The sequence below is a fragment of the Phocoena phocoena genome, chromosome 7, assembly GCF_963924675.1.
Source record: "Phocoena phocoena chromosome 7, mPhoPho1.1, whole genome shotgun sequence".
Classification (NCBI taxonomy): Eukaryota; Metazoa; Chordata; class Mammalia; order Artiodactyla; family Phocoenidae; genus Phocoena; species Phocoena phocoena.
This window is the reverse complement of record NC_089225.1, coordinates 48,257,021-48,401,199: the sequence shown is the minus strand read 5'-3', so window position 1 is coordinate 48,401,199 and position 144,179 is coordinate 48,257,021. Positions and strand designations below refer to the sequence as shown.

Sequence of the window (144,179 nt, the reverse complement as noted above, 5' to 3'; positions counted from 1 at the left end):
AACGATCGAAATAAGCCTGTCACTTCAAGGCTGACACTATTTTGCCAGTGATAAAATTTGAGCTTTCAAGCAAAAATAAAAATTTGGAAAACTTGTATCAGCTGCAGCGAATCTGACAGCTTCCCAATACTTAAAAACTCTTCCGATGAGTTCAGTGATGATATTAACAAATGTATTTTTTTGTACTATATAATGAAATGTGTTGACATTGGGAAGATCAGCGTAACTCAGTGAAGCATTATTTTCCAATTGACCGATCTACGATGGTAAAAAAAAAAAAAAACACATAGGAGTTGATATCCATTCAAAGTGCAAGATAGAGCAACAGATTTTGAATGTCACAGAGTATCCAATGTTATTGACTTGATTTTAGATTGCACAATGCAACTAATTTTTAAGAAATATCTACTTGTTGAGTTTTAGTGTAGTATCAAACAACAAAATCCACAGCATATCTGAATATATTTGAAAAGCTATTAACATTCTTCTTTCTTTTCCAATTACATATCTATGTGAGGCCACATTCTGTACATACACTTCATCCAGAACAATGTTTTTCCATAGATTGAATGCAGAAGCAGGTATAGGAATCTAGCTATCTTCTATTAAATCAGGCATTAAAGAGATTTGCATAAGTTTAAAAGTGTCAGTCTTCTCATTAAATGTCTTTTGTTTTGAAAAATAGAGTTGTTTTTCACACACACAAATGTTATGTTACCAGTAATAATTTTATTGTAATTTTAAAATAAACTAATATTTTTAATTGCTTAATTTTAATTTCTAATACAGTAAATAGCAATACATATAACTCACATTAAAAAAAGCTCATTGGAGTTCTCAATAATTTTTAATATAAAGGAGTCCTGAGATCAAAAATTTGTCACTGCTCTAAAATAAAACATTACTTCACATACCACACACACAAGCATTGATCTGATTACACATTTATTATGAGGTAAGAGATCATATGGTTTATGCAGCAAAGAAGTAGGCCCAGAATCAGAAACGGGTCTATCAAAAATCATCCACAGATGGCATCATAAGAGCAATTACAAGTGTATTCAATGTAGAATGGTCTGATGGTCATATATTATAGACACATCTGTAATAGTGCTTTTCATTATTGCATTTGACAATGCTATTTAAGGATGACAAGCTCTTTATACTAATTATACACAAGGACTTCACAATTTATATTTATACACAGAAACACAGTATTATGTCATAGAGCTGTTATCAGATGTTAACATAGAAATTTTATCTTTTGTTGGGTTTTATTATCACTAAGCAAGAAAGCTGGATAATAAACCCCTGAATCCCACTTATAGCAACAACATTCTGGGGTTGACAGCATGTCTTCTAAAAGAAGTGTCACTGTTAGTATCCTGGATGGAAAGTTGTTTTACTATTCCCTGGGTTCAGGCACTTAACACTCTGTAACATCCTTAGGACATTTTTACAGTCTTATTATTGTATGAGTGGCAGGATTAAGTCTACCAGTATGAAAAAAAGACTAAGTCATTAGGGAAAGAGATTAGAAAATGTGCAATTCTGTGTTATGCTTGGATTCTTCTTTAGGAAAATTTCAAACACAAATTTTTCATTTGAAGCTTTTCTGGAACAAGGCCCTTGGTGAGAATGGTGTTGCTAACTCTGCAATTTATTTTAAGTCTGAATTACAGATAAACCCTTTGTTCTGTTTACAGCCCACACACTCATGAAACATGAAACATTCCCTCTTTTCCTCACACAAGAATCAGTTGCTGCAGTGCTCTGGAAACAGAGTCATGTTGTCACTACCACAGCATGACTCATTTCAATAAGGAACCCAAAGCATTTCATCAAGATAGCGTTGCCATGGCAAACAGATACAGTCTCTAGTTCTGTGTGAATCAGGGGGAATAGAATTAACACTTCAAGTGTATACTCAGCTACATTAGTATAAATGCATACATGCATGCTAATTCAAATGTTACTGGAGTGATGTCCTCCTTCTCTGAGAGGCTTACAGGAAATGCTGTCAAATCTTTTTTTTTTTTTTTTCTGGTCGCATGAAGAGTGTCAACTGGTTTCCAAAAAAGACAAAATAACAGTATTTTAAATATATGTTTTCCTAACTCCTTTTGGCAAATAAAGGATATTTCTCACTAATGGCAGTTTCACTGATATGGAGAATGACATACCTTTAAATAATTTATGCTTCTTAAAAATTCCTATGACTACATCATCAATTCTGTTTCAAATGTGTACTTACTTAAAGAACCTAAGGCTTTAGGCTAAGAGCTATACTAATTTAAAAAGTGTTTTCCATTTTTTTCATAAATAGGAGAATGCAGTTGAAGTACTGACTAGATTTGTGTGCAAAAAAACTGTATATTAATTACAGAAATGTTATTATATATAACCTTAATGTTTCTCTGAGCTCACTGTAAGTATGAGCCCCTCCTCCCCTCACATCTACTCCTTACCATCTATACACAGACACTGGAAATTAAATTTGGTTCCCCAGGAATGTTAAATAACTCTAACAGTGACATGGCTCAGATTATATAAGGAAGTAACACCTGAAATAATAAAACCCGAAAGAGTAACTTTCCTCATTAAACATATTAATTTTAATGTAAATTAAATTGGCAAAATTTTAAATTAAACTTTATCAAAAATTAGAGAAGTAACATAGCTCTTGATTCACTGGGATAACGGCTGTGAGAGAGGTGGAGTAAGAAGGTATATATAAGACTGGATTGGAGCTAAAATAAAGATAGATTTAATGCAAATATATATGGCTAAAATGACATACAACATTTCAGAATGCTTTTACAGCTCAATAAACATCACACCAAACAGTAAAAATAACATGGTAGTTTAAGAACAGTCAATATCACATAAACTACTTCAAAAAATGGCCAAAAGTTTACTATCTACCAAATATATTCTGTCACCATTTTTCACTTTTAGGCTGTTGGTTTTTTTGGTTTTTTGTTTTCCACTTTAGTCCCAGGTAAATTATCTTTCTCTAATCCTTTCTCCAGAGCCTAATCCCTCCACCTTGACTTGGCAGTGTTTGTATCCACAGTAACACAAGCTCTCCTTTGCTTTCACCATGCAGTCAGTCCGAAGCCGTCTCAGAAAGAATATTGGCAAAGAGCAGGAGCTTCTGAGGTACTAATACAGCATCCATTGACCACTCTGTAGTTTCAAGTAATAGATACATTTTAATTAGCTGATGATTTTGGTTCTTAATTTTTAAAAATGTGTCTCTAGATTAATGGAGTTGAGCCCAAAATAGTCCATTCCAGTTCACTCAGCATTTATCGAGGGCCCATTATACGTCATATCACTGGCTTCAGTGAATTCATAGGTGAATAAGTGATCCACACAAGAAAATCAATGATTTTAGGTAGTATATTTCAAGTTTCAAAATTAAGTGGTTTTTGTTTGTTTTTACTTTTGTTTTCTTTCAGTTTTTTTTGTTTGTTTTGTTTTGTTTTTTGGGTTTTTTTGGTTTGTTTTTTGGTTGTCAAAAAAGAGAGACAGAGTTTAAGCAAAAAAAGGGAAATTGATTGGAAACATGATGAAGTAGCTTATAAAATTCAAACGTGCCGAACAAGCAAGTTTCAGAAAGTAGAGAAACTGGGCCATCCTAGTAACTTCCTCAGGAGAAATTTGTAGATCTCCCTTTGAGTTGGCTGTCTCTTCCTCTCATAGTTCAAAATACCCCACTTCTGAATGGACAGAGACAGGTTGTACAAGCACAGCTGTTGAAGGCTCATCTGGAAGACCTGGTTGTATCTGGGTCCCACACCTGGATGTAAGTAGCATATTTAAGATAATAAGAACAAAAATCAACACACAGAGAGGAGACAAAAACAATTTATCCTGGGAGCAGGGCCTAGTGGGAGAGGAAGTAGTTAGAAAAATTACTGAGTTTAAAAATACTACTGGTTGAGGGCTTCCCTGGTGGCGCAGTGGTTGGGAGTCCGCCTGCCGATGCAGGGGACACGGGTTCGTGTCCCGGTCCGGGAAGATCCCACGTGCCACGGAGCGGCTGGGCCCGTGAGCCATGGCCACTGAGCCTGCGTGTCCAGAGCCTGTGTTCTGCAACGGGAGAGGCCACAACAGTGAGAGGCCCACATACTGCAAAAAAAAAAAAAAAAAAAAGTACTACTGGTTGAGTAGTAGTTAGCTTGGTGGTTCATGGTACAGGAAAAGAGCATTGAAAACTGGAAAATATAGCATATCTGGGAAAACTTGGTTCATTCTCTCTATATGGGAGACTACTTGTTAAATACAATGGGAGATAATTAAAGGCAAGGATTTGGAATGCTATGAAGGGAGTCAATTTTATCTGCATATCCTAGTGCACTTGCCTGGGATATACTTGAAAGAGTCCTCTGACCACATCTTCTTGGCAAACCCCATCTGACCTTTAAAGACCCAGCTCAAAATCCTCCCACAGTGCAAGGTCTTCAAAGACAAGCAGTCTGCTACCTCTGTGTATCATCATACCTTTGATTGCACTTATCACATTATGTTGTTATAATTTTGTCACATGTGTATCATAGTAACTATGGATGTGTGAATGGCCCAGCGCCTGACAATTTCTGGTATACAGAGGTATTCACCTAAAGTTCTTTAAAATGAACCAAAAGCAAAGGGGAAATCAAAGCATTTTGAGCTGCATTTGACATAACAAGATTTCTGGGATGGTTCTGTGGTCACAGATTGGAGCAGGACAGGACTGGAGACAAGGGAAGAGGTTAGTGGAAAGTCCAGTATAAAAATGCTGTGAACTGCAATGAATGCGATGGAAGGGTGGGGAGTGGGAGGGTGTTGAAAGAGAGAGAAGGATTAATTGTGAATAAATAGTATTAGAAATTGGGAGATAAAGAAATGGAGGCTTGAACAAGAGTTTCAGATTTCAGAGTTGGTGGCTGGATAAAGATGGCAGTACTGATGTTTAAGATAGCAAATACAGGTAAGGGGGCATGTTGGTGGGAGAAAGCAGTAAGATCCATTTAGGAAATGTTGTATATGGGATATTATTGGGATATCCTGGTAGATTCACTTTCAGACCAACTAGCTCTAGAGGGTGTGCTCATAACCCCTAAACTGTGCCACACCTCCCAGGGCTGTTGTGAATAGTAAATATGTTAATGGTTATAATGGACTTAGTGTAGAGTTAGGAAGGACTTTTTCAAAGTTTGCTGTAATTGTTCTTAAAAGTGAGAGGCTATAAAACTTTACATCAAGATTGTATTTTTATTGCTCAAAGCCAGCTTTTGATGACTTTGATCAACAAAAGGTTGATCTTCTTTAAAATCTGGCCCTAGCATACAGCTCAGTAATACTTTCTCTTTACCTTAAAGTAAGTCCACATTCAAGGACAATGAAAAGCTTATCAGGTCAGATGGTGTGATCAGAATAAAGACTCTAGAAATGATGAAGTTTAATTTTATAAAGTTTTTCCTTATGTGATAGTTCTATTATTTTCCAGAAACAGGAGGATTAGGTAAATATAAACATTCAAATGCAAGATCTAGGAATGTGGCTCAAGTGAAATTTTCAGACTTTTATAGTCATTAGTTTTTACTGAGCTCATATTTCACATTTATAAAATTCAATAACTAAAAATAAAATTAATGACTTAGTCGATCTTTCCTTGGAAGCAAGGCTTATATTTTATGCTTACTAGTAATCTTAGCTTAGCACATGGTTGTCACATAGTAGGTGCTCAATAAATTGTTTTTGAATTGAAATACTAGTATAAATTAGAAAAGTTTTTGAAATATCCCTCTAAAATACTTTTAGCTAGTCAATTTATTATGCCCTGCTTCTTAATGAAATTCTCTTTGAAGAGAAGAATGAAAGTTCAAATAATTTACACAAATAATAAATAACAGTGCAACTTTGTCTAGCTACCTGCTAAAAAAGATTTTTCCAGTAAACAGGGACTCAGGCAAATTCACACCTTCCAGCCATTGCTAATAAATAGAAGTAAGCAAAGAAGTATTAAAAGCTAATAAATAATAAAAACAATAGGCAATGTCTAGTCCGGTCTAACATAGATCACAAAAAGAAACAAACTTCTTTGATTTTGTTCTCTTCTTTCCCCATAGATATTTATAAAAGAAAAATGATGATCAATCAAATTGGGTTGGCTTAATATAAAGCAGGAAGCTGGAAGCGGTAGGCTTCCACAGAGTAATGTAAGTGAAATGAGTCCAAAGCCTACATTGTAAATTAATAGCTCTAGCAATTATTCATGAAATCTGCTTTTAAAACCACCTGGACCAAAGCAAGCACCAAAAAGAAATAATCCATAGAATATGATGAACAGGATTAATTCATTTAATCTAGCATAATAATTCTCTGAAATGTTTTATTGACTTGCTAAGCAATAGGGGAAAAGTTATACAAATCATTTTTTTATAAACACTGTCATACAGTCCCAGAGATAGTTTTTGTGTACTACTATGACAACCTACATTCTCATATCTGCAAATCTTGGCTACAAGCTTCTGGGTTTTTTCAAAATACAATTAAAATTTAAACAAACATGTGGGAATATGCTCTTTTGCTTTCCACTTTCTGCGAAAGACTGTGATATGAACAGTCTAATATTCAATGTGCATTCATTTCACAATCTAAAATGGCTAGATGCAATTAACTCTAGCTTGCTTGATGAAGTGTTCTCCCATGAGCAACAAATCTCATCCTACAGATCAAGGGATGTAAAATGAGCCACCAACCCTACAGAGAAATTTGCTGATTTGATTTTTTTAAAAGTTTAATGGCATTTTATTGCAATCCTAATCCTTGTTTCTCTTTTTACCTTTAAATATTTAACTGTCTCCCATCATGATCTCTCTGAGTTCTTTGAGCTTGGCCTCAGCACAGCTGGGCCACTCTAACCTTTAGCTCCCAGTTGTATAACTAATGAATAAAGATCACGGGAACAATGATCTGGGGAGTATGTTGGGTTACTGAATAACCGAAGTGCAGTCAGGAGCTACTCTCAGCCTCTCTAACGTGTCTATTTCATGCAGATAGTACTTTCTGGGCTATTATATAAGGAAGAAAGTTGAGTTTAGAACATGGAGTTCAGAGCAACCCAGGTTAAGGCCATTGTCAAAAATCCTGCACTTTGTATCTATCTGTCTTGTGTGTATCTATCACTATGTCATCATCTACCTATCCATGTAACTACTCTACCACCAGAGTTTCCATATTTAACACATTCTGGTACAATGCTATTATATGGCAGGTATTGGGAAGATATTGGGTTGGCCAAAAGTTTGTTCAGGTTTTTCCGTAGCATCTTATAGAAAAACTCAAACGAAATTTTTGGTCAACCCAATGCTAAGGTAAATAAGTCTCTGCCATACATGGCCAATACAATAACTAACATAGAAACTCATGTTAAAAAAAAAAATCACAATTCAACGGAGGAAGTAATACAGAAGATAGAAATATAGCCTTTATTGTGTCCCTCTTGCTTCTCATTTTAAAAACAAGCAAAGGGGCTTCCCTGGTGGCGCAGTGGTTGAGAGTCCGCCTGCCGATGCAGGCGACACGGGTTCGTGCCCGGGTCCGGGAAGATCCCACATGCTGAGGAGCGGCTGGGCCCGTGAGCCATGGCCTCTGAGTCTGCGCGTCCGGAGCCCGTGCTCCGCAACGGGAGAAGCCACAACAATGAGAGGCTCGCGTACCGCAAAAAAAAAAAACGAAGCAGAAACCCATCATCTATGAAGTCTTTCTTAAAAGAGAAAAAAGAAAGTTAAAGTTCTCCCTGATGTAATGTCACATCCACCTCTCATCAAATTTTTAATCACTGAATTAAACACATTTATACTCATGGTTTCATTAGCTCAGCTCTTGGTGGTTTGGTTCTGTGTGTACTTTTATTACAGTTTATTTTTGGCTTATTTGATAATTGCTCACTATGTACATGGGAAGTACAGTATGATACTAAAGAACTGAGTCTCTGAAACCATACTATCTGGTTTGAATCCAGCTTGATCATTTACTAGTTATGTTCCCTTGGGAAAGTTACTTAACCTCTCCATGCCTCCATGCCCATCTGAAATTTTGCATAATAATTTTTACCTTAGGAGGTTGTGATTTAATCATGGGGGTTTTTTTCCTGTTATTTTATGATGCTTCGACATCTTGGGACCTTGCTGACCCAGAGAGGAACCAAGTCTCCCAGGGTTAGGTAATTCCTAAAGATAGCAAGCAACTTGCCCGTGAGCACAACTTTGATATGCAAACCCACCCACCCAGAGTCCATACCTCCACCCAGCTTCTTATCAGGCTCCCAGAGTCAGAGACACTGTCTGCCGGAAATCACCGAAGGATCAGGCACTGAACAACTAGGAACCACCCCTATAGCCCAGAGCTTGCTGAAATTATTCAAACTATCTGATCCTAATCCTACTCAGTTTGTTTACCCGCCTTCTCCATTCCTTCCGGTGAAAACCACAATAAAGGCTGTTGTCCATGTGCTCCCATCACCTGTTTTGCCCCTCGACTGACCCTGGTGCTGTCCCACATGGCCCTGAGTGGTGTGGTGAGCCCCCTCCTCTTGGGAACGGTGGGTAACAAGCTATCTTTTCTCCTGATCTGTTGGCCTCACCATACCTGAAAAATTCTAAAACCTACATTTTAAATAAGTTTTATAAATATTCATTTGTTTATATGTATAAACATCCTAGGACAGTTCCTTATATTATAAATATTCAAATATTAGCTATTCTGTTTGGTATTATTTCCATAGAACTATATGCATATGAGTACTATATAACTAACACCTTCATTCATTCACTCAACTTACATTAATTCAGCATTCCCTATTTGCCAAAAACTATGTTAGGCATCGAGGCAATAATGATGAACACATAATAGGGTCCTTATCCACATGCTTATGATCTTGTTAATAATTGTAATGATTTCAAGTTATTTACTCTTGTTCGTTAGTAATAATTAAAACAGTTGGATTGATATTATGTGCATAATAACTTTTTTAAATCAAAAGGATTATATCTTTCCTCAGTATTCTTCTCTCTGAGTTATTCTAATAAGTCCAGTTTTCACAGTATTAATTTCTATTATTTGCCTCTACTAGTCTTTCTCTCTTCTACCATTTGTAGGTAAAGGAGAGAAGCCTAGAATAGATGCATTATGGTAAATGACCAGTATGGAAGGTCGGTACATAAAATCCTCCTATTAACATATTTCAAATGACAGCATTATCCTATCGATTTACAGCTAGTCATTAAGTAGAATCCAAATAATTTTGAGCCTATATTTTTGCCTGGACAGTCATTCTCCATCTGTTTAGTTTGCTTTTTGTTCTTAAATGTCCTCTGTATATCTATATATAAATTTCTCACCTCCTCTTTTCTGGTTACTAACATGTTAACTATACTTTGAGGTATCTGCCATGTCATGCCCAGTATCACAAAATCTGCCAATGCCCACAGCTCCTGCTGAGTGAGCATCACACACCCAATAACCTTGCCACTCCATCGTCAGGTAAGAAAACCTGATGCAAGTATAACTAAATCAATCAGAACCTTTCTCTTCTCTCTCCCTCTTTCTCTGTCTAACAGATACAAAGACTACAGCTAGTTGGCGCTGGGCAATAATGTTATGTAGCCCGTAGACGAATAACCATGTTCAATTATTCAAAAACATTTACTGAGCACATAAAGCAGTGAAAAAACATAAGCACAGTCTAAAACGTTTTCTGGTGAAGGAGACTGACAATAAGCAAACAAGTGCACAAATAATTATTTTCAAAGTCTAGGCTAGGCTTTCCTTTTATATGACCTCGTCGCTAAGCAGAGGACAGGAGGAACGTAAAAGGACTGTAGGTGTGTATGTTTGTGCACACGTGCCTGTGTGTTTTGAGGGAAAGAACTATAGGAGAGGCATCTTTCAAGGAAATAACTCGAAGCTGCAACATAAAAAATAGTTGGCCGAGCAAAGGGAGAGAGTGAACAGTTTAGGCAGGAGACACTAGATGTGTAAAAGCTCTGAGATCAGGAGTTTGTAACATGAGTAGAGTGGAAGGATGCATGGCATGCTGGAGTTCTGTGAGGAATTGGAAGAGCAGGGTGGGTCAAGCCATGAAAGGCAGGCAGGGGCCAGATCATGACAAACCTCGTAAGCTGCCTTAAGGAATCGGGATGATGTATAAGTAAAGTGAATCAGTAGAAAGAGAACAAGAAAGAATGAAGCTTATATGAGAGACCACGGGGCCCCTCCCCTGAGTAATGCCTTGCTCCTTAAATCTCCCCACTTCACGTCCCTGCAGCCTGCAGTCTGTCTCTCCTTTGTGATCTACGCTCCATGCTGCCACAAGTACTATCTTTGTAAATACAGATCTTATTACATCACTTCCCTATTTAAAAAATTCTGATGACTGTCCATGTCTTAAGGATATATTTCTAGTATACAATACACTTCTCTAGAATCATCTTCTGTCACCTCATCCTATACCCCCTGTACTTTAGTCATTGTGGGCTATTCACTGTTCCTTAAAAGTGGCACATAGCATTACATCTCCTTGTTTTTGCTTATGCCCTTTCACTGCAGTGTCTTGTCTGCCTTGGAAGTTCTCAGAAGCTTCAAATGTCATCTCATCCATGAGGTCTTCCTGGACTATATTTTCGGTACTCCAGTAGCATTTTATCTACATTATTTATATAAACTATACCATTTTTAAGTTTTATTTGTGCATTCCCACCCTCAAAATATTCCCACCCTCAAAATATGCATTCCCACCCTCAAATTATGGACATTTTGTGTTCAACTTTCCACTGTACCCAGTACCTAATACAAAATGTTTAGTGAATAAATAAACATATTATCTTTTGGCTAAAAGCAAGATATTTTATAGCACTCCCCAAACTGAATTTTACATATAATTATAATTAATGTTTATCTTCTCCCCCACTGAGTCATCCAGTTACTAGATGTTAAGTGCAATAGAATAAAGAGAGGTCTAAATTATATGTTACAAACAGACAATTTTTACTAGTTATGGATTTTCCTTACCTAAAATATGACTCTATTGAAACCATTTATATGTTTAAAAAGATGAGGTAATAGGGCTTCCCTGGTGGTGCAGTGGTTGAGAGTCCGCCTGCTGATGCAGGGGACGTGGGTTCATGCCCCGGTCCGGGAAGAACCCACATGCCGCGGAGCAGCTGGGCCAAAGATGAGGTAATAGATGAAAGATATTACTAGGTTATCTTTGCTAAAAGAAAAGTGGTTCAAGGAAAGGAGTGAAGTGGAAGATGGGTAAGAGATTTTAAAAATTGCTTCCCTTTTATATCGAGGTGCTAGAAATAATGAAATATCCTAGGGCTCTTTAAAGACAATAAAAAGCTACCTGTCGAAAACAATTTTAGGAAACTTCTATCCATGGGAAGTAAAATAAAATGAATAATATTTAAGGGGTCCTAGCAGGCCTCTGATGCTCAGATCCTGATCCCTTACTGAAATGAAATACCCCATTTGAACCAGGAGACCTTATTCTGGACACAGTTCTGATACACATAAACTCTTGGACCTTGGAGTTCACCTGTCTTCCTTGGACCATTATGTATTTGTTAAATGATGAGGTTGGATTTAGCAAAATTACTTCTAGTCCTTACATTCTATTATTGCACATCAAAAAAATATTTCTTCATAAGAAGATCCAGATATAAACTACTCTCCAGTAAAAGGCTGGTAAAATTGATTTTAGAATATTTACTTTGTCTTTTCCATATGTATTTTAAGAGATTTCCACTTTTTTTAATTGATCTTCTTTGGCATCATCCTTCCATGTCCTGCTAATGCCCACTGGTGACCACTAAACAAACATGCTGGCACTTATAGTCTGCTCAGGCAAGCTGCTTCCGTAATAATGGTCCCTGTGAGCATTTGCACCAGGATTCTACCTCTTTTTGCAGAATTTGAACAGCAAAATTCTCCTTTAGGCTTAGTATCCGGCTGACCCGGTTTTTCACGCAATACTGCCTGCAGCTCCAGACAGTCTGCTGAGATAATGATTGCACCTCTCTCACCTTTCCCCTACTGGGCAAGGAGCTCCCTTTCTGTGAGGATTGCTGTTAATGAGAGGCAAGAATGCCCATATGTCCTCCCACTTTAGTCATCTTTTACAGAGAGCTGTACCAGACCTCACAGTTCTTAGCACAGCCTTACATACAGCCACTAATAATCAATTAGGGTTGGCATCTGAGCTGGAACTTGCCACCCCAGCCCAGATGGTCTCAACATCTACCTCCTAGCTTTTTTCTAAAATAACCAGAGAACAGATTTTGTATTGGTTTTCACTGAACAAGTTCCGAAATATTTAGAAAAGGCTGTGTCTAAGTTTGAGCTACTTCTCCTAGTTTAATTCGGTGGGTATAATTAGAGGCTATAGGATGTTAAGAAATTTTTTTAAAGGCTATTCCTATCTTATTTTCATTTTCTAACTGGGACTCCGTAGTAGAGGAAGCTAAAATCTAATTGGCTTCATTTCACTGTTTAATTATAATATTATTGACTATATAATCTATATAGGGTCCATAAGTCTAAGGCAGAATGTCTAAAATTTAGCAGTGACTGAGAAAAGCTTGACAAGTTTCTGATACCCATTAGGATCACAAAACAAATATCTCTTATGGAGATATTTAGAAGACGTTCTAAATGCAGTAACGAAGACGTTGGGCCTTCGTTACTGCATGTGGGCTTCTCTAGCTGTGGCGAGCAGGGGCTACTCTTCGTTGCAGTGTGTGAGCTTCTCATTGCGGTGGCTCCTCTTTGCAAAGCACGGGCTCTAGGCACGCGGGCCTCAGTAGTTGTGCCTCGATGGCTCTAGAGTGCAGGCTCAGTAGTTGTGGCTCACAGGCTTAGTTGCTCCACGGCATGTGGGATCTTCCGGTACCAGGGCTTGAACCCATGTCCCCTGCATTGGCAGGTGGATTCTCAACCACTGCACCACCAGGGAAGCCCAAGCTGCTGGTTTTATTACCTTCCTACATAGCAGAGGAGTCTTCCTATATAGCAGAGGAGTCATCATGATTTTTATCCTGTTACAAAGAAGTTACTTTTTAAGACCTCAATGCTTTTGAAATATTTTACAACTCTATTTTAACTTTTTTAAATTACCAAGATATGCCTACCTATACATTTCTTTGTACTGATTTTTGCCTGGAACATAGAGAACTTATTCAACCAGCATTATCAACTGAGGACATTTTTCATCAATTATCTTTGGTGCTTCTGATCCTATTATTCTAGTCTCCTTCTCAGAACATGTATAATTTTGAGATTGATTTTACATTTTTGGCTCTTCATAACTATGATTGTTCTCCTTGTCTTTTTCATTACTTTGCCTCTTTCCTCTATATTCTGAGAGAGCTACTCATTGTTGTTCATGTTACTGATTCAATTTTCTGCAGTGTCCAATCTGTCTTTTGCAGTCTCCAACACGAATTTTAATCCAGATATTGAACTATCATCTCAGCTTCTATTATATAAACTATATATATGTGTGTGTGTGTATATATAGATATATATATGGCATTGTATCAAGGATGCCAATCATTTTTCTAAAATCTAATTCTTAGGACAACATTTGTAACCCCTTGGGTCTTTCTTTCCCAGGTTAATTTTTCATTATCTCCAAGGTGGATATTTTTCTTTTCAATTACTCAACACTAAGTCATGCCTGTCTAGACTCTCAACATTTATTGATAGAAAGCGTTTAGTGACAGCAAATGAGTGAATTAAACTTTGTCCACCTTGTCCTGATACAATCTCTCTCTATCATCTACAATGTTACGGCAAGAAAATAAACACATTCTTAGCCCCACTCTCAAAATACTAGCAGCTTTTAATCCAGTGAGGTTCCTCTGCCCTGAAGTGGGACCTTCTACTACTCTCACTCACTAGCTCTCAGATCCTCTTTGCAGTGAACCCAGGAGCACAACAGGCCACAGAAAGGGCCGATACCATGGCTCTGGGCATCCTCTCTGCAGTACTTGACTTGCACGGGGCATGGCTGCCAGAATATCACATGCTACTGCCGGTTTGGTACACCGCCAGCCTCCTTCTGCCTAATATCCCTTCGACTGCCTTTACCATGTGTAGATGTGTGTTTGTGGCTGGAGGGGAGAGCAAAATAATAGTTCAGTTGTGCCCTAGGTTTTTGTTGGTTCACACCTTCTGAAGTGTGCGTGTGGAGGTTAAAGGTGACAAGGTAACCTGAAGGAGAAAAAAATATCATTTTTCTACTCCTTTCGACTAGATAAAATCATAATAAAACAGCATAAGATTAAAAGTATATTATCTGCACTTTAAAATCTCTTTGATGATTCTTGCAGTTATTGAAAACTCTCAGATTTTGCCAAATAGGTTAAGTTTCAGCTTCATATTGTGATTGCATAGTTAGAATTCCTCTTTGTAGGTAGTGAGAGAATCCCTCTTTATCTGCATCTCCATAGGTTTTGAGAAGTCATGAGAGGCTGAGGTGAGAACTAGTGGGAGAAATTTTAAGCAAGAATCCACTAGAGTGTCCCTAGTTCAGCCAAGACATTATGCTTTATATTTTTCAAGAGCTCCTGGTATTAAATATAAATTACTTTTCATTTAACTTTCTTCATGATTTTCGATTAGTCTTTGAAGTTCAATGGAATAACAACTCATACTGCTTTTGATCTTTACTGTTGCTGCATAGTGACTCTTTAAACATGCTGGGCTAGATAATTTACATATCAACCTAATAACATCAAAGATTCATGAAGCGCTCTGAGCGTAGAGTTTAACAGACACAGCAGGCTGCTTTTGGTTTTGACACTCCTGCTGAGTCACCTCCTATGCAATTGGGTTATCTGAAAATCATAATGGTGATATTTGACTCTACTGCTGCTTTTTAATGGGACAGTCAAATCAGAATAACTACCTGCTACATTAAAATATATTTTTCCAACACTATTAAGTTTGACCCAATAGTATTATAGCAGTATGGACAAAGCCCTCATAAGCAGACTTCAGGAGTCTATTTTGCATTGGCCGGAGATGATCTAACAGGACATTTTCATCTCTGCCATGACAAGTGAAACACTTGCCTTAGCAACATTATGCATGCAGATTCCAAAACAAATTCAAGTTAAAGGTTCATCGTAATCAGAGGCACAGTGCTATTAACTACTGCCATTTCCTTTACATTCCCTACAATTCAGTCTATAGGCTACTTCTAAAATAACTGTACTTTTTTCTAATTCACCTGCATTGCCACTCTAATGATCTTCTGATGAAATGTCCTCTCCTTGGGAATCATGGGCAGACGTCTAACTTTGAGTATCAAGGTGTGTTATATAAAGATCCCTACTTCCTAATACCATTCCTAGGTGATATTCCGCTGGCAAGGGTGGAGGCATTCTCTCCAACTTTTTCATTTCACTAACATGAAGTTTCCATTAATTGAGTTCCCAGTACCTCAACCACAAATACGACATAAATCATGATAATAAGTCTATGATAAAGGCTTTAATTCTCTTTCCTTGTAATTAAATGGATTGGTATATAAGTAAAATTTTTAAATAAAGAAAAAGAGCAGAGAAAGACTCATAGGTTAATTGTGGTCAGTAGAGCTATAATCTTTCTAATAAATAAATGTAATAAAAATTCAAACGGTTTTTGCAATATGCTTACTGATGCATATCTATTGCCAGTAAAAATATTATAAACGTCAGAAATTTTCTCGCTGCACTTTAGAAAACTGACAAATTTCATATCCATACCACCACACTAAACAGCCTTAGAGACTGAATAAATGAATTTTAAGCAACATATTCAATGCAAATATCTGAGTTTAGTTCAAAGACCTATTTGTTTGGAACATTTCTCTGACTATATCTCTGTTTGATATGTAAGATGGGTGTACTATTTAGAAAATCTGAAAAATAATGGCAAAATGAAAAATAAAACCACTGCGGGGAGGTAATTATGGTACATACTTAAACTAGAAATAACAGATAAAATTATATAAAAAGTTCCCATTAAAATAATACATTTGTATAATTCACATATTTTACTTCACATATTTTTTTTCCAACTGAAAGTACCTATAGGTCACTGGCTTCTCCTAACACCCCAACACTGGATCCCCAGTTCCACGTCTACCAGTAGCAGGGTAGTACACCATGTAGCCCTTGGTCCTAACAGAGACCACGGAGCGCCAAGCTAGCCTCCCTCAGCAGGAGCAGCCATGTCAGTGGGGCTGGGCAAAGGGGGCGGGAGTGGGATCCTGCTGCAGGTGGGAGGAGAGCAGCCTGTGCCACCAGGTAACTTCAGGGTCAGAGCCTGGCCCACCGCTATCCCTAAGGTCCCACCTCTCCCTCGTCTAGGTCCTGCTATGGTGACCGAGGAGGGTGCTGCCCTTCTGCTTGAGAAGAAAACTCCAGCGAGCACCCATGAGCTCTGGGCAGGAAGACAGAACAATCCGTTTTTCTCTAAAGAACTCTTTATAAAAATTCCTGTTTATTAAAGTAGAATAAAAGAAAATAAATTTTTAAATTAAAAAAATAAACAAGAACACCGAATGTGACATCTTGAAAGGTTTTAAGGGGTTAAATATTTCCCATCTTTTTTTTATTAATTTTTTTATTGGAGTATAGTTGATTTACAATGTTGTGTTAGTTTCAGGTGTACAGCAAAGTGAATCAGTTATACATATACATATATCCACTGTTTTTTAGATTCTTTTCCCATATGGGTCATTATAGAGTATTGAGTAGAGCTCCCTGTGCTATACAGTAGGTCCTCATTAGTTATCTATTTTATATATAGTGGTGTGTATATGTCAATCCCAATCTCCCAATTTGCCCCTCCCCCCAAGACACTTCCCATCTTAATTCACTGCCATCAACGACTCTATCATCATTTGTACTTCCTGTCAAAACGAGCGATCACTACTCTAGAAAAATCATGTCCCCACTCTATGCAGATCTCTCCACTAGAGTTCCTCAAGTAGTGTGCAGCAAGTGGGCTACCATCTTAGGAGATGGATCTATCTCTTCACCCCTCACAGCTGATAGATGGGGGCCTAGAATAGCCAGGACTCCTGGGCTGTAACCCTGGCTAGAAACATCCTCCTCAGGCTATCTATTTGCTGTATAAATATTAATGTTTTCTATGCAGCATCTTGAAAAGATTGGAGGCACTACTTTAAACTAATAGTTATTAAGGTGTTTGGACTGTGGGGTCCACATCCATATATCCCCAGGCAGGTTTAAAATGAAGGCTCCAGTGTATTTTCCATTTTCATTTTAAATATTGATCCACAATAATGTTCACTTACCTATATAAATGCCTAACCAGATGTTTTATATTCAACTTAAAATCTCTCAGGATTTCTTTTCACATACAAGATAAACTGAACACCTTATCATGGCCCCAAAGGCTCTCTGTGATACTCTTCCTGCTTCTCTTTGCTGATGTCTCCCAGCAAGTCCCACCATTTACTCATGGCTTGATCCATATTGAATGGCTAACACTTCATAAACATACCATGTTCTTTTTGTCTTTGTTGTTTCATTTGCCTAAATGTCTGCTTCCTTTGTTCACCTGGCATATTCTTACACATTATTCAAGATTCAATGCAAACATAAGTATCACTGCAAAGGCTTTCTTGGTAACGACCATCTCCATAGCTCACCAAGCATAGTTCCTCTTACTTCATAGCTCCATATCACTAGGCAAGCTGGTTCACCTTCTCAAAGATCCTAGAGAGCCCTGTGAAAGCTTTTATTGCTGCATGAGTGACACTGTCTTAAAGGTATCAGCTTATAAACCTGCTGTCCCATGAGATGGTGAGCCTTTCATAAACCAAAGTACATCTAAGCAATCTTTTTCCTGAAGTACATGGCAAGTGATGGGGTCATGATTACTTTTAGTTTTCTTTGCTTAGTACTCCTCTCCTTGCTATCAACAACACCATCATTCTTCCCCTACCCCACCCCTCCTTTTTGGAAATTAGGAGTTATTATTTTCTTGCATTTGGATTTGCCACAGGATTTGGTTTTTGAGTAAGTATGTGACTCAAGATTACCTTCTTCAGTCCTTTTCTAGTATAAAAACATTGATAAATTTCTTTTTAAGCTAGGAACATATGGTCCAGGAAGCTACCAGAAATCACGGAAACAGACACAGGGATAACGTGAAAGAGGATGAAACATGATGAGAGAAGCAGAATTGAAAGAGGGAGAAAAAGCATTCTGGTGGCATTGCAGACCCTGGTGTCGGGTTGTTCAGCTCCACCATGCACAAACCCTTTTCTGCTTAAGCTGGTTCAGGAAATTAAAAAGTCAAATGGCACATGAAATCCTTTCAACCTCACTAAACTCACTTAAGGATTCAAGTTTTCCAACTTCTAATCAGAATTATTAGTGTCGGATGGCAATCAGGTGACAAACAGAAACTGCGGGTAGTCATCAGTTACATCCATTAAACTATATCACCTGCCACCTGAAGGTCACTCCAGTTGACTGAGTCCCAGACCAAATAAACAAAGCCTGTTCCTTCAGCAAGTCCTCCAATAGATGGTCCCCGGTAGAAGGCCCTGTTGATATCTGTCGATGCTGTAACAAGGGGCGCTGTGGCCTTCCATGCTGTTCCAGGAGGCTGTCCCACCTGGAGGGACAGTCTGTTCCCCACAGTCGCAGGCATGTGACAGAAGAAGCAGATGTCACAGTGGAGCCTCTGATCTTCCCGGGGAAGACTAGAGACCATGGTGTGGAAGGACCCACCTCCCTTCCACTTGCTTAATAAGCAATAAACTGTAACCTGCCTTCACTGATCCAGCTCACTTTAATTGTTTATACAAAAATTTGCATATCCTCTAAGTGTCACATAGCCTAAACAATAAGTAAGAAGACCCCTTTACTGCCCCTATAGAGAGTATCTCTGACACAAGAGTCTTAAGATGTTTGCTCAAGTTGTTTTTCAGGAACCTGGAGTCAGCTGTAGTCTAGTTTGAGCTCAAACCTGTTAAGACTGGTTGGGACCACCGACCCTCCAGCTGGGCATGCACAAGTGTCTAATCGGTGACTTTTTGACGTCAGAGGGCCAAAAACTCCACCCTCAGAACATACTAACACAGCTATTTTCTGAACATGCTTCCCATGAAGAAGCATGTACCTTAGTTGCACCTGCACAGAACGACAATTACCTCACTTTTTTCATATCTGCAATCATTTTTCCTCATGCCTTAGGCCACCCTGCTTCTTTTTCCCATAAATATCCCAAGGCCCTTGCCTTTCAGGAGGCTGATTTGAGACTTGTTATCCCATCTCCTTGCTTGGCTGTCTTGGGAATAAACCCTCCCTCTGCTGCAAACCTTGACGTCTCAGGTTGACTTGCTGCACGCTGGGCAAAAATACATGGTTCAATAACGAAATTTTCAGGATGGAATTTTTTTAATAAAGGTTTGTAATGAACACAAGAATCTACTAGGCAATTCACACAATAACTATTAGAAAAGAATTTTAAAACTCCTTGCTTTTAAGTTAAAAGTTCTCTATTTACAACTCAGAAGTCTTCCAGAATTAAAAAAATATAAATATGTGGCTATGTTAATTTGGCCACTAGCTTCCAAAAGTTTGTAACATTATTTTGAGATGAGAATAAAAGCAAATTGCAAATTTTGCTCTAAAATGACCAACAATTTGAAATATTGAAAGGTTAATACAAAAGGCTCTTTGAGTCTGATGGATATTTTGCAGTTCTGAAAAAGATTTCTATATTGATTGAATATATTCTAAATTGATTTTTGAAATTTTAGAGTCTAGTAAGCCATGTGTAGGTTTTTCAGATATATACAAATAGCACTGACCTGTTTACACTTCCCCTTAAAACAACCAAGTCTTTAAATACTGGCCCTCGCATTGACAACCCATTATATTTTATCATAATGTAATACGCGCTAAAAGCAATATGCTAGGCGCTGGCTAGAAGCCGCAGATTCAAAGTAATTTTTCAAATGGAAATTAATTCAGCAGTCTAGGGAAATACTATCACAAAACAATGCCCTGCTGAATCTCATTAAATCAATTTGGAAAGGCATATGGGTGGAAAGGTAAAAATAAATCAATAAGATTAAAAAGGAAGTATATTGCTTCACAACAAAAAGAGAGGAGTTATAGTATCTGGTTGCTAAGTAACAGGATTTTAAGTAAGAATTATTTGTCTTCCTTATAGGATAAGGCAATTTTGAGGATTAGAGCAAAATACTGTTTGCATATGGTCCAATTTATACAAATTGCATTTCCCTCAACAAGACCTCACTCCACCTTTGAAGAGGGAGATGAGCTTTCACCGGCAGAGCCATTGCCTAGCAACGAGATGCTAAGAAGGCAAGCTGAGTCCTCTCCAGAAAGAGCTCTCTCTTTCTCTCCCCATCGCATTGCAGTGACCTCTAGCACAAACTGATGCCCTTGAGAGAACCACCTTAACAACCAGAAAGCTACAGGGGAAGAGTTTTGCTAAGATCGCTACAAGGTCTAAGCTTCTTTTGTTTTTAAACAGATGACACGGTGCTCACTCCTCGGTGCTTAGCACTGCACAAAGCATTTTCACAAACACGCTTTTATTTCTTTTTAGCCCCTGACTCTCATCAGTATTGAGTCGTATGACTAGTTATGGGCCTTGGGTCTATCTGATCTTACCTGACTTCCAAATGTTTGCTGAAAAGAACTGCTCTCCATCAGCTTTGCTTTGGCTTCAAATGTTACGTTCCCCACCCCCGCCCTACAACATGCAGGGTAGCAAATCCTCTTTTAATCTCTCCTTCACAGTGTGAAGAGTCCTCTGCTCCTCTTACCCTTTATTTCCACCTCCTTGATAAAGATTCTAAGTATTCTTTTCTTAAATTGGGTCCCTACTAAGTACTCAGTGCTAGGTGCTGGAGATAAAATTAGGAAAAAGACATAGTTCCCATTGGAGCTTACAGGGCTCCATGGGAGGAAATAGGAGAGGCATGCAATCGCCAAGAACAGTGAGAAGCAGTGGGGCAGGCTGCCTGGAGAGAGTACCTCTACTGTGACCTGACGAGTCTGGAGGATTTAGTCAGGCAAAAGAATGGAATGGCTGGAAAGTGAGGTGGGATGGAGGTGGGGAAAAGGCATCTGGCTGAGAGAACAAAGACATTCTCAAGAGATAGGGATCCTGTGGCAGGGAGACTACGTTAACCTCTATCTTTATAGTTCAATATTCACTAGTTTTCAGTTATGAGTCAAACTGATCCAATAACTTTCTGTTACAACCTAGGATACAGCCAGAGACAGTTCACAAATCTAATACAAAAGCTGTTGCTCTTCACCAATCTTTTATACAAACTGTGTTTCATCGAAATGTGCTTCCATGTGTCTCCAAACAGGAGACAGGGCTTGAACTGTGCTCAAAATAATTATTCTTAAGGATATAGGATGGTATCATTGAGTATTTATTAAGTAAATCTTTTGTCAAATTGTAACTACCCAAGAAAAATTAGGAAATGTATTCTGAACAAACACTGCTTGCAAATGCCTGTGTTCACAGGTACTTAGCTATTCCTGGACACAGGTCCAATTTTTCTTTTAAAGGAGAAAAGCAGGCAAATCGACCGACTACGATTGTTTAAAAAGATAAAACATGCAATTTAATTTTTGAAGGGGTGTTTCTGAAAACGCTACGCCCAAAATTAGAGCTTCAGGTTTCTCTGATTTGCTCTTCAGGGTGAGCATCTACTCTGCCCCTCTGCTGCCCTCATGCGAGTTGATGGAGCATAGCAGCACAGAAAATCTGGCCTCCGAGAAACCTGCCAGGTCCTCGGGCAGGGATGACATGACAAGCAAAAGCCTTTCTCACAGATTCCAGGAATCTGGATTTGTTGTGACTCAATCACTGTGCAGATGGGTTTCTGTCGAATAATATTTTCAGGGCTTGTTTCAAAGAGAGGAGAGTTTTTCCAACATCTCAAAATATATATTTAGATAATAGTAAGGATGAGGAAAGCAAGATTTAATTGGCTAATTAAGGTTTCAACTTGTACAATTACAGAACAATTATTGCTCAGCCAAGAACTAAACCTTACTGGGGTTTTTTTCCACCTTAGAAGTGTTACACCATTCTTTGTTAGTGGAATGGTATATATACATCAGGGACTTTAACCTCATTTTACTTGAGCTATTTCCTTTAAAAAAAAAAAAAAAGAAGAAAGAAAGCTATCTTTGTTAACTTGTATTGCATAGAAAATGTGAAAAAAATTCTTCCTGAGCTAACTTTCCTGGAATTTCCTTCAAATATGCCAGTTCTTTCTTCTTTATTTCTATTCTGCGCCTTACAGATTGTAAGTATTGTCATAGCTCCATAGATCACACTTCTGCAGATGATTCTCAAATGGTCCTCCAACTTCTCTGTATACTAGACACTAATCTTCGAATGTCTCAACACAATCTTGATATAGAAGGATGATTCTTCTTGTCTTAAAACCTGCTTCCATCCTGATTGTCCTATATTCTTGGGGAGTATTCTTGTCATTTTTCCAGGCTTAACACTCAAAAGCTTTTTTTGAATCCCCTTTCCTCTTTCCTCTGTATTCATTTTCCAACCAGTCAATGCTACGAACCCTGCCATGGGCTTGCTTACAATAGATTGAAGATTCCTGGTGAAAATAGATGCTTAGGAAAGATTTATTGAATGGATGATTCAGCAGATGGATGGGTGGATGGATGGGGAGGAAAAGATAGATATTAGATAATCATAATTTTGAAAACATTCTAAGAGGATAAGTACGCTGTAACAGGGAGATGGAATCGAATTCGAGTCAGGAGTACAAAAGGAATAGGCTTCCATGATGAAGTGATTTTTAAGCTAATGTTTATAAGACAAGAGATTGTTGATCTGGTAAAAAGAAGGAGGAAAGCATTCCAGGCAGAGAGAATGGTCAGTTCTTAAACTCTGAGGTAGGAAGGAGCTTGACATATTCATGAAACTGCAGCATGGGCAGAGGAGAGAGGAGGGCAGGTTTTTCCTCTCCTTTGGCATATTTACCGTTTACTCTGTTTTATTTTTAATCAACTCTGAATACCTTTAGATAGGAAATACAGCTTCAGAAGCCCCAGGCCCCCACCATTCCCTATAGTCTTTATAGGCAGGTGGATCACACACTCACGCCTACTGCCTGTTCCCCATAAGTATTATAGTTGAGATGAAAATCGAGCCTTAGAACCCATGTGATTAGAGATTTATCCTCAGAGGGGGGGAAAAATCTGTGGAAAATGTTTAACAAGGGAAGTGACACATTCTGATTTGAGTTTATAAAATACACTAACGCCTTTCCATAACAGAGTAAGTGTGGTCCAGAATTTTCCACTGCTATTATATATGTAGAGTTTTGTTATGGTTAGGTTAATGAAGTGACCTGGATCGGCCACAAGGACAGTAGGCTGTCAGTCACTGGAGTGCAGAAGAGCTGCCCAAATTCCTCCAAATTGGGTGGGGTCTGCATCCTAGCCTCTGTTTGGCACCATCTAGTGGCAGCTGCCCATTCTAGGTTAAATACTGGTAGGGATGATTCTGAGTGCTTTGGAAGGGATTTCTAAGACAGTAGCAGCAATGTCAGAAATCTTTTGTTTTGCTGATACCATCTAGGGAAATAGGACTGGAGAAAACTGGGGGAGTGGAAGTCCCTTATCCACTTCCCAAAATAGGAGTTCCTGAAATTCAGTGGGCCTTGAAGTTCAGTGGGCCTTGCCGTCTTGTTTGGGCCTCTCCAATGAAAGATAAAAACTTTACCCCACCTCTGTTTGAGAATGGCGGAAGGATGGGAAATAGTAACCAATCACATCCTCTCCAAATTCGCTTAATTACTGGTGGGTGTCAGGGGCTTTTACAGTAATACTGCAGCTGTTATGTGGAGAGTGGATTGTAGGTGGAAGAGAGCTTGTTTAGTGAGCAGATCATTAGGAGGCAATTGCAATGGCTCAAATGAGAGGTGAAGGTTTACGAAACTAAAGTGGCAGCATGAGAAATGGAGTAAGGGGGCAGAGTTAAGAGATTTAGAAATCAGAATCAGCTTGACTCAGTGACTGGATGCCAGCAAGTAGAGGAGGAAAAGTGTCAAGAACTCTCTGTGATTACCCAGGTTTCTAACATGAAAAAGTTGGTTATGGTGGCCAGTTTACTGAAATACTTGGGAAAAGAGATATGCAGGTAAATATCATGAGTTCAGTTTTGAACAGGTGTTTGAGATCCTCTGAGACATTGAAGTGGATTTGTTGCTTAAGCAAATGGATATGCATGTCTTAGAGCTCAAACAAAGGATCGTGGCCGGAGGTGTAAATTAGGGACCTGTCACTGAACAGACGGTAATAGAAGTGGTTAGCAAGAATGTGATTGCTTGAGGAAACGGGGTTGATTAACAAGAAAAGAAGGACTGAGACTCAAGAATGAGGAAAATGAGGAGAATGAGGTATTACAGAAACCAAAAGAAGAAAATGCTTCCAGATAGGATGAGCCATAAACCATGCTGAAGCCTGTTCAGAGGTGAGGCAAGTCAGGACAGAAAACTGTGGCTGCGACTTCTGGAGGGCACTGGTGACCTTAGCAAGGAGAGTTGTATGCAAGAAGTGGGAGTAAAACCCAGACTGGAGTTATTTGTTAATTTATTAAAAAGTTAGGAAATGCAAAGTAACCTGTTTGATTTTTGTTCTTGTTATTAATTGAAGTATAGTTCATTTACAATGTTGTGTCAGTTTCAAGTGTACAGCAAAGTGTAACCTGTTTGATTTTATATAACTGAGCAGACTTAAGCAGTGATCCTCAATACTTCTTCGAAACTTTGAAAAACCTGAGCGGTAAAGAAAAAAAGGCAGAGCTATAGATGAGAGGAATTTTTGCTTTTCAGATAAGAGAGATTTGAGAATGTTGAAAGAAAGGGACCAATAATGAGGGGGAAAGGAAGGATAGAGGATAGAGAAGAGAGATGACAAGAAAGGTTCTTGAGGAACTGGGAAAGAATGGCGTCGAGAACACAGGAGATCGGCCTTTGATTAGAGGAGGAAGAGTCCCGCTATTGCTTTAGGAGAGGAGGGGTGCAGACCACAGGAGTCTCATAGATTCTGTGGATGAAGTTCCCACTGTCTTCAATAATTTGGGGCTAGACACTTTCGTTAACCTCCGAACTGGTCACCCTGCATCTGGACACTCTCTACTCCACAACACTCAGCACAGTTTGGCAAATTACGTATCATAAAGAACTGCTTCAATAATGTCACTTCTCCACTTAAACATCTTCAGTGACTACAGAGAAGGCTACTGAAGAAGAGATGCTGGATACTCTATTATATAGAGAATGGATAAACTACAAGGTCCTACTGCATAGCACAGGGAGCTCTATTTAGTATCCTGTGATAAACCATAATGGAAAAGAATATGAAAAAAGAATATGTGTGTATATAGATATAGTTATAGATATATGTATATGAACTGAATCACTTTGCTATACAGCAGAAATTAACACAACATTGTAAATCAACTATAATTCAATAAAATCAATTTAAAATAAAAGAGAGATACTGGATACTCAAAGTTAGAATCAGGTCAAAATGGGGGACTTGGCCTTAACTCAGCTGTATACTCACCTAAATCTCTTCACTCCTCTGTCCCTGTCTAGCCAAACTCTTTTCTTTATGCATTCCAGCCTCCCCGAGCTGTTGCCACTTATGTCATGACATATCATTGATCGTCAAGGTTTACTTCTTATTTTCTCCATAACTTTCACTGGTGACTCTCTTAGGGAAGCCCAGCAACTCTCATTTGGTTCTTCTGTGTACTAACCTACCTTTCAGTTGAACTTCTCAGGACTTTACCCAAAGCCTCCAAAGGCAGGTACCATATTTCTATTGGTCATTATAACTAAGAGACTAGCAGAGTACAATCTTTTGCAATGGTCACAGAGAAAGAAAAACAAGAACAAGACAAGGGGTCTTCAAAAAGTCACTTCTTTTGCAGCATTGTGCTAACACTCACAGCCATATTTTTATAGGAATGTTCAACACATATTTCTTAATGGAAATATGCTCAAAAGAATTCTCTTCAGAAAGTCAGAAGAATTAAATTGAGTCTAGTCCTAGTGTAGCTCTAATTAATTGTTTAACCTTGGGCAAGTCAGTTCCTCTCTGGGTCTCAGAGTCCTCATTTGTACCAAAAAAAAAAAACAGAACAAGTAATCTCTTATTTTTCTTCTAGTCATAAAATTCTATGAACCTCTTTTTGAGAACGAGGCTGATTGTGGGTGAATAGGCATTTTATGATTTAAAGACGGCTACTACAGTGTGATAATTCTTAAAAGGCATAGTCCTTTCTCTGCATTTGGAAGGAAAAAAGTGCTGAATGATGCTTTCATTTTATTCCCTAAGCCATGTCATCCTTCCTGGGGAAAGCCTACTGCCACCTTTAGAATATTGGACATGGAGCAGTGAAATGATAATAGTCCTGAATTGCTTGCTGAGAAGCGATGTTTGACGATGGTTTCATGGACAGTCTCATGGTACTACCTAATAGGGAAATCTGCTTTTAGATGAGACTCTAAGCATTAAACTCTTCCCATGAAAAAAGAAAAAATCAATACCCCATCATTAAACAGCAAATAACTCTAGTAACAATAACAATTATTTCGCCTCTGCAACTTGTAGCAATTTGTATCTGTGTAAAATAATCAGCTAACATTTTACAGAATTTCTTGGAAAGAAGCACACTTTCAACAAAATAAATAGACTCAGTTTATTGATTAAATGAAGGCATGAACTCATGAATAAATAAAAAGAGCTAAACCCTATTCATTAATAAATATTTAAGCAAAGACTAGGATTTGTAATTCTGTGGTTAGAAATTAAATCTCTGGACCAAGATAGCTACATCCCAGCTCAAAGATCAGTAGCACCTAACAGAAGAAGGGCATTAGTGTGTAGGTATAGCAACAGCCTCCCAAAGATGCCTACACCCTAATTCCTAGAATTTGTGACTATGTTACCTTACATGATAAAAGAGACTTTGCAGATGTGATTAAACTAAATATTTTGAGGTGGAGAGATTATCCTGGATTATCCTGGTGGATCCAATATAACTACAGGGGCCCTTATAAAAGTGAGGCAAGAGGATCAGACTCAAAGAAAGCGATGCAATGAAGGAACCAGAGGTCAGAGTGTTGTGGGCTCATGAGACAAGTACATTATTCACCACAAGCTGTTTTATTCTCCTTCTTCTGTGTGAGTTCTATACACAGCTTTAAAAAAGTGAGAAAGCAAATGCAGAATTATGTGAATATATTTGTCTTACTCTTTAAATGGCTCTGCTAAGTCTTTTCATGGTTTATTTTTAGGTAAATGTACTTGTTTCCTATTGCTGCTATAACAAATTACCACCACCTTAGTGAACTACAAACACTGTTAAAGATTTTCATGCAAGGAGTCATAGTTTTTTTCAGTGTGTATGTGCGTGAGTGGGTGTGTATGTACCTAAGTTAACTTGTATAGAAAACACCCAAAGTTCCTATAAGTGTGTGTTCAATCCACATCAACAAATTCTTTCACTATCCTTATTCTAATTAAAGACCTCCTCTAGATGTTATTAAATATAGGAACATGAGCTGTTCATATCAATTTATCACCAATAGATATAAATGTGATTTTTTTCTGAATAGCAATAGCTTACAGCTATCAACATTTGATGGGAATCCTATGTTGTAGGAATTCAGAGGCAAAGAAGATGGGACCCATACTCTCAAAGAACTCAGGTCATCCTAGAGGAGAGGATGATTTCAATTGTTTCATAATCTTTTATGAGGATAGTATATCAGAGTAATATCTTAAGTTATTTTAAATCTTATTTCTAGACACATTGTGCCTTTGAAAACAATATAGCCCCTAATAAAGATATACAATCTGTAGAAAGCATTAATTTTGAAAATGCTTCCTGACGGTGCATGGCTTACTTGTATGACTAGACATGGAATGCATATTAAAGCTTCGTTTAGTCTCCAAATACAGTGGAGAATATTTATTTTACCTTTTTCACTGAAACCACAAAACTAAGCACTGTTAAATGTTAACTGCTGAGAGATTCCATGTAACAAATCACCTGAAGATAGGACGGCTCTCTCATTTACACGGAGCCAACAGTCCTATTCCGGAATCCACAACTCAGTAGCAGAAGGGCTTCAATGAATTTGATAACCCCTTGAAACTACAAGCAACTCTGTGTGTGTGTGTGTGTGTGTGTGTGTGTGCGCACGCACGCGCGCATGCTTTTGGCTATAGGGTCAATGAACACAATCAGTGCTTAAAGGGGTCTGTGAAGAGAACTATACCCTTCCATAGGCTAATTTCAGTAAGCAAAAGGTTATGTACTTGAAGCGAGTTTCATTCTTAACCTAATTACACCTTTCCGGTTATACCTAGATCAAATAATTTTATCTTTTAATGTATCAATATCACATTTTTACTTCCTAAAATAGGGCTAATGATGATTCCCTGATGCCCCATATTATCCAAGGCTCCATTTGGAGACAGATAGAGGGAATAAATACCCTGACCTCACTCTCTTTTTTGCCTGATCTCATGCTAGAACTCGCCGTCAGCTGAACCTAACTGTAAGCCAAAGTGCAAAATTGCCTCTTGATGTGGTCCATACAGCCTGTCCTCCCCATGACAAAAAGAACGGTATAGAAGGGTGGAGAGTGGATCCTGGGGTGGTGAGTAAAAGAAAGCTATCTGGCACATGCCCTCAGGTATGAAGTTCTTAAAGTTAAATGTACTAAGACATGGTCTTTATATTTGCTCTTCCAGCTCCTTCAAGTCCTTGCTGAAATGTTATCTCTTTGGTGAGACTTTCTCTCATCACCCTATTGAAGTAACAACACATGCCCCTGACTCTCCATCTCCCTTTCCTGCTTGGAGTTTGATGGTAGAACGATCACTTTAGATGAGCTTCACACTTCACTTGCTTATTTTTTTATTGTCAGTCTCTCCCCACGAGACCATAAGCTCCAAGAAAACAGAGAATATTTTGTCTCCTGGAACATCGCTTATCTTCAATGCCTATATCAGCAACATCTGGTACCCAGTAGGTCTCTAAGCTATGGCCTGGGGTTGCTGCAAGAACTAAATAAGATGATACATTTAAACCATTAGGAATAAATGCTCCAGTGTACCTATTATTAGCCTAGTGTGTGCTCAGTATTTGTTAAACAAATGAATGGCTATAGTAAGACATGGAAAAATGAAATCCACACAAGATGTAATTTGTCCATGTCGTTGCTTAGTGATATATGAGGGGTCTTTAATGTGAACCAGAAAATAAATCTATGTTAGAGTGAGGGCTTTCGAGTCAAACTGCTCACAGTCAAATCCATCCCTTACTACCTGTATGACTCTGACCAAGTATTTAACTTTTCTACCCGTGAGTTTTCTCACCAATCTAACCCAGAGAGAACAGAGCCTTGGCATACTAAATGATCAATATCACTTGTTACTATAGACACTGAAAGCCAAACTGAAAATAAAAAAACTTTTCTTTTAATCTGACAGGCTGTCAGACATTCACAAATTTTAAGAATTTCGTTTGCATGCTGATAAATAAAAAGCTATAATTAATCTATTCAGAATTTCTCATTGCCAAGGTCCTTTCCTTTCAAGATAGGACTAAACCATAGACATTTAGGGAAAAATACTTCAAAACAAGCAATGTTCCAAGAGGTAAAATATAACTTCAAAAATTCTTTTATGTGTTTGTTAAAAGTAATCCTCAAAGCAGCTGTTATTAAAACTTTCTATTTTCTGTCATCCAACAGTGTTATTTCACAATCATTAATAATTAATCATAGGTCTCTGATTCATTCTTGCACACTCTAAAAATAGGAACCCATGAATAGGCTTAGATCCTCAGTAACAGAATATTGAGTACTCTATCAGCCTAACCTGGGTACCTATTCGCATTTTGCAAACAGATTTGTCTTGGGATTGCTAAATTGGAAGGTATCTCATGGCAAAGTCAGACAACATATTCTTCTCATGTGCAGTTATTTCAAATTCATCTCACTAAAAGCCTCTACATTTCTTCCGTTCTCTCTGCCTGGGGGTTGAGAGCAACAGAGTTTGTGCTACCATCTTGAGACCTTGAACATGGAGGCCAAGCATCAGATTTGAAGCCTGCAAAACCAGCACCAACCTGGCCAGCTACCTGATGGGATTTTCCGATGTCCACCATGTGGCAGATAGTTGAACGAGCTCTGATGAGTGAGAAAATGTCATTAATACTGGTAGCATCTAACTTTTTATTTAAATTTTAATTTAATTTGTTAAAATAAACAGTGCAAGGCACTACTCTATACACTTTACAAATATGAGTTTATTTAGTCTTCATAACAACCCCCTGGTGAAACCTATGGAAAAGTTTAAGTATGCCTCCAAGAGTCACACCATAATAGAGTCCAGGATTGACACCCAGGCAGCCTGGGTCCTGAATCCAAGAGCCTAAGCCTCAAGCAATCCAACAAACCAGTAAATCATGGATTTGGTTGACAAATTTCCATATAGCTCTTGGCTTAACAGCAGGACAAATGTGGGGATGGGTTGGATGTGTATAAGTGTTTCTTAGCTTAGTATTCAAAATATTCAACTTACCAAGTGATAGCCTATGTATGGACTTCACTAACATGAAATAATAATCAGGGAACAATAGAGTTGAGCATAAAGACTTATAACATAGCCTGATATAAAATAGTGGTACAATAGCTTAAGATACTTGACACTTTGCAATAGGTAGTTCTGGGCTCACCTGAGAGCGGAAAACAGCATGTGCTTTTTTTCCCCATGAAAAGTAGTCATTCTCTTTCTATCTCAGATAGATGACAGACAGAGAGGTGGATAGATAGTATCAATGAAAAAAATATTGCCTGCCAAATCAGTAAACAAAGGATGTTGCAGAGATTACACCCCTCAACCACGCACCCCTGACGGTGCACCCTGAGGACATTCAGCATACTTGCCCCAGATAACTGAGGTGCGCATCAAAGGAATGATTTCAGGGAGCCCAGACTCTTGCATCTTCTCATACATAGAAAAGCGATAAATTCCTTAACTTGAGATATCAGTTTTTCTTTAACTAACAGTAATCCTGGACTTCCCTGGTGGCACGGTGGTTAAGAATCCGCCTACCAATGCAGGGTACACGGGTTCGAGCCCTGGTCCGGGAAGATCCCACGTGCCGTGGGATCAGCTAAGCCCATGCACCACAACTACCGAGCCTGCGCTCTAGAGCCCGTGAGCCACAACTACTGAAGCCCACACGCCTAGAGCCCGTGATCCGCAATGAGAAGCCTGCGCATCACAACGACGAGTAGCCCCTGCTCGCCACAACTAGAGAAAACCCACAAGCAGCAACGAAGACCAAACACAGCCAAAAATAAGCAAATTAAATAAATAAATAAATAAATAAAAACAACAGTAATCCTTTGGTGTTCTGACTACCTGGTCTTTATTGCAAAAACCCCTATATAGCCTGGCTCTCCCCTGCCTTTTCAGAGAAGTCCCTCAGAACGATCTGAAAGGCAGCAGTATCCCAGGCTTAAGTCCTCAGTTCTGTCCGCCGAATAAAACACAATTCTCAACTTGCAAGTTGTGCATTTTTTTCTGTTGACACTATATAGATAGAGATAACCCCCACTTCCTCATGTGACCCAAATTCCTCTTTTTTCTTTTTCTCTCCCCCAAATTAGATATACTTTCAAGTCTGAGCTCACAAATGTCTCTCTGGATACCTGCAGTGTCCAGTACAGTGGCCATGAACACAAGTGGCTACATAAATTCATTAAAATAGGCAAGTTAAAATTTTAGTTCCTTGGTCCATTTGACACATGTGGCTAGTAGCTATCACTGGATAGCACAGATATGGAGCAGGTTCATCACCACAGAAAGTTCTGCTCTAGAGAAAGATGGGAGCCACTGCCCTTTCTGTCCCCTGAAAGTGGTACTAATTCATTCATCTTGTCTGGGTTACCCTATTTTTGTCATCACAGAGCTACACAATTAAGTTTAAGAAAACCATCTACTATAAATATTGAAATTATTTGGCAACATTTACTTTATCAGACACTTCCTTCAGTCTGCCAACATTTCTTGATCAAGATCATTGGCAAGATTCCATAGATTTTTCAAGTATTTTTTTTTCTTACATGACATCCTTCCAAGTAGCTAGAATAGAGAACTTAGTATATGTGAATTTTTAAAATCAAAGCAAATACAATTACAGAGCTTATTCTTTTCTTAACCTAAAAGTTTCATTTAAATGTATGCATTATTAGGGAAAAATCATCTTTACCACATTGCTTTCTATCCTGACGTGGCCTCAACTCACTTTGTCTCTCAGAATTGTGTCCAAATAAATGAAACAATTGCTGTGGGCTTTCCACATTTTATCACTGGTAAACTGGCAACAATTAAGCCACTGAGTCAGCAACTAATAAAATTTAGACAAGAAAAACATGATTATTTTATTCTAAAGATTAGACTAGTTCCTCCATAATCTCTTTTGCTAAAGTGAATTATAAAATCTACTAATGCATTTATCCATCAGATGCTTAATTATCACTTACCATATGCCTGAAACTGTATTAGATGTGCCCTAAAATTTCTTACCATACTGTTGGGCTAAAATTACTGAAATAAAAAAGTGTTAGCCATTGCCCTTTGAGTTCCCATAGGGTGATGGTGACCACCTAAATTCAAATCTCTACTCACATTCTCCAAAGACCACACAGATTCAAAAAGGGAGCAAATAAAACCACTGGACCGTTGGTAACCCATGCCTACAGCACAATCAGGAGACAGAGAATGTGACAAACTTCCATTTACAATGTAAACAAGGAATAAACCTCCAAAGCTGTAGAACCACGCCGGGGCTCAGGCCAGGGCAAAAGCGAGGAGAGGGCAGTGGGGCCCACTAGCAACAGAACCCTAAAAGATATAAATCACTCCCAGAAGGAGAAAGTTCCGCCTGGACTGGAGAAATAGTTAGAACAGGGATGAGACCTGGGGGACCAGAGCATTGGCTCCTGAAGAATTGACAGGAAGGGACAGAAAAGTACACAGGAGCAGAGACAGCAGTTTGGGAAAGTATGGGCTCTGGGGTGGAGGCAGGGAACCTGGTGGTGGGGTGGCGGAGGCATCCCTTGGAGGCTTGGTGGTAAAGGAGGAGCAAGGGTTAGAAATTAAGGAAAACTAAGAAACCAAAGAGGATCAGAACCAGAATGTATACCAACTGACCTTGCCAAAAAGTGCTACAACAGGATAAGGCATTCTCGAACTAAGAAAGCCAGCAAACCACTCAAATCTCTCACCTCTGCACACAGAGAATCAAGGTGATAGAAAATAATTTTAAACATGGAACAACCCAGAGAACACAGTACTCGTGAGTCCATCCTTAGGATCTACTAGCGGGGAAGTTTCAGCCCACCAGATATGAATTGGGAAACTAGAAAAAGGACTTGTGGTGAGCACTGAATATATATAATGTATATATTTAATGGTAGATCAAAGACTACAATAAAGGTGGAAAAAAGGTGAAAGAATAGTATGTAACTGTTACATATTTTGGTAAAATTTTAAAATATAACTAAAGAAATGGGAGGAAAAAGGAGAAAAAAAAAAGAAACACATTCACTAAATATCATATAGTAATAAAAGGGTATCATTTTCAGGTGACAAACAAAATAGTAGAAGTGTAACCACTAGAAAAAATACAAACTTTCCTAAACACCAAATTGAATACTCTGCCCACTCCAGCTCCCTCAAAAAAGCAAAGAAACAGACCACATGGAGAAACATGGAAATTATAACAATAAGTATATACAGTAAATATAAAAAGCAATGGGTTGAAACCAAACGTCTTAGTCATACCAATATATGAAAATGAGATTAATTTAACTATTAAAGAGATTTTCAAACTGACTCACAAAGTAGAACCCAATTCTGTGCTACATGCGGTAGATACACGTGAAACAGAGATTCAGGAATGCTAAAAATAAAGGGATGGACAAAAATTTTTTCAGGCTAAAAGAAAAGCAAGGTTGACAATCAAGGAAGGGCATGCTAAAATGATAAAGGTCAAATTTATATGATGATAATATATATGGTTTTTTTTTTAGCTGTACGCGGGCCTCTCACCGCTGTGGCCTCTTCCGTTGTGGAGCACAGGCTCCGGACGCACAGACCCAGCGGCCATGACTCACGCACAGGCCCAGCTGCTTCGCACCATGTGGGATCCTCCCAGACTGGGGCACGAACCCACGTCCCCTGCATCGGCAGGCGGACTCTCAACCACTGCGCCACCAGGGAAACCCATGATGATAATATTTTTAAATACTCATGAACACCACGACAACCTTCATAAAACAGAAATTCCAGGAAATGTCAAAAGAAATGGTCAAAATCTCAGTAATAATAATGAGAGTTTACTGTATCATTCCCAGGCCAAGAAAACCAAGTGGACAAAGAACAAGGAATGATACCATTATTCATATTATGTATGAATAAGGTAGATCCTGTGAATCTAGATTTAATTTTACTACCAATAATAATTTACATATTTTCTTCTCAAGTGCATATAGAACATTCACAGAAATTGACCATATTTCACATAGAAACCCTCAGTAATTTCCATAAAAGTATAAATAATTCAAACAATATTCTTTAATCAGAGTACAATATAAATAGAAATTAATGACAAAAATTTTTAATGTCTTTTCCAGCTGAAAATGTAAAAACTCTCTACTAAACATCTCTTTGGTAAAAAGGGAAATACTAGGTTAAACTGAAGAATTTCTTTTTTAAAAGGTGATAATAAAAATATAATAAATGAGGGCTTCCCTGGTGGCGCAGTGGTTGAGAGTCCGCCTGCCAATGCAGGGGACACAGGGTCGTGCCCCGGTCCGGGAAGATCCCACATGCCGCGGAGCGGCTGGGCCCATGAGCCATGGCTACTGAGCCTGCTCGTCCGGAGCCTGTGCTCCGTAACAGGAGAGGCCACAACACTCAGAGGCCCGTTTACCGCAAAAAAAAAAAAAAATATATATATATATATATATATATATAAAATAAATGAAATATAATTTAAGCTATGATCAGAGGGAAATTCATAGCCTTTAACAGTTATATCAATAAAAATAAAATAATAAAAATTAATGAATTTAAATCCCAACCTGAAATTCTAGGAAAAACATGCAAACAAACATTGTAAACCATAAGAAATCACAAGAAAGTAATAAAAGCAGAAATTATTAGAATTAATAAAGGATAATGCTGGGCTTTGTGGGGGAAACCACTTGCTAACTTATTTAGGAATAGGATAGGAGGCATAAATGTATAAAATAAGATATAACCACTGATAGGGAATTAAAATATTTAAGAGCCTATTTTGTACAACTCAGTGCCAATAATACAGAGATGAAATACAAATTTCCTAGTAAGTTTAATTGATCAAAATTGATCCCATCAAATATAGGTACTCAAGTAGACTAATTTCCATTGAAAAAAATAGAAAAATTATCAAAAAACTACCCTATTGAACAGGCAATAGACCCAGATGGCTTCACAAGAGAATTCTACCAAACGTTCAAAAACTAGATAATTCTAATTATGCTTAAATTATTCCAGAATATAGAAAAAGAAAGAATACCTCCAAACTTTTTTTAATAAAGCAGGTAGAACATTGCTAATTAAATCTAATGAAGATGATACCAGAAAACCAGTTAGTTACTCCTCACCTCACAAATGTAAGAAATTGTACTCCCCCAACCACAAGGCTTAGGGAGGAATAAGTATGGAAAGTCCTGAGATCAGCTTTGCACAAGCACTAGGCATCTACACTGCCCTACTTGCCCTGCTGGGGATACCTAAGCCCAGGATTGAGTCTGCAGGTACAGAGCCAGGGTATTGCATCATCCCAAAGAAATGGAAGGAGAAGCTTTTAATTGAGCCTCTTGCAGACAGGCTAGGCTGCCTCCTTCCCCTGGGCAAAGCTATCATCCTACATGAGTTCAAAACATCTCCCTTTTCCCCATCCCTCAAGTCAGGGGTCTCCCACAGTTCCCTCTGTTTTTCTCTCCCTGTTCTTCTGGGGTGGATTTGGGAGGTGGGGGTCAAAGAGTCAGTATTCCTGCTAGATCCACCCCTTAGGTGAAACTGGAACCTCAGCAGAGAAAGAAAATTTGACTGGTTTGACTAAAACTCAACATTCTTGAAAGGGAGTGGTGGAGGATAAAGTTAAAAAGTTGTGTCAGAATTATGAAGGTTGGCAAATGACTTAATTTTGGCTTTAAACTAGATTTGGTAGACCTATGAATGCTTTCCAGTGAAGGAAGATTTCAAAAGTGCTATAGAAAGATCAATCTAGTGATCATCACATAGGAGGCTATTGTAGTATCCTGGAGAGCCCTGCTACTCAAAGTATGACCCACAGGCCAACAGCATAGGCATCACCTGGGAACTTGTTAAAATGCAAACTCCCAGGCCCCACCCCAGACCTATGGAGTCAGATCTGGATTTTAATAAAATCCTCAGAGAATGTATCTGTACATTAAAATGTGAGAAGCAATGCCCTAGACATCATAAAATAGCCCCTGAATAAAAGAAGGGATAGATGCAAAAGAAACTGCTTCAAAGAAATAATAAAGATCAGAGAAGTCAATAAGGTTTCAAGATTAGGTTGCAGGAGTATGTGAAAACTGGTCCAAGAAGAAAATTCATAATGGGTTTGACTGTAGTTAATGGCTTACAGCTGCATTGCTGCTAACTTTCAAAATAATTTAAATTGTTAACTCATAGTAATATTTCAATTTGGAAAAAAAATCAATGGAAACCCTGCTATTACTACCTTAACTCTCAAAGATTTTACATGGCTTATGTTTTAAATGAAGCTATCCATCAGATTTTCCATCTTACAATGTGGTAGATTTAGTCTTCCTCCAAATTCCCTTTGTCACTAACCTGGGCATTTCTCCAAGCCCAAAGATAGTAATGAAAATTATAGGCTCTTCCTACATACTTTTCTTTTTTAAGCAACTAGATCTGGGTTCCATATTAGCAAGCCTCAATCTTTCCCGATTTGCAGAGGCTTTTTTTTTTTTTTTTTTTAAACACAAGCAACTCCACAGTCCTGTCCAGAATAAAAAGCCTTCAAAAGAAGCTAAGCTCATTAGTGTGCAATTAAGGATGCTGATTTATATGGTTTATATAATTTCTTACCAGACTGACTTGAAGTATTATAAATATCATGATAGAATTATAGAAATGTGGAAGTATCTTAAACAGTCAAGTGTTGAAAAAGCCAATCAATATAGTGTTGTCAATTTGGTTAATATGATATAAACAATATAGAAATAATAATACAGAAATAGAAACGTGAGCCCCTCTGTGTAACACAAATGTATCAACACTACTCTAAAAATGTTTTACCTTCAAGCTAAAGTCAAAATTAAGAAAATTTAGCTGATCTCAGTAACATACTGGTTCCCTCTCAAAAACAACAGAAAACTTATCTACAGACATGTTGAGCAATTAAATCTATGCTTACAGTTAAAACTGAATAGTAATAGAAAAAAAACAATTTTTAGAACTATCTCTGCATTTTTAAAAAATGCCCCTCAGAAGACAGAAAAAGATGTCTTACAACCTAATAATTTTTAAATTAATTTTCCATAATTACATATTCTCTTCCTTTGATCTCTTAATCTTTTAAAATTTCTACTCTTTTTCTCTGAGACTCACCTTTAGCTTCCACACTCATCTTATGCCTCCCTTGTCTGCATCTGTTTTTTCTCATTCTATGGTCATGATCTACAACAAACACACTTTCATATAATCTCTCTAATTAAAACTTTATTACCAGGACTTCCCTAGTGGTGCAGTGGTTAAGAATCTGCCTGCCAATGCAGGGGACACGGGTTTGAACCCTGGTCCGGGAAGATCCCACATGCCGCGGAGCAACTAAGTCCGTGTGCCGCAACTACTGAGCCCACGTGCCGCAACTACTGAGCCCACGTGCCGCAACTACTGAAGCCCACATGCCTAGAGCCCGTGCTCTGCAACAAGAGAAGCCACCACCCTCGCACCATAATGAAAAGTAGCCCTCAGTCACCACAACTAGAGAAAATCCCTCGCACAGCAATGAAGACCCAACGCAGCCAAAAAATAATTAATTAATTAAAATTTAAAAGTTCACACTAAAAAGATAAATTTTATGGCCTATATTTCAGTATCAAAAACTCAAAAATTGGTGCATGGGGAGTGTTCAGGGATTCTGCTGGTCTCTGTAATTCTTCTATGTAATTAGTTTTATTACATATCTAAACAATATAGGATACACGATCTTTTCTCCCTGAGCACTTGACATGCACAGACTCGTTATTCATCCCTTGCTCACAAATTTTTCTCAAAAGTGTTATGTGCACATTCCTTTAGGATATACTGCTTCAGAGAAATTATGAAGACTGTGTATGGAATGTCTTACTTTCCTTTATGCTGATTGTTCAGAAGTTAAATTGCTTGTTGGACTGTGTTAATATCTTTGCTTCACAAAATTTTTGGCTTCCTGATATTAAAGACATGGACACTATCAATTCAAACATTTGTTATTAGAACAGCATTATTCTTACAGAATGGCAGAGACTATTCAGGGAATAGCTTTGAAAAAACAATTGTTACCAGAATACACCTTGACCCTAGATTATGCAAAATAATTATTCATCATATAAAAATCTCAGTGGAATCCAGAAGTTTTAATTGGTCAAGGCAAAGGAAAAAAATAAATGAGGCAACATTTCCTAGATAAGAGTCCTGGGACTTGCTTGCAGGATAATTAACTTTTAATTAAACAAGAGGCAAAAGGAGTGCTATTGAAATCAAACTGAGTGAATAGGGAAAGGGATCTAAAATATACATTTATGCTGACATATATAAGGTCTTGGAAAATGGGCGAATTATGAGTGGGTCATTTTGTATAGTCAGTGATGTAGATATTTCATAAATAAATAACTTTTTATCAGTCTCAGTGGAATGGACCTAGCTAGAAGTCATTTTCACTCTCTCATCGTATCCCAAATGAAGCATTAATGTCTACAACTCTGTGCTTATAATAAAATACGCATGGGTTTAGCCCCATATTTGAGCAATCTAAAACTTTCCCTGTAGGTTTAATTTCCTTAACTCCCCATTTTAAAGACTTTTTTCAGTAAAGAGAATTATGGTGGTATGAATTGTCTTCATTTGGCTTGTTATTATTCATTTTTCCCACAAAATTGCTTTGTGAGAATTCTCTGGTGCTTAGAGCTTTCTTAGAATAAATAAGCATGCTCCTTTTTATTCTGCCCTATATGCTTTTTAAGACAGAAGTAAAATTTGAAAAAATTTTATTCTAGCAAATGTAATATCCCTCCACATTCTTTTTAGCATGCTAAAACAATTTGATTTAAATAAGTCACATATTAAAATCTTAAAGATCAGATAATCTGCCTTCTATTTAAACTATTCCATACAACAGAAAAAATAAATTCCCTCAATTAATTTTATGAAGATATGATGAGCAAAATTTTTAAATCCTGATAACATAGTTTTTATTTTATTTTATTGGAGTAAAATTGCTTTACAATGTTGTGTTAGTTTCTGCTGTACAATGAAGCGAATCAGCTATATGTATACCTATAGCCCCTCCCTCTTGGACCTCCCTCCCACTCCACTATCCCACCCTCTAGGTTGTCACAGAGCACCAAGCTGAGCTCCCTGTACTAATACAGCAGGTTCCCACTAAATATCTATTTTACACATGGTAGTGTATCTATATCAAACCTAACCTCCCAATTCGTCCCACCCTCCCCATCCCTGCCATGTCCACATGTCTGTTCTCTACATCTATGTCTCTATTCCTGCCCTAAAAATAGGTTCATCTGTACCATTTTTCTACATTCCACACATAAGTATTAATATACGATATTTGTTTTTCCCTTTCTGGCTCACTTCACTCTGTATGACAGACTCCAGGTACATCGACATCCCTACAAATGATGCAATTTCGTTCCTTTTTATGGCTGAGTAATATTCCATTGTATTTACGTACCACATCTTCTTTACCCATTCATCTACCATTGGACATTTAGGTAGTTTCCATGTCCTGGCTATTGTAAATAGTGCTGCAATGAACACTGGGGTACATGTGTCTTTTTGAATTATGGTTTTCTCAGGGTATGCCAAGTAGTGGGATTGCTGGGTCATATGGTAGTTCTATTTTTAGTTTTTTAAGAAATTTCCATACTGTTCTCCATAGTGGCTGTATCAATTGACATTCCCACCAACAGTGCAAAAGGGTTCCCTTTTCTCCACACGCTCTCCAGCACTTATTGTTTCTAGATTTTTTGATGATGGTCATTCTGACTGGTGTGAGGTGATGCCTCATTGTAGTTTTGATTTGCATTTCTTTAATAATTAGTGATGTTGAGCATCCTTTCATGTGCCTCTTGGCCATCTGTATGTCTTTGGTGAAATGTCTATTTAGGTCTTCCCCCCGCCTTTTTTTTTTTGCGGTATGCGGGCCTCTCACTGTTGTGGCCTCTCCTGTTGCAGAGCACAGGCTCCAGACGTGCAGGCCCAGCGGCCATGGCTCACAGGCCCAGCTGCTCCACGGCATGTGGGATCTTCCCGAACTGGGGCATGAACCCATGTCCCCTGCATCGGCAGGTGGACTCTCAACCACTGCGCCACCAGGGAAGCCCCCCCCCATTTTTTAATTGGGTTGTTTGCTTTTTGATATTGAGCTTCATGAGCTACTTGTATATTTTGGAGATTGGAGATTGTCAGTTGCTTTTGGAGATTGTCATTTGCAATTATTTTCTCCAATTCTGAGAGTTGTCTTTTCATCTTAAGTTTTTCTTTGCTGTGCAAAAGCTTTTAAGTTTAATGGGTCCCATTTGTTTATTTTTGTTTTTATTTTTATTACTCTAGGAGGTGGGTCAAAAAATATCTTGCTGTGGTTTATGTCAAAGAGTGTTTTTGCTATGTTTTTCTCTGAGAGTTTTATAGTGTCTGCTCTTACATTTAGGTCTTTAATCCATTTGGAGTTTATTTTTGTATATGGTGTTAGGTAGTGTTCTAATTTCATTCTTTTACATGTACCTGTCCAGTTTTCCCAGCACCACTTATTGAAGAGGCTGTCTTTTCTCCATTGTCTGTTCTTGCCTCGTTTGTCATAAATTAGGTGACCATATGTGCATGGGTTTGTCTCTGGGCTTTCTATCCTGTACCATGGATCTATATTTCTGTTTTTGTGCCAGTACCATACTGTCTTGATTACTGTAGCTTTGTGGTATAGTTTGAAGTCAGGCAGCCTGATTCCTCCAACTCCGTTTTTCTTTCTCAAGATTGCTTTGGTTATTCGGGGTCTTTTGTGTTTCCATACGAATTGTAAGATTTTTTGTTCTAATTCTGTGAAGAATGTCATTGGTAGTTTGATAGGGATTGTATTGAATCTGTAGATTGCTTTGGGTAGTATAGTCATTTTCACAATATTGATTCTTCCAATCCAAGACTGTGGTCTATTTCTCCACCTGTTTATGTCATCTTTGATTTCTTTCATCAGTGTTTCATAGTTTTCTGAGTACAAATATTTTGCCTCCTTAGGTAGGTTTATTTCTAGGTATTTTATTCTTTTTGTTGTGATGGTAAATAGGATTGTTTCCTTAATTTCTCTTTCTGATTTTTCGTTGTTAGTGTATAGGAATGCAAGGGATTTCTGTGCATTAATTTTGTATCCTGCAACCTTACCAAATTCATTGATTAATTCTAATAGTTTTCTAGTGGCATCTTTAGGATTCTCTATGTATAGTATCATCATCTGCAAACAGTGACAGTTTTACTTCTTCTTTTCTAATTTGGATTCCTTTTCTTTCTTTCTTTCTTTCTTTTTTTTTTTAATTTTTGGCTGCACTGGGTCTTCGCTGCTGAGCATGGGCTTTCTCTCGTTGCAGTGACCAGGGCCTACTCTTGCTTGTGGTGTGAGGGCTTCTCATTGCAGTGGCTCATCTTGTTGCAGAGCACAGGCTCTAGGCTTGCGGGCTTCAGTAGTTGTGGCCCATGGGCTCTAAAGCGCAGGCTCAGTAGTTGTGGGGCATGGACTTAGTTACTCTGCAGCATGTGTGATCTTCCCGGACTAGGGCTTGAACCCGTGTCCCCTGCACTTGCAGGAGGATTCTTAACCACTGCACCACCAGGGAAGCCCGGATTCCTTTTATTTCTTTTTCTTCTCTGATTGCCGTGGCTAGGACTTCCAAAACTATGTTGAACAAGAGTGGCAAGAGTGGACATCCTTGTCTCATTCCTGATCTTAGTGGAAATTATTTCAGTTTTTCATCATTGAGAATGATGTTTGCTGTGGGTTTGCTGTTATTATGTTTCCCATTTTCTGGAGAGTTTATAACATAACTGGGTGTTGAATCTTGTCAAAAGCTTTTTCTGCATCTATTGAGATGATCATATGGTTTTTATTCCTTAATTTGTTAATATGGTGTATCACATTGATTGATTTGTGCATATTGAAGAATCCTTGCATTCCTGGGATAAATCCCACTTGATCATGGTGTATGATCTTTTTAATGTGTTGCTGAATTCTACTAGTATTTTGTTCAGGATTTTTGCATCTCTGTTCATCAGTGATATTGGTTTGTAATTTTCTTTTTTTGTGATATCTTTTTCTGGTTTTGATATCAGGGTGATGGTTACCTCATAGAACGAATTTGGGAGTGTTCCTCCCTCTGCAATTTTTTGGAAGAGTTTGAGAAGGATCAGTGTTAGCTCTTTTCTAAATGTTTGATAGAATTCGCCTGTGAAGCCATCTGGTCCTAGACTTTTGTTTGTTGGAAGATTTTTAATTACAGTTTCAATATCATTATGTGTGATAGGTCTGTTTATATTTTCTAATTCTTCCTGGTTCAGTCTTGAAAATCATACCTTTCCAAGAATTTGTCCATTTCTTTTTGGTTGTCCATTTTATTGGCATATAGTTGTTTGTAGTAGTCTCTTATAAACCTTTTCATTTCTGCAGTGTCAGTTGTGATTTCTCCTTTTTCATTTCTGATTTTATTGATTTGTGTCTTCTCCCTTTTTTTTCTTGATGAGTCTGGCTAAAGGTTTATCAATTTTGTTTATCTTCTCAAAGAACCAACTTTTAGTTTTATTGATCTTTACTACTGTTTTCTTCATTTCTATTTCATTTATTTCTGCTCTGACCTTTATGATTTCCTTCCTTCTACTGATTTTGGGTTTTCTTTGTTCTTATTTTTCTAGTTGCTTTAAGTGTAAGGTTAGATTGCTTATTTGAGATTTTTCTTGTTTCTTGAGGTGAGATAGAATTGCTATAAACTTCCCTCTTAGAACTGCTTTTGCTGTGTCCCATAGATTTTGGGTCATTGTGTTTTCATTGTTATTTGTTTCTATGTATTTTTTTTTCTTCTCTGATTTCTTCAGTGATCTCTTGGTTATTTAGTAGCACACTGTTTAGCCTTCATGTATTTGTGGTTTTTACAGTTTTTTTCCTGTAATTGATTTCCAAACTCATAGTGTTGTGGTCAGAAAAGATGCTTAATAAGATTTCAATTTTCTTAAATTTTCTGAGGCTTGATTTGTGACCCAAGATGTGATCTATCCTGGAGCATGGTCCATGTGCACTTGAGAAGATAGTGTATTCTGCCACTGCAGGTGGAATGTCCTATAAATATCAATTAAATCTATCTGGTCTATTGTGTCAGTTAAAGCTTGTGTTTCCTTATTTAATTTCTGTTTGGATGATCTGTCCATTGGTGTAAGTGGGGTGTTAAAGTCCCCTACTATTATTGTGTTACTGTCAGTTTCCCCTTTTATGGTTGTTAGCATTTGCCTTATGTATTGAGGTGCTCCTATGCTGGATGCATAAATATTTATAATTGTTATATCTTCTTCTTGGATTGACCCCTTGATAATTATGTAGTGTTCTTCCTTATCTCTTGTAATAGTTTTTATTTTAAAGTCTATTTTATCTTATATGAGTATTGCTAGTACTCCAGCTTTCTTTTGATTTCCATTTGCATGGAATATCTTTTTCCATCCCTTCACTTTCAGTCTGTATGTGTCCCTAGGTCTGAAGTAGGTTTCTTGTAGACAGCATATATATGGGTCTTGTTTTTGTATCCATTCAGCCAGTCTGTGTCTTTTGTGGGAGCATTTAATCCATTTACATTCAAGGTTATTATCTATATGTATGTTACTATTACTATTTTCTTAATTTTGGGGGGTTTGTTTTTGTGGGTCTTTTTCTTCTCTTGTGTTTCCTGCCTAGAGAAGTTCCTTTAGCATTGGTTGTAAAGCTGGTTTGGTGGTGCTGAATTCTCTTAGCTTTTGCTTGTCTGTAAAGCTTTTGACTTCTTTGTCAAATCTGAATGAGCTCTTTATTGGGTAGAGTAATCTTGGTTGTAGGTTTTTCTCTTTCATCACTTTAAGTATATCCTGCCACTCCCTTCTGGCCTGCAGAGTTTCTGCTGAAAAATCAGCTGATAACCTTATCAGGATTCCTTTGTATGTTATTTTTTGCTTTTCCCTTACTTTTAGTATTTTTTCTTGAATTTTTGTTAGTTTGATTAATATGTATCTTAATCAAAGGTGTGTCTCCTAGGGTTTCTTCTGAATGGGATACTCTGCGCTTCATGGACTTGAGTGACTATTTCCTTTCTCATATTAGGGAAATTTTCCACTATAATCTCTTTGAATATTTTCTCAGATCCTTTCTTTAACTTCTTCTGGGACTCCTATAATTCGAATGTTGGTGCATTTAGTGTTGTCCCAGAGGTCTCTGAGATTGTCTTCATTTCTTTTCATTCTTTTTTCTTTATTCTGCTCCTCAGCAGTTATTTCCACCATTCTGCCTTCCAGCTCACTTATTCATTCTTCTGCCTCAGTTATTCTGTTATTGATTCCTTCTAGTGTATTTTTCATTTCAGTTATAGTGTTGTTCATCTCTGTTTGTTTGTTCTTTAGTTCTTCTAGATCTTTGTTAAACATTTCTTGTATTTTCTCAATCTGTGCCTCCATTCTATTTCTGAGATTCTCGATCATCTTTACTATCATTACTCTGAATTCTTTCTGCCTTTATTTGGTCATGTAGGTTTTTACCTTACTCCTTCATCTGCCTTTATTTGGTCTTGTAGGTTTTTACCTTACTCCTTCATCTGTGACATATTCTTTTTGTCATCTCATTTTTTTTTTTTTGATGGGTGGGATTGTGTTCCTGTCTTACTGGTGGTTTGACCTGAGGTTTCTAGGACTGGAGTTTGTAGGCTGTTGGGTAGAGCTGGTTCTTGCTGCCGAGATGAGGACCTCTGGGAGACCTTATTCCAATGAATATTCCCTGGGGTCTGAGGTTCTCTGTTAGTCCAATGGTTCAGACTCAGAGCTCCTACTGCAGGAGCTCAGGCCTGACCCCTGGCTCAGGAACCAAGATCCCACAAGCTGCATGGGCCAGCAAAAAACAAAAAAAAAGGAGCAGAACAATAACAAAGAGTAAAATATAAAATAAGATTAGAAAACTAACAGATATGTTAGAAAGAATAAAAAAATAAAAATACAGATGAAACAACAACCAGAAGGTAAAACAGAACCACAATAGTAAAAAAAAGGAGGAAAAAGAGAAAAAAGCCAGAAAAGGCCTTGGCTGTGGAGGGCAGGGCTTAGGCAGGGACTGGGTTTAGGTGGTGGTTGGGGCCTATGCTTAGGACCCACAGGGTTGGAAAAGGCCCTGGAGGGTTGGGGAGTGGGACTTAGGCTCAACGCAGCAGGAGGGGCCCAGGAGTACCTCTGGCCTTGGAGGGCTGAGGACCAGGTCCAGGACCACAGCAGGCTCACTGGGCCCAAGTGGGCAGGGGAAAAGCTAAGCGTATTCTCCCTTGATTCTCCACCCTGGAGGGCCCCACCCCGCTGGCCTCTCTTCTTCCCCCCCCCCGCACCCATGCCCTCCTATGTCCCTAGGACCCACGCGGCCAGAGGGGGCCCTGGAAGGCAGGGGACCAGACCTGGAAGCCCAAAAGGCTTCCAGGGGCTGAGTGGGTGGGGGTTTCCCCTGATCCCTTGGTCCTGGAGGTCCCCCCCCCATCGTCAGCCTCTCCTCCTCTTCCCCCCCTCCTCCCTCCCTCCTATGCCCCTAGGACCCCTGCAGCCAGGTGGTGGTGGGGGGGCCTCAGAGGGCCGAGGACCAAGCCCAGAAGCTCAGCAGGCTTCCCAGGGCCCAAGTGGATGGGGGAAACACCCGCCGCACCTCCCCTGATCCTCCAGTCCTGGAGGGTCCCCCCCCACCGTTTGCCTCTCCTCCTCTCCCCCCTTCCTCTCACCCTCCCATGCCCCTAAGGCTCACGAGGCTGGAGAGGGCCCCGGAGAACAGAGGACCAGGCCCAGAAGCCCAGCAGGCTTCCCAGGGCCCAACTGGGCAGGGGAAATGCTAGGAACGCTCCCCCCCGATCCCCAAGTCCCCGAGGGTCTCTCCAGGCATGGGAACCCCTCCCCACTCCCAGCCACCCCTCAGGGGTGGGTGCCAGTCCTGTCCAGCCTCTACTTCTCCTCCCCCCTCACACCCCACCACGTCCTACCCGGTCGCTCAGGGGTTCCTCCCATCTCCTTGGGTGCCGAGGTCCCCCCCCAGCATCTGGCAAGAACCCTAGTTGTGAGGAGACACAAACTCCGTGTCCTTCTCCCGCCGCCATCTAAATCCTGATAACATATGGGTTGATCGATGTCTCTTACAAATTTGGATGCAAGATTATAAATGAAGTAATAACAAGTCAATTCAACAGTATGTTAAAAGCCTGATATGATGATAAAGTAGAATTTCTATTAGCAATAAAACTATTGTTCATAATTGGAATACGTAACATCACATATACAAATACAAGCAAAAGGTATATGACCTATAAAAAGTCAACTGGAAATTCCTACAGTTATTCCTGTGTAAAGAACTCTAAGTAAAATATGATTAAGAAGAAATTAAATATGCTAAAGACTAAAAGAAACAGAGCGAAAAAAGTAAAATCCTGAAACCATTTTTATTAAAGTCCAGAATAATGTTGGAATACTTACTAGGACTATGATTATTTAAAATTTGTTTGGAATTTCTAACAATTGCAATAGTATAAAAAAGTAAAATATTTGCTATGAATGTTGGAAGAAACAAAATCATCTATACGTGCAGATGAGATTATTATGTAGCTAGAAAACCCAAGAAAGTCTATTGAAAAGCATTAGAATTAATAAGAAAATTTGATAAGGGGCATACAAAATAAATATGTTACAATCAATAGTTTTACTATTTTATCATTAATACAGATAGAAATGAAAATTAAATCAAAACATTCTCATAACAACAGAAGTGTGAAGTTCCTAGGAAGGTACAAGGGCTATATAAAGAAAACAATAATATATTACATATTATATCCATATTATAACCATTCCAAATTAATAAATACATGTAGCATAATTCCACAAACATTAAAATTTACTATGAAGCTACTGAACAGAAACTCTCCATTTCTCCTCAGTAGAATTCATTTTTGTCATTCCATGTCAGTAAAATTTTAAAAAATTCAAACTAAACAAAAACAGCATCATTTTTCAGTCTTCACATTCTCAATTTTAAAAAAAAGAAGAAAAAGGTAACCCCAGTGCTGGCAAGGATGCAGGGAAACCAACACTCTTTTACATCAATGCTGGGAGTCTAAGTTATCACAAACATTTTAGAAAGAAATCAAGAATTATCTATTAAAATTAAAACTTCACGGGACTTCCCTGGTGGTCCAGTGGTTAAGAATCCACCTTCCAATGCAGGGGACACGGGTTTGATCCCTGGTTGGGGAACTAATATCCCACACACGGCGGGGTAACTAAGCACGCGCACCTCAACTAGAGAGAAGCCTGCGTGCTGCAACAAAAGATCTTGCATGCAGCAACGAAGATCCCTCAAGGAGCAACTAAGACCCGACTCAGCCAAAAATAAAATTAAATAAATTTTTTTAAGTTTAAAAAAAATTTTTAAACTTCACATACTTTTGACCCCCAAATTCTATTTTTTAAAATGTATCTGACAGAAAGAAAAAAAAAAGGCATTATTATGTAGTGGTATTTCTATAATGATTTTACTGAAGTATTATTTATGGTGATAAAAATTAAAACTGAAGATATTTATATGTCTATAAGCTAGGAAATACATCTTAGTGATGTGTTTTTCTACTTTTTTTTTCAGGCAAAGAAACATATTTATATATGTTTATATATGTTTATGTGTGCCAAGAACAATGCTGGAAGGATATACAGCATATATTAATTTGATTACCTCAGGAGGTGGGGAGGTAAGACTGGAGACACTGGAGTAGGGGGATGCTACTGTTTTTCCTTTATTTATCCTGGAAATCTTCCACTTGTTAAAAGAACATGATAGGACTTCCCTGGTGGCGCAGTGGTTAAGAATCCACCTGCCAGTGCAGGGGACACGGGTTCAATCCCTGGTCCGGGAAGATTCCACATGCCCTGGAGCAACTAAGCCTGTGTGCCACAACTACTGAGCCTGCACTCTAGAGCCCACGAGCCACAACTACTGAGCCCGTGTACCACAACTACTGAAGCCCACGCGCCCTAGAGCCCGTGCTCCACAAGAGAAGCCACCACTCACCGCAACTAGAGAAAGCCCGTGTGCAGCACAAAGACGCAACGCAGCCAAAAATAAAATTAAACTTAAAAAAAATGTTTTAAGGTGATATTAAAAAAAAAAAGAACGTGATAATAAATCATGAAAAATTTTGGCCAGAATAGAGTTTAAAGTTATCTTGTCCATTCACCTTATTTTACAAATGGGTAAGTAAAGCTCAATGTTCAGGTTCCCCAGGTTATGCAGCCATGGCTCAAAAGGAGAGTTTTGACTCTCAGATCAGCACTCTAACTCAAAATATAAAATCAAATTCTGAAAATAAGTTTCAGCTAACTCTATAGCAAACTCTTTTATGAGCCCACTGCATGATACTGCTAATTGCTTGTCTTCTGATCTGCCTATGTGATTTACACACGACACACACACATTCTTTCCCTAGCGTATAATGTGTTGACATTCCAATAAGTTAATTTAAAAATCAATACTCCCTTAGATAAATGAAGTTATCTCTGTTGTCACAAGATAAAAGACAAAGGTGATATTCAAAATATTTATCAGTAGGTATAACACAGCCTTGAACAATCAGCCCTCAGACACCAGCCCAGTCAAAACAGGTACCAAAGGTCCAGGTGTAAACATCTGTTAGAAACAGCAATATCAGAGACCTACTTAATGCTTAAATATGCTGACACATTATATCTTTAAAAGGATTAGGATATTTTACTTGAAAATCTCATACCATACTGAATCAATTTTCCTACTAAAGCACCCTTTTTTTTAAAGAACCATTTCTTTTAATTAATTAATTTTATTTATTTATTTATTTTGGCTGCATTGCGTCTTCATTGCGGTACGCAGGCTTCTCAATGTGGTGGCTTCTCTTATTGCAGAGCAGGGCTCCAGGCGCGCGGACTTCAGTAGTTGTGGCGCACGGGCTTAGCTGCTCCGCGGCATGTGGGATCTTCCCGGACCAGGGCTCGAACCCATGTCCCGGGCATTGGCAGGTGGATTCTTAAGCACTGCGCCACCAGGGAAGTCCCTAAAGAACCATTCTGACAAACATTTTGGTTGTCACTAAGAGCCAAGCTGCTAATGGATATGGCTTCGTAATACTATTTGACATAAATAATACTAATAGTAGAATTTAACTGATTTACCTAACAAGGTTTTCATGTATAGAACAAGAAATACAAATATTCACTCCACAAATATTTACTGAATGTATCCCATTTCCCAGGTCCTCCCCTAGGTACCGGGCATGCTGCAGAACAGATTTGATTCTTGCCTTCATGGGGTTCACGAACTATGAACAAGACAGTCATTGATCAAGTAAACAAAGAGGTGAGTATATAATTCCAAATATGAACAGGGTGCCATGAAATAGAGTAATGAGGAAGGGGGTTCATTATGTAGATTAGGTGGTCGGGAATGGCCTGTCTGGGAAAATGACATTTCATCCATTAGAGTTAAGAAGTCAACCTTATGAAAGTAGGGAACAAGTTCTCCAGCCAAGGCAAGTGGTCTGCTTTTTACTTATGAGACTGGCTTATTTTTTTTAAATGAATCACAATGCCTAATTGGTACTTCACTGGTGCTCAATATACATTTACTTATTGAATCTAACCATTGGATCCTATGCACTATTCCATCCTCTTAGCAAAGGGCTGTTTATGTGTTGAACTATGGTACGATGGGGCACTTTAAGAAGAAATAAAATATTTTGAAAGTACTATAAGTTTCACATGTTTATTTGCCACTTACACACTGACAGTAAAAGACCTAAAGCATATATACAAATAATAACATAATCAAACATATATACAATTAACCCTTTATATAGTTCTGTCTTTGTGGTTCTCATCCTTTTTCCCCCATGCCCATAATATTCACAGTTCAATACCTCCCCTTCGGTATCATCTAATTACATGGAATGATTCCCATCTGGGAAAAGGAGTTGAGAGGGGTCACAGAGGTCTGCATCACAATGAGTGAGGATCCTGTGCAGTTTGAAAAGAATTCCTTGGATACTGTGTTATGCTGTCTTCTAGGGAGTGTATCCTTCTGCTCCTTCCCATTTAAGAATAACTGTGGTGTATTATGACTATCTCAGTTCAGAGCATTGATTGCTTACCTATCACATGCTTAGCACTGTGCTTGGCTCTGTGGAGAACCCCAAAGCATGTTCATGCCTCAGCTCACTACAGGCCATGTTCAACCCCTATGGCTCTTTTGAACAGGGCCTTCTAGCTGCATAATGCAAGTCTTACCTATCTTCTCAGACCTACTATTAACTGAGCTCTTTTGACCACACCCTCCTCTTGAATCTATATTCTCCCTTGGCATCCATGACAACAGTCAGGGACCCTTTGCTTTCCTGGCTCATCTTCCTTTCCTTGCCCCATGGAATGCTGGTTTTCCCTGAAGTTTCACAATTAGTCCAGTAATGTCGGCAATCTCTTACCCACTTGGAGCTTCTACCATCACACACACACTGGTGGGTCCCAACTCTGCATCTGTGGCCCAGATCTCTCTCCATATTCTACATTCTGACCTCCTGAGCCCTCCTGACATCTCCACTTAGATGTCTCACAGATAGTTCATGATAAACGCAGACTCTTTTACTTTGCCCTGGATCTATGCTTCCTCCTCTAACCCCTATACTTATAATGGCTCCTTAGACCATTCAAGAATCTGGAAGTTATCCTAGTCTCTTCCCTCCTTCTCGCCTTCCATATTCAATTGATCACTTGATCCTGAGAGTTTTGCCCTCTTAAAATTCCTCTATGCTTTTCTTCTTTTCCTTGGTTAGGCTCTTAAATTGAATTTCATTGGAGAAATTCAACAGTAATTTTAAACTAGTCTCTGCCTTCCTAATTACCTTCTCCAACTATAAGTCATCCAATGTATCTTCCATAAGACCACCAAAGGGACTGTATTAGAATATGAAAGTACAGTATCAAGTTAAACTTAGTGTTTAGTAGCAAAATTAAGGGTTAGAAAAGTCAGAAAGAGAAAACTACATCCATTTTCCTCATCATGGACTCCCTCCAAAAGGATTAGGTTTCTAAGAAACAATGTCACCTGAAATATCTCGCTTGTGAACTCTTCAGGAACTCTGACCAAGATATTTCCATCATTAACATTGGCTATGGAGACTTCCCTAGTGGCACGGCGGTTAAGAATCCACCAGCCAATGCAGGGGACACGGGTTTGATCCCTGGTCCAGGAAGATCCCACATGCTGTGGAGCAACTAAGCCCGCACGCCTAGAGCCCATGTTCCACAACAAGAGAAGCCACCGCAGTGAGAAGCCTGCACCCCACAATGAAGAGTAGCCCCTGCTCGCCACAACTAGAGAAAGCCCGCGGGCAGCAACGAAGACCCAACGCAGCCAAAAATAAATAAATTAATTTTAAAAAAGAAAAAAAGATTGGCTATGTGTAAGGACAAAGGAAATGGAGTATAGTACTTTGTCTTTAGTAATTTACAAGAAATCATGCAGTTATGTTTCAGGGACTAGTCTCCACATTAATGCTCTGATTTGTGTCCTGATGAAATGAGACAAAAAACAGGAAAATTGGAAAGTGATATAGAGAGGCAAGAACAGGCTTTAGAAATGAAATTGAAGGTCTACTATATAATTATAGGGTCCCAAAGATGCCCTTCAGGTAATTCCCCATCTAACTCTTTGCTTGTCTTGCTGGTATCACCCTTCTTTTCACTTCATTCAGGAGATTTTCATTAAGCATGTCTTCTGTGCCTTATCCTGAACACTGTAGGGTATCAAAGAGAAAATATAAAATATAGTTCCCATCCTCAAGGAGCTTACAATCTAATTGAGGAGATAACACATACAAGACAAACACACATGAAAATATACTAGGGCTTCCCTGGTGGCGCAGTGGTTGAGAGTCCGCCTGCCAATGCAGGGGACGCAGGTTCGTGCCCCGGTCCGGGAAGATCCCACATGCCGCGGAATGGCTGGGCGCGTGAGCCATGGCCGCTGGGCCTGTGCGTCCGGAGCCTGTGCTCCGCAACGGGAGAGGCCACGACAATGAGAGGCCTGCGTACCATAAAAAAAATATATATATATATAAATACTAAATGAAGATTTATAAAAATAAGTGGTAACAGAAAGTAGACAAGTGTAGTAAGGATGACAGAAGAAGAAGCTCATATGTGGGGTCCACCAGCAAGGCATGGTGAAAGGAAAATGGAACCTGCACTGGTGTCACTGCCAAGAGATTTTGTGATATGCACACATTTTTGTATGTAGCATATTTGAAGGGGGGGCATTTAGAAGGTCCCCCAACCCAGAGGGTGATGATATAGACCAGAAAAAGTACATCAAAAATGTACTTTAAAAGCAAATCATCTTGATGGGGCTCTGTAATTATGAATTTCAATTTTAAATGTCATGATAACTTCTCAACCACGAAGACTAACAACTTGGTCTAATTATTTGGTTTTCTGCCTAAGTATTGGTAAAAGTCACATAGAATTATTTCTTCTGCTCTTTGAATATCAATCAGGGAGTGGTGGGTTTCATCTGAAGATTTTCCACACCACAAAGCCCTCCAGATACAGCTCTGCATTTTGTAGCGCAAATCTTAAAAGAAGTAAAATGCTACCCTCTAGTGGTCAATGTACAAAACTGATGAAAACTTTCATTGTCCCTTACTCATTATTCAATAGCGGCTGAGGCCTAGGCACAGAGCAGTATTCAGGTTTTAAAAGGGTTTGCAATTTAAAGGACTAGAGCACTTTGATGTGATACAAGTAAACCCTTCAAGAAATGAAATTCTGAATCAGACCGGATTAAAGTGTTTCAAAATGGGGCCCAACACTCTAATTACCATGACAGTGTATAAACAGATTTTTCCTGCAAGGAGTTCAAAATTTGACTTAAAATCCAATTATCTTAATCTATGATCCAATCCTTACCATACAGAGAACTATTTAGACTAACTGTTCAATAGAAAATGTATCAGAACCTATCTCTTGTTGTTCCCAGCCAGATGTGTTCTTTCCCTGATCCAAATTCCAGTCAGACTTGATTCAACATTTGTACAGGTCTTGTGTCCTGTTGGCAAGGAATATTTTTAGTCTTTTTGTGCCCTCTAGGATGGGCATGGCACTTGGGGAGTACTTAATAAATGTTTGAATGAATGAGGAATGGACAGATGGATATGTGATCGAGGGTAGAACAATCACCCTTATTTAAGGAGAGAAAAAAATACTATTCATTATACAAATACTGGCTCAGAGGCCACAGTGCACAGCTATTTTTTAAAAATCAGAAAGGCAAGAACAACTCCAAATCAAGCCTAGGATCACTACTGTACTACGTTGACAGCAGAAATGGACACTGGCTCTGCCTGCTACTTCTGTAGGCCCTACAAGGATTATGCAGGTGCTTGAGCACAAAAGCAGAGGAGTAGAAAACTTGAGAAGGTTGCAACAGGTTCCTCACCCTACTACCGTTAGCTCAGGCACTGTTTCTGGTTCAGGTGCTCTATGAATGATCGGTGATGTTGGTGGTTGTGATGCAATAACATGTAACAATATTAAAAGCCTGCCTGCTTCAGACTGTTTACATGACCCCTGCTTGCCCTTGAAGGAGCCAGCTGGGAAAGTGTGGAGTCTACAGCAGGCATTTAGACTTGGCTCCAGGCTTCTCCACACAAGACCCCACTTGTTCCCTCCACTGCGGGTTGTTTGAAGCTTCCTGCTCTTCGGCCCCATTCCTCTAAGCTCAACTCCCATTTTCTGGAAAGCTATAGGTAACTTGACTTGGTCATAGTACAACAGACTCCAGGGTAGTTTTTTGTATCTACCTCTGCCTTTCAGCACCACGGTGTGAATAAAAAACTCAGTGTTGTGCTCTGCTTGGGCAGTGTGACAACTAGACAACAGGCTTGTCCTTCAGCCAGGATTCCAGTTCCCTAGAGATCAGGAGGTATTGGAAGAGATAGGGCATAAGAGGCAAAAATGAACAAACTAAGGGAAAGTGCTCCCGCTCACACAGAACATATACAGCACAATCAACACACACACACACACACACACACACACACACGTGCAATTCTAACTGCCAAACTCTCTTCTAAAGGATGTTTGAGACCAGCACCATTTTCTTACCGTCTACTAATTCCTTGACTTCCTTTTACCACAATACACAGACCTCTCTCTTAAGGAACTCTGGTGATCTTGGTGAATACCGTGATCTTTTCTCAGTTCTTATTCTCTTTGTTGTCTCTTCAGCATTGGACACTTCTGATATCTTTGATCACTCATTCCCAGAACAGTCTCATGATTTTCCTCCCAGGATAATCATTGGTTAGCAGGAGTCCAAACCACTTCCATTTTTTAATAGTCCAAACAATTTGGTATGTTTTAAATGTGTGCTATTATTAAATTCAAAGTTTTAATACAAACTCACAAAACACCATGGTGTGATCTCACTTGGAGATCACATCATAAATCTAAACCTGAAGTCATGATGACTGTGAAGGCCCACCATGAAAGGACAGTGACGAGCGTGTCCTGCTTTTCTATCTGGCGTCTGCCTCTCCTTCAGTAACTCTTCTTCCTCTTTTTTGCCGCAAGATTCAGTCCTCAGTCCCAATATCAATTCACTTACATTCTGTTGGCCTACTGCTCCTGCCTTCTAATGCCAATGATCATTTCCTACTAATGACTACACAATTGATTTCCCAAACCTAACCTCTCACCTAAGCCTGGATTCCAATACCTCTACAGTTGCCTGCAGGACATCTAAATCTTTCTATCTGCAAACTGAACACATCACCCTCCTTCTGAGTAGCAAACTAGCTTTCCTATTTCTCCTGTCTCAAATCTCAACTCAGCAAAAGCCAAGGGTTCCGTATATGGCTACTTACCTGTCCTATTTGATGAGAAAATAGGATGCTGAGATAGAGAAATACAACCGAAGGAGCTTGAAGCAGAGAAACCTATCTGAAGGAAATTGGTAGATAAAGCTATTTATAATGTGATGGAAGGAAGTTGTTATACCATTCCAGAACAAGAAAGCCCACAAAATAAAAGACAGAACTCTCAACTTTTATAAGGACACTGGGGCATAGGTTATGGGTAGAGAGGGAACTGTTAAGGTTGTCCAAACAGTTTAGGTATCTCTTAACAAAGTAGGAAGCTATCTCCTTCATGCCATAGATCCAAGTCCTATTCCTTAATTACACACATGACATGGTAATAAGCTGAAAAATACAATTTTAAAATTACGCTTAACTTTTGTTTATTCCTCCATAAATTATTCATTCTCTGGATTTTTGTAGGCAATTTTTCATCCCAGTATTAAAATAATCTCTCAGGAAATCTCATTATAGTGTAAGGTCATCCAGCAGCACCATGTACAATCTGTCCTCCTCAAAGATGCACCTGAGTCAATCTTAAGCAAGTTATTGCAGCCACGATTGTCTTCACTGAAGACACGCTATGCATATTACCACAAGGAAGAAGATCATGTGATGTTGGCAACTTCCCTGTGAAAAACCCTTCTAAGATGAGAGATTATGATTTCTTGCTTTTTTTTTTTTTTTAGATGTAAACACTTTTAACAATGTATGGGAACATGCCTCACAAAATGTGTTAGTAAATGAGGGATTTTTTAATTTTTATTAACTCTCAAAGGCCACTTACTGACACAATAAACAAGATTATCAGAGCAACTTTAGTACCATTCCTGAGGAGAAAAATGTCTGGTATCAGCGCTATTTTAACATAGTAGGGAAAGTCCTAGCCTATATCGTTAGATATGAAAAACAAACTCAGAAGTATATATCTGAAGAGAAAACAACTTTTCAAATTTACACAATATATCTGTACGTTGAAATCGCAAAGGAATCCACTATTAGACTTTAGCATGGTGTCCATATAAATAAAAAGCAATCAGGGGAAACAAAGGCCTAAAAACAGAATTGACTGAATGGACCACCACTTCAAGGATGAGCAGGCTTTTCAATATTGGAGAATCCCTACAAAGGGTCTAGGAAACTGGACAGTTGATGGGAAAGCATCCTATGGGGTAGATAGACCCTCAACCCCAGTCTTGCCCTTCCAGCCTCTAAACCCCGCCCTGGGCCTGGTCCCGCAGCCCCGCCCCTGGGTGTGGGCAGGGTCTTCCGCGGTAGCCCCTTATACAACACTGTTTCTAGCCTCTACCTCGTCCCTTTGGCCCGAACCTGTCCCCAGTTGCCACGCTTAGCCGAGCCAAAGCCCCATCCGCATCCACTCCTGAGGGAACTACGTACAACTTGTGTGAAGTGGTCTAACCTGGCTGATGCCCGAAGCCCCGCCCCTACTCTCTGAGGCAGGGAACGGAAGTGACGCAAGTGGTTCAGTCTGTCTTTCTGGCACCGAGTCTGTGTCTCCCAGAGTGATTCCACTTTCGTGGGGGTCAGTCCCATCCCGGCTTGGTGAGGCCCGCGTGAACGAGAGGGTCCTGAGCTGGATGAGGGCGTCCAAGAACAAGTTTGTCCTAGGAGGCTTCAGGGGCCTCCTCGGGGCGGCCTGGCCCGCTCTGCTCGCGGTGTGCTGGGACCGCGGGTCCTCCAGGTCCAGCTGTGACCTAGAGATGGCTCCTGTGATCGGCTGAACCGAGTTGGGAGACGCTCTCTCATCCAGAGAGCGTCCGCCAGGTCTTTCCGCCCGTTCTCTACCTCTGTTCAGAAGTCTTCAGAGTCAGGTTTGTTCATTTTTTTACGAACACGGCAGGATCAGTACCTTCATGATAACCAGAAGGCGCGGGGGCCTGAGCAACCTGGCTGGAACAGAGGATATTCATGTCCTCATGGGTAAAGGCACAGGCTTCCGAACAGAGAAGCACGTGCCTGACAGAACCCATAGACGCCTCTTGCCGCACCTACGACCTCGCTGAAGGCGGGGGCTCAGGTCTGGGCAAACGTGAGAGGAGGGGCCAGGCCTGACCAAGGAGACCCCTCTGAAAGCCTGAGCCAAACCTGTCCTTTAATGCGCTCCGTACATCCCAGAGCACTCCCTTAACGCAGGCCTCACCAAGGACACGCTGCAACGCAGGATGACCAAAGCGACTCCCTACTTCTTGCTTTCTGAAGTTTTCATCAAACAGAAAAATGAGCTTCTTAGAGTCACAATGAGTATTACCTTGACCTACCCTAAATGAGGTAAGATAATCGTGATTGGATATCATCATTGGACCACAATTTCTGTCCTGAGAAAAGTAATAAGGATTGAAACTTCCCCTTTAGAAGAGCCACTCATTCTTATTTCAGAAACCTGGCTGTAGGAAGTGGACCCTCTCTGCTTAAAAATATGGAGTGGCCTAGGCTACTCAACCAATTTTAGGGATCTAGATTATTCAGATAACTGGAGATTCCTAACTTCACAGAAAACGCAGGAGCAGTGCATGAAATACCTGAGTATGGCAGGGCATTGCATTTTGTAGGAAAGAAGGGGAAACTGAAACCCTTTGTACAGTCTCTTCCTCAGTGCACTGTACTTTCTCTTTTGTTGTAATAAGAAGGTCTGGCCCAGAGAAAAAAAAGCATCCCAAATTTTGGCATTTCCTAAGACACCTGGCCTGAAATTCCATGGCCATCCAGGGCTACATCATCAAAAAACACAAAAACTTTTAAGTATGAGCAAGATATAATTATGAAGGAGAATTTCCTTTTATATATAACAAATCAGTATGTATATGTTTCAAAACTAAAGGTAAGTTATTTTTAAATTATCCATTTTTAACTGCTCTGTACAAATATTCCTGTAGGACAGGATTTCTAAATATAAACTGTTAATTCTATTTACAAATGAAATATAATAGTGTATTGAACAAATATGTTTAATATGCAGGAATGTGAACTGAAGTTCAACTCTTACTTTGGGACAACAGCTATTTTTCCAAGAGATTTATCAAGATTATAGAGAAGGCTATGTGGCTGGATTCCTCCAGCAAATGGTGGTCTACCTCTATAAATTTCTATCACAGAGTTTTTTTGTCCTTATTCTAACCTGAACAAATTAATAACTCAATTTCCATCACAAATCAGAAAGAAGCTTTGGTGAATTTACCTTGTAAGAGGAAAACTTGAAAAAAGAAAATAGCACAATATTACATAATGTGTAACAACATTCACCAAGAAAATTCTACAATTAATATAAACCAAATATATTTAGTAAAATAAGAGTTTATTATTTGTCATTCAGCTATCAGTTCTAATATATTTTCTTTACTCTTCTAATTTTTTTCTATTTTTAATATACCTATTCCTACAAACATGCCCAAGTCTCCATGAGCCAATGTGAGATGGTTGCTTGATGCTATCTTAAATTATAGTTTCATCTTCATCAGTCTCATCACATGCAAATATTTGCAAAGATACTGATACTCTAAACATCTTTCCTCAATTTCCATAGTTCCCTTACTCCCTGGTTTCCATTCCTACAACTCTTTTGAAACTTGCTCATGAAGACTGTTACTAATAATCTAACTCTCGAGTCCAATAACATTTTCTCCATCTTCATCTCAGTCAATTTTAATCAATATTTGACCCCACTAATGTCTTCCTTTTCCTTGAAACTTATTTTTCAGCAGTTTTAATCTGGCTGATCCCCTGCATTTCTTTATGGTAGTTCCCTTTCATCCCCTACCTCTCCCACTCACTGAGAGCTTTTCTCTGGTTCTCACTTCTCCTCTCATATACAACCCCTAGTTCATACAGCCCCATTTTGTATCTCCGCTCTCTCATTTTCCTAGGCTTAAACACTTGCAGAAATTTTCTCTTACTGCTCCCCTAAAATATGAGTTTACCTAATGGAGATTTAATAGAGCAAATGCTTTCTCCACAAAGATATCTTTGGACCTCTAAAAATTCAACACTGTTCTCAAATAAATTCTCTCCCTTTGTATTATTAATGGAAGCTAAACACACAACTCTCCAAAATGACAGTTCCCCTCCCAGAACTGCTTAAGAAAATCAGCCCATATAGTCAGCTGAGATCTAAAGGATGTTTAATAACAGAAATATCAATGCATCTCTGTGCTCCTTTTGGATATTGACAGCAACTTTCATTTGGGGTCAGAGTAGATGCTTAAACATTTTAGCAAGATGATCTTTTTTTCATTGGCCAAGACTGATGCAGACTCTGCCCACTTCTTCCCTAAATTCACCCACATAATACTGAACTAACACTGTGATAAAGCAGGAATATACAAAAGCGTACACCTAATATTTAAGATCCCAGCAAAGCTTTGGTGGTATAACTTGAAGGGAAACCCAGTCATTTAACAAGATTAGAGAGAAAAAAGCAAATCATAGTCAACCACAGATCTATTCTTAGTTTCAGTTCTATGCCATCAACAGTCCTGAAACCCAGAAGCAAAGGTTACATGCCTGGCCCTACCTGAAAACTTCAGTGTAGTCCAGTCTTAATGCAATCTTGAATTCATCCAAAATTAGCAACAATGGTCCCCCCTCTTAAATAAGCTTTTATTGTCTTTGTCATTTCCCCCTAAAGTCATTGCATTCACCCATTGTGTGTTTCATTTGGGAAGTCCTTGACTGGGCTATGAATCTCTTTCCTCACTCCCAGTAGTTTTTTGTTTTTTTTTTCTTCAAACCTTCAAGTGTTCACTTGGGACTTGAGTAACTTCATGCTCAGGATATGTACAATGTGAAGGTGACTGCTGGACAAAGGACAGGTTCCAGGAATCCCGAAAGTTTGTGGGAGACCTTACCAAAGTTTAGTCCTAAAAGTCATGATGACCAAACATTTTATAGCTAAACAATTGGTGTTCCTACACCATAAGATCATCTTCTTGGTAGGTGACACTTTGACCAATATAAGTTATTATTTAATTCCATGAGCTCCTACAACTCATGCTTTCAGACTAGAACTTCTGGTTCCAGTTCATTTGTAGAGATTCATGATTTATGCTCTTGTGATGGTTAATTTATCTTTAGCATATTTCCATCAGAAAAAAAATGCTCTAAATCCACATTTTAAAATGACTCTATCATTGCAGCATTATTCACAATGGATAAAAGGTGGAAGCAACCCAAATGTTCATCAATGGATGAATGAATTAAAAAATGTGGTCTATACATACAATAGAATATTACTCAGCCTTAACAAGTAAGAGAATTCTGACACATACTGCAACATGGATGAAACTTTAGGACATTGTGTACAGTGAAATAAGACAATCACGAAAAGAAGTTACTGTATGATTTTACAATACTTATATGACTTACCTGGAGTTGTCAAATTTATAGAGACATTAAGAGTGGTGGTTGCCAGGGGCTGGGGGAGAGGAGAATGGGGAGTTATTGTTTAAAGGGTAAGAGTTTCAGTTTTGTAAAATGAAAAATGTTCCGAAGATGAATGGTGGTGATGTTTGCAGAACAATAGGAATGTGCTCAATACCACTGAACTGTACACTTTAAAATGGTAAAGATGGTAAATTTTATGTTATGTGTATTTTAACACAATGAAAAAATTGGGGGGGGAAATGACTCTGGTGCCATATCACTATCCTAGGACAAGTGTGTACTTTTTCTTCCCAATGCAATGTTTTCTCATAATATAAAGTACTCATCCTCTCAGACACCCCTATTCACACTGCATACATCCAGGTTCTGATTTCAAATATAATCATTCCAGTCATGGATTATATATAGTTAATTCTGAGTGGTACAGGTTGAAGAATGACTTACCAAACCTTCAGATAACAAAAGACAAGCAACAGAGTTTTAAATAACCTAGGTGGTGATCACTTGCCCACCTGGTGTTTATATTTACTCACCTCACTGAGTAGCCATCTCTCTTTTGTCTAGTGAACTTCAGTCTCGTTAACCCACTTAGCAGCAAATACGAGCACAGCTGGCTCTGATCAAAAGGTGTTCCAACTTTAAGGAGGGACTTTGGATTTGTACAGAGAAGTCTGAGTCCAGAGCCATGCTTTTAAGCCACTCCACTATATTGCCTAGATGAAACATAAAAACACTTTAAAAATTATAATTTATATTATCAGCAATATAGTCATATTAATTATAATCATTACAAAGATTTGAGTCATTAAATCTATTTAAAGAGAAAAATCTGAGATCATTAAGAGTAGTTTCATAAGGGCAAAACTGTGCATGTCAAATTTAGAAAGCCCATAGAAACAAAAAACAGTAAATTAACTCCTTTAAAATAGGGAGAAAGGGATAATTTATAAAATCAACTTTGGAAAATTTTCCAGAACTAAAAGGAAAAGAAAATGTATGAATAGTCGAAGATAATAAAGAAATTGAGACTTGCTAAACAAATTGTGGAACATCCACACCCAGGAATACTACTCAGCAATGAAAAGGAATGAACTATTGATACATACAACAACTTAGATGGATCCCAAGGGCTTTATGATGAGTGAAGCCAATCTCAAAAAGTCATATACTATTTGATTTCACTTATTCTCAAATTACAAAATTATAGCTATTGAGATCAGGCTAACAGTTTCCAGGGACTGGGGATAGTAAGGGGTAAGGAGTGTGACTATTAAGGGAAGGAGATCTTTGTGTAGGTGGAATAGTTCTATATCTTGACTATGATTGTGCTTACACAAATCTATGTATGTGATAAAATGGCATTTAACATGGTATTACACTCCTGGTTTGATATTGTAATATAGTTATGTAAGGTGTAACCATTGAAGGAATATGGATGAAGCATACAGAAGATTTCGCTCTACTATTTTTGCAATATACTGTGAATCTGTAATTACCTCAAAATACAAAGTTTTAAAAAATGATAGATGTGCTCACTAAATTGAAGAGATCCGACACACATACATGAAGGAAGAAGTTGAAGAAAGTAACAATCAAGAAGAAATAGAGGAAAATTATGCTAAGCCAAAGAAATACCTGTTTCTATTTTAAAAGGGCCAATCAGGCAAAATCAATGTAATGTAACCCACAGCTACAAATATATTTGATATTTACAGATTTCAAGGATAATGAAAATTCCTATAGGCAGAAACTACAAACAATACACAAAGGGAAAAATAATTCAAATTGACATTACACTTTCTTTTTATAACACTAAGTTTCAGTAGTGACTAGAGCAAATTCTACGCAAATAGCTTTTAAAATTTGAAATTACTTTGAAACCTTATTTAAAATACAGATTCCTGGACCATATTTTTGTAGATTCTGAGGCAGATGGCCCAAGAATCATTATTTGAATAATACTGTTCTACTGAGTTTTGCAGAGAAATGATTTATAGTAAAAAAAAAAAAAAAAAACCTGAAGCTAGTTAAACTTTTATTAGAAACCAGGAAAGCAAGGATCCTTTGACACTTCTTGGGAAAAAAAAGTACTTGATACTTGAAAAACTACTACAGCTGACTAAAAGAACAAATAAAAATTATAAAATCTCAAGAGGTTATATGATATTTAAAAATTGGTAACATGTAATTCACCCAATAAAATTAGCATTAATATGTAATCAGTAGTTTTTAACACAACTGTATTACATAATTATAAAAATATTTCTTGGGAAAGAGAATACATGATATTAAAAAAAGAAATTCTTAATGTCAAAGAATTTGATCTAAATAAAATCATTAATACATGTTTTTGTGACTTTTTTGGGGGTTTCTATTTTATTTTTTTATTTATTTTATTTATTTTTTAACATCTTTATTGGAGTATTTACATTGTTGTGTTAGTTGCTGCTGTATAACAGTGAATCAGCTATATGTATACATATATCCCCATATGCCCTCCCTCTTGCGTCTCCCTCCCACCCTCCCTATTCCACCCCTCTAGGTGGTCACAAAGCAGGAGCTGATCTCCCTGTGCTATGCAGCTGCTTCTCACTAGCTATCTATCCTACATTTGGTAGTGTAATACGTGTTTTGAGGGAGGAAAAAAGGGGAAAGTAAGAACTTTATGAGTCTTGTGTTATACAGGAGAATTAAGAGTAATCTTATATTCTTGTCATTGGTTTAAAATTACATATATATGTATATTAAGCTGTTTATATATAAAAATTATACATTTATGTAATATGTAGAAAATATGTGTAAATTATAAAGCTAACACCATAGAACACAAATGGGACAAACACACATTCTACAGATACTTGTAGGAAAAAATAAATAATAGGAAAAAGATAATTTTCAATGACACATAATGCACAGGTGAGAAGAAACAATAAGTATAAACCATAAATTGTAAAATAAAATGGCAACAGGAATTCCCTAATGGTCCAGTGGTTAGGACTCAGCGCTGTCACTGCCATGGCCTGGGTTTAATCCGTGGTCGGGGAACTAAGATCCTGCAAGCCATGTGGCATGGCCAATAAATAAATAAATAAATAAAATGGCAAAATAAAACCATAAATCATTTGCCATAGTAAATGTAAATGGCTTAAGAGGAAAATACCATCACATTGGATCAAAAGGTAAAATTGAAGTCATTGTTAATTACAGGAAGCATACATATAAACAAATTGAGAAAGAAATGTTGGAAATTTCCCTGGGGTTCAAAGAGGTTCAGAAAGTTTCTTCAGTCAAAATAAATATTTAAAAGTCAGAGAAGCAGAGAAGTAAAAACATTAGAATGAAAGTGTCATGTATCGTGGCCAAAAATATGAAATGAGAAAAAATTATTATTATATATCTATAAAAGTTATAGTGCACAATAAAAATATAGTAATTGTGAGCAATACATATAGCATAGAAATACATAAAATATAAACTATTAAGAAAGAAATAAAAATTTACTTAAAATTTAACATAACTTTTAACAAGTAGATCAAGGAGATGAAACAATTTCAAGAAGAATTATAAGAATTACAAGAAGAATTACAAAATATCAGTGATAGGCATAATTAAACTTGACATTATAAAGAATGCACACTTTTCCACAACATGCACAGAACAAATATTAAAATGCCTCTATCAGTTTTAATAAAGTAGCATTTTTATTCATCCACCCCAAAGGGTATATTCTTTTCATATCCATCATGAAACTCAGGATGTTTAGAAGTAATCAGTATTCTCCAATCCTTAAAAGATCTTAGCCCTAAAGATAGGAGTTATCCCCGATTTGGTTTCTGTCTCATAAAACTCTTAGAGACCGCATGTAAATAAAAGTCACACCAGCCTCTTTACACACTTTACCTGACTATACCAGACTGAATAAAGGCCTCCAAATATGTCCCAATCCTAATACCCTGAAACTGTGAGTGTTACCACACATGGCAAAAAGTTCTATGCAGATGTGATAAAGGATCCTGAGATGTAAAGATTATCCTGGATTATTCAGGTGGACCCTAAATATGATCACAAGTCTTTTTTATAAGAGGAAGGCAGAAGGAAATTTTACTGTGCAAGAGGAGAAAGCAATGGGACCCTAGGGCAGAGACTGAAGTGGTAAGGCCACAAGCCAAGGAATGCCAGCAGCCACTAGAGCTAGAAAAGTTAAGGAATAAATTCTCCCCTTTGGCCTCCAAAGAGAATGTAGCCCTGCTGACAGCTTGGTTTAAGTCCAGTGATACTGATTTCAGGCTTCTGGCCTCCAGAATTATGAATTAATAAATCTGTGCTGCTTTTCTACAAATGTTAGGACATTCAGACAAGTTTGAGCAGGGAGATTCAAGCATTAAATTCAACCCTCTCTCCACATATATGAAATAAGAGGAGCTTAGTGACTTATCATACTCTGTATTTTATTGTACTGTCATTTTTTGTATATTAAGTTTGGTTAATACAATCTTGACAGCAGGGTGGAATGTAATTTAAATTTTAATATTTTCAGCTACAACAACAGCAATGTATTATTTCTGCATATGGAAAGATACCAGTTCTCTGATTGACTGATATAGCAGAGGGGACCAGTATATACCCTCAGGTTACTTTTTAAAAATAGAAGTGAAAGATCATCTCTCCATGTCACCGATATCATGACATAATAGTTGGTTTGAATTATTCACTAAATTTCTTGGTGCCAAAGATCCCATCAAGTTTTAGAATATATATTTAGATATTTAAAATGGGGCTACAGCACAGGAAATATCGCCAATATTTTATAATAATTTTAAACAGAATATAATCTGTTTTTATAATAATATAAAAATATTGAATCACTATGTTATACACCTGAAACTAGTATAATATTGTAAATCAACTATACTTCACTAAAAAATAGAATTATTTAATTTTCAAAAAATATAAAAAATAAATCTGTGCCATTTTAAGCCATCAAGTGTGTGTTTTAAGTCACCTGCCACAGGAAACAAATACACTGACCTTCTCACTGGGTATCTACCTAGTTCCTCTCTATGAGATTCTCAATGTATCAGCAATGATACCATTATTTTCCTTGTCATCCAATCACCATGAATGTCTCTTCTTCTCATCTCTATATCCAAAGTTGGGGCGGTGGGGGAGAAATAGAGTGAATTTTTATCCCATCCCCTTCTTTTTTGGTGAATAAATTAAATTTTTAACAATCTCCACAAGAGACAACTACATCTCATTTAAAAGTGAAATCACCTCAGTTTGTATTCTTGTCCTCTCCTGGTGAAACTGCCAGAAATGAAGGAAGTATCTTAGCAACCTAAAGACAGTGGAGATAAAATAGATGCAAGAAAAGTACAGTGCTTAGCCAAGTCTTTAAAACAGCTTCTTACATCTCTTTCTTTTCCCAAAACATTAGGTTGCTAATACACTTATCACTATAATTTTATTTTTCATTAATACTTTTGGTGGAAAAGTGACATGTTTAAGAGATGTAGAAGCTATAATAAAGCCATTTGCCCTAAGAACCAAGAAGCACACAATCTAATGTAGTACTTTTTTTTTAATTTATTTATTCACTTATTTATTTTTGGCTGTGTTGGGTCTTCGTTGTTGCATGCAGGCTTTCTGTAGTTGTGGCGAGCGGAGGCTACTCTTCATTGCGGTGCGCAGGCTTCTCATTGCGTTGGCTCCTCTTGTTGAGGAGCTCGAGCTCTAGGTGCGCGGGCTTCAGTAGTTGCGGCTCGAGGGCTCTAGAGCACAGGCTCAGTAGTTGTGGTGCATGGGCTTAGTTGCTTCGTGGCATGTGGAATCCTCCTGGACCAGGGCTCAAACTCGTGTCCCCTGCATTGGCAGGCAGATTCTTAACCACTGTGCCACCAGAGAAGTCCTCTAATGTAGTACTTCTTTCAAGATTTCCCGCACCTTGATTTACTTGGGACTTAACTTTCAAAAGATTCAAGTTAGTGCCTTCAATAAAAAAGTGGATCCTGTATTTCCTTCAATACTCAACCAAAAGGGACATAAAACGAACATTTTTTTGATGCCAGTATCCACGGTAAGAACTAGTTTGGGTCAGCTCAGTGAATGTGTCCATGCTTATATTTTTCTTCCTGAATTGTTGAAAGCACTTTCACTGCTCTAAAGTAAATAGGAAGTAAACACCGCGGATTAGTCACAGTCTAACCAGAAAAACAGAAACAACTTCCAGTGTTCACAGAAGGAGGAATGGAAAATACACAGGTTCATGGAGAATGGTGAGGCTGAGAGTTTAACAGGGCACTATAAAATAACCCTGGTGACGGGCAATAGCAGAAAGTTTTATCTTTCTTAAGCTAGACGGTTAATGGGAAAAGAGGCAATTCCTGGAACCAAGAGGCCAGGATGACCCTATGGAAACTAGAAACTATGGTGGGTCTGGATGCAGTGGAGGCTGGAGCAGTGAAGGAGATAAAAACCATGAGAGAAGCCATCTGAGGCTGAGAAGAGGAGGGGGTGATCTTGATTTCTTTCTCCTCCAAACTCAGTCTTTACCCTGCCCTCCAATCTTCCACCATTGACTTAAGCCAGCCTCTCCCTGACTTAATCCTGCCAGATGTCAGCTAACACTGGAGCCTGGAAAAGTCACCTGGAGGGGATCATCTGCACCCTCGGAGTATATAGGAGAGTGAAGGATTGAACCTAGGGCAGTTGGGCCCAGGATTAGCACACCTCTGGTAAAATGATTTTATAATGTTAGATAATGTAAACTACCATATAATTCAACCCTTTCCTTTCACAGAGAGGAAATGAGGTCCAGGGAGATTAAATCATTTACCCAAAGGCAAGCTTTTAAGTCCCAGCACACAGCGTGCTTTTATTAGGATCTACTATTTACCATGAAACGTTTTCTGTTTAATTGAAGCCACATGGTGAAGTGCTTGCGCCCATTTCCTATTCATCCCTAGTATCTGATTCAGCAGCTGATGCACAGAAAACACTCAACAAAATATTTATCAAACTAATACAAATTAAAAGAGAAAACATAGCCCTTTGGCTGATTTAAGGTAGTTTTAAATATTTTCAAATTAATATGAAGTCCTGCACAATTAAACAAAAGAGACTGCCAAAGCTATACCTCTTAAATGTTTTAAAGCAGTGGTCCCCAACCTTTTTGGTATCAGGGACCGGTTTCATGGAAGACAATTTTTCCACGGACCAGGGTGGGGCTGGTGATTTGAGAGGCCACTTCTCAATGTACACTAAAATTCAATGAAGAAAAAAAGCATACACAAAGCAAGTACTTCAGAATAAGAAAAAATCAGACTTAAAATGAGCTGTCAATGTAATGTGCCCGTGTTAGAGAGGAATAATAATTAAAATATGCCTCAAAGGCTAAGTGATTTTTTCTGTTAAAGAATACTACAAAGGAGGAGGTTTGGGGTAAACAATTCCATCAAAATGGCCAAATCAACATGCTTAACAGGAGTTTCCTGTTCTTGACATCTGAGCCTTATTATAATGCTCTATTTCCTGTATTTCCTTGCCTAAATAGAATCTTACTTCAGGCAACTTTTTGTCTGAACTTCTGTGTGTAAAAACCAGGGACTTTTATCAAATCGTTTCTCACTGGCTACTTAATGTTAACAAAGCACTGAAATGGACTGATGGCCTCGGTTGTGCACATAGCACAAATACAGCTCATCTGAGGCAAGGCTAAATGCAATTACAGAACTGAGGGGTAATACACAGAGCACTGTCTTTTTAGGCAATTCACCTCTGAAGTGCTTATGAAATAATTGCTTAAAAAATAATAATAAGGTAGGAAACAAAGATACTACCTAATATGTAGGTCTCCCCAAATAAACACACATTTAAAGGTTCATTTTTTAATAAGTTATCTAAAACCTGAAATACATTTTCATGAAGGGCAATAAATTCTGAGTGATGGTTAAGTTTTTATCACAGAGCTAAAGTTTGCAATGATGAACGGAAGAAATAACTGTGGCAAAATAGTAATTAAATAAAACATAAATTCAATAAAATGGTATAAACATCAATGTTTTTAAATTAATTTTCATTGGAGTATAGTTGCTTTACAAAAAAATCAATGTTTTAAATTTATCTTGATTTAAATATAAAGAGAATTAAACTGAGAATGAGAAAATGCGGCTTTTAACCTTCGTTCTGGCACTACCTATGTGGCCTTGAGCAATTGCCTGGAGATCATACTTGATAGAAGAGAACATACAATTTCTTTTAAATTCTTGAGAATTAGTTTTAGCTCTCTCCTTTCATAACTTGCTCAATGACTCATAAATACCAGAGAATGCTTTAAACTTTACTCAATTCCTTAGATGAGTGACATTTTCTATATCCAGTTAATACAAGCTCAAAAAAATTTATTGAGGGTCTTTTGAATTGTAGGTACTGTGTCTGAACAAACTATTTTAAAAGATACTTCATAAAAGTCATCAGTAAAATGCAAATTAAAATCAAATGAGGTTTCACTAATATCTACTAGGTTGTCTAATATTTTAAAGCTGCCAATATCAAATATTGGGAAGGATGTAGAGCAACCGGAACACTCATACACTGCTGATGGGAGAGCAAAATTGTACATCACTTATGAAGCTAAACATACACTTACCATGTTACTCAAAAATACCACTAAGTGTTCACCAAGTGAAAACAACTGTCCATACAAAGACTTGTACACGAATGGTCACAATAGCTTTATTCATAATAGCTGAAAACAGGAAACAACTCAAATATACAAGTAAATTGATAAACAAATTATGCTGTATCAATTAGTGGAATACTATTGAACAATAAAAAGGAATGAACTAATGATACACTCATTGACATGAATGAATCTCAAAATCATTATCCTAAGTTAGCAAAGCCAGACACAAATGAATATATACTATATGATTTCATTTGCATGAAATTTTACAGTGGAAAATCTCATCTATAATGACAGAAAGCAGATTAGAGGTTGCCTGAGCTCAGGGCTGGAGGAGGATTGACTATAAAAATGTACAAGGAAACTCACTGGGGTGATGGGGATATTCTATATCCTGATTGGCAAGATCGTTACACAGATGTATGGCTTTTTCAAAACTCAGAGCATACACTTAAAATGAGGACTGCCAAATTGCCAGGAGCTTCTGAGGGAGTAAACAACCTTGGTGGAAAAGTTCTGAGACCATTAAGAGTTCTGAGACCATAAGAGTCTATTACCTAATTGTCATAGGGGCTATTGGAAATACCATTTGGTAATGAGGGAACATTTTCCTACTGAATAAATTTGAAGCGGAGAAGCAAGAAACAAAAATGAAGTTGTGTTTTAATTCCAGTGTTTGCTACGCCAACGCAACTTTGAAACAAGCAAGGTAACACCGTGAACCATCCGCTGGCCTCCAGTCACCTCCTCACTGGTTCCAATCAGATTGCCTAGAAAATGAAGCTTCCTTCAGTTACGACTGAGACCAGAGTTGTTTTGCTAAAATGTAGATGCTGCTGTTCCTTTCTTTAAAATGTGTGTAGCTACTAAAAACTAAAATGGTAAAGAGAGGATCTTAAAAAGAGCATATGGAAACTGTGCACACGATTTAGACTGTAAGTAGCAGCTGACAATGTTAGGAAGAGTTAGCCTTTTCTTGTTCTACTGTGCACAATTAGAAGCACCTAAGTTCTTCTGCTTGGAGACAGTAAAGAGTCCACATCACTACACCCAGACTGGAACCTAGCCTCTGGGAAGAAAGAGGAAGGAAGAATGCATTGAGGCAATTGGTAGAGGGAAGAAATTTTTAAAAATAAAAAAAAAAGAGGAAAAAGAGGAGAATTCCAAGATTCCTGAGGTAGACTCTATTAGGACTGGCTGGTGACATGATGATAAAAGTTTTTAAATATTTGTACCATCCTCTGGACCCCAAATGTAACTCTCTAGAGATGCTGTGTAGCCAAACTGACTACATAGAAGTCTAGATGATCAGATGTCCCCACAATATTGATCCCAGGACCCAGGCTTCCTACTTCTTTAAGGACTAGATCACTGGATCTTGCAAAATGAATTATGAATCATTTAACCACCAAAGACCATGTTTCTCTGACTGTTAATATTTTTATTATCACTGGAATCAGTGAAGGGGTTGCCTCCCTTGAATCTTAGCAGCAGACACATCATACATAAAAAGATGTCAGTGGGGCTTCCCTGGTGGCGCAGTGGTTGAGAATCTGACTGCCAATGCAGGGGTCATGGGTTCGAGCCCTGGTCCGGGAAGATCCCACATGCCGCGGAGCAGCTGGGCCCGTGAGCTACAACTATTGAGCGTGCGCATCTGGAGCCTGTGCTCCGCAACAAGAGAGGCCGCGATAGTGAGAGACCTGCACACCACGATGAAGAGTGGCCCCCGCTTGCCTCAACTAGAGAAAGCCCTCGCACAGAAACGAAGACCCAACACAGCCAAAAATAAATATTAAAAATTAATTTAAAAAAAAAGATGTCAGTGGCTTATCAGAAAAGTGACTAGAGGTCATTTGAATCAAAACAGAAACCTATCACAAATGGATTATGGCATAATAATAATTTCAGAGTTTGTTGCGTTTTACATTTCATTTTTTAACATCATTTTTAATCCTACCTTTACCCATAAATAATTGGGAAGTTGATAAATGAGACTTACATAAAACAAGTATATATAGTCACATAATGCTTAAAATAGAAAATTATTTCAAAAGGAATTTCTAAAAGGGAAATATATCTTCAACTAGGGTACAGAAAACTGGACAAATGACAAAAAAGTGTTGTTGTTTTTCCCTCTAGCTGAATCAGTGAAGAGTTATGGTGCCTGATAACCACTGGGTTAGGTTCCAATCCCTCCTCCAGTCAATGGCCAGACCATTGGACTAGCTACTATGGCTTCCCTGCCAAGCACTGGGGAATATGGCTGAGGAAAACAGTTGGAGCTAAAGGTGGCCCTGAGCCATGGCCTGAACCATAACCAGTATACATGGAAACACTACATAGTTTTCAGTTTCCTCTGGAACCTATAATTCCCCAAATCCTGATGCAAGGTAGGTTTGGAGGTGGACCTTGATCATTAAAAGTAAGATAAGGGTGTGGTTATGGCAATTCCCCATATGGGAAATAAGACAGAAAAGAGCAAAAGTGTACATGATTTATTTTCATTTTCTTCATTTAATTTGGGGTGTGTGTGTGTGTGTGTGTGTGTGTGTGTGTGTTTGGGGAAAGGGATGCATTAAACTTATCAGATTGCTCTTATTTTTCCCTAGAAGTCACCCATGGGGAAAATTTATAGACTTTTTGATAGGACATACTCCATACCAAAAAAATTCTCTGATTTTTACATTAAATTTTAAAACACACACACACATACACACACACACACACACACACATACACACACACAGTCTTATGTCTACTTACTCTGGTTGTTGCTACTATTCCACATTTCCAATCATTAAGTCCATGGGTTCTTCCCTTTAGATAATTTACTTTTTAATTGCAGTATGTTTTACATTATTAAATTACCATTTTTTCTGCCTTTGTAGTAGGGACACTTAAGGCCAGGACAGCATTATGCATACAAAGACTCAGTAAGGGCTCTGCTGTCCTGTGTTTCCCACCACATCTGGGTCAGGTCCCTGCAAAGCAAGGTCGTGAGAATGTGACCGCCTTCTGCGTTGTTCTTTTTCTGGCCCTTAGGGAAATGCAGGTCCTTTTGGACATTAAGCTGAAGAAGGTAGTAGTATTTAGAACAAATATGCATGGATTCTTATCATTCTTGCCTGTACTATTTTAAAACTTCTTTTTATAATTGGGCTGAGTTCCTGACTGGCTATGTGGTAAGAGGACACTTTGTTTACACTGACATTTTTCTAGAAAACATCATAGAGTCTCATATTGAGAAACAGATAGGTTGTAATAGCTGTGAGAAAAAAAACACAGCTGAGGAAGGGAAAATTAAAGCAAAATGAACTAAAATTTAAAACAAATGCCTTTTTTTAAAAAAAGAAATGATCAAGTAAAAAATGCTTTGTTTCATTCTTGCTTTCACTCCATTTTCCCACATGACTTTTAATGTCGAGAAATCAGCCACTAATAAGAATGAAGCCACTTACTACAACATATGATTTTTAACTTTATGAAATATTCATAGGGTTTCATATTTTTAAAAAATATTTTACATCTCGACAAATTGAGTACCTTCTCTACTTTTTCTTTAGTAGTATATACATGGTACCTCCACAGTTAACAGGAGGAAAGTATATAGTAAAGGTCAATATTACAAACTGAAAAATAATGAGAAATAATAAAACTAACTAAAATCTGCTTCTCTCTAGTTCCAAACACCCCTTTTTATTTTTTATATTATTTACCCCAATAATACATGTTTCCACCTTATTTTTCATATCAGGAATTGCCATAACCTCCCCTTATCTTAATTTTAATGATCAAGGTCCAACTCCAATCCTACCCTGCATCACAGAATTGGGAAATTACAAGTTCCAGAGGAAACTGAAAAATATGTAGTGTTTCCATTTATACTGGTCATGGTTCAGGCCATGGCCCAGGCCCACATTTAGCTCAAACTGTTTTCCTCAGCCATATTCCCCAGTGTTTGGCAGGGAAGCCATAGTACTCAGTCCAATGGTCTGGCCACTGACTGGATATGAGATTGGAACCTAACCCAAAGAAAACTCATCTCTAGGCTGGCAACTTCCCAGGAGGAGGTACAGCTCAAAAGGCTGTGCTCAATGGAGGTGAAGGTATTTAGCTGAACCTGTCAAATTCACTTCCTCCAGAATTTGCCCAGGAAAATTGAGTGACTAGCTGGTCAGTTGCAAGAGAGGAATGGATAGATCCACAGAAAGAAGTCAAATTTCCATGAAATAAAGATCACTATGGCCATGATAAACACAGAAAGCAAACAGTCATGGCTATCTGGAACACTGCCAAGTTTCTAGTCCTAAATCCACTATGTAAATTCTTCTAATAACCACCTCTCCTCATTCCTAAGAAAGCTCAAGTACGTTTCTGTTACTTGCAAGCAAAGAAGAACACCCAGCATCCTTCCTATCCTTCATCATTCCTCACACACTCTAACATGCAACATCCCTGCCCATGGTCATACTCATGTTTAAACATCTCCAGTAGAAATTTACCACTCAAGTTATCTGAGTATATCTCTAGGTAATTAGATTATAAAGCCATTTCCTATGTTGAGTAAATCTTTACTTCCCTGAATCTTATATTCTCCAGCTATTTAAAGCTTCATGAGACCATTCATCATTCTGATTACTCTCTTCTGAAAATGTCACAGCATGTTTGTAAATTTCCCAAATCGTGGCTTCCATAGCTGAAAACATCTGTCCATGTGTGGTATGACCAACACAGATGGCCTGGACTACCACTTTTGTTGTTCTGTGTAATATGTTTCAAGTACTGTTGGTTAAAACTGTTTTCAATGACGTTGTTGAAACATTTTAAACTTACTGTTAACCAAAAGCACTAAAAGCTCATTTTGAAATGAGTTTCAGATAACCTACATGTCCCCCCCCCGCATGGACCTATGTAGTTGGGTTTTAGATCCAAGATCAGGATATTAAGTTTATGAGTTAAATTTTATCTTTGCTGGGCTAAATTTTATCAGTTTCCAGTCTTCCATCAAATGTCCCTGACCATCCACCCCAGCCTTTCATGATCACTTGATCCTCTATATTGCTGTAGCAAATGCATCTATTGCATTCATTTGGTGCATCACTTATACAACTTAATCAGGTTATTTATCCTTTAGTGAAGGTTGACTTCAAAGTGCAGAGCTGATGTATCTTATTTTTGGAACCTAGAGAGTGCTATACTCAAAAACTTTATTTGTAACTAGTAATGATCGAAAAATGAATATTGTAAGCATACCCAGTGGGTCCTACACTGTTTTTCTGGTCAATGCCTATGAGCTTACAGATATGTGACAGGAGTGGCCTTATGCAATGGAGCCTTGTACATTCTTTCTCATTATGGAGGATGAGTGGATAATCCTCTTGAAACATGAATGGATTTTTGCCTTCTACTGTTAGTATTTTGGATGTCCTTTGCATCTATTTAAAATATTTCTAGCTAACATTTGTAAAACAGCACCTGTCTTAGGTAGTTGAAAGGGTCATTTGGCTTGAGTCTTCAAGGTTTGAAAATTCTCAGAATTAGACATTAACTCTAAATGAAGTTGTACATACAGCTACAGAGATACACTATAGAGGTTAAATTATGTCACTCACAATAAATTTTAAAATCATGTCCCATTAAAACGCCACTTCATTTTCATGCATTAGGAATAAATATATTAAATATTAATATATCCTATAATTATTGTATGAATCACAGAATGACAATGCACTGTATTTTGCACTTAAAGACAAAGCATTAGTTTGTTAAATGGAAATATTTAAGATTACATCACAACTTTGTATCGCCCTGTTCCATAATTTCTTTATTTTTTCCAATATTCTGGTTGCACTAATAAATGGAGATGAGCCAGCACTTTCTCAGTTTCACAGAGGCCCTCGAGGCAAACGAGCATCATAATCTCATTACTGAAGTATTCTCCTGATGGTCCTTATTTCTGGCCGCATTAAACTTATTCTCACCTAACAACAAGGCTTTTTACAAGCTGATTCCTCTCAAGATTGTTTCTTCCATTTGGTACATTTTTAATGAGCAGCAGCAATTGTATGAATCACTGTGCTAGGTTCAGTGAAGAAAAAAAACATCATCATCAACAGATCAAAATAAATGTGATCCTTTCCTTTCCCTCAAGGAGCCTACCATTCCCACTGATAAGTTCACAATTACCAACAGCACAAAGTAAAGGACTGGGTATTGTATTTTAGGAATAAATAAAATTTCCTGAGACCAGAGAGAAGGAGACATAAATCAGGTTAGGAGATTTGGGAAAAGTTGGCTGGCTCCAGATTTCTACACTATGGGCAATCCTGGCTCTAGTCATAAAGTTCTTTTTTGGGCCTTTGCTCCCACTTCCTGATTTTAACCCCACTTGCCATTCTTGGCGAGAAAGAATATTTCTGGTGCATATCATGCAGGAGGAGGCAATGCCCCAGCTGGGAGAGGATACAGAGTCACAGTTGTCGCTAACAACTCGCTGCCAAAATTCCGCCCTACTCTTTGCTCCAGGACTGCAAGTTCTTGAGCTGATATAGTTGAGAGTACTATCTTGCAGGGTCTCTGATCTTCCTATCCACCCATTTGAGGGGTACACAATATCCTTTCTCTCAGTTTAATTCAACTGACATGGGGCTAAAATATTGCAAATGAAACTTCATGAAAACAAAAGGAGAAGAAATATCACCATAGGTGAATGAGACCTTACTTATTTTAGTGTAACCTTCATAGATGACCATGACTGGAAAAGCACTAAAGGGCACACACACCCAATTTCATTTCTTCAACCCTGTCAATGTGAGTGTGCTTCCTCATCCAAAACTGTGAGCATATTTATTAATAAGTGATAAAAACTGGTACTCTTTGATTATAAATCTCAGCTTGCCCACCTTTGTCATGAATTACGTTATTCTCATTGTGGTGGACATGAAGGGACTGAGCTGTAACAGCCATTCACATCCAGCTTCTGGAGCTTGGGAAATGGTTCTGATTTTACAAAGTAAATATTGTGAGCTGCAAACATGAAGGATCAAATTTGAGTTTGAATTCCCAATAAAAAGATTTATTTCCATGCAACATTGTAAATCAACTATACTCCAATAAAATTTTTTTAAAGATGCAAGAAAGACTTATCAATTTAAAAAAGAGGAATATTTGTTTCCATAGAGACTTAAAATTGCATTCTCTATCACAGATGCAGAGAGGACAGGCAGTAGAGCAGAATAAGCTGAGCATACACTCAAGTCAAAGTCAGAGCTGCTGTTTTGCTGGGTCAGTTCTCGGGATAATGATTAAAGACTAAGAATCTGTGTGATGAGTGAAGCAGACCCTGAAACAAGACATTGACAACCAGTACTTTCCAGGCCCCTAGGAGAGGACCAACACAGGACACACAGAAGAGGACCCACATCATATTGAAGAGAGCATATTCCCAGGCATATTAGCCAAGGTTTCTTACCAGTTCATTAGTAAGGCAAAACTAAAAATATCAAAATCTAACAATTTATAATTTATTTTATATGCATGTAATTGTAAACTGTATATATATATTAATACAGAGTTTAATTAAGCACAATAAATCCTCCTATCACTTCCACAAGGAATTCGGTTAAAGGACCACATTAGGTGTTGTAATACAGAAATATCAAGATTGAATGAATCTTATCTGACTATCAGAATGATAGTCTTGGTACCCAGAGGTTGTGTATTAATGAGGATTAGATTTGTCTATAAGTGACAAATCCCAAATAAAAGTACTTTAAACACGATCAAAGTTTTATTTCCATCTCACATCACCTGAACAATCCAGATCTGGCATAACCAGCAGGGACCCAGATCCTTTCTATCTTGTTACTCAGCCTTGTTTCCAACAGGTGGCTGGCTCAGGATAAAGCTCCAGTTTCATCCATTGTGTCTCTGTACTCCAGCCGGCAGGAAGGAGCAAAAGAGAGGTAAAGGTATGACCCTTCTCTTTAAGAACTTATATTCTGCCTACATTCTTGATCCTAACTTAGTCACAACCAGCTGCAAGTGAAAAGGTGAATTTTATTCCTCTTTCTAAGTGGCCATGGTCCAGACAAAAATCAGAGACTCTGTCATGGTGGAAGAATAGAGATGGTTTCTGCTGCAGTAGCCAAAATTCCCTCTACCATATATAATTTTAGCCTAACAAATTATTTTTCTGTTTGGATATAGCAGCAGCAAACATTTATTGAGAGCATATTCTGTGCCAAGCAATTAACTAAAACCTTTAAAAATACTGTTATAGGCTGAATTCTGTCCTCCAATTAAGATATGTTGGATCCTAACTCAAATACCTTAGAACGTGACCTTATTTGGAAATAAAGACCCTTATTGGGTCTTTATTTGGGTCTTTCCAGGTGTCGTCAAGTTAAGATGAGGTCATTAAGGCGGACCCTAATCCAATATGGTTAGTGTCCTTATAAAAAGGTGAACTTGGACACAGACCTACACAGAGGGAAGAGTAAGTGAAGAGTCACAGAGAGAATACCATGTGAAGATGGAGTAATGAAGTGATGCATCTACCACCAGAAGCTAGGAAGAGGTAAGAAAGGATTCCCCTACATGTTTCAGAGGGAGCATGGCACTGATGATACCTTGATTTTGGATTTCTAGCCTCCAGAACTGTGAAAATAAATTTCTGTTATTTTAAGTCACCCAGTTTACGGTACTTTGTTACAGCAGCTGTAGGAAACTAACACTAATAGGTTAATTCATTTAATCCCACAACTACTCCTATGAAAGAAGTAGTTATTTTTCCTTTTTTACAAATAAGGAAATTAAGGCTCAAAAAGTGAAGCAACTAGCAAAGATCCCTTGAGCTTTGAATGACCCCTAGGTTTTTCTGATTCCAGTCCCTCAACTCCTAATCTGCTATACTAACTGAAGAATTAACAAAAATCCTTGTTTTTTAAATCTTCCATTCCTTCTCAGCTTGGACACCACTGGAAGAAAAACTGTGAATTGCTATGCAAATATTTTGATATTATTATCCGCCAGGTGTCTTTGTAGCATAATGTTGTAACTGATCCTCAAAACTGGGACACTTTGGAGAATGAAAATGATGCGATTCATAATTACAGTGGAACAAGAAGCCTAAACCAGGACTATCTTGGGCAAACCAGGTTTTACAGTTACACTAATTTTAACTCATTCCTGAGTGCCCCGTCCACTCTGACTCCTAACCAAAAATATCATTATAGTGGCTTACAGAATTCTAATAATTAGGTTAGAAAACATTGAAATACCTTAACTATGCAATAATAATAACATAGTACCACAAGAATAAGATATTCCTGGATAATGAGTAATATAGAGATCATAGAATATAGTTACAAGAATGATTCTGTAAGATGATAAATCCATTTTAAAAAGGACATACTTTGATTATTTAGCCAAAAGTATCTGAGCAGTCCTTCCAGACCTCTAAAGACTGAGGACCCCACCTTTGGAAAGTTAAAAAAAGCAAAAAAGAAAGGTTTATCTTGTTTCAGAGTCTGCATATTAAGGCTCTACTAATGCTAGTAGAATTAATAATCTAATACTGTGGAGCATATCAAGCATTCATTTTTACAAAAAACAAAATTACTCCTCTTCTAGACTCCTTTCCAAAGCTGAGGAAAAAGTAACTTCCCTGGGGATGTGGGCTGAAAATTGTTGTCTTTAGTCTCATCCAAACTTGAACCTTAATGTCAGAAGTCAGGTTAGCTATCAGGGAGAGCTTTGTAAATTCACACTTTTGCCAAGATACAGCCTTCCCTGATTATTTCTAAGACAGCCAGGTGCTCTTAGAGGTCACCTAGTCTGGACTGTAACCAAATAATGAAGAAAAGTAATAATTCTACCTAAGCATAGTATACTACTTACATAATTATACAATCTGATAAAAAGCTCAAATTTAGGCTCTCTAACATTCCTGAAAGTCTGGCTTCCATGGCCCTTATCTGGGGCTAAGACAGGCTCAAAAAGTGTTTACTTGCATGTGAACATTCACTTATCCTCTACTTTAAACACTGTATAATCTGAGTAAAATGCAAGGCTCTAAATGCTCACTGTGTTTACCTCTGCATGGAAGAATTTCCAGTGACTATGTGTTCTATTCTTTCTTCCTCATGTTTTTTCATTGACAATAGAGTACTTTTGAAATTAAACAAATAATACTTTTCAAGCTAGAAAAAAAAGATCTCTAAGAAAGATCATTAAAATAAATATAAAGAAATTTTGGGGCTTCCCTGGTGGTGCAGTGGTTGAGAGTCCGCCTGCCGATGCAGGGGACGCGGGTTCGTGCCCCGGTCCGGGAGGATCCCACGTGCCGCGGAGCGGCTGGGCCCGTGAGCCATGGCCGCTGGGGCTGCGCGTCCGGGGCCTGTGCTCCGCGACGGGAGAGGCCACAACAGTGAGAGGCCCGCGTACCGCAAAAAAAAAAAAAAAAAAAAAAAAAAAAAAAAAAAAAAAGAAATTTTGGTTTCTGATCCAGCATGAGAAGCTAGAATATGTCACTCTGTCTTAAAAAAACAAGTAAAAATCTAACCAAACTGAAAAATCAACAACTCTTCTGAGACCCTTCAGAGAAGTAAGGCCACAGGGCAAACCACTGCCCCCAAAATTAGACAGACCAACAGACAAATACGAGGAATCACAAACCTCCAGGGGAACCAGCACCAGATAGGGAAACCTGAGCTGTAACTGATGAATTTCTGGAGGCTTAACATTACAAGTCTGAGAGATAAAAAGTCCAGGGGTACCTAGTCATAAGGGGCCCCCACACTTTTGTGAATTTTACTTCCAGGAGCTCAACCAAGTTCTCACAGTAAATACTGGAGAAAAATCTCCTCTTGCTTCCTGCAGGAGAAGGGGAAAGGAGCCATTTTTAAACACTCCAGAGCATTCTGTACTTCTTAACAAAGTCTGCCCTCAGGATAAACTATTTAACTAGAGCCTAACCTGCTGGGGTTTTATCAGAGTTTAACTGACCTGGGGGAAGAAAATACACATCTCCAGCCTACTATAATCATCCTGTTCCAACTACAGGGGAGGAGAGTATTGAGAAGCACGAGTGGAATTCACAGTCCAGAGGTACAGGCTTACTAAAAGACTGAGACCTACTCATAGGACCATAGGATGCTTCCCCTCCCTCATCTTCACCATCATGTTACTAAAGGTCTATTTACAGCAGTTCCTTTTACCCAGTACATCATGTCCGGCTATCAAAAAAAAAAAATTATGACATACTAAAAGCTAAAAAAACAGTCTGAAGAGACAGAGCAAGCATTAGAACCAGACTCTGATTTGGGAGGGATGCTGGAATTATCAGACCGGGAATTTTTAAACTACGATTAAGATGCTAATTATTCTAATAGATAAAGTAGACAGCATGCAAGAACAGATGGGCAGTGTAAGCAGACAGACAGAAATCTTAAGAAAGAACCAAAATAAAATAATACAAGTAAAAAACACTGTAACAGAAATGAAGACTGCCTTGATGGGCTTATTTGTAGACCAGATGTGGCTGAAGAAAGAATCATTGAGCTTGAGGATATCTAAACAGAAACCTCTAAAAATGAAAAGAAAAAAAAAAAGACTGAAACAAAAAATACTATCCCAGAACAGAATATCCAAAAACTGTGGGACAACTACAAAAGGTGTAACAGGGCTTCCCTGGTGGCGCAGTGGTTGAGAGTCCGCCTGCCAGTGCAGGGGACACGGGTTCGTGTCCCGGTCCGGGAAGATCCCACATGCCATGGAGCGGCTGGGCCCGTAAGCCATGGCCGCTGAGCCTGCGCGTCCAGAGCCTGTGCTCCACAATGGGAGAGATCACAACAGTGAGAGGCCCGCGTACCGCAAAAAAAAAAAAAAAAAAAAAAGGTGTAACAGTTGGACAATAGAAATACCAGAAGAAGAAGAGAGAGAAACAGAAGAAATATTTGAGAAAACAATGACTGAAAATTTCCCAAATTAATATCAGACACCAAACCACAGATCCTGGAAGTTCAGAAAACACCAAAGAGGATAAATACAAAAAAATACTATACTTAAATATCATTTTCAAACTACAGAAAACCAAAGATAAAGAAAAAAATTCTGAAAAAAACCAGGGGAAAAAACAACCACCTGACTTATAGAGGAACAAAGGTAAGAATTATATCCAACTTCTCCTCAGAGACGACATAGTCAAGACGAAAGTGAAGTGAAATCTTTAACGTGCTGAAAGAAAAAACCTATCAACCTAGAATTCTGTACCCTGCAAAAGTATCCTTCAAAAGTGAAGGAGAAATAAAGACATTCTCAGACAAACAAAAGCTGACAGAATTTGTTACCAGTAAACCTGCCTTGCAAAATTTTAAAATAAGTTATCTAGAGAGAAGGAAAATGATATGTCAGAAACTTGGATCTACATAAACAAGAGAGGAGCATTGCAGGAGTGAGTGAAGGTAAAATAAAAACTTTTATTCTTTTCTTTTTTAATTTTAATTTTCTTTTTATTATTTATTTTTGGCTGCACTGGGTCTTCGTTGCTGTGCGCGGGTTTTCTCTAGTTGCTGTGAGCAGGGGCTACTCTTTGTTGCGGTGTGCAGGCTTCTCATTGCAGTGGCTTCTCTTGTTGTGGAGCACAGGCTCTAGGCATGTGGGCTTCAGTAGTTGCAGCAGGCGGGCTCAGCAGTTGTAGCACGCGGGCCCTAGAGCATGCAGGCTTCAGTAGTTGTGGTGCATGGGCTTAGGTGCTCTGCAGCATGTGGGATCTTCCTGGACCAGGGATTGAACCCATGTCCCCTGCATTGGCAGGCGGATTCTTAACCACTGCACCACCAGGGAAGTCCCTTTCTTTTATTCTTAATTGATCTAACAGATAACAGTTTGTTCAAAATAATAATAGCAACGATGTATTCAATCATATGTGCTTATGTGTGTACTATTAGAATGGTGAAAATGTAGAACACTGACAACACCAAATGCTGGCAGGAACTCTCATTCATTCATTGTACCATTCAATATAAAAGCCACTTTGAAAGACAGTTTGGTGGTTTCTTACAAAGGTAAACATAAGCTTACCATAGGATCCAGCAACTGTACTCCTTGGTATTTACCCAAAGGAGATGAAAACCTATGTCTACACAAAAGCCCACACACCAATGATTATAGCATCAATATTCAAAATTGCCAAAACTTGGAAGGAACCAAGATGTCCTTCAGTGGGTGAGCGGATAAATAAACTGTGGTACATAGACAATGGAACATTATTTAGTGCTAAAAAGAAATGAGAGGGGCTTCCCTGGTGGTGCAGTGGTTAAGAATCCACCTGCCAATGCAGTGGACACGGGTTCAAGCCCTAGTCCAGGAAGATCCCACATGCCGTGAAGCAACTAAGCCTGTGCACCACAGCTACTGAGCCTGTGCTCTAGAGCCCGTGAGCCACGACTACTGAAGCCCAGGAACCTAGAGCCTGTGCTTTGCAACAAGAGAAGCCACCACAATGAGAAGCCCGCACATCACTACAAAGAGCAGCCCCCGCTTGATGCATCTAGAGAAAGCCCGTGCAGCAAAAAAGACCCAATGCAGCCAAAAATAAATAAAATAAAATAAAAAAATTTATTTTAAAAAAAAGAAATGAGTTACCAAGCCATGAAAAAAAAAGGGAGGAAATTTACATGCATATTACTAAGTGAAATAAGCCAATCTGAAAAGGCTACATGTTGTATGATCCCAACTATACGACATTCTAGAAAAGGGTAAACTCTGGAGATAGTAAAAATATTAGTGGTTGCCAGGGATTTAGGGGAGGGAGGACAGGGATAAATCAGCTGAGAACAGAGGATTTTTAAGGCAGTGAAACTATTCTGTACGATACTATAATGGTGGATACATATCATTATCCATTTATCCAAACCCATAGAATGTACAACACCAAGAGTAAACTTTAATGTAAACTACGAACTGTGGGTGATGATATGTCAATGTAGGTTCATCAGTTGTAACAAATATACAACTCTGGTGGGGAATGTTCTTCACAGGGGAGGCTATGGATGTTTGGAGACAAAGCATATATGGTAAATCTCTGTACCTTCTGCTCAGTGTTGCAGTGAACCTAAAACTGTTCAAAATAAAATAAATTCCAAAATGCAAATTAATTAATAAAAACTAACCACCAAAAAAAAAAAAGTATAGAAATCCTATCTTAGTTTTCTATCATCATGCAACAAATAGACCCCAACTGGTGGTCTAAAACAACAGTAAACATTTTTGTGGATGAGGAAGGAGCAAGCAGGTTGGTTGAGTGGCCCTGGCTCAGGTTGCATCTGGGATGTTAGCTGGGGCTGCAGTCATCTGAAGGGTTGAGTGGGGCTAAGGGATCATTTTTCAACATGACTTACTCACATGGCATTGGCAGAGGGTTCAGTTTCTTCTATGAGACCCTTGAATGTCCTCATGACATTGCAGCTGGCTTTTCCCAGAGGGAGTGATCTGAAAGAGAACAAAGCAGAAACCACAATGACTTTTATGACTTAGTATCAGAGATGACACATGTCACTTCCATCATATGCAGTTTATTAGAAACAAGTCACTGAGTCCAGCCCACACCCAGGGAAGGGAAATGAAACTCCATTTCTTGATGGGAGGAGTATCAAGAATTTGTAAACATGTTTTAAACCACCCAGAGAGCCCTATTCACAAAAAGGAAGTCACCACTGTCACATACACAGACAAATAGTTAATATATTGAAAAATTTTATAAAGTTATCACTGAAAGTAGAAATACAAAATTTATTAAAAATTCTCCGTTTTACTTTACTTTCTACTTTTAAAAATCAAATATAGTTCTTTGGTAGATTAAAAAAAGGAAACTTTTACAAGCTCTATAAATTTACACCGTAGGTGTTTGTGGTCAATATGGTGAAACTAATAGTTTTTAATCAATAAATCAACTTGGACAGAATTGATATCTTTGGAATATTTAGTCTACTTATCCATGAATTTGGTATTTCTCTCCATTTATTCAAGCCTTATTTAATGTCTTTTGATTGTTACAGTTTTCTCTGAAGAGTTTGCGTGTGTCTTTAGTTGAATTTATTCCTAAGTGTTTGGTATTCTTTGACACTATTATAAATTAGCTTCTTTTTTCATTATTATATTTAGTTGTTTGTTGCTGCTGTAAAAATTAATATATTTTCAGGCAAATCTTATATCTATTAAGCTCCCTAAATTCTCTTATTGCTTCTAATATTTTCCTTTAAAGTCTGTTGAATTTTTCTTTTTAAACAATTTCATCATCCCAAAATGACAGCTTTATTTCTACGTTTCCAATCCTCATACCTATAAATTCTTTTCCTCTCCTTATTGCTTTAGGCTACGGACTCCAACATCATGTAAAATAAGGGTCATTATCATGTGCATTTTTGTTTCATTTCTTAGTTAAATGGAAATGCTTCCAAAATTTCCCCATTAATGAAGATATCTGCTATAGTTTACCAGTTTAAGGAAGTTGTCTTCTGTTTCTAATTTACGAAGAGGTTTTCTCCAATCATGAATTCAACATTATCAAATGTTTTATTCTATATCTAATAAAACAATTACATAGTTTTCTCTTGTAATCTGTTAATGTGTGAAATTAGAGTTTTTTGGGGGTTAACCCATCCTTTCATACTTGGGGTATACTCAACTTGGTCATGATATTGTTAGCTTTTTCATACACTGTCAGCTTCAATCTACTAACATTTTATTCAGGATTTTGAATCTATATTTTTTAGTGAAAGGGCTATAATTTTCTTTCTTTTAATGTACTTGTATCAGGATTAAGATTACTAATTTTAAATATTTCAAAACTGTAAACTTTGCATGAAAAAAATAGCACAATTTTAGAAGAAAGAAGCTGGAAGAAGATATGTACAAAATATGTAACTGACATACAGTTGGCCCCCCACATATATAAATAACTCTTACAGATCAATAAGAAAAAGACTAACAATCAAATCAAATGGGCAAAGGATTAAAAAAAATGAAATTAACAAAGAGGATAACAAAAATATTTAATTATATTCATTAAACATTATAAAAAGATCCTCAACATCACTATAGATTAAGAAAATACAAATCTATACAATATTTATATACCATTTTAAAGCTCATCACAACGTCGAAACTTAAAAAGAAACCAAGTCCTGATGTTAATAGTGCAGAGCAGGAATTCCATCCCTGCTGGTGGAAAAATTGGGGCTATCAATTTGTAGACCAGTTTGGAAATATTTAGTGAAGTTGAAAATATGCATGAACTACTTCCTCATAATTCTACTTCTAGAGAAACTGTCATTTAATATGCTCCAGAAGAGTACAAAATTAGAAAAAATCTTAATGTCTTTCTGTAGGAGGATGGCTAACTGAACAGTGACACAGATAAAATGAATATACTGTGTATCTGCATGAATCTATATAATACATCTTGAAAACAGTACACTGGGTAAACAATAATGCTAGGAGGAAAACAGTGCAGTATGGGACCATCTTTGTAAATCTTGGAAATACTCAAATCATTGTTATATATCATTTATGGCTACAAATGAATGAATTAAAATATAAAGCATGAATACAAAAGATATACACAAACTTCATGAATTGGATGAGTCTACCAACGTAGGGAAAGGAATTCGGAAGGGTAAAGGGGTTTCTGTTGTGACATTAAATGTTTATTTTCGCAATTTGAAGAAAATATGACAAAATATTAGTATTTGTTACTTTGATAGTGGAGAGTATATGAAGTTTATAGTTCTCTTTAGGTTTTTCTATGTTTTTTAAATGCTTCATAATTTTAAATAAATGTTTATGAAAAAAGAACCACTTGAATTATTTGAGAAGTAGATGTTGCGTTATATTACCGCTCTAACTATCCTTGAAATTGTTCTCTACGTATTCTGTCTCTTCGTGATTGAATATTCTCTGGGCCTGCTTCCTCACCTGTAATGTAAGAGGGGTGAACAGATGGTCATTTCAGATTCTTTGTAGCTCAGATACTCTAAGTACCTTTCCTTCCCCATCCGCTGACACCCCGTCCCGCCACCATTTTTTTTTTTTTTTTTTTTTTGCGGTACGCGGGCCTCTCACGGTTGTGGCCCCTCCCTACGCGGAGCACAGGCTCCGGAAGCGTAGGCCCAGCAGCCATGGATCACGGGCCCAGCCGCTCCGCGGCATGTGGGATCCTCCCGGACCGGGTCACGAACCCGTGTCCCCTGTATCGGCAGGCGGACTCTCAACCACTGAGCCACTAGGGAAGCCCCCGCCACCTTTTTAAGGTTCGTTACCTGACTCCATCTTTCTTTCCATTCTCCAAGTCTCCTTTTCTGAAAAGTCACCCGGAAACACTTGACCAAAGCATGCTCAGTAATCAAATTTGCTAAAACTCGAGAAAAGCTTTTTAACAGTTCCACATTTTTATCTGTCAGCTCTGACGGAAATCGGTGTAGGGAGCAGCAGGAGGAAGCAATAGAAAAGACGCTCCATGGGAACAGGTGTGCTAGTGCGTTCTTACCTGGACGTCAGACTCCAGCCAAGGAGCAGATAATTTGGGAATGGACTATAAGGCCAGCTTAACTCTGTACAATCCGAGCAAGTCAGCGTGGACGCAACATATTGTACTTTGCAGCAGTTGGTTGGGTGGGAGGCGAGGGGAGAGAGGCAGCAGCTGGAGGTTTTAAAAAAAAAAAAAAAAAAGGGAAAAAAAGGCGAGGTGCTGGGAGAGAGGGCTGCCCAAATCAGAAACACCCTGTAGCGTCTCCGCCTCAGGAGGAAGGCGTATTTCGCAACCTCCGAGGGAAATCGCCTCGGCCGCGGCGTCCAAGTGAGCTGCGGCCGCAGCCCGCGCAGCCCGCGCAGCCCGCGCAGCCCGCGCAGCCCGCGCAGCCCGCGCAGCCCGCGCAGCCCGCCCCCAACTTGCCCGCCGCGCGCCGACCCCGGGCTTGGAGCTCGCGGAGGAGGCTGTTCTGGCGAGTCGAGTACCCGCGCCCGCGAACCTTCCACCTGCAGAGGACCCGGGTGCAGCCATGGGCTACCAGGGACAGCGGCCCGTCGTCCCGCCACAGGTAACGAGACTGGGGCTGGTTCTGAAGGCAGGTCATTCGTTCGTTCATCCTGCAACAGCGTTTAGCTACCTTCACCCAGCGTCTTGATGTAGCACCACAGAAGGTTCTCCAGCAGAAAAAAGAAATTTTGCCTTGATCTTTTTTTTTTCATAGCGGGCACTTTTCAATATAACCCCTTTAATTTCACAAAAATCACATCCTTTGCTCCCTAAGAGATCCTAAAGTACTAGGATTTCATGCAGTAGTCCACGAACTTGGTGCAGCTGTAATCAGGACATTTTAGGATGGAGTTTGTTCACAAGCTCTGTTTGAATTACTAGATATTGTTGTTACTCTATTATCCTCATTTGCTTATCGTTATTGGCATTACTTATTATTATTACTAATATCATGTTAGTCTCCTAAATTGCAGTTTTCTGAATTTTTGAGCTAGTTAAATATTTTTTTAATTGCACTTTTATATACTAAAATAGAGCCATCTAGATGACAGAGAAACCCTCGTTTCTGAGCATAAGGACAAAGGGAAAACTTGTCGTCAGTCTGCTGCTGTTTTTAATGTTGTCAACTCGATTATAGGATCTGGTATAATAGGTAAGTTTGTTGTTTTTTTTTTTTAAATTTTCAGTGAAAAGGCCAAATTTAAGACACTTATTATGTTGCTAGTATTCATAGGTTAATTTTAAAGGAAAAAATCTTAAATGATAAAATTGGTAATTGTTTTTTCATAAAAGCCTTCCCTTTTTTCCAATGTAACAATGTGCACACATCAGTCTCTCTTATACTAAAAATGGGGTGGTGATTCACACTCTTTCCACATTTGAGAGCATCCTCCGTGTGTGATAGATTAAGGTGGAGCTGCAGATGGGAGATTGCTGAATTTTTTTTTCATAGGCTGCATGGTCAAGTGATAATGTTACCTAATTTACTTTTTTCCCTGTTCCTGGAGTGGCCAACCGTTACTTGAATCACCTTTCCATCACCTTCTAGAGGTGTAGAACCTCCAGATACTTGCAAATATTGGAGATACAAAAGTTTAATGTGAAAACATAACAATCGTGAAGAATCAAATCCACGTAATATTTCCTTACCCATTTATAGAGTATTAAATTTTAAAGTACAAACTTATGATATATCAATTGTAAATATAATTTAATCAATAAATAGAAATGGTTTTTTAAATGATTTTTTAAAACAAAGGAGCCAAATAATCAGAATTGAAAGAAATGAGCCTCTCATATTTTCCCAATTTGAAGCAAAGGAAAAGTTCGGAAAAAATTAAGTGCATTGCGTTATAATAATAAAGGCAGTTTTTTTTTCAGCGCTTTTGTTATTTGAAACATCCAATTTAAGAAAAAGCAAGGACAAAACAAAATCCTGCAAATACTCATTGAGAATATTACTTTTTCCTGTAAAGTTATGACATTTTAGTCTCAGTCATCTGGATTGAGTTACTTTTCTTAACTTTCACAAGTTGATGTATTTCTTTTTTACTTTCCATATACAGACAATTTTTTTTTTCAAATGGTAAATAAACTGTAGGAACCTGAGACAAAGTAGTAGCAAGTAGGCGTAAAGACTTTTTTGAAATTCAGCCTCCATGTACCATAGAGGTGTAGGCCGTATTCCAGAGTTAATTCCTGATATGAACACTTTTAGCTGATTCATGTCAACTTAAAAAGTACTTCTTAATTAGGCTCAGCAGATTTTTGAAAGAGGAAAATTTTCAGAGAATAAATATTCTGGGTGGAATTATTTTAAGTACATTTTATTTTAAATGTTTCATTGTCCATAATCTAAAATTGCCCATTTCCAAAAAAGATTCATAAGAAATAACATTACATACTCCTTTCAGCTTTATAAAAAATACTTTTGCCTTCTTATTTTCCTCTCCTTTTCCTACAGAGTTGCCCATTTTGACCCCAGGGTTGGTCTTTCCTCATATCTCATAACCCTTCTATACTCTGGTTATCATCTCTGTTTTCCCGGCCAGCACATAAGGAGAGCTCTGGGTCATTACTCTCCACATATTCTAGGTCATATGTCCCCCTCACCCCGAAGGGAACATTATTTGTGTGAACTGTCATCTGTTTTTCATTTGATGCTTTCTTACTCTTATTTTTCCACCTCATAAACTTACTCACTTGACATGCCCTTAACTTACAACATTTTATTCTGAAATAGGTGTTAATATGCTAACATTTAATTTTAGTATTCATATACACTGTTTAAAACTATGTCATATAAATATGTCAGTTTACTTAGCCTATTATATACAGATACTGGGGGAAAACTTCCGTGTTTCCATATGTTTTATTAACGTGATGGGTGGGACATTTTATGTTTTTTCCAGGATTGCCTTATTCAATGAAGCAAGCTGGCTTTCCTCTGGGAATATTGCTTTTATTCTGGGTTTCATATGTTACAGGTAAAATGCTGTGTAATTGATTATTCCTGCAATTTAAATTGTGCAATGACTGTTTTACACAAACACACACGCTCTGTAATTGAATTTCCTAATTAAAAAGTGCATCAAAGAATTTAAACATTTGTATCTGAGGAGATTTACTTTCCTTGCTAATCCTCTGAACAGATTAGAAAAGCATTATATATTACCAAGCCTAAATCCTTTTCATGTGCCTTTTCACTTTATGCCAAACGTGGTAGATAGAGGAGTCACTTTAAAGACTGATTAAGGCCAAGACCGTACTCTGAAAATGCAGACATCAGGGATTCCTTTCCCACAAAAACCTCGGGCAGGTGCACACAGATGAACAACCTTTTTGAGCTCTGTTTGTGCAGGTGGCAGCTAGAGCCCCGGTGCTCAACCAGCAGGGATCCCCACTCCCTCCCCACCCTACCCTGCCTGCCCAGCCTCCTGCCTGCCACTGTCTTCAAGGGCAGCAGTAAGGTGCTTCTGTATCGCTTCTTCTGTTCTGCTTCCCGCTTTCCGTGTAACATGTTCATTCACACCTATTCCCCCGTCTAAGTGCAGGCTTTACAACTCCTAATCATCTTCTCTTCTTGTTGTTCTCACCCCTGCCCTGTCGTCCCCCCAGTTCACCTCAAGGCAAACACAAGGTCTTTCCTCTACCTTAGTATCACTGTGAAAGAGGCAGCAATCACAAACAGACACCCACTGCAGTGGTTGCTGCTAGGGGGCTGCTATGTGTGATCACCTAGATGCCCTTTACCAGGTAATACAAAACACCTCAGCTGTCCCCTGCTCCAGAGTGGCGACCTGGGCCTTAACAGTATCACCTTCCTGTGAGGTTATGAACCCCAGCCACCATTTCCCCAAAGACTGAGTAACGGAAACCTCAAAGCTGTCCTCCTTGCCTTGGGAGGGACCAACGTGCAGGGCAGTTGGAGCTCCAGAGCGCCACCGCTGCAGGGCTTGGGCTGCAGCTGCTCTCCCCCGAGATGGAGTCCTGGTGAGCTGTTCCCCTGCCCTATCTTTTCACTCCCCTTCTCCTAAGAGCACTCCCTCAAATCTCTTGCCCAAGAATCTCTGTCTCAGCTCTACTTCTAGAGACTCTAAGATGCGATCCCTCATAAAATCTCAGGCTTCCAAAAACCAGCCTGTAACTCAGCTGTTTTTCCTCAGGCTCAGGAAGAAAGTAAAGCATGCAGCAGGTACCAGAGTCAGAGCTGCAGAGGCCCTCAACTCCCTTCCTCCCTGCTTCTCACCACCCACCACTCCCTAAACCTAAGATGCTTTTAGCTTCTACAGCTCTTAATTTGTAGCTTAAGACCCATAATTTAGTAATGTGGAATCTGTGACTTTGTGCTTATTCAGAGTTGCTGGTGCTTAAAAAGTGTATTTTATTTATGAGCACATTTATCACACTCAAAAACCCTATTCAAGGATTTACCCTTGTCGTTTTTAATTTCCTGTTTTCCAGTCAATCAGTACTGACAAATAATTAATTTCCTCCCAGGCATAATAACCATGGCTTGTTTAAGTGCATTATGAACATGTACACACATTGTAAACCAGTAGACAGAAAGCATTTAAAAATATATATCACCTAAGGATTCAATCAATAATTAAGGAGAATGAATAGTTTCTTAAAGCCAAGTCACATTATACATACATAGATCATAATGTGAATAACTCTCTCAACTGATGCTATACGTAAACCTACAGCAATGTCTGTGAGCAGTCCTTTGCAAAGTCATATGTTGCAACTAATCAGCAGAAATTAGTTACTCAGTAATTTGGCTGCATGATGAAAATCCTTAAATAATTTTGATAAATTAAGGATGACCACACAGACACAAAAAATAATTATAGACTGTGATTCATTTTGTTCCTTAATTAGGATTTTAAGAGCAAAATCTACAAGTAGGTTATAATATTGAGTTGTTCTTTAAATTGACACTAATTATACAGTTGTTTGTCTCTACAATTATTCTTTTGTCTTTTTAAGGCCTTTGTCTTTTTAATGAGTTATGTCCAGTTCAACAAGTAGTGTTTCTAAGTTCTGTTTTCATGTTTGTGAAATGTTGGAGAACAAGAAAGAATTGTAATTATTTACAACAAATGATTTTATTTTAATTTACTTTAAGGTTCTCATATTTGTTGATTAGAGTAAAATAATTTTTATTGTCCAAGTATACATAATGATGTAAAAGAAAATGTTCCTGTTAAATAACGTACACTCATTCATGGATTATCTAAAATTTGCATACAGTACATTTAAAGGGAGGTCAAAATGTTATAGTGATATTTGAGATTCCTAAAACTTTTGAGAGCTTTATCTATAGCCCGTATAGCATTTGTTATTGACTAACTTCTTAGCAAGTTGTTACTTTTGAGCAGTACATTTTGAACTGCTGTACAATTCAGCAGGTCTCATCCCAAGCATACAGTTCTTCACCAAAACTTTACAACATCTGTGAAACTGGTTACCCCCTGTTACTCCAGTCCTCACTGATTCTCTTCCTTGGCCAATAAGTTGCTTTTTAGTTTTCCTGCCTTTAGCATCTGTCTTTTGCTTTCTGATCCATCCTCCATATTACTGCAAAAGTTATCTTTATGAAACCTCAGCCTGATCTGATATTCCCCCAGTCAAAACGTTCCAAGGGGCTTCCCTGGTGGCGCAGTGGTTGAGAGTCCGCCTGCCGATGCAGGGGACACGGGTTCGTGCCCCGGTCCGGGAGGATCCCACGTGCCGCGGAGCGGCTGGGCCCGTGAGCCTTGGCCGCTGAGCCTGCGCGTCCGGAGCCTATGCCCCGCAACGGGAGAGGCTACAACAGTGAGAGGCCCGCGTACCGCAAAAAAAAAAAAAAAAAAAAAAAAAAAAAAAAAACGTTCCAAGACTCTATAATGACAACAGAAAAAAATGTATTGCATTTAAATTCTTTCATGGTTCGGCCACAGTCTGCATTTCTGGTCTTATCGCCCACTAATATGACCTCTTTTTCACCCTGTCACCGACACTGCCCTGTGTGGGACTTATGTTTTAGCCATTCTGGACTATTCCATTACCCACATGTAGAATATACCTTCACACTGACTTCCCATAGATAGTCCCCCTGCTTGACATTTTTTTTTTTTCTTCTCTACCTGGTGAAATCCTGTTTATCCTTCAAGGCACTACTCAACTCTTCTGTGAAGCTTTTCCTAGTTTTAAACAAAGGATGTAGGATGAATTACTGTGTCATTTGTGCTTGCAGAATATTTTAAAATATATTTATTAAGTCATTTATCATATTACATTTGAATCAGATATATAGACACCTAGCAATCCTGCTTTATTGATCACTGATTCATTCAACAGATATTTACTGACACTGCTGCCATTATAACAATGATAGCAATGATAGCTATAGCAATGATAGCATTATTCCTGCCCACACGAAGCTCACAATGTAGTACGTTAGGCAGAAAAAAACACACATAATTATAATACTTCATGAAAAATACCATAATACAAATATGTGCATGACAATAGGGATACTGGCATTTAATCCAGCCTTAAAGGAGCAGACATGTTTTGGGGAGGAAAAAACAGCTTCACTGACTGTTTATGAAAAAATGTGAGAGAGCAAAGAAAATGGAAGGGTACTCCAAGCAGATGGTAATGTAGAAATGCAAGAGAGAACTATGTTAGTGATTCAGCCTGGCTAAAGTATAGGGTTGATGTTGATAAGTGGAAAGAGATGAAGTTAGGTTTGCAGAGGCATTTTTGAAGGCTCCCATGTAATGATAATCATTACCATTTCCTGAAGACTGGCTAGATGCTAAGCATAATGCAGCCACTATACTTAATCCTTCTGACTCCATAAAGTAGGTATTCATGTTCTACTTTTTATGGAGGAGGAAATTGAGACCAGTAGGTTAACATGATTTGCCCAAGGTCTGCAGTTACTGGCAACAGAGTTGAGATTTTGGTTAAATGCATGGATTCTGGAGCTAGACTACCAGGGTCTGAGTCCTGTCTCTCCTTTATTCTGTGAAATTTAGCAATTTACTTAAGCTTCTGTGCCTCACTTTTCTCATCTATCAAATGGAGGATCATAAGGGCACCTACTTAGGGCTGTTGTGATGATTAAACACATTAATATACATAAAGCATTTAGAAAAAGGTCTGGCAGACAGAAAGTGTTGTGAAGTATTTGCTATTGTTTTCGTGGTTTTTATCATCGTTACCATCATTATCATCAGACTCCAAATACTATGTTTTTCCACCGCAACACACAGCCTATAGAAGATAACTAAAAATAGCATGAGTTCTCATTCGTTTAGCCTCCATAGTGTGCCAAGCATTGTGGTAGGCATTTAAACATCATCATCCTCATAGACTCTTCAAGGTTGGGGTATTGCCTTACTTTACAGATGAAACTCAGAGTCCTTCATCCAAGATCCCACAGCTAATAAACAGTTTTTTTCTGAAAAAAAATTATGAAAAAGTGTTGTTTTTTATCCAAAGGCATCAAAGTATTCCCCTGGAGGATTTTAAGCAGAAAACATGGTCAGATTTATGCTGTGGCCAGATTCATCTGGTACAGGGGGGAGGTCAAGAAAGTCTTAGTAGGGAGGGGATAGTGGATGAGAGAACTAATAGGAGTTTTTGCAGTAATCCAAGCAAGAAATGATAAAGGCCTAAGCCCTAAAGTAAAACAGGTTAGAGACTAGAAGTGAGGAGATATAGGTGAATAATTTATGATGCAGTAGTTAATGGACTTAGTGACCAAAGGAAAATAGAAGGTGATGGATAATGAGAAGTCTAGTGTGATTCTCAAGTTTATCTTGATATTATTCACAGTTTGGAGAAATATGAATGCGGAAGCAGGTTCCAAAACAAATATATAAATTCTAATTTGGACATCTAAAATCAAGATGCCTATGAGGTCTTCAAGGTAAAATGTTTATTAGGCAGCTAGATGTAGAAATCTGGATTTTTGGAAGAAATCTGGGCTGGAGGTACAAATTTGGGAGTTACTAACATCTTTATGAAAATTGAAAGCATGACCATGAATAGGATCACATTAGGACATCTTGAAGAGTGAGGAAAAAGTCCAAGAATCCAGGGTTTGAAGAGAGTTAAAGAAACGTGAAAAACTAAATGACCCAAAAGATAGGAGGAAATCCAAGAGAAAGTGATGTCAGAAAAGCCAAGGGAGGTTGGTTGAGAAACAAGGGAATGGTAAACAGGGAGAAAATGCTACTGAAAAAGCAAATATGATTAATATTTAGGAGGTATCAATTGGATTTATCAACTTGGAGCTCATTGATGAACTTGTTAAAAGAAGTTTCAGTGAACTGGGGGTGGGGAATCAAGGTGGAAACAACATTGCAATGATTTGTATTTTCTTCTTTGTATTCTAGTACATTTCCAAATAACTTGATAAAAAATGCACCTGTGATGGAAGCATGAGCAAGGAAAAAGAAAAAGCAAGAATCACACCCTCTGTGTAGCTGTGTACCCAATACAACTGCAGTGTCATTCACTAGGTGTTCAAAAACATTGGGTTAAATGAAAGAGACTTTTAGTTATATATTTTCTGTATATTTGTGTCTTCAATTTCAACACTAAAAGTGGAACTTGGGAATTCTCTGGCGTTCCAGTGGTTAGGACTCCGAGCTCTTACTGCCAAGGGCACGGTTCAATCCCTGGTCAGGGTACTAAGATCCCACAAGCCACACGATGCGGCCAAATAAATAAACAAACAAAAAGAAAATTGGCCATCTCTGTTTTTTTTTTTAAAAAAAAAAAAATGGAACTTAAATCTCTAAAATGTAAATTTCAAAAAAAAAAATTCTTAGAGTGCTCTCTTAACTATAATAATAATATAGTAAAGTAAACCATAATAACTATAAAGTTACTAGTTGTACTTTGTTATAAAACAAATGATCTGATTCTCCTAAATCTATTTTTTCTTCTGAATGCTTCCAGCACGTTTTATTCTCGGTCTTCACACGTTGAACGCCTATGAGATATTGGATTACCTACATTCTGTTGCTTGGACAATTGAGCCACATCCTGTTAATAGTCATCGCACTGGTTAGGTTAAGAAAGTAAAATGGAAAATTAAAGCTTTAACTCTAGTCTGCATACCCTCATCTGTCCAGTTCATTGCATGGATATATGAAGTCTATTTGCATCTCGATTAAAAAATATATAACTGGAAACAGTACAGTTTTATGAAAGATAAAGTTTTATGAAACGTAAGACTTGCCATGCTAATTTACTGTAGCATTAAACTCTTCTTTAAAGTTCTTTTTTTCTTTAAGTCAAAACACTAAAAAAAAAAATTGTATTAAATGTAATCTGACATTTGTTTAATGGTTATTTTTGCCACAGACTTTTCCCTTGTTTTATTGATAAAAGGAGGGGCCCTCTCTGGGACAGACACTTACCAGTCTTTGGTCAATAAAACTTTTGGCTTTCCAGGATATCTCCTACTGTCTGTTCTACAATTTTTGTATCCTTTCATAGGTAAGGATGAATGTGAAATTGAATATTGTAAGTATTTTCATAAACGGCCATTTCTGAATAAAATAGTTTTAATAGTCATTAAAGAATACTAGTAGTTGAAATAGTTTCCACATTAAGTGTTTATCTTTAGCCATTTTTCCCTTGTTTTCTGTTCCTTTTGGTCAGTTTTCTGAGTATTTCATTGAAATAAAGTGAGCGTGATTCTGAGTTAATGCTTGTGATTCCCTAGCTTGATGAAAAATAGAATGATAGATTTCTTCTAAGGCTAAAATTTTTTTGAAAACCTAAGGATTTGTGGAAGTCATGTCCAAGGCCAACGTGCTGTTTAAAGTTTGCACCCAGCACTTCTTAAATAAGCAAAATGTTAACGTTCATCAATGGCCAAATTGACTTCATTTTCAAAATAAGTAATACAGAAGCTATTGTTCAAACTAGTTTCTTATGTCTCTTCAGAAAGCTAAGAATATATTTCTCCAAAATCTTACTTTTTCAAATGAGGTGATATTTTGGAGGCTTGACAGTTTTCTATTATTGTTCCGCACTTCGAGCAAAATATGTGTTCCTAAAGAGTATTTGGAAACTGAACTTTAATAACAAAACAAATTGCGTTTTAAATGACTACCAAAACTCACTATTATTTAAAGACGTTCTGGAAAGAATCAATTTGTGAAGTGAAAATCTTTTTGTAATACAAACTGATATTCTCCCACAAATCTGCTGTCTAGTTATTTTTAAAGTTGTACATATTTGTAATCACAATATATATTTGAAAGTAGACTATTTGGGAAGTGATAACTGATTACTTTCAAAATATTCAAGATGAAACATGTGATGGCTTGTTGGTGACTGTATTGTTTCAATTATGTGTTTAGCTATGATAAGTTACAACATAATAACTGGAGATACTTTGAGCAAAGTTTTCCAAAGAATCCCTGGAGGTAAGTCAGTATATTTATTTTATATGGTTTTTCATAGTTAATGTGATTCATAATAACTTAAAAATAAAATATTTGCAAGTGGAGGAATTGGATGACTTCAAATATCCAGTAATATCCATGATCCAATCTGATCCTAAAGTATTAATCTCTTATATATAGTTTATTTCTAATTTAGCTGTTTAAAAATTATTATTTATATAATTTAAATACTTTATATTTTAAATATCTTATGTATCAATAACTCTCTGTAGTATCATTTTTTCATGTAGTGTTTATACTACATCATTTCTTAAATAAGCAAGCTAATCTTTGTCCCCATTATTTGTGTTAAGGTACAATTTAATATAGTAAAATTAACCCTTTTTAATGTATAGTCCTATGAGTTTTGACACATGCATATAGTCATATAACCACAGCCACAATCAAAATACAGAACCATTCCATTATCCCCCCAGATTTTCCTCATTCCCCTTTGTAGTCAAACTTTCTCTCATCTCCAGCCTTAGGGAACCACTGATCTGATTTCTCTTCCTACTTTTGCTTTTCCCAGAATGTCAAATAAATGGCATCTTATAGGAGCTAGCCTTTTGGGTCTGGCCTCTTTCACTTAGTATAATACATTTGAGGTTCTCCATGTTTTGGGGTTTATTAGTAACGTGTTCTTTTTTTTAATTGCTGAGGATTATTTCATTATATTGATGTAAACATTTTATCTATCATCCAGTTGAGGGACATTCGGGTTGTTTCCTGTTTGGCTTGATTCTGAAAAAGCCGCTGTGAACATTTTAAGCAGACCTTTTTAGCATGTGCCACAACGCCACTCCCTGTTCATCCTTTCACCATATCATGGCTATTTGAATAATTCAGAGATCGTGAGTCTTTTTGCTTTGAAGAGTTCCCCGTCCAAGCCACATAATCCCCATTTCATAGTCACCTAACTTTATAGTTGTTATTATCCTTCAAATTGATACAAAAACACCTTTTCTCTTAGTGTGTGAATCACCCATCCTAGAAACATGCCAACAAAATGAAACAAAACGTAAAATTGGAAATTGTGCTTATTCCTCTCACAGGGTTTAGTGGAAACTGAAACCAAGGAGATTTGAGCATCAAATCACTGACCCACTACTTGCTAGCTGTGTGACCTTGAGAAGGTTAATGCCTTCGCTGAGTTCTAGCCCCTCATCTCTAAATTATGAATTAGAGTATCACCTGCTTCATAGAATTATGGTGTGAAACGAGAGACAACGCAGACAGTGCCTAGCATATAGGAGGTGTACCCAGCACTGTTAGCTGTTATCTGTAGGTGCTGTCGTAGCCCCCAGCCTCCAAATCCTGTTTTCATAAACTGAGATTAGGTGAGTGGATAGAATGTTAAGGAAAATGAGAAGAATATAATACCATATATACAATATGATCTAAATTATGTGAATTTTCTATTTCCATAAATAAGGAAAAAATAAAAAACATATTCACATATAAACTGTGGTTATCTTTTAATTGTGCAATTCATAGGAATTTTTTCAAAAATTTGTCAATTTTTTCAGTTTTTCAAAGGAGCATTATTAATTTAGAAAAACTTCTTTTTTCTTATTTAAGAAGTAATACATATGTATGAGGAAAATGTTAGAAAATATAGCATAGTCTCTTTCTCTTGGGACAACCAAGTAGGCATAATCCTACCAACACTTCCTTCTTTCCTTTTCTCCTTCCTTTTTAATCTATACTTTCAGAATTTTAAGGATACATGTAACTTCAGACATCCGTATAAATAAGCTAACACTATATTAGCAGAGCAAACAGTTTGAAAGAGTAAACAGACCAGATATACAAATAATTTAATTCATATTATGTTCACCAGAAATATGTAAATAGTTGAGTTCAAGTGTTTTGGAACTTGACTTTCCTGTTTTATTGTTTTGACTCACAACGTTATGATGATTGTTTAGTTATGACTGAGTTAAACAAAAACCCACGATTTATATTTCCATTCTGGTATATAGGTGTGTGTGTATAACTTATGCCATTTTGAAATTCCCACCTTGGAACTTCCTTATATATTAGTTTATTAGCCATATAAGAAAACTAGTCTTACTTTTCAGAGTAATAGCTCTCTTTTTTCTTTTTTTTGCGGTATGCGGGCCTCTCACTGTTGTGGCCTCTCCCGTTGTGGAGCACAGGCTCCGGATGCGCAGGCTCAGCGGCCATGGCTCACGGGCCCAGCCACTCCGCGGCATGTGGGATCTTCCCAGACCGGGGCATGAACCTGCGTCCCCTGCATCGGCAAGCGGACTCTCAACCACTGTGCCACCAGGGAAGCCCCTCTTTTTTTGTTTTTGTTTTTTACCACATTCACTTACTTATTTGACATACTTGGCTTCTACAGATTTTAGATTTTGCAGAAATTAATGCACAAAGACTTGGTACCACTGAGGACATTTCAAAAGTATAATCACATGATCTCTGAAGGAATTCAATATGAGTTAAAAATTTAAACAATAGTGTCTTTATTGGAATAGATACATAGCTCCTAAAGTGAATACTAAAGTTAGCACAGCTTTAAATATATATATAAATCCTTGTAAGTATGTTTTATTTTATGTTTACAAATTTTGTTTGTATTTGATCTCTCTCTCTCTCACACACACACACACACACACACACACTCTATTATTTCCTTGTTTTGATAGCCAAGAGTCTGCAGTGAATACCAGGTTTCAGCAGCTTCCCTATGACATCTTCCCTATCCAAAAAGTTGCTTTGTCTGCTTTCCTTCAGGGAAATCACTTCTTTCTCAATAGAAGGGTAGAAATATAGTCAATATTTTTATCAAAACCTTGAGGTTTGAAATCTTAAGTTGTACTGATCAAGTTTCCCTGGAATACAGAAGTTAGAAAAAAAAAAGCCATAGAACATACCATGTCCCCATGTTGCTTACTTTATGAATGAAGGGTTTTGCCATTAGAGGGTTTAGAACAAGGAGTGACATAATGACTTTAGCCTTTGGAAAGGATCTCTGTAGTTTCTAGGTTAAAAATATACACTAAGGCGGCTTCCCTGGTGGTGCAGTGGTTGAGAGTCCGCCTGCCGATGCAGGGGACATGAGTTCGTGCCCCGGTCCGGGAAGATCCCACATGCTGCGGAGCGGCTGGGCCCGTGAGCCATGGCCGCTGAGCCTGCGCGTCCGGAGCCTGTGCTCCGCAACGGGAGAGGGCACAGCAGTGAGAGGCCCACGTATCGCAAAAAAAAAAAAAAAAAAATACAGTAAGGGGACAAAGGAAGGAAGGGGACAAAGGAAGGAAGAAGCAGGAAAACTGATGCAGAGGCTACTAAAATAATTTGAATGCAAAATATTATAACATTATTTGAATTATAGGTTCATCCTTAAGTTATTTTGTATTTACATTTTTTGTGAATTATTTCTGTTTTTACATGGTTCTATGGAATTTATTCAAAATTGTCATTTATGTAGCGCTTTGTATTAATTAAGTCATTTTTTAATTAAATATTTAACTACTTGTGTCACTGGTGTTACTCATAAACACTTTATAATATTTATTGTGTTTTAGTTGATCCTGAAAACTTGCTTATTGGTCACCATTTCATTATTGTGCTTTCCACTGTTGCCTTTACTCTGCCTTTGTCCTTGTATCGAGATATAGCGAAACTTGGAAAGGTAATTTTTACATTTTAAATAGACAAAGAAATGCACTTTGTTACCTGCATTAATTTTGTCAAACTACTATCTCTATGGCCAAGTTCTTAATTACAGTATTCATCTTTAGTTTCTTTTAGTTTACTTATAATTGTATTAGAGTAAACTATGTTTGATATTTTATCTTATTTGGGGGAACTGATGGTTAAATACTTGATGACTATGAAATAAATAGGTCCTTTCTTTTCTTTTTTTAAGGTAGACACTCTGACACAGACAGCACACTTTAATTTTAGAAAATATAAAGAACTCTATTTAAACCAAGTCTGTTTACTGAAAAATCTAGTCTATTTTCTATCATTCTTTGTAGATAGTCATTTAAACAATTTAAAATTACATTAACTTTAATGAAGTAAGAATGAATCACTTCATTGGCTTAAAATTTTTTTGTAAATTACAACGTCTATTGTGCCCATTTTTTATCCAGTGAATTTAAATGTCAATATTTGATTGAGTAATTGTTGAGAATTTGGCCAGTATTTATGATTCTTATTGCTAAAGAGAAATGGTGATTTATTTCTAATGAAACCGACCAAGTACATATTCAACTCACCACATATGCTTATCTGCATGCATTAGCCTTTATCTGGCTGTATTTTATTTCCTTACTCTCATGAAGTGTTTGTGTTTTACTCAGAATATTATTGGTGTTGCATCCTCATTATGCCAAACATTCTGATTAAAAAAAATTTTTTTAAGTTATTCATGTGTTTTTACATTCTATTTTGAAAAATCCAACAGTTAATTAATTTTACTTTTCACTGTGACGTTTCATGTGTATCCACAGTAATGAAGCCCCTTCTTCCAGGTAGAGCTGAGAATGGGGATGATATTCCAGAGTTTTCTGACCATGCTCCTTCCTTCCATAACAGGCATCCAGAAATAAACTGAAGTGTATTAAAAGGAACTTTTTTGGTGAATTTTCTGAAATGTCTGAACTGTTTTCCATTCCATATGCTCAATGTAGACATAAATGCTTCCTTCTGAGAGCAAAAGGCAAGGCATTTATGAAAAGAAAGCTAATATTCCATCATATTACTAATGCTTGAACATTTTGACCCTAAGTGTCCCTTAAAAATGTCATATTGATGTATTTAAATAAAAATGTCATATTGATGTATTTAAATAAATCTCCCATGAGCAAAGCAGAGTAGTTAGAAAACACTGATCTGGAGTCAGGCTGAGCATCTGAGTTCCCCACTGGCCACTTTCTAGCTATGTGACTGGATTCTTTCCCAATATCTGAGTGGATCAGAGGACTTATAATAGAACCTTCTCTCTAGTTAAAAGCTAACAACCCAGGAAACAAGATTAATGACAATCAAATGAAATAAAAGCAATTTTATATTTTTCTTATCAGACAAAAATTTCTAAATTGTGCTTATCCATTTAAAAAATTAAGAGTAGGGGCTTCCCTGGTGGCGCAGTGGTTGAGAGTCCGCCTGCCGATGCAGGGGACACGGGTTCGTGCCCCGGTCTGGGAAGATCCCACATGCCGTGGAGCGGCTGGGCCCGTGAGCCATGGCCGCTGAGCCTGCGCGTCCGGAGCCTGTCCTCCACAACGGGAGAGGCCACAACAGTGAGAGGCCCGCGTAACGCATAAAAAAAAAAAAAAAAAAAAAAAATTAAGAGTAGAACACAGATTTAATGTTAAGAGTGCAAAGAACACATATACACACAGACCAGTTTATATTGTAACCAGTTAAAATAGTGACAGAAGAGAGAGGAAGTAGCAGAGAAGACTCTAGGAACACAGACCAAAGGACAAAACCACAGAGGAAAATTAGACTTAATAGAGCTAGAAAGCAGCAAGGAAAAAGCAGAGGCATCCCAAAATGTGTGTGAGTGGATGGGGGGACGTTGTATAGGAAGGGGCAGGGTAGGATAACGACAGAAGCAAGAAGCAATTATAGATAGAAAAAAGCACAAGTCAACACTAAAATAAAACCTGAAGAAAAATGAAAACGTAATTTCCCTTTATGAAATAGTCATATTTGGTACTTGTTCTATTTGGGGGGAAAAGAACTAAGACTAAGATCTGATAAAAAATTTACCTGCCTTAGATTATCAATACCAATCTGTAAGAATAAACTACTAAAGAATTGTATTTTAAAAACTGTACTTAAGTTTACTCAAGTAAAAAGTGAATCACCTAATATTTTCAATAAAATTGTCTCTTCTAAACTGACCATATATCTTTACATTTTCTTTTTCAGATCTCTCTTATTTCTACGGTTTTAACAACTCTGATTCTTGGAATTGTAATGGCAAGGGTAGTTTCATTGGGTCCACACATGTAAGTTTTGTTGCTTCATTGGTTGATATTTGATTTATACCCATCATTCAGATGTTCATATGATATATTATAAATGCAGAAACATAAAGTTATAATGGTACCAGAAGCATCATTTATCTTCAGTATTTGACAAAATGAGAGGAAATGATTACGTTTAAGTAGTAGCTGATGGGATTAAACTGAGTTTGCTTATTATTTTAATGGCCTGCCTAAAGAATTGAAATAAGGAAGGGATTTTGAATAGTGAGAAATAGGAACAAGGTAGAGAAGTGGTAGATGGCAGAAAGAGGAGAAATGGTAGATGGTAGAAATTTCTGTATCTGTCTCACAGATTGATTTGTTCTTAACAAAGTTTTCACCAACCTAGGTTGAAATGAGAAGAGTAAAGAATATAGTGGATGTTTTTCTCTATTTAATGAAATGTGGTCACCTTGAAAACCACCCTTTATTCTCTACTAAGATTATATTCTTTAATTGTGTTAAAATGCTTTGTCATTTGTGAACTCATAGTGATAGTAGGTAATGATATTTATTTGTTTTTTACATTATTATTTGGCCAAATAAAATGTTGGGAACTTGGCATTGGTTCCACAAATTTTAAAAATGTTACTTAGCCGTGAAATTCAAAGTAGAGATTCTACTAATCTAAACCACACAGTTCTTATGCTTTGATTATAGAATAGATTTATCAGATAAGGACTGGGTAGTTTGTATCCACAGTCCCAAGAGAATGCTGTAATGAAACTAGCTTAAAATAGCTTTAAACACAAAATTGGGTTCCCATAATGCACAATAACTATTTGTTGAATAAATTAATAAATAATACATTATGGAGTTTCCATGACACCTTAAATATTTTCTTTATCCTACATAAGACAAATAAAATTAATTTAAGACAATCTCTAACATAGTGCAAGGAACATGCTGGGTCTTCAGTTGTTATCTGTGAGGAATAAAAGAAACTTGGTGAATAGCTATAATTTATAATGCCATCCCCCAGGTAACTTATTTTTTTCCTACTGAACATTGTTCTGCAAAATCACTTCATCTTCCACTATATATGACTTATGTCAGGCTTCTTAATTTACCAGGAAAATACCAAAAATTATGCCTTAAATTTATTTGAAAGGAAGTATGAAATATCTAGACTACATTTCATATGGTCTTTTCTTTAAAAAAAAACCTTTTTTAAGGTTTTCGATAAAAGGAGATAGCATAAATATCTGTAATGTTTATATTAATGTTATCTTCAAATAACTTAATCCCAGTTCATAGTTGTATTAGTCAGTTTGGCCTGCTGGAACAAAGTACTACAGACTGGGTGACATGAACAACAGATATTTATTTTCTCATAGTTCTGCAGGCTGGCAGCTTGGTTGGGTTCTGGTGAGGGATTTCTTCCTGACTTGCAGATGCCTGCCTTCCTGCTGTGTCCTCATGTGGCAGACAGAGGGAGAGACAGCAAGCTCTCTGGTGTCTCCTCTTATACAGGCACTAATCCCAGTAAGAGTGTCCTACCCTCATGACCTCTTCTAAACCTAATTATCTCCCAAAGTCCTCATCCTTACATACCATCATGAATTTGGGTTAGGGCTTCAACATGAATTTTGTAGGGAGCACAATTCAGTCCATAGCGATAGTGTTTTTGAAATGTACCTGGTTCACTTCAATATGGCCATTTATTCCTTCATCTAGTAAACACTTATTGAGTACCTATGGCTTCTAACTATTTTGCTGTGCAGCACTTACTGCACATTGTTCACGATCAACTATGGATGAGGGATTTATTTTAAAAACAAAAAAGAAAAAGAAATGACAAAACAGTATTAGGAGTGCAAAATAGAAGCATAAATGAGGGGCAGTGTCAGTGCCGAAGAAGAGTTCTTGAAGTCTGAATTAAGAAAGGCTTCCTAGAGGAAGAGAAATATGATCTGGACGTTTTGAAAGAGGAATCTGAATTTTTCCAGATAGATAAGGGTGTAAAAGGCATTACAGGCCTGGGAAAGATAAGCTTAAAAGCACAAAAACACATATTAAATTCTACTAGATGTATTTAACGTCTATAATATTGGTACTGTATTCGGCTCTGGTTTTCAAAAGCTGAATTCACAGCAACGAAAGGCTAATAAGTGTATTGAACAAAATACACTAATAATTTTTGCTTAAAATTTTTACTTTTATAAGCCAGAACTATTTTAATTGAAGCCTTTATCATGTAGAGAATAAATCAAGTTATAATAAAAGGTGTTAATAGATTTGGGAAATAGAGTACTATGAGGGAATATTGAGGGAAAAAAAAGCAAGCAGCTAAAAGTTGGAAGTAAATAAATAAGCCATTAGTTGAGCCCAAGCAGAACAGTTTAAAGCAATGATTTTCAACTCTGGCTTCACATTAGAATTACCTGAGTAGCTTTAAAAAATGCTGATGCCAGGGCCCTACTTGCAGAGATTCTGAAGGAATTGATGTAGGGGTCAGGCAACTGGATTTATTACTTAATGGTTTTGAGTTTGTGAACAAAGATCTAGAGCCTCTTGGTTTGAAGAGATTAAAATCATGAGTACACATTTTAACTGACACATTTCTAAAAATAGGCCAGAGATTTTGTTATTTTAGTTACTGTTGTGTCGTTATTTTTCATGATTCATCCCTCAGTTATTTTTTTCAGTGTCTTCTATATACAAAATGTGTGTGAGATACTATTGTGAACACAAAGAGAAAGTATCTCTGCTCTGAGGGGTGCACAGTTTAGTGGGGAAGATAAGATGATACAAATGACTGTCATATAGGCAGTGTATCTTGATACAAAGGAAAGAGGAAGGAGAAGCCACTTCCTGGTGGTGCTAAATGAATTGATTTTTATGGCCAAGAGCTATTTATTTCTGTTATAAACAAAATGTGACCTGTATCTTTTTAACCTTCCTCTAGTGCTGATAATCATATTTTATCTGAGTCTTTGAAATTTTTCTAATAACAGGGATTATTTAGTTAACTCTTTCAATATTTAAATGTTAAGGAAGTGTGTTTTTTAATACCGTGCTGCCTTTTATTTCTGTTTGAATACTACTGCAAACAACTTCTGTTTGTCCAGATTTACAATCAGGCTAATCAAATCCCATGTTTAGGGGCTGGCATAGTAGCTAGTCAGGCAGGCTTTTCTCTGAAAATATGACAGCCACGAATGCTTATAATCCATAAAACATTAGAAATTCAATACTCCATGTGTGTTTTTCCTCATTTTTTTGTTCAGATGAATGATCAGAAACCCTGTACTTTTTCATAGGACTTTTAAAGAGGTATTTGAAAAAGATCTTTAAACCCAGTATCAGAAAAGAGGAAGGTCTGCAATGGCGACTGGTATTGACCTTGTTACTATGGAAACACCTTTGTAGTGGTTGTGTTTTAAAAATAAAACATACAATTCAATTTCCTTTTCCATAACTCATAAGGCCATAAACTCTGCTTTTTGATATGATTTCAAATATCTCACAGTCCAATGACTTTCATTTCTTTTTGGAAATAATGTTGAGTTTTATTGTGTTTTCTAACCTTTTGCTTTCTAAAAACTGAGGTGGCAAGGCAATCTAATTGCTTTCCAGAAAGTGTGCTAGTATCAAAATGCAATAACACATTTCTCCCATTTTTTTTCAAACTACAATCAGAGGCATTATCACTGTGAAAAACCTTCATTCTGTGCCTCATTAATATTCAATTCTTTACATTCAGGATGGAAATGATAGCATGCAGTCCAAATTTATAACTAGTCTCCCTTCATATGACATCTCTTTTACAGCATTTTAATCAATAGTGTAGTGTGTTCCAAACATAATTTCAAAACATGTGTCTACACTTTTAACAGGTATTTATGCATATAAAATGTGCCTTTTCCCAGGATCTCAATACATACTAGTTTTGTTACCCCTTATTCATTCTAACCCTGAAATTCCACAATTATAGCTATATATAAAGAGGAACTAGAGGGGATTAAAGAAGGATCAGAAAAAAATGGGTAAAGACAAAGGAATAGTGCATATTTGAAAAGGGAATGATTAGTTCTGGCAAATACCAGCCACTGATTTGTTTTGATGGTGCATAAATTATTGCCGTTTTTGTTGCAGACGACAACAACCATAGAACCATAACTGGTTGAGGCAAGAGAGAATTTATTGACACACACAGCTATAAAGTTCAAGGCTATTTCTGTTATTAGGTTTGGTTGGATTTAGGAGCTCAGTCAACAAAATCATAGTTTTTCTTTTTTTATCCTTTGGCTTCATATCCTATTTTGGCTCTAGTGTCTGAAAGACTTTCCCCTTATTGTGACAAGATGGCAATGGCAATCTTAGCCTACATCTATTCAAGTCCAAGTCCATAAAAATAGAAAGAGCTTTCTCTTTTATTTTACCTCAAACCTCAATTCCAGTATTAGTTCTGATTGGCTCTAGTGAGGACCCATGACGATCATGCCTTGTACTGAGTTGTTTATGTTTATGTTACATGACTACCTTTGAAGCTAAGGATGGGATCACCTCAGCTAAAGCATACAGACTCTGAGCAGAGGAAAAGGTATCCCAAAGGAAATCAAGGCAATGATGATGCCACAGGAAGAGGGAGTAGACTGCATGGTGTAAACTACAGATGTCCACTTGAGGTGACCTTCAGGCATTTCAATCAAATGATAAAGTTGGAAAGTAGCTTAGAGAGAATTAAGATCTAAGTGAATTTGGCCCAAAAAAAAAAAACCTTTTGTTTTTTAAGAGCCTCAATGAATGAAAATCTCAGGACAAAACAGTGGCTTAAGGCAGTAAGAAGTCTAAAAACTACCGTTTTTACCATGGGAGATATGGAACATGTTATAGACCAAGGCAGAAGATGGAGTGAAAGTCCCCCAGGAGATCTTGAAAAGTTGGAATCCATGATATGGAGTGCTCCTTGGAGAGGATTGAAGTCATGAGATAATGAAAATGATCTTAGGACATTAAAAATTTCATACAAAAACATTCTCTGGCAAAAAAATGTTCCTAAGGCTGCTTCCATGCTAACAAAATTTGCTCACTCATTTGCTAAAATACCATTTGACTCTATTCTGTAGCACTGCTAGAGCTAGTGTTAAGTCTTCCCAGACCAATTGCTGACATGAAGCAACAAATAGAACCATCATGTGACTTGAGTCTGCATGAAAATAGAAAAAAACAGCTGTAAGACTATGTTCTCCGAGAAGATCAGTCCAGTCCCTGTGTTAGTGGAGCTGAAGGAGCAGCCTGGGTTGCTCAGTGTTAAGGACTCATCCCACTCATCATCAATTTTTTTTTTTTTTTTTTTTGCGGTACGCGGGCCTCTCACTGTTGTGGCCTCTCCCGTTGCGGAGTACAGGCTCCGGATGCGCAGGCTCAGCGGCCATGGCTCACGGACCCAGCTGCTCTGCGCCATGTGGGATCCTCCCGGACCGGGGCACGAACCCCATGTCTCCTGCATCGGCAGGCAGACTCTCAACCACTGCGCCACCAGGGAAGCCCATCAATTATTTTTTTATAAATGGCTGCCTTAGTGAAATGTGCCACCTGTGTGTTATTTCCGATTAGAAGCCAGACTGGTCTGTGGTACAGATTAACAACCAAAGAGCAAAAATCGAGTCACCTGTTCTTTCAGCTAATAAGCATTTATTAAATGTCTGGCTTATGCCAGTCACTCTTCTAGGTATTGAGGCTGCCAAGATGAGGAAAGCACAGTCCATGACCTCAGATATTTATAGTTTGTGAATGGGGAGAATAGACAGTTAATCTCAATATAATATTTAATAGAATTATGGCAAAACGCAATGGAAACAGGAAGGGCCCTTAGCCCAACCTGGGCAGGCAAGTAATATTTCAAGATAAGACAGTATGTGATCTGCTGTTTTTAAAACAATGTACTGGGATTAGCTGGGTCAAAAAAGGAGAGAAGGGAGGAGTGGGAAGCTACTGTTGGCAGAAATGAGTGAGGCCCAGAGGTGTGAGGTGTATAAGGACCTAAAGATTTTACGTTAACAGGAGGTACCTGGAGAAGAAGGACACTGCCACTGGTTGGGGGAACTATCAAAGAAAATAAAAGTGCATCCCTTGAGAATTTTCTCAAAAACTCTATCTTGCTTTTATGTTTCTCCTCGAATATATATTTTATCATAGTTTTAACAATGGTCATGTCTCCATATTATCTCTTTTGAAAAACTGCCAAATATGGTGCTTTCCTAATCCACTGACCTCTGCTCTCTCATCGCCACCACCTGTACAGCTTCTGTGTTAGGGAAGTAACTAGAATGTTGGTGATCCTGAGTTGAAAGTTCAGCTAGAGAGAACGAAGAAATGATCGTAGAGGGGTTGGTAGAGAGCAACATGGAAGGAAAGCTTTACATGTAGTGCCAAGAAAGTTGGATTTGTTCTTTAGTTGATGGAACATTGAAAGTTCTTCAACAGGACAGTAACCACAGCAAGTCTTCATTTTGGACTTCTCGCACCGCAGAGGTGAGGATAGATGGGGGTTAAAGGCCTGGGAGGAGGCTCTCTGGAGGCAAGCATCCAGGCAAAAGACAACTGGAACAGTATAAAGGCAAGGTTGGCAGAAAAGAAAAGGAAACAGAGGAGGGTGTTGCCAAGGTTTCCAGCTTGGACAACCAGAATTGTAGATGGTCCAGAACTCACCACCAAAAGGAGAAAATGAAAAAGTCTGTCCATCCAGTAAAGCATTTACTAAATGCTTGGGAACATCGAGGAAAAACCCCAGCTTATTTTAAGTTGTTAACCAGGATAAAAAAGGAAGCAGGTCTGGAAAAAACATAAATTTTTAATTTTAATATCAATTTTGAGTAACCTTTGGGGTGGAGAGAGAGGAAAAGGAAGTTTTGGAAATGCAAGTTTAGAGTTTAGGGAGAGTCTGATATGAACAGGATTGTACAGAGACAGCATATAATAATAAGATGGGGAATTCCCTGCCGCCCGGAGGTTGGGACTCTGTGCTTCCACTGTTGGTGGGGAGGGAGGGGGGCACGGGTTCGATCCCTGGTCAGGGAACTGGGATCCCACATGCTGCATGGCACAGCCAATAATAATAATAATGTGAAGAGATTATTATTAGTAGAACCCCAATGGTAAATACAATTGACCCTTGAACAGTATGCGTTTGAACTGCTCGGGTCCATTTATTTGGGAATTTTTTTTTCAATCGTAAATACTGCAGTACTACACAATCACAATTGGTTGAATCCACAAATGCGAAACTCAGATAGGGAGGGTCAACTATAGATTATACTTGGATTTTCGACTGCTCTGACGGTCAGTGCCCCTAAGTCCTGCATTGTTCAAAGGTCAACTTCCATCATCTGGAGTTCACATCTGAAATTACATTTATTTTAATATAAACCTTGAGCACTTCCATTTAAAAACAAAAGGATCCGGGCTTCCCTGGTGGCGCAGTGGTTGAGAGTCCGCCTGCCGATGCAGGAGACACGGCTCGTGCCCCGGTCCGGGAAGATCCCACGTGCCGCGGAGTGGCTGGGCCCGTGAGCCATGGCCGCTGAGCCTGCGCATCTGGAGCCTGTGCTCCGCAACGGGAGAGGCCACAACAGTAAGAGGCCCACGTACCGCAAAAAAAAAAAAGGATCCGTTTTGATGTTTAGGGTGATACCCAGGAAGAATGTTCCTGAACAGCTGTATGTGTTCATGTGGACCACAGCTGTCTATAGAACAGACTCAGAAGAAAAGTGAGGTGGGAGCGAGGAAATAGCAGAGAGCTGTCAGCTGATGTGGAGCTAGGGAAGTGGGCAGATCTGCTTATGTCACTAATAGCTTGTGGTGTGACAGGAAACGTGGAGCCTTTGTGTGCCAGCCAGAGCACTTAACTCCCAGATGTATCTGGTTGAAGAGGTTAATATGTAAGGCTCTCTTAAGAAAAACGCAGGCTCTGCCGAAATTGTATGACTTGGAAGGTGCCTGTGTTTAGCTGAAAAGAGTTTGGTCAGGTACAACAGACACATGTGGTGTCCGACCTCCTGATCGGAGGTCAGATGTTCTGGTGATCAGAAGCAATCCCTGTGCAGCTTGTTTTCTCCAGTCTGTGAAGACTGGAGATGTATTTGGTGGGACTTGCTTCCTACTTGCTTATTACTACAAATCTACTGTTATAAAGATAAGGAAAAGTATGTCTTTCAAAATAGGATGCAAAACCTGAACCCAAGAACCCAAACTGAGATAATTTTGCAAAATGAATTTAAGCCCCGAAAACCTCCCCACCTTGCACACATAAGGAAAAGGCTTCTAAAAATTGTATAACTAAGCATGTCTGGATTTTTCAGAGTAAGAGAAGCAATCATTCTTGTAAAAGTATTTGCAAACTGCTACAAGCCAATCTGTATTCCTGTCAGTATTAAAATATGTTAAAACACTGGAAGCATTGCTTCTTAAATGATCTGAACCTTATGATAAACCTTCATTATGTTGCCATGATTTATTTGAAGTTTTGTAAGACATTTTAAAAGATCCTGCCTCTTCCCAATATTGCTTTCATTTGGATTTATTTTTCTCAAAAGAATATTCACATAGTTTTACAACATCAAATATTACAAATTGCTTTTAATGAAATAGAGCTGCCTCCTACCAAATCCTTTCCTATTTAAGCTGTATCTTTTGGCGTTTACATTTTTACTTCTAGGTAATGTGCTTGTAACTGCTATTTCTTACTGTTGTCATATAGTAGATGAGGATTTAGCTCTTTCAAATTATTTTTCTTCCTCTATATCATATGTGAAGACTTAACACAAGTTTCAAAGTTAGTTATATTTCCCTTCTGTTACGTTTTTTCTAGAATCGAGACTTGCTTTTGGTTTTGTTTTTAATCATGTTTAGTTGGATGTTCAGTTTAGCTTTAAAAAAAACAAAAAATTTGATTTTTTCAAAGCAGTTTTAGGTTCACAGCAAAGTTGAGAGAGCGGTACAGAGATTTCCCACAAATGCCCTGCCCCACACATGTATAGGCTCCCCCATTATCAACATCCCCTACTAGAGTGGTACATTGGTGACAGTAGATGAATCTAGGTTAGTCCATCATAATCACCCAAAGTCCATAGTTTACATTAGTGTTCACTCTTGGTATTGTACATTCTGTGGGTTTGGACAAATGTGTAATGACATGTATCCGTAACTATATTATCATACAGTGCATTTTCACTGCCCTAAAAATCCTATGTGTTTCCTCTATTCATCACTTCTCCCCCACCCCTAACCACTGGCAACTACTGATCTTTTTACTGTCTCCACAGTTTTGCCTTTTCCAGAATGAAATACAGTTGAAATCATATAGTATGTAGCCTTTTCAGAATGGCTTCTTGCACTTAGTAATATGCATTTAAGGTTCCTGTCTTTTCGTGGCTTGATAGCTCATCTCTTTTTAGTACTGAGTAATATTCTATCATCTGGATGTACCAGAGTTTACCCATTCACCTTCTGAAGGCCATCTTGGTGGCCTCTGAGTTTTGGTAATTATGAAGAAAGCTGCTATAAACATCGGTGTGGCAGTTTTTTGTGTGGATCATATGTTTTCAGATTCTTTGGGTAAACACCAAGCAATGTGATTGCTGGATCCTATGATAAGAGTATGTTTAGTTTTATAAGAAACCATCAAACTGTCTTCCAAAGTAGCTGTACCAATTTGCATTTCCACTAGCAAAGAATGAGGGTTCGTATTGCTCTACATCCTCACCAACATTTGGAGTTGTCAGTGTTCTAGATTTTGACCAGTCTAATGGCTGTACTTTTTTTTTTCTTTCTTTCAAGGTGTGTAGTGGTATCTCAGTGTTGTTTTAATTTGCACTTCCCTGGTGACATATGGTTTGGAGCATCTTTTCATATGCCTGTTTGCTCTCAGGATCTGTTCTTTGGTGAGGGGTCTATTAGGGGGTCAGTGGATCTTTGGCCATTTTTAAATTGAGTTGTGTGTGTTCTTATTGTTGAGTCTGAAGTGTTCTTTGTATATTTTGGAGATAATGAGTCCTTTGTGAAATGTGTCTTTTAAAAATATTTTCTCCTAGTTTAGCTTTTGACTTTGATTATTTTTGTTACTCGTTTTCCAAATGCTCGAACATATAAGATAATCTACCAAGCTTGTTATTTTTCCTAGAGAGGAGTCTCAGAGCCTTCGTCCTCTTGCTCCTTTCTAGATAGAGTGATTTCTCAGTTTGCTGCCCCATTGTCTTTCTAGGACTTCCTTTCACCTCTTTTTTTGTGTTAGACACCTTACTTCCAGTTTCTCACATCTTTCTTTTTTTCTTTGTTTTCTCTTTTGCTGGAGCATCCTGAGTAGCTCTCTGGTGTGTCTGAGTCCTTTATACACGGGGGTTTAGCAAAGTGAGTTAGCTCTTTCACATCTTTAGCTCCCTCTATGTCATTGTAACTTAACACCAAGAATAACCCTTAATCTATGTGCATGTGTGTATAGATAGAATCTTAAAAATGTAAAAGGATAATTTTATACTTTTTTTCCTTTCAAGTCTAAGATGTAATCCAAGTGGTGATTAAATAATCAGGCAATTTGCCTCTCTATCCATTTTAGATGTCCAATATCTTAAGGTTTAATGAGTGCCCTCTTTTATTCAAACATTGAATTTATTCATTTTGAATTTATTCAAACAAAGATTCCATTGGTGGTAGTCTCCACACCACTGTAGCAAAATTTATATCAGCACAGAGAAGCTACAGCTTAGCTGGGGAACTGATAGCTGGGCTAAGCTGTACCCTTGGAGGGGGGTTGAGCAGCTCCACGTGTCCTGAGATTACCCAAGGGGTTTTCTGCAGCTGGAAGCTGCACTAATTTGGCAGACCCAGTTGTGCAGAAAGCTGTATGGGGTATGGTGGGTGGGATGGAATACCGAACATTTATCTGTCAATATCTAAAGCATAAATGAATTTTTTCATCTTTTTCACCATAATCAAAATCATTGGTTGCATTTGTACCATCTGTTATCAAGATTAATCGTTTGCTTATTTAAAATAAGATAGCTAGGGCTTCCCTGGTGGCACAGTGGTTGAGAGTCCGCCTGCCGATGCAGGGGACACGGGTTCGTGCCCCGGTCCAGGAAGATCCCACATGCTCTTCTCACATGCCACGGAACAGCTAGGCCAGTGACCCATGGCCGCTGAGCCTGCGCGTCCAGAGCCTGTGGTCTGCAACGGGAGAGGCCACAACAGTGAGAGGCCCGCGTACCGCAAAAAATAAAAAAAAAATAAATAAATAAAAAGATAGCTTGCCTTTCTCAAGGTCCCTTCATTCTCTGAAAGAATATGAATACCATGATGAAGATTGCATTTCATGAACTTGTAGGTCCTTACACCCAGACTGAGACATGTATTATTGCTTTAGTGATAACATGAGGAAAGGGAAAAAGAGCAGAAGAAGGTCCCATCTAACACTGATTGTCCACTATATACCACACTCTCTCATTCATTTTCTCATAACCTTTGTGTCAGATATACAAAATACAATTAATATCGTCTCTGTTCTACAGCAAAAAACAGTAAGACCAGTGTCATTAAGTAGTCTGCCCAAAGTCACCCTGCTAGTATATCATAAAGTTAAAATTTAAATCCTGCAGTGCCAGATGGAGGCACACGCGGTCACTGTGCGTGAGTGGCTGTCCCCCTGGACGCAGGGGGACCCTGCCAACCCCTCCCTCCCGGCAGATCACGCCAACCCGAGAGGAGACACGGAGCGACACAGTCAGAGCAGGGCCATGAGAGAGGGCTTTGGCATGGTGACCGCCAAGCATCCCTTCCCCAAGGGTTTGTAACTGCCCAGAGGAATGTTCTCTTCTCCGTGTTATTTATTTTGACTGTGTGCTCTATATTTGTCTCAGAGATGAAAGTTAAGTTTTGCGTTTACCGTTACAAGGAGTAAAATAACAAAACGCGAGTCGAGAATTGATAATAGTCATTTGCAGATCACAACCAGCTTTTCCCACGAAGTGACCAAATCTTAAAAGCCTAATTTAGGTCTCAGTGAGACATTTTTGAATGTGTCTGAAGGGTTATTTGCAGAAGGAGGTATCTTAGGCATGACCATAGATGCTGCTCTCGGACGGTCGCTGGTGGAGACATTGCACAGCTGGGTCCGGTTTCTCACTTTCCTGTCTGATTCAGAAAGAGCTTTACTTCCCTGCAGGAGTGAGACTTCATTTGCACCTTTGGTCTTTATTTTATTTTATTTTGTTTTCAATAGCCATCTCTCCGTAGAATGTGTATATAAATATCGGAAATCATAATCTAATCTTTAAAGTTTATCTCATATTATTTAAGAATGACCCGAATTGTTTTTTTATTAATTGCCTTTTGAAAATCTGCAGTTAGGAAGTAATGTACATGTAGGATTTAGGAATGTCAGTCAGAAAATTATATTTTAAGAAATGTAATTATTTTATTTACCTTCTAAAGCCAAATATTCTTAGGCAGAAGTTCTTTGTTATTTTAGTTTCACTTTCTTTTGAGGGTCTTTCCTTGTCATGAGTGCACAACGCCCACCTGTTTGACCCGTGGCCCTGCATGGCCTCACTCACCTTGGCCAACCCCCGGGCAGGCCTGATGGCCACCAAGACGCCCACACAGACACCACGGTCAGCACACGCTCACCTGATGCGGGAGACGTGGGGCGAGGCCAGAAGAGAGGAGGGGAGGGGAAGCGAGGAGGAGGGGCAGGGCCAGGGCTCCCGCAGGCTCCAAACCAGGGAGCAGGGCTCCCCGAGGCCTCACACTTCTTTGCCCTTGTGTGGCAATGTCCACCAGCGCCTGTGTGGACATCAAGAGATATGCTGGCCTCTGTGTGGTGACAGCCTAAAGAAGGGTGAGAAGACCCTTGACCCTCTCATCTGGAGAGCAGCGAAAGGGGCAGGTCAGCATGAGAGGGTCTTCCGAGGCTTATTTGAAATCAGACACCCCAGGTGTGTGAGGTCCCACCTAGAGTGACTGTGAGACTCGAGGTTTGTAAACTTGCCCCTAGTTTGCTAAGATGATCTAAAATAATGTTTACTGTTCCAAGTTAGAGAAGAGAGAGAGAGAGAACGGGTCTGTGCGGCCTCCTGTGCAGGTCGGCTGGTCTGAAGATGAAGTCTGCCGTGTTACTGATCAGGCCAGACACGCTCGTGTCACCGCATCACCTGGGTCTCTCTTGTGCAGAAAACAGCACGGTGTTTTTAATCTGCTTGTGTTCCCTCACAGTATGCTGTTAGAAGGTTAATTGATAAGATTAAAGTAGCCTGAATCACAAAGATGTTTAGTGTTTAAAAAAATTCCCCAGCAAGTATTGGAACTTCTAAAATATGTATATCATTTGTACAGGGTTAATCTTGGAAATTATACTTGAAAACTTTATTCTACTCTTCATTTTAAGTTGGAAATTGTTTTTAACAAAATTGTTTTGTACCATTGGAAAAGAAAAATGGTAATTTATGTTCTTAAAAAAAAAAATTTTTAATCCAAATCCGCCTGACCCCAAAGCTCATTAACATTTTCCATTTCAGCTCTCTGTATTCCATATGTTTTCCCTTAGTCGAGAGAAAGTTCCTTCACAGTGGAAATTAAGTTCATTATTGTTCTAGTTGTCCCTTATTGGTAATATTAATCACAGTTTTATCTATAGCCAGCAAATAATCACATTAAATGAAAGAAGCAGGTAGGAGCCAGATGGGGATAAAGAGCTGGTTTATGCATTACTAGGTAACATTAACAGTTGCTGAAGAGATGCTATCGACCGCAGTGGACTAACTTCAAAACTGTTGGCTTCCATTGCAAACTCTAGACACACACCAGTAAATGTGGTTGGTTTCAGTTCTCAGGGAAATGAACTTTGACGGTGCCAACAGAAGAATCTAAAACAAAAAGAAACCAGAGAGTAGTTCTTATTTTGGGGTTTCTTCAGAAGAAAATTAGCCTCTCTTTGTACAAAAGAAATACTCCTGAAGAGTTGTATGTTAATATGTTTGATTTTGAAAAATCATTTGAAAACCATTTCCTGTTACAGGTTACTTATTGTGAATTATTCTTTAAAATTAAAAAAAAAAGGAAAGTGCTCATCCTATAATTTAATCACTTTGTAATAACAGATTAGTCTTTACTTGGTTCATATTTAATAATATTTCAATATGACTACTATGTACTCTGTTTTCCCCCTTGTCTGTATTCATAATGACAATTTTGATTTGTTTCTCCCAGTTTGTTATTTTTTTGCTTTCTTCATCTTCTTTTTCTTTTCTTCTTCTTGTTTTTTTCTTTCTCAAATTCTCTAGTAGCCATGGTTCTTTATAAGTTAACAAAGTATCCTTGTCTACTGTTACACTCATCTCCTCCATTCTTCTTCTTGCCTCTCAGGAAGTTCAGTTGGTAAATAGTAGCTGAAACTTACCGCATAAGCTACACTGCAGGAAAAAGAAATCTTCTTTAACTCTTCTAGAGCATTAGAAGCTAATTAGGTTTTCTGCAACAAAAGTTACCTATACCACTCCTTTTAGATCTATGTTGTCCAACACAGTAGCAACCAGCCACATGTGACTATTTTTTTATTTTATGATTTTTTTTATTGAAGTATAGTTAATTGACAATGTTGTGTTAGTTGCAAATGTTAATTTACAGTGTTGTTTACAGCAAAGTGATTCAGTTATACATATAAATGTATATATATAAATATATATGTAGTCTCTTTCAGATTCTTTTCCATTATAGGTTATTACAAGATATTGAGTATATTTCCCTGTGCTATACAGTAGGTCGTTGTTATTTACCTATTTTATATATAGTAGTGTGTATATATGTTAATCCCAAACTCCTAATTTATCTCCCCCTACATGTGACTATTTAAATTAGATAAAATTAAATAGAATTAAAAATTAATTAACTCTAGCCATAATTTTAAATGCTCAGTAGCCACATGTGCATAGTGGTCACCATATTGCACAGCACAGATGTAGAACATTTCCATCAGCACAGAAAGCAATTGTAGGGGAGCAAAATTCACCATGCCAAAAGGTGTCTCTTTGGCAGGTGGATTATTTCGAGCTGAAAACAATCAAGACCCAAAAGACTCAGGAAGTACCTTTGACCTTCTTCCTCACTGCCTAAAAGAATTCAGATAGAGGGATGTTCCTGGAATAGAGCAATCACCAAAGATACCTTCAAAGAATATGTGCTAGGTGTGGTGGAGAAACTTGGCAAGGGCTAGAGATCAGGGTCCACTAAATATCCCATGTCTCCACATGGCCCAGCAGACATTTCTTTACCAAACATTTACTTTTCCACCTTCATGTGAGTTGCCTTCCTCCCCTTCGAAGTCCCAAACCGCTACCCCCAACATCCTTGTTTGCCTTTAGCTAAAGATGGTATTTAATGTGAGGGCTTTGTCCATTTTGGCGAGTTACTCAGTTCCCTTGAGTCTCTCCCATGTGTACCTGTCATTAAACTTCTGTTTGATTTTCTCCTGTTAATCTGTCTCATGTCAATTTAACTCTTAGAGCAGCTAGAAGAACCTAGAATAGCGGAAAATGTCTTCCTCCCCAGCACACTATTGTATGCTGCTATTCTAGATTATCATACAGAATAAAAAATATTTGACCTCTTTGTTTTGTCTTTCTCTCTGCAGCATTTCCAGTGGCCATAACACTGATTGCCACATTGGTAGTGTTCAGCAAATATTTGTTGAAATTTGAATGATTTGAATGACTTTCCAGTAGGAAGAATGTAATTTCAGTTATAGACTATTTATGGAAATTTAAGCTTAAAAATTAAGTTCAAATTCAAAAAGGTTTCATGTAGAAAATATTGTATAATTATATAAAGTTCAGAAAGTTTTAAATTGGGCTAAATCTTTTTGAAATAATTTTCTATATTTGGTTCCAGTCTTTATCAACAATAGACTATCATATTTAAAAGTCAATGTACTTCTCTTTCCATAGCAATAACTATAATTCTTAAGTTGGATTCATTTTTCTTTTCCCAGACATAACTATTATTCTTAAGTTGGTTTGAATCATTCCTGTTCATGCTTCTATACTTATACTATGCATTTATGTATTAGTATTGATTAGTATGTTTGTAAAATATTCATAAATAATCACTATGGTAAAAAAAAATGTACATTCTCTAATATAACTCACTATTTTCCCCTCAATATTGTATTCAGTATATTTCCATTTTGATAAAATTAGCACTGGGTGACTCTTCTACAGCATACAATCTGATGGTTTAGTTTAGAAATGTAATTGTTTGCTTATAAGCTTTGAGTACCTTAAACTTTACTAGATATTGCCAAGATCTTCTCCAAACTGTTTTATAGTTTACAGTTCCCTCCATAATAATTGTATCTTGTCCTAGCAACTTCTCAACATTGCTATTATTGAATTAGGTATAAAATTTTTTTTAATGTGTTTCATTTGAGTTTTTCTAATTATGAAGGAGGGTGAGCAACATACAGCATATTTGTTGGCCATTCTCATTTCCTTTTCTGTCAATTACCTGTTGTCTATTGTTCATTGGAATATCTTTTTATTATGATATGCAGTAGCATTTAATATACACTGGATAATAACCCTTTCTTGGTTATATGCAAGACACATTTCGTCTCCCAATTTTTAGCTTTTCTTTATTTTTTAACTTTGAATATGGATTATTTTATTATACATTTTATATTAATATTTACCTTCCATTGATTTTATCAGGTTTATCAGTTTTTACCTTTATGGTTTTTGCCTTTATAGGTTTTGTTTTGTTTTGTTTTTGCGGTTTGTGGGCCTCTCACTGTTGTGGCCTCTCCCGTTGCGGAGCACAGGCTCCAGACGCGCAGGCTCAGCGGCCATGGCTCACAGGCCCAGCCGCTCGGCGGCATGTGGGATCTTCCCGGACCGGGGCACGAACCCGTGTCCCCTGCATCGGCAGGCGGACTCTCAACCACTGAGCCACCAGGGAAGCCTGCCTTTATAGGTTTAAAACAGTCTCTCCTCCATCGATATTATGTTTTATTCTTTGAAATTTAATATTAATTTGGAGAGAATTGACATCTACATGATATTGAGTCTTCCCATTCATAAATATGGATATGCTATATCTCTCCATTTGTTTGTCTTTCAATAAAATTATGTCATGACATTAATATTATGCATATCTTTAAAAATAGTGTTTTTGTTGTCACTGCCATTTAAAAAACATTTTAACTGGTTCTTTTTTGTATACATCAACCCTATTAATTTTTGTATATTGAGCTTGTATCCAGTGAAGTTGCTGAATGCTCTTATTAATCCCAATAGCTTGTCAGTAGATTCCCCTGAATTTTCTGTGTACATAATTATATTGTGTCCAAATAATTTATCACTTCCCAATGATTACATATCTTATCACTGTCTTATTTTATTGCATTAGCTAAGAGTTCCCATAGTATATTCTGAAAGCAGTGATGGTGAACATCCTCATCTAGTTTCTGCCTTTAATTGTAATATTTCTAATTTTTCACTTTTAAATATGTCACTTGCTATAGGTTTTGATATATATTCCTTATTAGGTTAAGGAAGTTCTATTTTAATAATAGCGTGCTTAGCATGCCTGTCAAAATAAATACTGGATTGTACGCTCTCCTACCTATTTTGAAATGGTCAGTCATAAGCTTTTTTCTCCATTAATCTGTTAATGTGATGACTTATACTAATAGATTTTTCTATTACTGAACTACTCTTGCACTTATTGGAAAAAACTCTTCTTAGACATGATTTTTTTCTTAAACATTGCTTGATTGCATTTGATAATATTTCATTTTCTATTTCATCATCTATATTCTAAAGTCAGAGCGGTCTGTAACTTCATTTTCTCATCCACATTGAGTATCAATGTTTCATAAAATATACCAAGAAACTTTGTCTTTTCTTTCTTCTGTGGAACCATTTTTCTGGAACTCAATCCCAGGCTAATTTATAAAAGGTTGGAAAACCATATTCAGTGTCTCTTTCCTTCTCTTTATCTAGATTTGGACACACATTTTTATCCTATCTGTAACATGTTTTTGGTATTTTCCATCTTATAAAATCAGCATCATTAAGCTGAACACAGAAAATCCAAAATCATCGTAGGTACTATTTCACACTCCATCTTATCTAGGAGTATCAAGGAACCATATGGACCAGGAAAAACCTTTTAAACTTAAATGAAAGAAGAAAAATAAAAATAAAACTCCTACCTTTTCATTACTAATATAAGAGTTAAAAAGTAGGGCACCACCACAATCTGTACTGAAAGGAAAAATGAATATTATTCACCTGGGAATACCCTACCAGGGAAAGTAGATCATTTAAAACATATTAGAAACTTAAAAATCTTCAAGCTTCTACAATTATTAGTGCTGCCTTTTCTCAAAAAAATGTTTAAGGACTGTGGACAAAATTTGTATTTTTCCACATTAACATTGGAATTTGACGGGTATGCTGCTGTCGGTAACGTTCACTGCAGTGAGTAGTGGAAGCAGCAGGTGGCAGCAGCTCCCACTCAACAAACTATGGGTTTCTGAGCAAGCACTGTAACAGCAGGAGGCCTCCCTTGTTTGTTCCTTAGTTCTTTTGTGTCTGTAATGCTCCTTTCAAATATGGAAAGAAGTAATATAATGCATAAATCCCACTAACTTTGACAAAACAGATGAGACATTTTTGTGTCTACATTGAGAATGAATAACAAACTTAGGAAATAGATGGATTTATACCTAGTACCTTTATGCTTTCTAGGACCCTTCTTCTCTGTCCCCCTCTTCTATCTTATGCCTTTTTTGGATCTCACTGAAGCCTTTCCTTTTCAGGGAAGCCGGCCATACTTTCGGACATTTGCTACCTTCTATTAAATGACACTGTATAATAATAACAATGTTAATACATAAGCTGATAATACTAGTGACCATTTATTGAATACTTACTGTATGCTAGGCTCTCTTCCAAAGTTTTTTTTTTGTTTTGCGGTACGCGGGCCTCTCACTCTTGTGGCCTCTCCAGTTGTGGAGCACAGGCTCCGGACGCGCAGGCTCAGCGGCCATGGCTCACGGGCCCAGCCGCTCGGCGGCATGTGGGTTCTTCCCGGACCGGAGCACGAACCCGTGTCCCCTGCATCGGCAGGCGGACTCTCAACCACTGCGCCACCAGGGAAGCCCTCTTCCAAAGTTTTACATATTTTTCTTATTTAATTTACACAATAACTCAGTGAATTTGGTACTATTATTATTATCCTCATTTTATAGATATCAAAACTGAAGCACAGAAAGGTTAAGTACTTTGCCTAAGATACATAGCTAATAAGTGGATGGGGCCAGATCACACAGGCTGTCTGACCTTGGAGCCTGTGTTCTTCACTGCTACTCAGGGATTTGTTAAACAGGGAGACCAATCCCTGCCTATAGACAGGTTGGCAAATATTTTAATTCCGCTAGGAAAGAGACTTATTCAAGCTATTTAAAGTACATATATTTCTAAAACCTCTTTGAGAAGTGTATATACAGGTGGGAATTTGAGGCGACTGGCAGTTCAGTAAGGAAGAAGAGAGACAAACCAAAGAGACAGATCTCAACTTCTTTACTTACTGTTTGTGGAAGCTTGACCAGATATGTCACCACCCAGAGCTTGACTTTCCTAGTACATTAAATGGTGATAATAATACTTAGGTGTTATTGTGAAGATTGAGATAGCATAGGATAGTTCCTAGAACATAGTTAAGTACCTTTTCAATTAATATTAGTTCAAGTCTACCTTTCTCCATAAACTGTAGCGCCAACTGTGAATTTCCCTTGGGTAGGATGAACCTGGAAGAGTTAAAGGGAAATAAAGGGCAGCATTGAGGACTTCCCTGGTGGTGCAGTGGTTGAGAGTCCGCCTGCCGATGCAGGGGACACGGGTTCTTGGCCCGGTCTGGGAAGACCCCATGTGCCGCGGAGCGGCTAGGCCCGTGAGCCATGGCCGCTGAGCCTGCGCGTCCAGAGCCTGTGCTCCACAATGGGAGAGGCCACAACAGTGAGAGGCCCGCATACCGCAAAAAAAAAAAAGAGCAGCATTGATTAACTGAGGAAGAACTTTGCATTATTAATGTTTGAATCTCCCTCAACAAGTATCTCAAATGATGAGTGCATAACAAATGTTTGTTGTTAAATTGATAAGTAGATAAAGTCACAGAGTTAAGTGGTCAATTCTAAATATGCAAAACTAGAGTCTCTCCAAGTCATGGGCATGCATTTTCAAGGACTGAGGTTAACAGTAACATTGGTATTCCCAGGAAATTTATTTACAATTTAAAAAGATGAATGGGAGCCCCTTATTAATTTCTGACTTAAAGATGTTCAATTTATAGTGTGACATCATTTCTTGTTTTCTTTTATGCTTATGCTTGTATTTGTTTAATCATTCATCAAATTAACTGATTTCTGTTCTAGACCAAAAACAGAAGATGCCTGGATATTTGCAAAGCCCAATGCTATTCAGGCTGTTGGTATAATGTCGTTTGGTGAGTAGATGGTTTCCAAGGCCCTTTCTCAATATGGAGTCTTCTGTACCAGGAAAAAGTGCTGTGGGGCTTCCCTGGTGGCACAGTGGTTAAGAATCCACCTGCCAATGCAAGGGACACGGGTTCGAGCCCTGGCCTGGGAAGATCCCACATGCTGCGGAGCAACTAAGCCCGTGTGCTACAACTACTGAGACTGAGCTCTAGAGCCCACAAGCCACAACTACTGAGCCCACGTGCCACAACTACTGAAGCCTGCGCGCCTAGAGCCCATGCTCCACAATGAGAAGCCATGACAATGAGAAGCCCGCACACCGCAACGAAGAGTAGCCCCCACTCACCACAAGTAAAGAAAGCTTGTGCACAGCAACAAAGACCCAACACAGCCAAAAATAAATAAGTAAATTTATTTTTTTAAAAAAAAGGTGCTGTGTGTCTGGAGAGCAGACGTCCTAAGTTTTAGACTTCCCATTAGCAGCATATGATCCAGTTTGTGCCAACATAAAATTAGGCTCAAACTTTTCTCACTCATCACCAGAATGTGCTTCAATTTGGACAAGTCTCTTCCTCATGCAGAAAACTCATTTAAGTCTTCTTGTTTCTTAATTTGAAAATCTAGCAAGTGTTATGGACTTCTTCAAAACCTTGCACACAAAGTATTATGAATTGGCCATCTAAAGTTACTCTGTTATATCCCAGATAGGAAAGGAAGCCCTGGACTGAAAATATGGTGTTGTTTAGATTTCCTTTAAGATTGGAAAGGCCACTGGGAAATGGGAGAGAAAGTTGGCTAGGCCTGGTATATATCAAGAGTGACATGAGGAGAATATAAGCCTAATGTGAATGAAATTTCTCATTCCTACAGCTGTTAGAAAGATTATTTCTGACATATTTAGTAAATTAGTATATCTGAACTTCAGTTCATTAGTATTTCAAAGTAGCATACATCTCTGAATTTTCTGAAGGAAAGGGAGAACTATGGTGCTTGCTTTAATAATGCTTTTTTTTTCTTGTATTGCAGCATTTATTTGCCACCATAACTGCTTCTTAGTTTATGGTTCTTTGGAAGAACCCACAGTAGCTAAGTGGTCTCGCATCATCCATGTGTCCACCTTGATTTCTGTATTTATCAGTATTCTCTTTGCTACATGCGGATACTTGACATTTACTGGCTACACCCAAGGTAAAATGAAAAATTCAGTATTAGCATATTTTGGTGTTCATATGGAGTGGTGCTATCACTTCTCATTTTAAGTACAATTATACCCAATGTTCTACTTCAGAGTAGAACCCATTCTCTCCCCTACCTTCCTGCCTCTCCTAATTTTCTCCTTTTTAAACTGCTAAGCTTCTTCTGTAGTCCATTCTCCCTCCTTCCACGGTATCACTTCAAAGCACATGAATTCCAGCTTCCCTCTCTACTAGTCCACTGCAGTTTCACTTTCGAGGACACCAATATCCTCCCATTCTTCAAAGCTAACAGTCTTCTTGGTTCTGATTTTCATGGACCTCTCTGAGTCACTTAACAGTTCTGTACATTCTTTCTTTCCTCCCGCAGAGAAAAGAGCACTACCATACCATCATTCACTCCCTTAATATTTTTTTCTTTCTGAGTGATTCATCTTTACTTTCTCCTACCTCCTCTCCCTCTCTCCCCACAACCCCCATTAACTGGCTCAAGCAAGTTGGCTTTTTTTCTCTCAACAAATTCTTGGAGATTTTCATTGTTTTAACTCTAGTCCAGAACTTTCTTTTCATCTCCAGCCTCTTGCCTGCAGGACATTTCTACTTAGTTGTTTCACTCTTGCCTTAAACACAAAATACATCTTTCCCACAAAACCAGGCCTTTCCCTCCTCACCCCAACTCTCATCCCAGGACCCCACACTGAATTCACTTCTCTTCTGTTCATCCAGGCCCAACAACGGAATGGTCATCTCTTCTACATCCTTGACCCTTACATTCACTCATCTCTGTAGTGTGAGAGTTAGGGTATTCTGACAGCCTGCTAAATACTGTGATTCATGCATTTCACAGCTTTTGCAGGTTTGTTATCTCATTTGACCTTCAGACAACCCTAGGAAGGTAAGTGGAATAACTAGTTTTACCCCCTGCCTAGAACACAAAGAGGCGGAGTAACTTGCCCAAGCTGGCTGCTGACAAAGTAGAAAACACATCTCCTAACTTTCAGTCCCATTTTCTTTCCTTTCCATCTTGTCGTCTACCCCATTTTGGATACATATGGCCCATTAAAAACTGTCTCTTAGCCTCTAGTTCTGCTTAGCTTACGTTTCATATGACACTGAAGTACTCTTGGGTGGGTGGTACATTGTTCCAAATGCAGGTTACAGGCGACTATGATTATAGGGAGAGATTTCTCAAGAAATAAAGAAGATGGCTTCATAAAAGAGTGATGAATAACATAATCCCAGTGCCATCAAAAACATAATACCGGTGTGTGCCATTAGAGTGCAGTAATGAAGTGACCTTGAAAATCTTGATAAAAATTGTTTCAAAACATTGCCATGTATCACTATTGCTACATAGTTTGCAAAGACAAATAGCCTGTAGACTCCAGTCTGCACAGGACCTTGGTTTTAAATGCCTTTTCTATAAGACATAAACCCTTTTTCTTAGTCACACCTTCCTGGTGTTTTTATCATTAGTAATTGTGCAGATATAATTAAGTCTTTATATAACAAAGCTGACAGGTTGGTTTTGGTTTTGATTGTCTGTTTGTTTGTTTTTTTCTTTCTTTTCTAGCTATAATTCCCTAAAATACACTTAGACTCAACCTAGAATAAGCTGAGGTTGTTTCTTCAGGCCATTTTGCCTTAGGCAAATCTAGTCTTGTTCCCTCACACTGCATGCTTCTTTTCCCTTTCATTACATAAACTCCAGCTTGTGAGGCAGTGAGAACTCTACATTGTTCTTGAATTTCCCAGTGACTTTTGAAAAGGTACAGGGCCTGTTTTTTAGTGGAGGTTAGTGAACAGGGAGCTTTGGGCCTTTTTTCTCAGAGTGTTGGAACCCTTTCAATCAACCTTGGATGAACCTCTGCCACTACTGCTTTGTGATTTAATCTCCTTCTGCCCAAAAGGAACACTAAAAAGTAATGTACATTTACTCCAATTAACAGGGGGAGGGGAAAAGAGTCACTTAAAGTAAGTCTTGGGAAGAGGCAGGTCATTTAGTCTTTTAATGAAAAAATAAAGTACAGAAGTATTATTATTTTGTTTTCTTTGTAAACAGTGTGGTAGTGTGTGACTTTTATCTAATTTTCTAGTCAGTCTCATCAAAAAATGTGACCAACATTTTAAAATGTAAGCATGTTATATTTAGGAAATAAACAGTCTCAAATATTCTTTGTTTCTATATTGGGAAACTTTTTGCTGACATGATCTGTGCCCTCATTAGATCCCTGCATTTCCTCACAGGTGTCTAAGAAAATACAGTCTCTAAATAAGAATTGGTTCAATGTATATGTGGTCCATTGTTTAGTTTGGAACTAATTAAATATAATACTCTGCCTGGGAAATAACCATATTTTCACAGTTTTGAATCAGTGCATTTACCTCAGACTCATCAGATAACATGGAAGATAATGTATGTTTGGAATTCCTTGCTGTGGCCCTGAGTTTTGATTAAACTCTATAGCGTGATATACAGGAAATTCAGCTCCCTACATGTACTAGTCTACTCTTCCTTTCAGGATTGTCCTTGATCTAAGAATAACATTTCAAAAGGAAATTTGTTTATTTTAACAGACTTTTTTTTGTTGTTGTTTAATAATGAAGTCACTTACTTACCAGAAACAAAGACCAGAAGCAAGTTTATAAAACCAGTGCACAAGAATTTAGGGAGTTGATTCTGGTGTAAGAAGACAATGGATAAAAGTATTTTTCAGAACTTGGTACAAATATAAGGCTAATCTTCTAAAAACAAACACTGAGAGTAAGAAAAAAACTATTAGTGATGAATTTGCTTTCAAGTAGAACATGTGCTACTTTTAATACCCATCAGTAATTATATAGTTTTTGAATGCAAAATTTATGTTTAGATTTGGCAGTCTATTCTATTAAATTAAATGACGTTTATGTAGCTTCACTTATATAATAAATATCCAATATCTCATTTATTAGATATTTATCTCAATACCCAGTATCTATTAAATAAATCTATTTTATATTATTCTCTAGGAGACTTATTTGAAAATTATTGCAGAAATGATGACTTGGTAACATTTGGAAGGTTTTGTTATGGAGTCACTGTCATTTTGACGTACCCGATTGAATGCTTTGTGACTAGAGAGGTAAGCACAACTTCTTTCCAACACTTTACCTAGGTCATCTCTCTACTGCTTTAATTTGGGACAATTTATAAATCATTTGATTTTGCAAATTCCCAAGCGCATGACAAGTAATATAATGTATAAAATTTTCTCTTTTAACCAGTTTAAAGATAAATTCATATTCAAATGTTTACAAGATATTTTTTCAAAAGTTGGATTTGAAAATCATGTTTGATAGTTTAGTTTATATTAACGTAAGTATAAATATTAATACAACTGCATTCCAAAGCGAATGCCATTGCGGAGCACAGGCTCTGGACGCGCAGGCTCAGCGGCCATGTCTCACGGGCCCAGCTGCCCTGCAGCATATGGGATCTTCACGGACCGGGGCTCGAACCCGCATCCCCTGCATCGGCAGGCGGACTCTCAACCACTGCACCACCAGGGAAGCCCTATTTTACTCATTCTTACAAAGAAATTAAGTACTAAGGTTTAAAACATGTTTTACAAAATTGTTTTTTGGCTAAAATGTTTTACAAGTCAACATGTTTTAAAGGCACCACAGGACAGATTTGATGAGTTTTATTAGTTTTAAAAAACTAAAATATTTTATTTTTCATGAAAACCCCAAATTCAATTTAAACCATTAGTTTTACAGATATATTTTATTCTATATTTATAAATTTATAAATGTTTATGTAAATATAAAATAAACATTTCTTCATTCATAAATTTATAAATATGTTTATTATGATAAATATATTTATCTATTTATACTTATATACCATATAAAATAATAGTGAGTATATTATTTACTTATATCTGTATATTCAGATATTTCACTTATGAAGTCAACTCCAAGTTATGTTATATAGCCCACCAGAATTTGTAGAGGAAGATTAGGTAAAAGAGAACCAATTCTTTTTGTGTAAAATTAGATAACGTGGCTTGTCAGGAATCCCTTGTACAGTATGCTAAAAATCCACTGTACCATTTAGCAGAAGAACATGATCCTGCTTCGTAGTGGTTCTTTCAGGAATCTCGCTGAAAAGGCTTAGTCTTAGGATCTATTCCTAGAGGCTGTTTACACAGTGCACCATGTCAATGGGCCTAATGTGTGAAGCGAAATGCCTACAGAGCTTCAAATACACTAACTAATGGGCAGGCTTCTAGAGGCACACCAGTGCTTACCTTATGCCACTTCTGCAGATAGGGAACTGCACAAGGAAAAGGAAAAGGAATGAGGAAATGTTCAGCACTATGTATATCCTTTGCAGTTATCACTTGTCCTCACTTACAAATGTACAACTCATAAGCCAGCTCTTCTCAAATATAGAGAGCAGTAGACTGAACTTGATGAATAGTTTTTAAATTGAAGAGCCTTTAAAATTTTTGCCAACTATTGTTGGATGCCAGAAATGGTTTTATTTTAGTTTCTGCCCAGTACTTTAGGTTCAAATCTGATCTCTAGATCAGCAGTAATAAATGGTGCATTCTCATGTGGTTTCTGGTGAACTGCTTGTGGTCTGTCAGAGTCACTCCACCTGGTATAGCTTATGTCTTCAGTACTTGGAGCTTGTGTTTCCTTTCTAGCGGCCATGACAGGAAGACAGAACTGAACCAAGATCTCTGCCATGGTAGCAAATACTAGGCAGAGGAACTTTGCATATACCTCACCCGTTCACTTCCTTTTTCTTTCTCTCCTTTCTGCACACACACACACACACACACACACACACACACACACAAATATACAATTGGCCTAAATATAATCAAAGCTATTTCTATTCACAGGTAAAGTAGCCAGCCAAGTACAAGGGTGCCACAAAGCCAGTCTGTGCCTAATAAATACTAGCCTGCCCCACTCAGTGATCTTCATCTATAAGAATGAGCTTCAAATTAGATAATATTTGGAAGGACATTACCAATTGTAAAACCATAAATGAGTAAGAGTGATTAGTACCCCCATTTAATTATTAACAGAGTTATGGCAGTATCCCGTCAATGGGGGACTGTTACTCAACTAGGAATGCTACTTATCACAGTCATTAAGGTCCCCCAGCATCTGACCCTCTCCCACCATTTCCAATACTTGTCTCATGGTTCTTTTGCATAAAGCTACCACCCTATTCAGGCTGTCTCCTCCTTGTCCCCCATAGGTATCTTTACTGTTCTTACCTCTTTGCTCTTTTTCACACTATTGCCTTGGTCTATAATTCTGTTCTAAATCGCATCCATGTTTCAAGTCCTACCTCAAGCCAAGGTAGGACAAGCACATTTCAGGAATACTGTAAAGCCAATTACTCTCAGGGAATCAGATCTAGATAACTAAAGCACTGTCTAGTTCTGAATTGTATTTGATCTTTTTAATCTGTCAAAAATTGATCACTATTTGTTTCATTAGATTGGTTGGATCTCTCCAATTAGGATGTTAATTTCTGAGAATAGGAATCATCTCCTAGACATTTTCTCTTAGCAAGTCAGTAAATAAGTAACTGTTGATCGATTTCCTGATCTGAGTATCAATGGAAAATGGTAATCAACTCTTCTCCATTTTTGTTGAGGAAAGGCAAGATAAAATAGACTTGGCTTGTATCAGATAGGATTTAGATTATATGAAATTAATTTCCTGTTAGTAAAGGATATTACACACCCATTATTATTAAAGGATATTGTGTTAACCCCTTCCTTAGAGGTCATTCAAATAATCTAAATAGCATCTGTAGTTTGTGTAAGTGGTAACCTTGTTGGACTCAAGGAGGAAGGATAAGGTAACTTCCCAAGGTCTCTCTTACACTTGAGAAATATATTTATTCACACATTAGTATGCCATGTTCTGAGTCTGGAATGTAATCCACTGCCTGTCTGATAGTTCTACAAAGAATACTTGTTATTGATATGTGTGTGTGTCTATGTGTAAATACTTTGGAAATGATAGAACATTCATTCATATGGCTTTGGCTTAAAATTTGATTGATTGCCTAATTGGTAGTATTTTATACAGTCCTAACTACTATAATATAAAATACTCTCTTAATAAGTCCTGCACAACTCTGAGACTCCCTCTCTAAATAATCTGTTTATATTTGGCAGGTAATTGCCAATGTGTTTTTTGGTGGGACTCTTTCGGCAGTTCTCCACATTATCATAACAGTGGCTATCATTACTGTGGCCACACTTGTGTCATTGCTGATTGATTGCCTTGGAATAGTTTTAGAGCTCAATGTAAGTACATTTAAAGATTCTAAGAATCCGTTTTAAAGTAGTGTTTACATTTAACATGAGATGTATTTTCCCTTAACAAAGGTGTCACTTTCTAATGTGGAATGAAAATGTGTTTGTTATATTATAGTAAATATTTATAAAGATGATATTGTGTACTTTATAGGACTATATTTTTAGAGCAGTGGTTCTCCAGTGGGGGAAATATTGCCCTTCCCTCTCCACCTGCAGGGGACATTTAGCAATGTCTAGAGACATTTTTAGTTGCCACAACTGGGTAGGCTGGTGCTAGTGGTATCTAGTGGGTAGAGGACAGGAATGTGGCTAGCCATCCCACAATGTGCAAGGTAGCCCCTACTACAAAGAATTATCCAATCCAAAATAGTGCTGAAATCAAGATATTGGTTTAAAGGACATTTTTCATATTCTATTTTCTGTAGAACGTACATATTACTGAAAATAACAATAAATTGAATGGATCTGGAAACTCCTATGCAGAGTGAAGATCGGTCTAGAGAGATTAATTAAAATATGTAATGAAGAGACTTATATCCACACCCCACATTCACTTACCCTGGCGCAAGTTCTTCTTTTTTTCTTTGAAGTATTTTTTTCTCCCTCTAGACTTTACTTTGTGATCTCTACTGCTGCTTCCCAAATCTAGGTCCTCATCATATCACATCTGAATTAGTACTGACGTTTTGCTTCAACTAGCATATATTTAAGCTCTGCTTCCAATTTATCACCATCCTGCTTAAAAATCTCCACTTTCCTACCAACAAGCATAAAATCTGTTGTCTTTATGATCTGACCCCAAACCTTCTATGGAAGGTTTTTTACCATTAACTTCCCGGAATCTGCCCTCAGCTCTAGTCGATCTTATTTTTGACCTATGAGTAAGCCATATTAATTCTTTCTTTTATCCTTTGGCTTATGTTTATTCTTTCCTGTAATTATTATTTCCCTTTCCTTTCTGTGCAAATATTACAAAGATTTAAAATTTAGTGCATTTTCTAAGTTATTTATTTGTTGATCAGATATATATTGAATAATTACAGTTGAACCTTGAACAACATGGGTTTGAACTGCACAGGTCCACTTGTGTACAGATTTTTTTCAATAAATATGTACTACATGAACCTCAGTTGGTTGAATCTGCAGATATGGAGGAACCAAGTATGTGGAGGGCTGACTATAAGTTATACACGGATTTTCGACTGCTCAGAAACCCCTTAACCTTTACATTATTCAAGGGTCAAGTATACTGTATTCCACACAACAGAGATACAAGGATGGGAGGAAATCAGAAAGGATCCATGCTATCGTGGAGCTTACAATCTCACAAATAAAAATTCAGCTGCTATATAGGCAATGAAGAAAAGAAAGAGGTATAAGTAGACTCCTAAAAGACATTTTTGAGAAAAGATTGACAGAATTTGGTAACCAATTCAACTGGGAGGACAGGGGGCTAGAGGGACACATCAAGAATGACTTCTTGGGATCCAGCAATTCCTCTTCTGGGTATTTATCCAAAGAAAAGCAAAAACACTAATTTGAAAATATATATGCACCCTGAAGTACATGGCAGCATTATTTACAGTAGCCAAGATATGGAAACAGCCTAAGTGTCCATCAATAGATGAATGAGTAAAGAAGATGTGGTATGTATATACAGTGGAATACTACTTGGGCAAAACAAAATGAAATCATAGTTGGATCCAGAGTGTATTATGCTAAGTGAAATAAGTCACACAGAAAAAGACAAATAGTGTATTATCTTACTTATATGTGGAATCTAAGAAAGATTTAAAAAAAAACAAAATGAAAACAGGTTCATAGATACGGAGAACAAATGAGTGGTTGCCAGAGGGGAGGGGGAGGGGGGTGAAATAGGTCAAGGAGATTAAGAGATACAAACTTGCAGTTATAGAATAAATAAGCCATGTGTATGTAATATACAGCATAAGGAATATGGTCTATAGTACTGTAATAACTTCATATGGGGACAGATGATTTACTAGACTCATTGTGGTGATCATTTTATAATGTATGTAAATGTCAAATCACTATGTAGTACACCTAAAACTAACATAATATCGTATGTCAACTATATGTCAGTTTTTAAAAGTGACCAAAAAAAAAAACGAATGACTCCTTGGTTCTACTTTGTGGAAGTAGGATAATGATGGCATTTGGTAAAACATGAATAGAAGTGAATCTGCCACTTTAGAGTCTTTCATCTTCCCCTTCTACAGTCCTAATGAAATTTCTACTCAGAATCACACCACTTAGCATTTATCAATCATGCCCCCACAGGGAGGGCAAGCTTTTCAGATGGAATCCCAAGTTATCATTTACTCACTCCACTGAGAGTTAAGGGGAAGGTGAAGGTATTATTGTCCATGCCCGAGACACTGTTCCCTCCAGGTGCCATTTGGATTTGAAGGTCCAGGCAAAGGTAGTGGAAGATTCAGTCAGGAACACACTATTGGGAATTTTCCTGCATCAGAGTATGTGGAAAGTAGGGAGTAGGCAGCTCCCCTGAAACCGCATGGGACTAGGGAAACATCTATTCCATTAGCAATGGAAAGACGGCTCATAGGAGAGATGGATCATTATCAAAAGTAACTTTTACCTACATCCTAATTTTGCATAGGCTAAAGGCTAGTAGGTTCACTCAAGATCATTTCATGTTCCAACCTTGGTCTACATAAAGGGATGACTACTACCTAAATGTGCTAACTTGATTTATGTATTATCTTGTATCATGTATTGTTTGGACTGTCCATAAGCTTGCCTTGCCTACCTATGTGCAAGTTCTTTGGAGACAAGAATGGTACTTAGCTGCCTCCTCCATCTTCCACAGTATATAGCACAGTGCTAAGAACACAGTGCTCCAATTACTGCATGGGTGATTGCCCTTGGGAGCACTGTTGAGGAACTATTTCTACAAATGCCCCTGGACATAAGAGACATTCTTAGTGTAGCACCAGGAAATTAAGTGTTACCAAAAATTTTGGGGGTTGACAGTAATGGTAACCCTCTAATTATGCTGAGGACATGATCGGCATGACTCCCAGCTCTGTTATTCCTTATTTTGTGAAATGTCTCATTTGAGTTCACATGTTTGTTTGTTTGTTAGAATATTGTAGGATTGTCATATGAGAGAAAATGTCTTTATCAAGTGCCTTGGCACTCACTATTTTGATAGCCTAAGAATGTTTTGTTCCCTTTAAGTTAAGCAAGCATACACATATTGCTTATGTTTCAGGAATGATATATTTCTGTAAATTTGACCATTACTTTCTGTTAACTGTGAATCTCCCTCACACTCACACAATAAAATTATAAGCACATAATCACATTAAATATTCCCTGTTATGCTTATGTTGAAATTTTTTGTGGTTAAGACAGAATTCTGGTGTTGTAGTCAAAGAATAATATTTGGTGAATATCTGTTATAAAGTCAAGATCTGAGCTGGCTTGGAGGACTATTTTTAAAAATTTAATACATGATTCTTGGGCTTCCCTGGTGGCGCAGTGGTTGAGAGTCCACCTGCCGATGCAGGGGATACGGGGCCGTGCCCCGATCCGGGAAGATCCCACATGCCACAGAGCGGCTGGGCCCGTGAGCCATGGCCGCTGAGCCTGCGCGTCCAGAGCCTGTGCTCCGCAACGGGAAAGGCCACAACAGTGAGAGGCCCGCGTACCGTAAAAAAAAAAAAAAAAAAAAAATATTTAATACATGATTCTAGATCCTTAGAATTTTTAAAAACCTGGTTATATAAACATTCATAAAAAACAGGGTGTTAAATTGTCATGATCTAATAACTCAGTTACACTAGTTTTAAAGCACTTTGTAGGAATTCATAAAATCTAAGATCTCCATTCTCTTCCAGACCACTTGAGTGCATATTTTTCCAGTCAACAAATGTCTTTTGGTTAGCACAATATCATAGTCAGGGCTTTGTTCAACTCTGTTTTGTGTGGGCATTTGTCATGTTTCATAAAGCCAGATCAAGCATCATTTCTGTCAGTAATGCAAGCCAGGTCACGCAACACTTTAGAAGTAGCTAAAGCATGTGGTGTTCCCCTTCTGAGCAACAGTGTGAGCTAACATGTAGGGAGCATTTACTCTGTGCCAAGTATTTTGCATGCATTATCCTCTTAATCTGTATTAATTGTATAGATGAAGAAACTGAGGCACAGAGTGACTGGAGTGATTAAATAGGTCACACTAGTTTTTTTTTTTAATTAAAGTATAGTTGATTTATAATAGATTACTTCCAGGTGTACAACATAGTGATTCAATATTTTTATAGATTATATTCCATTTAAAGTTAATATAAAATAATGGCTATATTTTCCTATGCTGTACAGCATATCCTTGTAGCTTATCTATCTCATACATAATAGTTTATATCTCTTCATCCCCTTCCCCTATCCTGCCCTTTTCACCTTCAACCCTCCCCACTGGTAACCACTAGTTTGTTCTCTATATCTGTGAGTCTGTTTCTTTTTTGTTATAGTCACTACTTTGTTTTATTTTTTACATTCCACATATAAGTGACAACATACAGTATTTGTCTTTCTCTGATTTATTTCACTAAGCATAATATGCTCTAGGTCCATCCATGTTATTGCAAATGGCAGAATTTCATTCTTTTTTATGTCTGAGTAATATTTCTCTGTGTGTGTGTGTATGTGTATGGATACCACACCTTCTTTATCCATTCATCTGTTAATAAACACTTAAATAGGTCACACTAGTTTTAAGTGGTAGAATCAAGAATAAGTAGAGGGCTTCCCTGGTGGCGCAGTGGTTAAGAATCTGCCTACCAATGCAGGAGACACGGGTTCGATCTCTGGCCCAGGAAGATCCCACATGTTGCAGAGCAACTAAGCCCATGCGCCACAACTACTGAGCCTGTGCTCTAGAGCCTGTGAGCCGCAACTACTGAGCCCATGTGCCACAACTACTGAGCCCATGTGCCACAACTACTGAAGCCCGCGGGCCTAGAGCCCGTGCCCTGCAACAAGAGAAGCCACGATGAGAAGCCCATGCACCACAACAAAGAGTAGCCCCCACTCGCCACAACTAGAGAAAGCCCGCGCACAGCAACAAAGACCTAATACAGCCAAAAATTAAAACAAATAAATAAATTTATTTTAAAAAAAAGAATAAGTAGAATATGGACCTTTACAAATGAGATGTGTAATAGAATCAGACCTTCAACTTGCAAAGTTAGGGGAATGCTGTTACTTAGTATAACTAAAATAATACAGAATAAATTATTCAGGGTTATATTAGTTATTTAATAAAAAGCAAAACCCCATTTAGAACTTAGCTTCTCTTTTATTTTATTGTTTTCATGGCAGCAGACAACGACATATTTTCCAAGGCAAATGCACCCTCAATTTTAAAGGATTCATTTTAGAAACAAATAAAATAAATGTAGCTTCCATTCTTGGTAATAAGGATCCAGCATCTTGGCACTGACGTTGCTCTTAAGAGAGAAGAGGCATCTGCAGTAATTGGGTCCTATGGGTTTCTACATGCAGCAGAGCAAAGAGAAGAGATGAAGCAGCTGGTGCTTGTGGTCGGAGTAACCAGCCCAGCAAGCACTGTGTGCGGCTTACAGTGGAAGAAGGACAGCAAACCCAGCAAGAGCCCACATACAGAGTGAGGGAGCCATAGTCCAAGCTGCCAAAGACCTGTGAGCTAGAGTTTCTTTTTAGGGTATAGGAACACATTTCACGAGTCCAAATTGATTACAAAGTAGAAATTTTCAATATGTATAAGCATTCTTTTATTTAGTTTTCAGCTTCCTTGCATAAATGAGAGGTTTCTATTCAGGTAGGAGAATTCAGATACTTTTCCAATCTGTATTGCCCGTAAAGATCTTCAACACTTTCTGTTATTTTCCTCTTGCAAACTACAAAATGCGCTGGCATCTGTGGTGTTATTATCAAAGGATAGTGCTTTCCCCCCACCCTTTATAATTAAGGCTATATTTTCTTGTCTCTTTGATAAATTGTTATGGTATTTATGTCCTGTCAAGAAATTTCAAAAATTATCCCAAAGCCAGTGGTGTAACCTCAGGCAAGGCTATATTAGATAGATCAAATTAGCTGGACTCATTTATAGGGAATAGAGCAGATGGAACTGTTCTATCATTTTACTGATGATCTTAGGTCCTAACAACAATCTCTAGCAAGACGGAGCTCTCAAATATTAGGAAAGTAACCGCTATCAAGACAAGATACTCAACTGGACTTCTTCCAGTACAAACATCAGCTATACAGTTTTCCCACTAATTCCCACTACTTTCTCAACCCTTAAAAATTATGGCATAAACAGAACACCCATTACTTTGCACTGCCCAGCAAGTTAGGTTTGGAAGAGTCCCAAATGCTGACTGATGACAGCTTCTTAGCAGCAGCTGGTGGCAGTTTTCATCCTGATAGCACTTTCACACTCCACAGTTCCAGATGAAGTAGCTTCACATGTTTGTTCCTATGAAGAGAAGAGACTCTGTCTCTCTCTCTCTCTCCACACACACACACACACACACACACACACACACACACACACACGCATACATATATAATTGTTTTCAAAAATTATTTCATAGAAATCAAAGGATAATTATTATAAGCACAGATTGAGTTCTACAGTATTTTTTATAAATTGAAAAACATTGTCAGTTTCAAGTGACATGATGGAGCCTAAGGAATCCATAATTCATTTAACTCTGGCCATATGAAAACTAATCCTTTATATGCTGTGTACCTTTGTAGGTAGTCATTTGTATTCATGTGCTATGAATAGCAAAATTATATTGTCCATATATTTTAAATTAGAATATGGTACCTCTTAGAATTTTCTCATTCTTATATCTCTGACTGTAGAAATATTTTCCATGAAGTGTGGTCCCTTCTATTCTTCCCCAGATTTTTAGATGCTTCCTGGCTAGTCTGACTTCATAATTTGTCCCCCTCAATTGATATTTCTCCAGACTTTTGCTGTTTTTATAAAAATAAAAAAGTTACATTTTTGAAATCATAGTCATATATTTCTTGTATGAGAGTAGTAATTAGTGTAAAATACAGTAAACTTAGTAAATGGTGACACTGAGAAAAATCTTTCTTTTAAAACTATTTTTAAGGTCTAATCTGTTCTTTTACATCATCCAATTTCAAAATCAGTTTTCTATGATTTTTCCCTAGGGACAATCTACCAAAATAATGTGTCAAAAGCTTTCAAACCATAGTGATAGGCATATAGTGTTTCATTATACTATCCTTTCTACTTTTCTGTATATTTACAAATTTCCATAACTTTTTCAGGTATGGAAAATATATTTTTTATGGAAAGCTTCTTTTGTATTCTAAACCATATCATATTGGTTATTGTGTGTTTTAAAATTTTTCTGTTTTATGGTTTAAGAAAATATCATTTGTCATTTGTCACATCATATAAATATATTTTGTTAATAGTATGTGTTATGTTTTGTTTAATATATAATTAATTTTTAACATAATTAGAAAAAATATTACCTAAAGTGCATTAAATTTTAACATTACTTTATTCACAGAGTTACTAGTGCAGATTTGGCCTCCTCAAGGGGAAAGTCTCTTTCCTTTGAAGTCAGTAACTCTTGGTCTTTTTATAATAGGCAACACCACTTCCCATAATTTTCAGTCTAACATTCCTCCTCAGGTTGGACTTATCCATAAGCCAATGTGGGGGAAGGGTGAATGAGTCATAGTTATTTAGTTCTGCTGTCAATTTTCTAGGGTAATTAATGTGTTTAGTTTTACTTGAAAGAGGATTTAGAAATGCTACTTCATGCTAAGTACCCTTAGGGGTACAGTTTTCCTTTCTCATACAGACAGGCACCTACTTTCATACAAAGTCAAGGATAGAGGAGAGGAGAGATAAGACGTTATGCCCTATATATACCTCCCAATAGTCCCCTTTCGTACACAGCTGACAAACAGACATCTCAGCTTTGAATGGCATAATAGATAACCAGCAATTTGAAATGAAGAGTATAAGGAAATATGATGTGACTGAAAATATGGGAACTTTTAAGTGTTTGCCAGGAGTCAGTCTTATCATCTGCTTTATTTTATATTATTTTCTGATATTAGTTAAGCCTGATATACTATTATATTATTTTGCTTTTCTCATTTGTAAATATACCATCAGTAAGGGGAAAACCTATTCCTAAGTCTTTCTTGGAATTATTTTTCTTTCCTCTGTTTGATTTAACTGAACATATCAAACTTTTAACATGCATGATGACAAATACATTTTGTAAATGTTTTTTAAAAACTCTCCAAGGAACGCTCCATTCAGTAACATTATCTTATTTCTTGTTTTGAATACGCAGGGTGTGATCTGTGCAGCTCCCCTAATTTTTATCATCCCATCAGCATGTTATCTGAAACTGTCTGAAGAACCGAGGACACACTCAGATAAGATTATGTCCTGTGTCATGCTTCCCACTGGTGCTGTGGTGATGGCTGTTGGATTTGTCATGGCCATCACCAATCCTCAAGACTGCACGCACGGGCAGGAAATGTTCTACTGCTTTCCTAACAATTTCTCCCTCACGAACATCTCAATTTCTCATTTTCAAGTGACAACACAACTTTCAATTTTAAACGTCAGCATCTTTCAGTGAGTTGCGTGCTTTAAAAAATAGGTATTTTTCATAGACTTACATTCACACGTTTTAGTCTCTATGTTATAAAAGTATTACTTTGGCATTTATCAAGACTTGGTTTTTCTTTACTCTTTAGTCCAGTATAAAAGATAAAAAGGAGGGAATTCCCTGGCGGCCCAGTGGTCAGGACTCCACGCTTTCACTGCCGAGGACCCTAGTTGGGGAACTAAGATCCCGCAAACCACACGGTGTGGAAAAAAAAAGATAAAAAGGAAAAGAAAGTTGAATGTATTTTATCTTAAACTGGGACAAAATAATGTTTTGTTCTAATGACGGGGCTGCGCTAATCTTAAATGCAGGAGGAGCAGTGAAGCCTGTGGCATCTGCTACCAACCTCCCAAAGCAGTATTCTCTAATTTAGTATGTGAGCCAATATATTGTGCTGTAAAATGAGTAGATGATTGTGGGTTGCAATTTTGTGTATGTGTCCTTTATGAGAAAAATACGTTTTTTGTCTTAAAAGAAGGACTCAAAGGGAAGGAAAACTCAAGACTATTAAAGAGACTAGATATCCCAAGAGCACAGTGAAGCTGTCCGTTATGATTTCAGCAGCATCCCTTTTTTAGAGGAAAGTGAATCCCTGGAGAAATGAATAAAGTCCTTCACATGTTACAAAGCGTGACTAACAGACTAGGTATACAGAGCAAGGTGTGTGAGGGAGCAAAATTACCTTGCAGTTTTGATCCTGTGGGAATATGATGGTGGTGCCATTAAATGAATTATAAAATGGGAAACCACACGTTGTTCTGAGGCACAAGCTTAAAGACATCAGTTCTGCATCAGCTTTGGACCCGTTGAATGTGAAGTGCTGGCAGGAATAAGCAACTGGAAGCTGAACTTTCAGACTAGAGCCTTGAGAGAAGAAAATCAGGGCACAGAAGAGGCAGTCTCACTACTCTGGGGGGTCCGCAGAGAGATTCTTGGGCACTCTCGTTGACTAGATTCTCCAGAAGCAGACAGTAAGATGGAGTTTGGCATTCGGGGTATTTATTAGGGATTATAACTAGTGGGACAGAGGGGGAAAGCAGGATCAGGTGGGCAAATGGAACTGCAGTGCAGGCTGGCAAAGCCTCAGCCAAGTCCATAAGGAGTCTGGAGCATACGTGACCCATCAGAGTTGTCTCAGTTCAAATGAAATAGCCAAGTTTTAATACTGCTACTTCCATCAGTCCTTGAATGTGGGCAGCTCTTTGCAGCTGAGCAAACCCTAAAGGGACTGAGAGCTAGAGGTGATCTGCTGGTGGCTGGGACACTAATGCTTCCTTGTGCAGGGTCTGGGAGGCACAGCTGTGTTTGCCACAGCTGGCCTCAGTTTTTAATGAGAATTTTTTTATATCTCTTAAGGAGGATTTCATGTTTTCATATCTATGACAATCTTTTAAAAGTAACAAGAAAATTTGGGCCCATCTGGATGGCTACCTTAAATCAAGTAGATTTAATTTCTCACCTTTTCATCTGTATTTCAATCAAGTTGACAATCCATAGTACTGTTTTAATTGTTGTCAAATAGTGAGAAAATATCACAAACAGAGAATACACACCTGACGTATCTGTAAAAATCACAGGCCAAAAAAAAAATATTCCCACAGGAAGTGTAAAAGGGATAGTTTCACAGCAGTTTGAATACAGACGTGGTGAAAGCTGAGTTGTCATGTGACTAATAATAAGAAAGGCCTCTTGAAAGCAAAGGAAGCTGCCCCTTAGCCGGCAGGGCCGTGCTCAGGCTTTGCGTGGTAGCATTCGCTTCAACAAAACATCATCCGGGTCACTAAATTAATTTAAATTCTATTGGCTGTATAGCTTTTCTGTATTTCATTTGTAGAGTTGTTTTTTTTATAGTTGGTTAAGAATCATAAGGTGATTTGTGTCCATTTTTAGATCAATACATGTTTTGGTAAAATGCTTATAAAAATACTTTCATTCCATACTGAGGGAATGTAAGAAATTTTTGCAGCAGTCCTTCTCTACATTACTCAGGACCGAGAAACACTGACCTACATAGTTGTTAGATAAAGTCATGAGAGAGGAGATTTCCAAGGGTGTACAAAGAAAAGTACGTCAAGGATAACGTAATTTAGTACTTAACCTTCTATTATCTTGTACTCTTGCTATTGCTTCAGATACATTAACCTTGATTCAAGTAGGTGAAAAGCTCCGGGTAAGAACTGAGTGCTGCATTAATGCCTAATATATATTTGTTCTGGTTTTGTGTGTGTGTTTTCCAAATCAACTGCAGAACAAGACTACCTTGGGCGCAGTTATTAGCTGCAAGGATTACCACTTTCAAATTATGATAGAATAAATGTTACAAACACATCTATTTCACAGGAATACTTACGTTAATTTTGCCAGTGTGCATAACTTTGAGAACCACCCCCATCAATTTAATGAGATTTCCACTGAAACTCATTCCTTCCCTGCTACTTCTTGCCCTTAACAAAACAACTTGAATATTTAATCCAGTTTTTGAAGTTGTCACTACATTTGACCTTATAAAGTTCTTCTTAATTTTAAAGAGGAGGGGAGGGAATAGTATATTTATACTATTATATTATAATAATTATATATATTAATATATATTATATAATAATAATATATATCTAATAATATATTATTATACTAATGCAAACATCTAGCAATACATTTCCTTTAAGGATATAGATTGGATGGCATCTGTATAACTTACAAATCGGGTCGTTATGCATGTCACTTATAATTGGTTCTTTAACCGCAACCCAAATATCAGAACAGGTAGACTGCTTTGCCTCTGACCAGCCCCAATGGTGTCAAGCAATAATTGTTGACTCTTGTCTTTCCTAAAAGAACTCTGAAATCCAGGTTATTGAAGTAGGAAAATCCCAACTAGTCCTTTGCTGGAGTCATACTGCACACATCTACTTAATTAGATGAGCGATAAAAAGATAAATGTATTGGATAGCAGCAGGCCTCCTTCTGGTTAATCTGTGGCAGTCTTCTCAGGGAAGTGGTACTAGTCCATTTTTTAGTATAGCTGGCCGCTGACAGGACCAGGCGTTGTCAGGTATTCTCAAGCATGGACCAACCAATGACCATGAGGTAAGGTACCCATAAATGCTTAACTGACTTTGATGGAGGTAATAATTAGCTACACCAATCAGATAACCTCCTTGAAGAATTTGTAATTATTCTAAAAAGAGTATAAAGGACTTGCCCAGATCACAGAGTAGACACGCAGAGTGGACAAGAGGCACCATGACCTAGAGAACACATAGACTGGAAGACAAAGAAAACGGTACAGTCATTCTCTAGAGCAGTGGTTCACAAAGTTCAACACGTGTCAGAATCATTGGTGGGCTTGTCAAAATGCAGATTGCTGGGGCCCACGTGCGGAGTTTCTGGTTCGGTGCTCTGGGGTGAAGCCTGAGAATTTGCATTTGTTCAAAGTTCCCAGGTGATGCGGTTGCTGTTGATTCAAAGGTCACATTTGAATAAGGATGGAGGTTGGACATAATAGAGATGCCAGATGGGGCCATGTGTTTAGAGGCTGGGCAGGGCGTAGAATGCCAGGTTGGAGGTCAGGAAGAAACTAAGAGTGGAGACAGAAGGGAGAGCTCTTGTCAGAGAGTAACTGTACTTATCCTTCATCTCTTTGAAAAATCCTTTGGCGAAGCTTAC

The 144,179-nt window shown here is 37.9% G+C and overlaps 1 protein-coding gene across 2 annotated transcripts; it reads left to right on the top strand.

The window, feature by feature from the left end:
- Positions 1–87,731: 87,731 nt before the first annotated feature.
- On the top strand, positions 87,732–140,571 carry SLC38A11 (solute carrier family 38 member 11). Of its 2 annotated transcripts, XM_065880782.1 has the most exons (12): positions 87,732–87,871; positions 88,345–88,462; positions 90,222–90,296; positions 96,682–96,816; positions 97,689–97,754; positions 101,324–101,430; positions 103,686–103,765; positions 124,212–124,282; positions 125,301–125,462; positions 128,477–128,589; positions 131,662–131,793; positions 140,190–140,571. In XM_065880782.1, exons 1-12 carry the CDS (start codon positions 87,833–87,835, stop codon positions 140,481–140,483), a joined length of 1,392 nt encoding a protein of 463 aa, XP_065736854.1. In that variant the 5' UTR covers positions 87,732–87,832; the 3' UTR covers positions 140,484–140,571. The 2 variants fall into 2 exon arrangements, with proteins under 2 accessions (XP_065736854.1, XP_065736855.1); XM_065880783.1 differs by lacking the exons at positions 87,732–87,871; positions 88,345–88,462; positions 97,689–97,754 and having other exon boundaries at positions 90,236–90,296; positions 140,190–140,483.
- Positions 140,572–144,179: the final 3,608 nt, after the last annotated feature.

What these genes read in the sequence shown, in the direction of transcription:
- SLC38A11 (XM_065880782.1), top strand. Translation starts at nt 87,833, where the DNA reads ATGGGCTACCAGGGACAGCGGCCCGTCGTCCCGCCACAG. An exon ending in TATAGGATCTGGTATAATAG is followed by an intron (nt 88,463 to 90,221) that starts GTAAGTTTGTTG and finishes TGTTTTTTCCAG; the next exon opens with GATTGCCTTATTCAATGAAG. An exon ending in TGTTGGTATAATGTCGTTTG is followed by an intron (nt 124,283 to 125,300) that starts GTGAGTAGATGG and finishes CTTGTATTGCAG; the next exon opens with CATTTATTTGCCACCATAAC.